The 144,179-nt window shown below is 38.8% G+C and overlaps 10 protein-coding genes across 10 annotated transcripts in view; all 10 read right to left on the reverse strand.

The window, feature by feature from the left end:
• Positions 1 to 450: 450 nt before the first annotated feature.
• LOC106087290 (uncharacterized) lies at positions 451 to 20,413 on the reverse strand. Its single transcript, XM_013252281.2, has 4 exons — positions 20,041 to 20,413; positions 15,465 to 16,334; positions 2,226 to 3,098; positions 451 to 760 (listed from the first exon to the last, which is right to left on the reverse strand). Exons 1-4 carry the CDS (start codon positions 20,243 to 20,245, stop codon positions 567 to 569), a joined length of 2,142 nt encoding a protein of 713 aa, XP_013107735.2. The 5' UTR covers positions 20,246 to 20,413; the 3' UTR covers positions 451 to 566.
• Positions 20,414 to 26,156: 5,743 nt separating this feature from the next.
• Positions 26,157 to 30,067, reverse strand: LOC106087273 (uncharacterized). Its single transcript, XM_013252263.2, has 3 exons — positions 29,869 to 30,067; positions 26,419 to 27,291; positions 26,157 to 26,350 (listed from the first exon to the last, which is right to left on the reverse strand). The coding sequence occupies exons 1-3, from the start codon at positions 30,065 to 30,067 to the stop codon at positions 26,157 to 26,159; spliced, it is 1,266 nt and encodes a 421-aa protein (XP_013107717.2).
• A 5,322-nt stretch (positions 30,068 to 35,389) lies between these two features.
• On the reverse strand, positions 35,390 to 41,854 carry LOC106087272 (uncharacterized). Its single transcript, XM_059361700.1, has 3 exons — positions 41,650 to 41,854; positions 35,651 to 36,517; positions 35,390 to 35,583 (listed from the first exon to the last, which is right to left on the reverse strand). The coding sequence occupies exons 1-3, from the start codon at positions 41,852 to 41,854 to the stop codon at positions 35,390 to 35,392; spliced, it is 1,266 nt and encodes a 421-aa protein (XP_059217683.1).
• Positions 41,855 to 48,080: 6,226 nt separating this feature from the next.
• Positions 48,081 to 74,021, reverse strand: LOC106087289 (uncharacterized). Its single transcript, XM_013252280.2, has 9 exons — positions 72,874 to 74,021; positions 58,708 to 59,270; positions 58,392 to 58,636; positions 54,883 to 55,382; positions 54,461 to 54,827; positions 54,204 to 54,396; positions 48,872 to 49,577; positions 48,439 to 48,805; positions 48,081 to 48,367 (listed from the first exon to the last, which is right to left on the reverse strand). Exons 1-9 carry the CDS (start codon positions 73,864 to 73,866, stop codon positions 48,177 to 48,179), a joined length of 4,125 nt encoding a protein of 1,374 aa, XP_013107734.2. The 5' UTR covers positions 73,867 to 74,021; the 3' UTR covers positions 48,081 to 48,176.
• Positions 74,022 to 89,757: 15,736 nt separating this feature from the next.
• Positions 89,758 to 95,323, reverse strand: LOC106087271 (uncharacterized). Its single transcript, XM_013252260.2, has 3 exons — positions 94,769 to 95,323; positions 89,856 to 90,412; positions 89,758 to 89,785 (listed from the first exon to the last, which is right to left on the reverse strand). Exons 1-3 carry the CDS (start codon positions 95,321 to 95,323, stop codon positions 89,758 to 89,760), a joined length of 1,140 nt encoding a protein of 379 aa, XP_013107714.2.
• Positions 95,324 to 95,550: 227 nt separating this feature from the next.
• LOC131995056 (uncharacterized) lies at positions 95,551 to 95,960 on the reverse strand. Its single transcript, XM_059362757.1, has 2 exons — positions 95,784 to 95,960; positions 95,551 to 95,727 (listed from the first exon to the last, which is right to left on the reverse strand). The coding sequence occupies exons 1-2, from the start codon at positions 95,923 to 95,925 to the stop codon at positions 95,561 to 95,563; spliced, it is 309 nt and encodes a 102-aa protein (XP_059218740.1). The 5' UTR covers positions 95,926 to 95,960; the 3' UTR covers positions 95,551 to 95,560.
• Positions 95,961 to 103,022: 7,062 nt separating this feature from the next.
• On the reverse strand, positions 103,023 to 110,442 carry LOC106087291 (uncharacterized). Its single transcript, XM_013252282.2, has 3 exons — positions 108,590 to 110,442; positions 103,252 to 103,814; positions 103,023 to 103,184 (listed from the first exon to the last, which is right to left on the reverse strand). Exons 1-3 carry the CDS (start codon positions 110,321 to 110,323, stop codon positions 103,106 to 103,108), a joined length of 2,376 nt encoding a protein of 791 aa, XP_013107736.2. The 5' UTR covers positions 110,324 to 110,442; the 3' UTR covers positions 103,023 to 103,105.
• Positions 110,443 to 120,205: 9,763 nt separating this feature from the next.
• LOC106087282 (uncharacterized) lies at positions 120,206 to 128,852 on the reverse strand. Its single transcript, XM_013252272.2, has 3 exons — positions 128,135 to 128,852; positions 120,826 to 121,192; positions 120,206 to 120,739 (listed from the first exon to the last, which is right to left on the reverse strand). Exons 1-3 carry the CDS (start codon positions 128,834 to 128,836, stop codon positions 120,570 to 120,572), a joined length of 1,239 nt encoding a protein of 412 aa, XP_013107726.2. The 5' UTR covers positions 128,837 to 128,852; the 3' UTR covers positions 120,206 to 120,569.
• Positions 128,853 to 134,906: 6,054 nt separating this feature from the next.
• On the reverse strand, positions 134,907 to 138,403 carry LOC106087270 (uncharacterized). Its single transcript, XM_013252259.2, has 3 exons — positions 137,678 to 138,403; positions 135,160 to 135,526; positions 134,907 to 135,098 (listed from the first exon to the last, which is right to left on the reverse strand). The coding sequence occupies exons 1-3, from the start codon at positions 138,401 to 138,403 to the stop codon at positions 134,908 to 134,910; spliced, it is 1,284 nt and encodes a 427-aa protein (XP_013107713.2). The 3' UTR covers position 134,907.
• Positions 138,404 to 142,966: 4,563 nt separating this feature from the next.
• LOC106087281 (uncharacterized) overlaps positions 142,967 to 144,179 on the reverse strand; it is a 6,012-nt gene continuing 4,799 nt past the window's right edge. The window contains exons 2-3 of the mRNA XM_013252271.2: positions 143,303 to 143,669; positions 142,967 to 143,236 (exon numbers count right to left, since the gene is read on the reverse strand). Of these exons, the coding sequence (XP_013107725.2) occupies positions 143,049 to 143,236; positions 143,303 to 143,669 (555 nt within the window). The 3' untranslated portion in view covers positions 142,967 to 143,048. The remainder of the gene's footprint in view (positions 143,237 to 143,302; positions 143,670 to 144,179) is intronic.

Genomic DNA, 144,179 nt, shown 5'->3' on the forward strand with positions numbered 1-144,179 from the left:
TATGCCTCTGTCTGAAAATTTATAAAAACTTTATTTTCAACAGGAAATCACGCCCTCAAAAGTCAATGTAATGATCTAAATTTTTGGCTACCTTACTTTTAATGTGGATCAGGTACGATCAAGGGTCAGTTTTTTTCTGTGTTCTTTGGGACATCATCCTTACGAAATCAATTTAGTTTTAATTCTTTTAGTCATCCAGAAAACTTTTTCTCAGGTCGTCGGACACTTTACCCTACTTGGATGCACCTCTTCAGTTTCAGTTCTTCAGTTCAGTTCAGACAAGTCTATAGCAACAATTGCTAAGGTGCCTCCTGAATTCACAACTCACCGCTTCTTCTTTTTACGTCCGAATAAATCTTGATGAATCTATATAATAGGAGAGGATGAAATATATTCCGGTTTTTATTTTAATAGTTGATTTTTAGTTTAGCTTATCAAAACAAAAAATAATTCTCATCTTTCCACATCTTTGAAAACTCTCTTTGCTTCGAAAATTTATTAAGTAATTGGTTACATATGCTTTTATTTTCTGAATACATCTTCTAATACTTTTACAAATTCTATTGTTAACATTCCAAAAGACCTCGATTTAATAGCCAAGGTAATAGTGCCTCCATGTGCTTTCGATAACGAGGATTGGAATACATCTGCCTCTTGAAAGCCAAACCAGCATCCGTCTCGGAAATGAAGTTATCCAGATTGGCCTTGTCGGTGGGATCGCATAACACTGCAGCCATGACATTAGTTGCTGTAGCATAAGCTGTAATAATACGTAAAGTTACGTTGAGAATTAGAATTTATCTTTCTTCTTATAAAGGGTGATTTTTTTGAGGTTAGGATTTTCATGCATTAGTATTTGACAGATCACGTGGGATTTCAGACATGGTGTCAAAGAGAAAGATGCTCAGTATGCTTTGACATTTCATCATGAATAGACTTACTAACGAGCAACGCTTGCAAATCATTTTCAGTGAATGGGCCCTAGAAAAGTTGGCAGAAAATCCGCTTTTTTATCGACAAATTTTGTACAGCGATGAGGCTCATTTCTGGTTGAATGGCTACGTAAATAAGCAAAATTGCCGCATTTGGAGTGAAGAGCAACCAGAAGCCGTTCAAGAACTGCCCATGCATCCCGAAAAATGCACTGTTTGGTGTGGTTTGTACGCTGGTGGAATCATTGGACCGTATTTTTTCAAAGATGCTGTTGGACGCAACGTTACGGTGAATGAACACATTTCGAACCGAACACTGATTTTGGTAATAAAATTCAATGATTTGCAAGCGTTGCTCGTTAGTAAGTCTATTCATGATGAAATGTCAAAGCATACTGAGCATCTTTCTCTTTGACACCATGTCTGAAATCCCACGTGATCTGTCAAATACTAATGCATGAAAATCCTAACCTCAAAAAAATCACCCTTTACTTTTCCAGGACTGTTTTAAGTCGAGGATTAGGCCTAGGTATCTCGCCTGCCTTGACAATTGCAGAGTGGTTCCTTTCAAAGATCTCTCGATTTAAAGTTTTGGGCCCATAAAAGGCTCACTTATTGTGCCATGTCGCCGAAATTTGTAACAGTGAAATTTGTTAGGCTCTTCGACATTCGTCGTCAATTTGGCCTAGAACGGTTCACATTTAAAGATAGCTGCCATAAAGACCGATCTTTCGATTTAAAGTTTCGGGCCCATAAAAGGCGCATTTATTGTCCGGTTTCACCGAAATTTGGGAAAGTGAGTTGTGTTAGGCTCTTTGACATTTTTCTACAACTTGGCTCAAATCGGTCCAGATTTGGATATAGCTGCCATATAGACCGATATCTCGATTTTAAGTCTGGGCTCCATAAAAGGCGCATTTATAATCCGATTTCACTGAAATTTGACACAGTGACTCATGTTAGGCTTATACGAAACATCTGTGTCGTATATGGTACAGGCCGGTTTATTTTTAGATATATCTACTAAAAATACCAAAATTTTGTTATACACAATTGATCAATGACTTGTACTTATTAGTAGTGGGTCCAAAGCGGTACATATTTCGATATAGCTGCTATGGACTATAAGGTGTGCATTTTTCTCCGGATTTTGACGAAAGGTGGTTTACATATATACCCGAGGTGGTGGTAACCCAAGTTCGGCGCGGCGGAATTTAACACCTTTTTACTTGTTTATCAACAACACTACGTTTTTTCAACAACACTAATTTATGAATATTCCCTTTTACTTACCCCAGACTCCATGGGTATACATCATACAATGAATATCCTTCAGCATCGGCATTTTCTTGGGATACTTTAATAAACGCAAACATTCATCCAATTGTTGATGATAGTAAGCCAGCACATAATCAAAATTGGCCAATTTAATCTCATATTTGCAGGATGAGATAATGAAGTACCATAGATCTTGAGCGGGTGATGTGTAACTTGGTATCTGATAATCAACAAAATACGTCTCCTTGAGATCCCCATTGTCTTCGTTGTACTGAAACATAATGTTATTCGACCATGCGTCTCCATGATTAAGCACTTTGAATTCGTCTTCGTTTTCCCCAATACCTATACCCATTTCTTTGAATAATTCATCAGTTATTTGATTTTGTAATTTAACCACTTTCTCGTAATATATATTGGAATCCGTAAATTCGCGAACACTTTCCAATAACACAGCTGTGGCGTTATCAAACATGCCCTTAATCATATCATATGCATCAGGTTTTAAATAACCAGTGGCATATTTGTCCTCAAATTTTCCTTTAGTTGCCACTCTTACCGCTGTGGCAGCATGCCATTGGGCCAACTTTTTAAGAACACTTTTAATGTGCACCATATCAAGTCCCTCTTGGCGTTTGGTGTTGCGAAAACCATGTACTTTTAGATTTTCCAAAAGTATATACGGCTCTTCTGTGGGCAGTGTGTATGTCTTTGCGCCAAATCTAACATTCATGCCGGCATCGCTTAGAATCTTCTCAATTTCAGGTATGACATGGCGATACATGCCGGCCTCCACATCAAACACATTGTGTCCCTCCAACATTTGACGAAAGAGTTCAGAGTCATGGCAGATTTTCAACATAAAACTGATGGGTTTAAGCGATTCGTCTGAAAGTGAAAACAAAAATTATATAAAAATTATGTAATTGCTGTATATTGGGTTCCACAGTGCAATTCATGTGCACTGTGAAACACAAAAAAAAATCGATTTCATATGGGCAAATCATCGTATTAGCTTAATTATTAAAACAAGTTATGGCCAGATACACCTCTAATTTAGATATGTATTATAGAGAATGTTAATTGAATATTTCGACGGAAGAGCAAATAGAGAATATCTTCATTCCCATGATGCTCTTTTCATGTCATAACAAATTTGTTGTTGTTGTAAGAAGGCATTAAGAACGGCCAGGCCGAAGTTTGGATACCTACCACCTCGGGTAAATATGTAAACCATCTTTCGTCATAATCCGATGAAAAATGCATAAATTATGCTCCCATAGCAGCTGTATCGAAATATGGTCCGATTTGGACCAAATTCGGCACGGAATTTAAGAAGTACAAGTCATTGTTCAATTTTCTAATACAAAATATTGGCCTTTTTAGTAGCCATATCCAAATATAGACCGATCTGAATCATATACGACGGATGTCGAAAAGCCTAACATAAGTCACCGTGTCAAATTTCAGCAAAATCGGATTATAAATGTGCCTTTTATGGGGCCAAGATTTTAAATCGAGGGATCGGTCTATATGGCACCTATATTCTAGTTTAAACTCTTCTGGGCCTAATTAGGGAGAGATGTCGAAGGGCCTAACACAACTCTCTGCCCCAAATTTCGCCGAAATCGGATTATAAATGTGCCTTCTATGGGCCTAAGACCTTAAGTCGAGAGATCGGTCTATATGGCAGCTATATTCAAATATGAACCAATCTAGGCCAAATTGAAGAAGGATGTCGAAGAGCCTAACATAACTCACTGTCCCAAATTTGGACGACATCCTTACCCGATAGATCGGTCTATTGCGGCAGCTATATTCAAATCTAGAACGATCTGAACCAATTTATAGAAGAATGTCGATGGGCCTAACGCAACTCACTGTCCCAAATTTCAGCGACATCGGACATAAAATGCGCCTTTCATGGGGCCAAGATTTTAAATCGAGGGATCGGTCTATATGGCAGTTATATTCTAGTTTAAACCGATCTGGGTCAAATTAAAGAGAGTTGTCAAAGGGCCTAACACAACTCTCTGTCCCAAATTTCGCCGAGATCGGATTATAAATGTGCCTTTTATGAGCCCAAGACCTTAAGTCGTGAGATCGGTCTATTTGGCAGCTATATTAAAATATGAACCAATCTAGGCCAAATTGAAGAAGGATGTCGAAGGGCCTACCACAACTCACTGTCCCAAATTTCAGCAAAATCAGAAAATAAATGCTCCTTTTATGGGCCTAAGACCCTTACTCGGCAGATCGGTCTAAATAGCAACTATATCCAAATCTGGACCGATTTGGGCCAAATTGAAAAAGGATGACGAAGAGCCTAACACAACTAACTGTCCAAAATTTCCGAAAAATCGGTTATTAAATGTGGCTTTTTTGGGCCTAAGACCCTGAATCGGCGGATCTGTCTATATGGGGGCTATATCAAGATATAGTCCGATATAACCCATCTTCGAACTTAACCTGCTTATGGACAAAAAAAAAAAAAAAGAATCTGTGCAAAGTTTCAGCTCAATATCTCTATTTTTATACCCTCCACCGTAGGATAGAGGGTATATTGATCTAGTCATTCCGTTTGCAACAAATGGAATTTCAATTTCAGACCCTACAAAGTATATATATTTCGGATCGTCGTAAAATTCTAAGAGGATTTAACGATGTCCGTGTAATTGTCAGTCTGTCCGTCTGTTGCAATCACATTAGAGCCTTCAAACATGCAGATATTGAGCTGAAATTTTGCACAGATACGTCTTTTCGATGCACGCTGGTTAAGCTCATGAATGGGCTAAATCGGACCGATTTTCCGATAAAGGGTCTAATACCCATAAAACTTTTTTTCAGCCGATTTTGTTGAAATTTGAAACAGTGAGTAGTTTAAGGCTTCCGACCACTGACCCAAATGTGTTTCAGATCGGACTGCTACCATATAGACCGATCTACCGATAAAGGGCCCGAAACCCATAAATGCTTTATTTATTAACTGATTTCGCTGAAATTTGTAACAGTGGGTTATTTTAAGCCTCTTGACATCTGACCTAAATATGGATTAGATAGGTCCATATTTAGGTATAGCTGCCATATAGACCGATCTGCTGATAATGGGTCTGAAGGTCATAAAAGCTTTATTAATACCCGATATCGCTGAAATTTGCAGAAGTGGGTTATTTTAAGCCTCCCGGCATCCGACCCAAATACGGTTCAGATTGGACTATATTTAGATATAGTTGCCATATAGACCGATCTCCCGATAAAGGGTCTGAAGGCCATAAAAGCTGTATTTCCAACCCGATTTCGCTGAAATTAAAAACAGTGGAATATTTTAAGCCTCCCGCCATCCGACGTAAATATGGTTCAGATCGGACTACAATATATTTGGATATAGCTGCCATATAGACCGATCTCCCGTTAAAGGGTCTGAAGGCCATAAAAGCTTTATTTATTACCCGATTTCGCTGAAATTTAAAACAGTGGGTTATTTCATGCCTCCTGACATCTGATCTAAATATGGTTCAGATCGCACTTTATTTGGATATAGCTGTCATATAGACCAAAATGCAGATAAAGGGTCTGAGGCCCATAAAAGCTTTATTTTTTAACCGATTTCCCTGAAATTTGACACAGTAAATAGGGTAAGATCTCATAATATCCGACCTAAATATGGTTCAGATCGGACTATATTTAGATATAGCTGCCACATAGACCGATCTCTCGATTTAAGGTTTTGCGCCCATAAAAAGCGCATTTTTTCCGATTTTGCCGACATTTGGGACAGTGAGTTGTGTAAGGCCCCTCGACACCTTTCTGCAATTTGGCTCAGATCGGTCCAGATTTGAATATAGCTGCCATATAGTCCGATCTCTTGTTTTAAAGTCTTTGCCCTCTAAAAGGCGCATTTAAAATTCGATTTCGCTGAAATTTGAGCCAGTGACTTATGTTAGGGTTGTATATGGTTCAGATCGGTCTTTATTTGGTACTTTTTAGACCACTCAATGTCCGTGCCGAATTTGGTCCAAAACGGACCATATTTCGATATAGCTGATGTGGAGCATAAAATATGCATTTTTCAGCGGACTATGACGAAAGGTGACTTGCATATACACTCGAGGTGGTGGGTATCCAAAATTCGGCCCCGCCGAACTTAACGCCTTTTAACTTATTAAAGACTGTAGCGTGTCTTCAACAGAGAGACGAACGGACATGTCTAGATTGGCTTAGATTTTTACGCTGATCAAGAATATATATACTTAATAAGGTCGGAAATGGATATTTCTATATGTTGCAAATGGAATGACAAAATAAATATACCCCTATCCTTCGGTGGTGGATATAAAAATTATATGTTTCGTTCAAGCAAAATATTCTTCATTTTTATTATTAATTAACCAACTGTACCATTACTATGAAACACTTTGTCTTGTCAATGTCTCGTACATCTCGTGAAGTAGCGTACTCATTGCTATTCTTTATGTTAATTACCCCAAACGTTAAAACAAAAATAAAAATACACGTATTAGAGTTATAACTATTCTTCCCTTGAGTGCCACACACATTTTTAATTGACCAGAAAGCAAAAATGTTTCGTATTTAAATACGCTTGGTCATGCTTATTGGCGAAATATTTTCACAAATCATTATAGCTTACCATTCAATTGGATCGTAAAATCCACCTTGAGCATTAAGCTGACATAATTTTCGCCCGGTGCCAAAGCAGGTTCAATCTTATAGTCCTTAATCTCCTTGAATTCGGGTTCGGCCTCTTTCAGGGCTCCTTCAAATATTTTAGCCTCAATCCAGTTAGGCACAACTGATGATGCCTTTTGATTAACGTTGTCATTGTTATCGCCCATTGTTTAATAAACAATTGTTGGGATAAATTAAACTGAATTGAATTGTTATCAACTGATAATACCGCGTACTCCAACAATTCCGAATGACTGGACGCTAGACCAAACAATGATCGACTGAAAACACTACTTGTTATACACGTATGATGTCTATGGCAATTTAAAATTCATTTATTTTGTTGTAGAACGACAAAAATCTTTTTTAGAAAAAATTATATGTTAAACAACTACAGATGAACAATTTTCAAATATCAAAAGCTACAATAACATCTACATGAAAGCTCCACCTAACAGGGAAATGTTAGATGGGGCTCAATTAGATTCAACGGGTGTAGTTAGTAATTTATGCCCACGATGTAGACTTCTTCATTATAAATGAATGATATTCATATTGTTATTATAACATTAGGTTGGGGTACTATGTACGTACTTTGCCGCTTAATTGAGCAGAACATCCTCAATTAATACACAAATCTTAATTATTTTCTGAAGGAAAGTCTATTGTTATCTTTTAAAACTTGTCTCATTGCAAAAATTAAATGTTAACAAGTAAAAGTGTGATAAGTTCGGCCGCGCCGAATCTTTTATACCCTCCACCATAGATCGCATTTTTCAAGTTCTTTGCTCAGTATCTCTATTTAGGCAAACAAAGAATAATGAATAAGGACTGTTATGCTATTGGAGCTATATCAAGTTATAGTCCGAATCGGACCATAAATGAATTGAATGCAGAACATTGTGTAATACTTCTGTCCATTCGGATAAGAATTGCGCCTTGTAGGGGCTCAAGAAGCAAAATCGAGAGATCGGTTTATATGGGAGCTGTATCAAGCTATATATCGATTCAGATCAAATTGCACACGTATATTGAAGGTCACGGGAGAAGCCGTTGTACAAAATTTAAACCAAATTGGATAATAATGCGCCCTCTAGAGGCTCAAGAAGTCAAGATGCCACATCGGTTTATATGGCAGCTATATCAGGTTATGTACCGATTTGCGCCAAACTCATCACAGTTGTTGGAAGTCATATCAAAACACCTCACCCAAAATTGTAGCCAAATCGGATGATAATTGCGCCCTCTAGCGGCTCAAGAACGCAAGACCCAAGATCGGTTTTTATGGCAGCTATATCAGGTTATGAACCGATTTGGACTACACTTCGCACAAATGTTGGAAGTAATACCAAAACACCACGTGCAAAATTACAGCCAAATCTGATAAAAATTGCGCCTTCTAAAAGCTCAAGAAGTCAAGACCCAAGATCGGTTTATATGGCAGTTATATCAGGTTATGCACCGATTTTGACCAAACCAGTCCAGTTGTTGGAAGTCCTTATAAAACACCTCACACAAAATTGCAGCCAAGTCAGCTAAGAATTGCGCTCTCTAGAAGCTCAAGAAATTAAGACCCAAAACCGGTTTATATGGCAGCTATATCAGGCTATGAACTGATTTTGACCATACTTGGCACAGTCGTTGGAAGTGATATGAAAACTCTACCTGCAAAATTTCAGTCAAATTGGAAGAGAATTGCGCCCTCTAAAGGTTCAAGAAGTCAAGACCCAAAATCGTTTTATATGGCAGCTACATATATACATGGACCGATTTGGCCCATTTACAATCCTAATCGACCTACATCTATAAGAAGTATATCGAATGAAAGTTATATATGAGAGCTATATCTAAACTTGGACCGATTTTGCCGAAATTTTAAACACCCTAATGAGGACGTTGAATAAAACATTCCATGCCAAATTTTTTAAAGATCGAACCAACATTTTGGATTCTACAGCCTTAAAAGGCCATATCGGATGAAAGATATATATGGGAGCTATATCTAAATCTGAACCGATTTCTATCAAAATCAATAGCGTTCGTCTGTGGGCCAAAAAGAGACTTGTGCAAAATTACATGACAATCGGACGATACATGCGACCTGTAACTTGATCACAAGAATACATGGGCAGACAGACGGACATAGCTAAATTAAATCTGGAAGTGATTTTTAGCCGATCGGTATACTTATAAATGGGTTCTAGCTCTTCTCCTTCTTAGCGTTGCAAACAAATGCACAAACTTACAATACCCTGTACCACAGTGATGGTGTTGGGTGTAAATAGACCGATTTTAACCGTACTACATGAAAACATGCCAAATCGGTTAAAAATTGCGCCTTGTAAGGGCTCAAGAAGTTAAATCGGTTTATATGGGAGCTCAGGTTATAGACCGATGCTAGGACCGTACTAAGCATAGTTGTAGTAAGTCTTAAAAGAACACTACATGGCAAATTTAAGCCAAATCGGACAAAAATTGAGGCTTGTAAGGACTAATGAAGTCAAATCTGGAGATCGGTTGATGTGGGAGCTATATCTAAATCTGTTCCGATATGGCCCATTTGCAATCTCCAATGACCTACATCAACGATAAGTATCACGACCGCTGTCGTGATTTCGACAGACGGACGGACATGGTTAGATCGACTCAGAACATCGAGACGATCCTGTGGTGGTGGGTAAAAAAACCATAACGGAATTGTGCAAAACTGGAAGGACTTTAATATAATTGTGTCCCATGACATCGAAATAAATCAAAATAAACTCTGAAAGAGAACTGAAATCTGCTAATAATTGGTAATAATTTGGGTTTAAATTAAGTAAAAAATGTGGTGTGCCCACCTCCCCACCCTAAAATAAAATCCCGACTACGTCCCTGATTGTAGCTATTTTCCAATATGATCCGATCTGTACCATATTCGGGGAGTAAGTGAAATGGCTCTCGGTACTTTCGATTCCTATTTGAACAAAATCATGAAATGCGCTATTTATGGGCGAAAGACTTTCACCTGACCATCGATTATATGAGGGCCATACACAAAAATTTTCGGATCTAAACTATACTCAACACGGACATCGAAGGGTTGAACACATCTCCATTCGTTATATTTCTGCGAAATGGGGAAATAAATGCCCGTTTTATTGGCCTGAGATCTTAATAAGATTTATTTTACTTTACTTTAATTGGCTATGAAAGAACTTAAAATTTCAGATTTACTTTATTTTAATTTAATTGGCTTACACAGACCATTTGTTCCATTAGTCGAACTTTGAAGAGCGTTCCAAGCGCCTCGGTCTTCTGCGCTCCTTCTAAAATCTCTGAGACCAAGTTTGGAGATGTCTTCCACCACTTTATCTTAATATCGCGCTTTTCGTAGTACCGATTTGCGTATACCACCGTAATCGCCTTCAAAGAACTTCTTGACGGGACTCCTTCATTCATTCTAACAGCATTACATAGCCAACACAGACGTTGTATTTTAATTCATTTTACTATAGTAATGTCGAAATATAGCTCATACAGTCCGTAGTTCATATGACGCCAATACTCTCCAACAATCCGAACTAGTCCATAAATTTTACGAAGAATCTTTCTATCAAACACTCCAAGCACTGCCATGTCTGCTTTCACATAGTACATTCGAAAGTATATAGAATACAATGAAAAGGAGACTTATTCCTTTGTAGTTGGCAAATTCCTTCTTAAATCCTTTCTACTGTAAGGGACATAGTATGCTGAAGTTCCAATCATCGGGTATGCGTTCTTCTAGCCAGATCGAGCAGACAATCTGATACACGCACCTTATCAGCGTGTCGCCTCCGATCCTAAATAGTTCAGGGGGCAACCCATCGGCTCCTGCTGCATTGTTGTTCTTCAGTGGGGTCACTACTACGTGGACCTCTTTCAGACTAGGAGGTAAACATTCTCTAATATCATTTGGGATTGGTTCTGTGGTAACCACTTCGCCGCCATCGTCGAACACTAGCAGCTGCGCAAAATATTCTTTCCATGTCCTCAGCACACTATGTGTATCAGTTACCAGATTTCTTCCTTTGTCTCTGCAGGAGGATTTGCCTGCACCAAAGCCATCGGTCTGAAGCCTAGATGTAGGCCAATCTTCTGATTATATATCTTGAAGGGCAAATACTCATCCGATATTGATAGAGTTGAAGATATAGTAGACACTTTAACATACATCTGTTCCAAGTATTATTCACATTGATCCACTTTTTGATATAAAGCCCATATTGTAAGAGCTGAATTTGGAAAGGATATTGTGGGGGCTGAATAAACTCTCCTCAAGGCATTTAATTTTAATGTGATGAACAATTAGCCTCTTTGATCTGAAACTCGTTTTAATGGCAACACCGATTTGATCCAATATCAATACCAATAGAATAACCTCAATAATGACCTTCCAAAACATTTACCCTTTTAACCCATAATAGATATTGAAATTTGTGGTTTAATAAATGAACGATAAAATATTGAGTAGACTTTATTATTGAACATGAACTATGTTAGTCTTCTATCAGTAACATAAAACTCATATGATAAGAATTTACAATCTTCAATATGAAAAAAGCAATTCGAACCATTATCACTTTGCAATTCATTATGCAATGGCATATTTTTTCTGTTCAGTCATCAAGAAGACCACGATGTAGTAGCCAAGGTAGTACTGCTTCCATATGCTTTCGATAACGATCATTAGAAAACATTTGTCTTTTAAATGCCAAACCATCATCGGACTTGGAAATGAAATTATCCAAACTGGCGTTGTTAGAGGGATCACACAGGACACAGCACATAACATTGGTGACTGTTGTAAAGGCTAAAAATGAAATGATTCAAATATTATCGAGTTAAGTAAAATTTTTAGAACTAACTGTAAATATCAATCCATACATAAAAGAAGTAAAAAGGCAATAAGTTCGGCCGGGCCGAACTTTGGATACCCAACACCTCAGTTATATATGTAAACTACCTTTCATCAAAATCCAGTGAAAATGGCATACCTTATGTCCCATAGCAGTTATATCGAAATATGTTCCGATTTGAACCAAATACTAATAAGTAAAAGTCATTGTTCAATTGTGTATAACAAAATATTGGTTTTAATTAGTAGCTATGTCTAAAAATAAACCGATCTGAACCATATACGACACGGATGTCAAAAAGCCTAATATCAGTCATTGCGTCAAGTTTCAGTGAAATCGGAAAATAAATGCGCCTTTTATGGGGCCAAGACTTTAAATCGAGAGATCGGTCTATATGACAGCTATATTCAAATCTGGACCGATCTGGGCAATATTGAAGAAGGATGACGAAGGGCCTAACACAACTCACTTTCCCAAATTTCTGCAACATCGGAAAATAAATGCGACTCTAATGGGCCTAAAATCTTAAATCGAGATATTGGTCTATATGGCAGCTATATTCAAATCTGGACCGATCTGAGCTAATTTGACGAAGAATGTCGAAGGACGTAACACAACTCACTGTACAAATTTCAGCAAAATCGGACAATAAATGTGGCTTTTATGGGCCTAAGACCCTTAATCGGAGAATTGGTCTATATGGCTGCTATATCCAAATCTGGACCGATCTGAGCCAAATTGACGAAGGATGTCGAAGGGATAAAGGGAAGGGAAATAGGATAATAAACGTGGCTTCTATGGGCGATTTAAGCGAAATTTTTTTTGCTCTCATATAGTACCCTAAAAATAAAAATTTGGTATCCAAATTTCGGATGGGGTACCTAGGGGGGCCGCCCCATCCTAAAACCTACCAAACATAATTTTAGACCAATCACGACAATATGGGACTCAAATGAAAGGTATTTAGGATAAGAAACCGTATCTGATATCCAATTGTTGGACCAAGTGTTAGGGGGACCACCCCAAGACCCAAAACACCCCTAAATCGGACATATTTACCGATCATGGCAATATGGGACTCAAATGAAAGGTATTGGGTTGCCCAAAAAGTAATTGTCGGTAATATAGTCGGCGTTGACAAATTTTTTCAACGGCTTGTGACTCTGTAATTGCATTCTTTCTTCTGTCAGTTATCAGCTGTTACTTTAAGCTTGCTTTAGAAAAAAGTGCCCGAAATTTTGTTTACATTTGTTTGTTTGGCGTCAATTTTAATATGGGTACCACATGTATTGAAAGAAATTCATTTAACAAACCGAATCAACGCTTGTGATATGCACCTTAAACGCAATGAATTCGATCCGTTTTTAAAACGAATCATAACTGGAGATGAAAAATGGATTGTTTACAACAACGGTAGTCGAAAACGATCATGGTCCAAGCATGGCGAACCAGCTCAAACCACTTCAAAGGCTGATATCCACCAAAAGAAGGTTATGCTGTCTGTTTGGTGGGATTGGAAGGGTGTGGTATATTTGGAGCTGCTTCCAAGGCACCAAACGATTAATTCGGATGTTTACTGTCAACAATTGGACAGATTGAATACAGCCATCAAGGAGAAGCGACCAGAATTGGTCAATCGTAAAGGTGTCATATTCCACCAGGACAACGCTAGACCGCACACATCTTTGGTCACTCGCCAAAAACTGAGTAAGCTTGGCTGGGAACTTTTGATGCATCCACCATATAGCCCTGACCTTGCACCATCAGACTACCATTTATTTCGATCTTTGCAGAACTCCTTAAATGGTAAAACTTTCGGCAATGATGAGGCTATAAAATCGCACTTGGTTCAGTTTTTTGCAGATAAAGGCCAGAAGTTCTATGAGCGTGGAATACTAAATTTGCCAGGAAGATGGCAAAAGGTTATCGAACAAAATGCAATTATATATTTGATTAAAGTTCATTCTAAGCTTTATTAAAAATGCATTTACTTTCTTTTAAAAAATTTTTGGACAACCCAATATTTGCGAGTAGAATACGAATCTGATATCCAAATGTGGGACCACGTTTCTGGGGGACCACCCCTTCCCTAAAACACCCCCCAAATAGGACTTATTTACTGACTGGGGCTTAAATAAATGGTATTTGAGTGTAGATTTAGAATCTTATATCCAAATATGAGACCAAGTGTTTGGGGGGCCGCCTCTCCCCAAAAACCTACCCCCAAAGGGCACACGTTTACGACCATAGCCACATGGGGCTCAAATGAAAGGTCTTTGGGAGTAAAGCACAAATATGATATCAATATTCGGGAAATGAGTCTATGGGGCCAAACCCCAACCCCACCCCACCCCCAAATAGGACGTATTTGCTCAATAAGACATTTTGGATCTTAAAAAGAGTGTAACTAAATATTCATAGTTTTTAGGGCCAATACTCCAAACCGGACATATTTGCTGACTTTTGCAATAAGGAGTTTAAATGAGATTAGAAAACGAATTTGATATCCAATTTCGGGGCCAATGGCAATATGGGGTTCAAATAAAAAATATGTAGTTATATGAAAATAGAGCACGTTGCTGATATATTTTCCGGGCTTTGTGTTTTGGGGACCACCCCAATCCCCAAAACACCCCTAAATCGGGCATATTTACTGGCCATGTCAATGTGGAGCTTAAATGAAAGGTATAGGGGGTTAGAGCAAGAACCCATTTTCGGAACCAATTTTCTGGGGGTCTACCCCTTTTCCAAAATACCCCACAAATAGCAATTTTTTAGTGAACATCGCAATATGGGGCTCAAATAAAGGTATTTGGGAGTAGAATTCGAATTTGATCTCCAAATGTGGGACAATGTATTTAGGGCATCGTCCCTCTCCAAAACACCCCCAAAGGGAAAAAAGTTTTCGACCATCGCAATATGTGGCTCAAATGAAAGGTATTTGAGATTAAAAAACGAATTTGATAACCAATTTTGGGGCCATGTATTTGGGGGACGCCTCATCCTGTAAACTTCTCTTAAGCCAATGGGAATATGGGGTTTAAATAAAAGTATTTGAGAGAAGAGCACGACGCTGATATTTTTCAGGGCCAAGTATATGGGGGACCACCTCTCCCCCGAAAACACCTCTAAATCAGACATCATGCGAATATCGGGCTGAAATTAAGTATTTTAAGGATGGAGTACACTTTACATCCAAACTTAAATTCGTAGACCAATAAAGATCATATGGGATTTAGATAAAGGCACTTATATTGTTAAACTGTTAGTCAAGTTAGCATGGTATTTCACTAAAAGATCTTTAATTGTCGAAAATAAATATTCCAAGGAAACTTTTGTTCCAAATAAAGTACAATAAAATGATCTCGCGATTATATTTCTCAAGGGCGCAATTCTTATCCGATTTGGCATAAAATTTAGTGCAAGGACTTCTCCTATGACCTTGCGCACCAAAGTCTGAGTCGGTCTAAAATCTGTTATAGCTTTCATATAAACCGATCTTCTTGAGTTCCTGTAAGCCGCAATACTTATCCCCAGATGTTGTCAAGATCGTCTTTCCGTCCGTCCGCCCATTCTAATGAATAAAGCAATCCATAATTAAACTTAGACTCTTTATAAACGGATAGCATGATTTGACTCCCTGAGTGTCTGTAAGTTCTACAAATAGACAAAATAATTAAGTACATACCCCATATTCCATTTTTGTACATCGTACATTGAACATCCCTTAGCGTTGGTATCCTTTTAGGATATTTTAATAAAGTTAACACTTCTCTAAGTTGCTTATAGTAGAATGCAATCATGTAGTCGAATCTCTCCAATTTAATTTCGTATTTGCTAGAGGACATTATAAAATATAGCACATCCAATGCAGGTGATGTGTACAGTGGCATTTGGTAGTCAACAAAATAAGTCTCAATTAAGTTACCGCTATGTTTGTCATATTGGAACATGATATTATTCGACCATATATCGCCATGATTAAGGACCTTAAATTCTTCATCGTTATCTGCAGCTTCAGCTACGGTCTTGTATAGATTTTCAGTCAATTTGTATTGCATTTTTTCAACTTTATCATAATACAGATGGGCGTTGGAATATTGTCTAACACATTCCAGTAGAACATTCGTAGTACTGCCATACATCTCCGTAATAAGTTTATGTGATTCTGGTTTCAGATAGCCCTTGGCATATTTCTCCAAATATGTGCCTTTGCGGGCTACCCTTACTGCAGAAGCTGCATGCCACTGGGCCATTTTCTTAAGAACACTTTCCATGTGTTCCACATCCAAGCCATCCAGACGATTCGCATTACGAAATCCTTGTGTTTTTAAATTTTCCATTAGAATGTGTGGCTCTGTTGTGGGCAGTGTATATGTCTTGGCACCAAAACGAACTTTGATATCGACTTTCATTAGCATTTCTTCGATTTCTGGTATTATATCCTGATACATGCCCTTCTCAATGTCAAAAACGTCATATGCCTGTACCATTTCACGATAGAGCTCTGAGTCCTGGCCAACTTTTAACATAAAATCGACGTGTTTTAATGTATCATCTGAAATAAAATTATGCAGAGAACAGAAATAAATACACAAAACAAAGCAAGTAAAACGGCAAGTAAAGTTCGGCCGGGCCGAATATTGGGATCCCACCACATTGGATTCTATTAAAAATGTATACAAAATAAATTTAGTTGAAGGGCATATTTTTATTCTACATACCAACCTTCTGCCAAAAAAGCAAAAATAATAAAGCTTCTAGGAACCGAACAAGTATAATCGAGAGACCGGTTTACATGGGAGCTTTATCAGGTTATAGACTCATTATGACCGTATTTGGCACAGTTATTGGAAGACGTAACAAAACACAGCATGCAAAATTTCCGCCAAAACGAACACCAATTGCAGCTTGTAAGGGCTCAAGAAGTCAAATTGGAAGATTCGTTTATATGGCAGCAATATCAGGTTATAGACCAATTTTGACCACACTTAGCATAGTTGTTGAGAGTCATAACAGAACACTACCTGCAAAATTTCAGCCAAATCGGACAAAAATTAAGGCTTCTAAGGGCTCAAAATTCAAATCTGGAGATCGGTTTATCTCCTGCTAAGTGTGGTCAAAATTCAGATTTAGATATAGCTCCCATATAAACCGATGTGGAAGCTATATCTAAATCTGAACCGATATGGCCCATTTGCAATCCCCAACGCTTTACGCGTTCAACCGCTATCATGATTTCGACAGACGGACGGGCATGTCATTACAGAGGTAGCTCTACAATTCCCTGAGAATTGTAGAGCAGACGAGCTTACGAGATTAGGGACTACCTTGCTTATTCTAGGGGAACTCAAATCTGTCGGTATGCCTTTAGCGACATTTAAGCTAAGTCTTCAATGTCAGACCCAAAGGGCAAAGAATGACTTATGGTCATAAAGTTTGGGTTGTGAACACTCCGAAATTATGTAGCCCAATCTACACTTGAAGAGGTCAATCGCTTTGCTGTTGCCGCCTAGATCAGACGTCCCAGTAGAGCTGGTAAACTACCGATAATAGCAACATTCGATATTTTCGAGATATCTAATAATAAATATCGATAGTATCGATGCTATCGTTAATTTCCCATTATCCATAGTTCAAACGAAAATGAGAAGGACATAATGCAACTTTCTGTGTCAATTTCAAGCCTTAAGTGTTCGACCGCTATCGTGATTTCGAGAGACGAAGGACGGACGGACCTACATAGCTAGATCGATTCAGAAAAGACGACTAAGAATACATAAGTCCCAGGCCAATATTTCAAGGTGTTACAAACGGAATGACCAGATAGTATGCTCTCCATTCTATGCTATTGAGTATAAAAACGTGCTATGTTCGGCCGGGTCGAATCTTGGGTTCCCACAACTAGGGATTCCGCTGAAGATTTACCCTCATTAACTCAGTTTGTATTTGAATTATTTTGCAATAATCAAATAGGGAATTGATTGCGGCTTCTACGACCGCAAAAATACATATCGGAGTATAGGTATTCAAGGGGGCTTATATCGTTATGTAGGCCGGATCGGATCATACTCGACATGGATGCGGGAAGGCATAACAGAATCAAGTGCGGGAGATATACACAGAAGGGCTTCTAGGAGCTGAAGCAGTCAAATCCGTTGATCGGTTTATTTGGAGGCTACAGCAGTTTGTCGACCGAATCAGGTAATAATCGGCATGGATGTTGGAAGCCAGAACAGAAGTGGAGAAATGTTTCTGCCAAATCGGATTAAAATTTAGGCCCTGCGGGCTCAAGAATTCCGAACTGGGGATAGGTTCATGTGGGTTCTATATCCAAATCTGATCCCATGTTGCCTATTCTCAATACCACATGCAAAAAAATAATTCGTTTGATATAAAGGAAATTTTCACCAAGTAAACTTCATTTCTGAAAAACGATGGATTTAGTTGTCGATAAAAGAACATGTTTTTATACCCACCACCGAAGGATGGGGGTATATTCATTTTGTCATTCCGTTTGCAATACATCGAAATATCTATTTCCGACCCTATCAAGTATATATATACTTGATCAGCATAAAAATCTAAGACGATCTAGACCTGTCCGTCCGTCTGTCTGTTGAAATCAAGTTACAGTCTTTAAAAATATAGATATACAGCGGAAATATTGCACAGTTTGGATAACCACCACCTCGGGTATATGCGTAAATACCTTTCGCCATAACCCGGTCAAAAATGCATAATTTATGCCCCCATATCAGCTTTATCGAAATATGTTCCGGTTCGGACCAAATACCAATAAACACAAGTCATTGTACAATTGTGTGAAACGAAATATTGGTTTTTTAATAGATATATCTAAAAATAAACCGATCTTTATATATAGGACACGGAGGTCGAGAAGCCAATCATCAGTCCCTCTGTCAAATTTCGGCGAAATCGGACAATAAATGTGCCTTTTATGGGCCTAAAACCTTAAATCGAGAGATCGGTCTATATGGCAGCTATATTCAAATCTGGAATGATCTGGGCCAAATTTACGAAGGATGTCGAAGAGCCTAACACAACTCACTATCTCAAATGTCAGCGACATCGGACAATAAATGCGCCTTTTATGGCCCCAAAACCTAAAACCATGAGATCGGTCTAAATGGCAGCTATATCCAAATCTGGATCGATCTGTGCCATATTGCTGAAGTATGTCAAGGGGCTGAACCTAACTCACCGTCCCAAATTTCGGCGACATCGGACAATAAATGCGTATTTTATGGGCCTAAGGCCCTAAATCGGAGGATAGGTCTATATGGCAGCTATATCCAAGTCTGGACCGATCTAGACCAAATTGAAGAAGGATGTCGAAGGGACTGACACATGTCACTGTCTCACATTTCATCAAAATCGGAAAATAAATGTGATTTTTATGGGCCTTAGACTCTAAATCGGGCGATCGGTCTATATGGGGGATATATCAAGATATAGTCCGATATAGCTCATCTTCGAACTCAATATCTCTATTTGTAAAGACTGTAGCGTGATTTAAACAGACAGACGGACGTACATGTCTGGATTGTCTTAGATTTTTACGCTGATCAAGAATTTATATACTTTATAGGGTCTGAAATGGATATTTCGATGTGTTGCAAATGGAATAACAAAATGAATGTACCCCATCCTTCGATGGTTGGTATAAAAAGCAGAATAAAATATTCAAAAGAAAATTCGTCCTTATATTCTAGAAGAGGTCACAACTCAATCCTACATTGATGCAACTGATGAAAATTAAACTATTCTATATATATTCTATATAAGCCTGGGTTCGAATCCTGGCAAGAACATCGGAAAAAGTTTCTGCTGTGGTTAGCCCCTCCTAATGCCGGCGATTTTAAACCATTCTCTTGTAATTTCCAGCTCTATTTCATCACCCACACCCATTCTGTTGCTTAATAAATAAATAATGTAACCTTAATAATGTATTTGTATAATTCTTTAAATTCTAACAGAATTTTTTGTACAACTGTCAATAAATTCGAAAAAAAGCCACTTGACATACATATTTCGCTACATTAGTTACAATTGAATGATGGGACCCAACTGTTGATACAAAAGTGTTCTAATGGGCCAGCGCATAATTGAAAGGTCAACATTGAAGGGGACTGTTAAAGTAAATCTACGCTTCATACAAGCTAGTCAATACTAAAATACAATGCCACTCTTGCAACGTCGCCCTTTTCACAAATTAATTAATCTCAATTTGTATAGCTTACCATTCAGTTTTATAACAAATTCTATTTTTAGCATATAACTTGCATAGTTTTCTCCCGGCCCCAACGCAGGTTCAATTTTGAAACTTTTAATTTCTTTGAACTCTATTTCCACTTCTTTAAGTACTTTCTCAAAGAGTTTTGCTTCGATCCATTTGGGAATTGTGGGAGATGTGCTCAACGCATTATTGTCGTTGTTGCCACTCATTATTTCACAAATAAAAATATTTATGAACTTTTCTTGATTGCAATTATTTATCAATTAAGTTTGACGGCAGTAATTAAATTACTGAGCAGGTGGAATTCTGTAATCCAGCAATTCATCCACTAACAGCCAAACATGTCCGTTGACAGGTTTACAATGTGCACAAGTTCACTGCTAGAGATCAACTAATGTCTAGAAGTGAGTAAAGCTTACACTAAATTTTAGCATAACAGTCAAAAAGTTCTACTAAACCATAGTGTTCCTTTAATCTGAAAGCTTTTACGAATAAAGGTCTTTGAACATGGATGGGTTGCTGGAGACCACAACAAAACATTAAGAGCTTCTAAATAGTGATTAAATGGAAAGAGCAAAAGCGGTACAAATTAGGCCAGGCCGAACCGCATGCACCCTACAAAATGGATCGCAAGTTTCAAGTACTTTGTATAAATACTCTTTATATTCAGAACTTTAGCCATACAATTATATATAAAGATTTTTATACCCACCACCGGAGGACGGAAGTACATTCATTTTGTCATTCCGTTTGCAACACATCGAAATATTCAATTCTGACTTTATATGACTGTCCAATTATTATTTTTTGAAAACTTGTTTTTTATATCCACCACCGTAGCGCAGAGGTTAGCATGCCCGCCTGTGACGTTGAACGCCTGGGTTCGAATCCTGGCGAGACCATCAGAAAAAATTTTCAGCGGTGGTTTTCCTCTCCTAATGCTGCCATCATTTGTGAGGTACTATGCCATGTAAAACTTCTCTCCAAATAAGTGTCGCACTGCGGCACGCCGTTCGGACTCGGCTATAAAAAGGAGGCCCCTTATCATTGAGCTTAATTTTGTATCGGACTGCACTCATTAATATGTGAGAAGTTTGCCTCAGTTCCTTAGTGGAATGTTCATGGGCAAAATTTGCATACCCACCACCATAAGATGGGGGTATACTAATCTAGTCATTCCGTTTGCAACACCTCGAAATATTCGTCAAAGGTCCCATAAAGTATATACATTCTTGATCGTCATGAGTCGACCTAGACATGTCCGTCCGTCCGTTTGTCGAAATCACGATAAAGGTCGAACGCGTAAAGTTAGCCCATAGTGGTGGGTATAAAAACTGTTATGACTTCTAAGAAATGTGCCAAGTACGATTCAAATGGGTCTATGACTTGATATAGCTCCCATATAAACCGATCTTCCGATGTGACTTCTTGAGCTCCTGGAAGCCGCAATTTTTGTCCGACTTGACTAAAATTTTGCATATAGTGCTCTGTTGTGACTGCCATTCACGATAGAGGTCGAATGCGTAAAGCTAGCCTATAGTGGTGTGTTTAAAAATTGTTATGACTTCTAAGAGATGTGCCAAGTACGGTCCAAATCGGTCTATAAACTGGTATAGCTCCCTTGTAAACCGATATCCTGCTATGACTTCTTGAGCGCTACAAGACGCAATTTTTGTCCGATTTGGCTGAAATTGAGCATGTAGTGCTTTGTTATGACTTTCAGGAACTGTGCCAAGTACTGCCAAAATCAGTCTATAATCTGATATAGCTCCCATGTAAACCGGTCTCTCGATCATTCTTGTTCGGTTCCAAGAAGCTTTAATCTTGCTGGTTTGACAGAAGTTTGGTATGCAGAATAAAATTATGCAATTCAACTAAAATTTATTTTGTATAAATTTTTAGCTCAATCCATGGTGGTGGTTTCCGATGATTCGGCCCGGCCGAACTTATCACGCTTTTACTTGCTAAATTTAGCATCTTAACCTTAAACAAGTAAAAAGGCATAATTTATGCCTCCATAGAAGCTTTATCGAAATATGGTCCGATTCGGACCAAATTCGACACGGATATTAAGTTTTGTTATAAGTACAAGTCATTGTTCAATTTTGCAGAACAAAATATTGGTTTTTTTGGTAGCCATATCCAAACATGGACAGATCTGAACCATATATGACACAGATGTCGAAAAGCCTAACATAAGTTACTGTGTCAAATTTTAGCGAAATCGGATTATAAATGTGCCTTTTAAGGGGCCAAGACTTTAAATCGAGATGTCGGTATATATGGCAGCTATATCCAAATCTGGACCGATCTGGACCAAATTGAAGAAGGATGTCGAAGCCCTAACACAACTTACTGACCCAAATTTCGGCGAAAGCGGACATTAAATGCGCCTTTCATTGGCCCAAAACCTTATATCGAGAGATTGGCCTATAAGGCAGCCATATCCAAATCTGGTCCGATCTGAGCCAAATTAAAGAAAAAAGTCGAGGAGCCAAACACAACTCACTGTCCCAAATTTCGGCAATATCGGACAATAAATGCGCCTTTTATGGGCCCAGAACCTTAAATCGAGGGATCCGTTTATATGACAGCTATATTCAAATCTAATCCGATCAGGGCCAAATTGAAGATAGATGTCGAAGAGCCAAAGAAAACTCACTGTCCCAAACATTGGATAATAAATGCGCGTTTTATGGGCCCTGAACCTTAAATCGAGGGATCTGTCTATATGGCAGCTATATCCAAAACTGAACCGATTAAGGCCAAATTGACGAAGGATGTCGAAGGGCTAAACACAACTCACAGTCCCAAATTTCAGCAAAATCGGATAATAAATGTGGCTTTTATGGGTCTAAGACTCTAAATCGGAGGATCGGTCTATATGGCAGCTATAACCAAATCTGAACCGATCCGAACCAAATTAACGAAATATGTCGAGGGACCTAACGCAACTCACTGTCCCAAATTTCAGCAAAATCGGATGATAAATTTGGCCTCTAAGAGTCTAAGACCCTAAATCGGAGGATCGGCCTATATGGCAGCTATATCCAAATCTGGACCAAATTAACAAAGGATGTCAAATGGCCTAACACAACTCACTGTCCCAAATTTCAGCAAAATCGGATGATAAAAGTGGCTTTTAAGGGCCCAAAAACCTTAAATCGAGAGATCGGTCTATATGGCAGCTATATCCAAAACTGAACCGATTAAGGCTAAATTGAAAAAAAGATGTCGAAGGGCTTAACACAACTCACTTTCCCAATTTTCAGTAAAATCGGATGATAAATATGGCCTCTAAGGGCCTAAGACCCTAAATCGGAGGATCGGCCTATATCGGAGGATCGGCAGCTTTATCAAATCTGAACCGATCTGGGCCAAATCAACGAAGGATGTCGAATGGCCTAACACGACTCACAGACCCAAATTTCAGCAGAATCGGATAATAAATGTGGCTTTTATGGGCCTAAGACCCTAAATCGGTGGATCGGTCTATATGGGGTCCACATCAATGTATAGTCCGATATAGCCCATCTTCGAACTTAACCTGCTTATAGACAAAAAAAAGAATCTGTGCATAGTTTCAGCTCAATATCTCTGTAGCATGATTTCAACAGACAGACGGACGGACTTGACTCGATCGTCTTAGATTTTTACGCTGATCAAGAATATAAATACTTTATAGGGTCCGAAATGGATATTTCGATGTGTTGTAAACGGAATGACAAAATAAGTACACCCCCATCCTTCGGTGGTGGGAATAAAAATTAAAAGTCAAATATTTCCAAAACCAGTAAAGATATTGCATACCTCTAAAAGTGATTTTCGATCATTATGTAGCAAAAAAATTTTGGAAAACGGACCACAAATGAAGAATTGCCAACCCGAACAATTTTTCGAATTGGCGTGTTGATCAATTTTAGGGCCCTGTCATGAGTCATCCAGATCACCTAGGATCTTTAAATTTTGCAAATGATCCCAATAACGCCTCGGCTCCATATATTTAAAATTTCAAAGCGTTATCTGTGTCCGTTCTCAAATGGCATATATTTTACTAGTGTTTTTCGATTCCAACGCACAGTGGGATAGTGCATCGGAGCATTTCCTATATCATTGCTAGACTTTCGCGGCTAACAGACACCGGCATGAGATCACAACAGCAGGCTTGAAACAACTTGGGGCTTCGAATGGAGAACAATTAGGGATTTTGCGAGTAGCACGGAATTCCTGACTTCGATTTTCTTTTTAGATGTTATTTTTTATACCCTCCACCATAGGATGGGAGTATACTAATTTCGTCATTCTGTTTCTAACACCTCGAATTATGCGTCTGAGACCCCATAGAGTATATATATATTCTTGATCGTCATGTCATTTTAAGTCGATCTAGCCATTTGCGTCCGTCTGTCCATCTGTCCGTCCGTCTGTCCGTCCGTCCATCCGTCTTTCGAAATCACGCTAAATTTCGAAGGAGTAAAGCTAAGCGTTTTAAATTTTGCACAAACACTTCTTATTAGTGTATGTCGGTTGGGATTGTAAATGGGCAAAATCGGTCCATGGTTTGATATAGCTGCCATATAAACCGATCTTGGGTCTTGACTTCTAGAGATTCTAGAGGGCGCAATTTTTATCTGATTTAGTTGAAATTTTGCATTAAGTGTTCTAGTATGACTTCCAACCACCGTTTAAAGTATGGTCTATATAAGTCCATAACCTGATATAGCTCCCATATGAACCGATCACCCGAATAGATTTCTTGAGCCTCTAGAGGGCGCAATTCCTTTCCGATTTGGCTGAAATTTTCCATGACGCGTTTCTTTATGACTTACATTAACTGTGCTAAGTATGGTCCAAATCGGTTCATAACCTGATATAACTGCTATATAAACCGATCTTGAGTCTTGACTTCGTGAGCCACTATAAGTTGTAATTCTTATCCGATTTGTTTGAAATTTTGCACGAGGTGTTTTATTATGACTGCCAACAACCGTGTTATGTATGGTTCAAATCGGTCAATAACCTCATATAACTGCTATAAAAACGGATCTTGGATCTTGACTTCTTGAGCTTCTAGAGGGCACAATTCTTATCCGATTTGGACGAAATTTTGCATGAAGTGCTTAATTTTTTTTTCACGTAACCAACACGCAGGGAATTCTCCTATGTATGCAGCGCATTGCGTTGGCAATTAGAAGAGTTAAGAGTTAGTGGAGGGAAAGAGGGACTAGTATTTATTGATATTCGTCTTAAATTTCTGAACGTGAATGTCGGTGGGAAAGACATTAGCCGGAAGTCGATTCCACATACGAATGGTTCTATGGTCGAATAAATATGAATAACACAGACTACTGTTATCGGTAAATGAGTAGACTGGATTCGAAGTCTGGCCCAATAGATCGTCAATGAAAATAAGAAAAAGGGAAGGGGAAAGGACAGAGCCTTGAGGCACACCTGCGGTCAATGTATACTCATCGGATGAGAACCCATCTACAACAACTCGTATAGTGTGATCTCTGAGAATGCTCGATATAAATCGAACGAAGTTATTACCGACTCCAAAAGCTACATGGCTTGATAAGAGATTTATCCAATATGGTTGTTTTGGTATGACTTCCAACAACTGTTCTAAGTATGATCTAGATCGATATATTATCTTATATAGCTGCCATATAAACCGATCTCCCAGTTTGACATTTAGAGCCTTTGGAGGGCGTAATTATTACTCGATTTGCCTGAAATTTTGTAGGCGGTGTTTTTCTATGACTGGTGTTTTTCTATTCGAAAAAGTCATTTAAAGAACTTGACAAATGCGATCCCATGGTGGAGGATATATAAGATTCGACCCGGCCGAACTTAACACGCTTTTACATGTTAGTACTTAGAGCGCGCAACAAGCCGATCACTGACTTATGCGTATAACTATACTGGCATGGGGTGGATTAATATTCCCACCCACTTTTAAACCTAAACTTACATAATGCGACTTGGCAGTTTTCCATTCCGCAATTTTTCAGATTATCATTTTTGTTTTATGATTTTACTACATTGATATTGTTTTTGTTTTTTGAACAGTCTTAGTTAATAGTTCCAATTACAATTATATTATTCATCATACTACTATTAAACCTCGAGTAGTCCTTTATTTAAAAGCCAGGGTAGTATTGATTCCATTTGTTGGCGATAGCGGGTATTGGAATACAGTTGACGCTTAAATGCTGCACCATCGTCTGAAGCACCCATCAAGTTCTCAAGATTGGCAGTATCCGTGGGATCGATAAGAACGCCACACAAGACATTGGTTAAGGTGACATATGCTGCAAATGAGTAGTCACAACCATTAAAGTAACATCCGTAAAAAACTGAAACTATACACCTTACTTACCCCACATTCCATTTTCATACAACTGGCAATGTATGTCCCTTATTGATGGTATGGCTTTGGGATATTTCAACAGCTTCAGATGATACTGCAAATGTTTGTGATAGTAGGATATCATATAGTCAAACTTGGACAACTTAATATCAATTTTGCAAGATGACATGATGAAGTACCACAAATCCTGTGCTGGCGAATTGTAGCTAGGTACCTGATAATCCACAAAATATGTGTCGAGAAGCTCATTACTATCGTTGTCATACCGGAACATTATGTTATTGGACCAAGTATCACCATGATTAAGTACCCTAAAAGCATTATCATCCTTATCGTCGGTTTTCGCCATTAGCTTGAATATTTCATCAAATATTTGTGGTTGAATTTTCTCAACCTTATCATAGTACAGGTCTGAGTTGGAAAATTGCCCAACACATTCCAATAGCATCGATGTTATATTACTGTACATGCCTTTAACCATGTCATAGCATTCTGGTCTGTACTGGCTTTTGCTATACTTATCGGGGTAATTGCCATTCCTTACCACTCTTACCGCCGAGGCAGCATGCCATTGAGCTAATTTCTTAAGGACGCTCTCAGCATGTCTCATATCTAAGCCTTCTAAACGATTGGCATTACGAAAGCCTTTATACTTCAGATTTTCCATGAGAATATATGGTTCAGTTGTTGGAAGTGTATAGGACTTGGCTCCAAATCTTACATGTACTCCAGCCTCCATTAAGATTTGTTCTAATTCCGGAACTAAATCACGATACATGCCAGTTTCAATATCAAATGCATTGTAACTTTTGATCATTTCGCGATAACTATCAGTGTCATGTCCCACTTTGAACATAAAACTGAGAGGTTTCAAGGAGCCATCTTTAACAAAGATAAACAAATAATTAAAAAGGTGTATTCTATATCAAAGCTAGTATTGATCTTAATGAAATCAAATTTATTGCAAATAAATTTAAATACATGTTTCCTCTCTATATTCGTACACATAGACTCAGCACTAGTACAATCGGGTAGATAACCTTTCGGTACATCTTCAGAACAAATCATCCACCCAGTAGGAATATATGGTATATATATAGTGTTAGCATCCAAGCTACTGCAAGAAGAGCACAGTAATATAAAGGGTTTTCCAACAAGAGATGTAATGTAAATCACCCGGTATTTGGGTAGTTTTCATTTTTGAAGACATTATTCTTCGACATTCAACAATGCTTTGAAATGAATAACCATTCACTACTACAAATAAAAGTGTGCCAAGATTCGGTCCACCACCACCAAATATCTCCAAATATCTGTAAGGGTTCAAGAAGTCAAATCCAGAGATCGGTTTACATGGAAGTAATATCAGGTTACAGGCAAAAATCTCACATTTTGTGAAAAAAATGTTTGCCTGAAGCACTTTTTGCTTTATTAACAAATATTTTTAATTTTTAGCAAAATATCTCGCGACTTCTGCTTATTTAAAATATTTTTAAAAAAATCGCGCGATTTTTAAAAACATTTTTCTCCTGGTGGACTCTTTACTTTTTTAACCATAGTAAAAATATCTTAAAAAGTTGCGTTGATTTTTGAAAATCGCGGGATCTGTGAAAATATTTTTTGCCTGCGCCGCTTTATTCTTATAAAACAATCGTTTGCATGATATACGTCAAGCAAAGTTGCCTTTTTCTACTACTTCTCTTTTTCGCAAACACTTCTTCCAATTTTGGTTAAAATCATATATGAAGATTAGATTAGGTTTAAGTGGCAGTCTGCCATCCGACTCACTTAGACGTTTTTGTCCATTGTGATACCACAGCAACAGAAGAAGGAAGATGCCTTCTAGTTTCTACCTTTGAACCATCCAGATCGCCTTAAAAAAGCCCAATAACTTGCCAATATTCACATTCGCTAAATCAGACAGGTTCTCAAAGAAATGAGAACCTAAAGTGAAACTCCTTCTGACTGCTAGTGCGGGAGACACACACAGAAGGTGTTCAATAGTCTCTTCTTCTTCGATGGCCTCACAGCTTCTGCAAAAGCCGTTGCTGTTAACCTTCAGTCTGTCAGCATGTTTTTCAATAAGACAATGTCAAGACGAACACAATGACTGAGACTTCTGTTCTAGCCAATAGCAGCTGTAGACCTCTTCAAGCCTAAATTAGTCCACATAGTTTTGGAATGCTCACAGCCCCTTATAGTGACCATATACGAAATTACATCACCAATTGTAATTACACTGTAAACAACACATTGCATGTGAGTGTTTGGGAGGTAAATGCATTATAAAAATACACACCAAATTCTAAATCGGAGTTTGACCCCAATTTAATAATAGGGCGCAAATTGCATATTTTGGGGTCATTCTTCATAAGAAAAATCACTCCAACTTTGGGGTCTTTTTTCACTTCCAATTTAGGCCGCAATTGTTATTGCGCCAGAACACCCTATACACATCCAACATTTATTATCCAAAAGTCTGCACTATCGGTTCACTTACATTTTTTATACCCATCACCATAGGATGGGGGTATACTTATCTAGTCATTCCGTTTGTAACACCTCAAAATATTCGTTTAAGACCCCATAAAGTATATATATTCTTGATCGTCTATATGTTCTGAGTCGATCTAGCAATGTCCGTCCGTCTGTCAATAGAAATCACGATTGCGGCCGAACGAGTAAAGCCAGCCGCTTGCACAGATAATTAATATTGATGTAGATCGTTGGGGATTGCAAATGGGCCATATCGGTTAAAATTTGGATATAGCTCCCATATAAACCGATCTCCCGATTAGACCTCTTGAGTTCTTACAAGCCCCAATTTTTGTCCGATTTGACTGTAATTGAGCATGTAGTGTTTTGTTATGACTTCCAACAACAGTGGCAAGTACGGTCCGAATCGGTCAATAACCTGATATCGCTCGCATATAAACCGATCTCCCGATTTGACTTCTTGAGCCCCTGAAAGCCTCAATTTTCATCGGATTTGGCTGAAGGTGTTCTGTTATAACTTCCAACAACTCTGCCTTGTATGGTCAAAATGGGTCTATAACCTGATATATTTAGTTCCCATCTCCCGATTTGACTTCTTGAGCCCCTGGAAGCTGCAATTTTCATCTGATGTAGCTGAAATTTTGCATTTTGTGTTCCGTAAAGACTTTTAACAACTGTTTTAAGTACGTTTCAAACCAGTCTATAACCTGATATAGTTCCCATATAAACCGATCTACCAATTTGACTTCTTGAGTCATTACAAGCCGCAATTTTTATCCGATTCGGCTCGGCCGAACTTAACTCGCTTTAGACTTTGAATCAACAATTTGAAATGTTGCAAACAGAATTACGAAAGTAGCGTAGTCCCCATCCTGTGACTCTATTAATTTAGTCATAACTCCTAAATTGTTCCTAATATTGAGAGAATTTTTGGTTTACGAATTGAAGTACTACATATCTTACCATTTAATGAAATCACAAATTCAACCTTTAGCATAAGGCTGGCATAATTCTCCCCTGGTGCTAGAGCCGGTTCAATTTTAAACTCCTTAATCTCTTTAAATTCTGGTTCAACTTCTTTTAGAGTTCCCTCGAAAAGTTTAGCCTCAACCCATTTGGGGACAATAGATAATTGTGTCTGATTATCATCGTTGGTGCTCATAGTTAAAATAGTGAAGTGGCGTAAATATGTTGACAAAATCCCCTAAAATTTGTAATCTTTTTTGACCGAACATACACCTGTATAAATTCACCGGTTAAATTCAAATCACGGCACAGCGGATACTGAGAGCCAAACATGTTTTGAAGAACTCTTAAGTAACTGTAGTATGGTGTTGTATAGTAGTCAATAGTAGTCACTACCTCAATATGCTGTGAATGAGACTACGCGCGGTAGTTTAACTGATATTGAACAGCGTATGTTAGATTAGACGAAGGGTCTCTCTCATTGAGCATTCGAGGGCTGTATATATGCTTGCATTCGTGAGGTTCAAGTTCTGACAAACATGACAAACAAGTAATTTAGAAAGCTTAATATGCAACGACATATGTACAATATATAAGAAAGAGAGAACATCTGTTCTCGTTTTCTTTCTCCATGGTTTGTTTTGTCCGAAAAAGAGATTTTATACAAACAAATTATTCTTGTTTGTTATGTATACAAAAAATGATTTAAAGCTTTCTTTTGGTCAAGTTTATGGGTGAATTTCATAACACAGACATAGTTGCCAGATTATTTTTTTTTTTAAATCGCTGCATATAATAATTTCTCACCGTAATAAGCAAAAAGCACATGAAGTAGATTTTTACAAAGAATTTTTGACAAAATGGAAAAAATTTTACATTTATAGAATTTTTTTTAGTAAAACCCTAAAAATATTTTGAATAACAAAAGAAAATCTGCTGAAACGAGAACAAATTTCTGCTGTTTTCAAAAATAGCTCACGGACACATCCCTACACTCAAGGAAATAGAAAAAATAACAACAAGAACGGGGAGACAAACTTCTGACATTGATATGTCAGTGCTGTATGATTCAAGTTTTAGGCTCAATGATAGAGGACCTCCGTTTTTCGTCCCTGTTCCTTCATGGTAAAATTTGCAATAATAACAAACTTGCATCCTCTTACATGCTCATCATAAATTGATCAGCAGACGTTTTCACCCAACATTTCAAACAGTCTCCTTGCTTTTTTTAAAGTACTTTTTTAATATCAGCAAAATCAATTTCGAACAGTCAGCAGTCAAAAAATCACTCTAAGGAGATAGTGGTAAATACATAATGAAGTTTCATGTAATATACAATATTCATAACAAATTAAAGTTAAAGTTACCAGATTGAGTGTCAATACGAGTATTGCAGCCAATAAACCGTACTACCTAATCGCTCTTCTCGCGAGAATTATCAATATACAACGCCCGGTTGTATATAATATCCCCATCCTATGGTGGAGGGTATAAAAACCTTTACCATAGGATGGGCGTATACAAATTTCGTCATTCCGTTTGTAACACCCCGAAATTTGCGTCTTAGACCCCATCAAGAATATATATTCTTGATAGTCATGACATTTTAAGTCGATCTAGCCATGTCCGCCCGTCTGTCCTTCCGTCCGTCTGTTTGTCGAAAGCACGCTAACTTTTGAAGGAATAAAGCTAATCGCTTGAAATTTTACACAAATACTTTTGGTTGGGATTGTAAATGGTCCAAATCGGTCCATGTTTTGATATAGCTGCCATATAAACCGATCTCGGGTCTTGACTTATTGAGCCTCTAGAGGGCGAGATTCTCGACCGATTTGACTGAAATTTTCCACGTGGTGTTTTGGTATCACTTCCAACAACTGTGGTAAGTATGGTTCAAATAGGTTCATAACCTTGAAAAGCTGTCATATAAACCGACCTCAAATCTTGACTTCCAATCCGATTTGGCTTAAATTTTGCACGAGGTGTTTTGTTATGGCTTCTAACAACTGTGCTTAGTATAGCGCAAATCGTAAGAGTAAGAGAGGGAATTACAGAGCACGACACAGGGGAAATTTATCGCCACTCCTATGGTGACCACCATAAATAACCTATTACAGATCCTGACGGAGGAAGAATTTTAAGCCTGCTAGGCAGACGGTGTTATAATACTTCTAAGGGATTATAAATGCGCCTTTTATGTGGCCAAGACTTTAAATCGAGATATCGGTCTATATGGCAGCTATATCCAACTCTGGACCGTTTTGGACCAAGTTGCAGAAAAATGTCTAATGTCGAATACAACTCACTGTCCCAAATTTCCGCGAAATCAGACAACAAATGCGCCTTTTATGGCCCCAAAACCTTAAGAGATCGGTCTATATGGCAGCTTTATCTAAATCTGGACCGATCTAAGCCATATTAAAGAAGTATGTCGAAGGGCCTAACACAACTCATTGTCCTAAATTTCGGCGAAATCGGACAATAATGCTATATGGCAGCTATATCCAAATCTAGACCGATCCATTTTGCAAAAGTATGTCGTTGGGGCTTAACTTAACTCACTGTCCCAAATTTCGGCGACATCGGACAATAAATGCGCCTTTTATGGGCCCTAAACCTTAAATCGAGAGATCGGTCTATATGGCAGCTTTATCCAAATCTGGACCGATCTGAACCAAATTAACCCTAAATCGGCGGATCGGTCTATATGGCATATATATCCAAATCTGGACCGATATAGCCCATCTTCGACTTTAACCTAACAGCTTATGAACAAAAAAGACTCTGTGCAAAATTTCAGCTCAATATCTCTATTTTTATACCCTCCACCATAGTATGGGGGGTATACTAATTTCGTCATTCTGTTTGTAACTACTCGAAATATTCGTCTGAGACCCCATAAAGTATATATATTCTTGATCGTCGCGACATTTTATGTCGATCTAGCCATGTCCGTCCGTCTGTCTGTCGAAAGCATGCTAACTTCCGAAGGAGTAAAGCTAGCCGCTTGAAATTTTGCACAAATATTTCTTATTAGTGTAGGTCGGTTGGTAATGTAAATAAGCCATATCGGTTCATGTTTTGATATAGCTGCCATATAAACCGATCTTGGGTCTTCACTTCTTGAGCCTCTAGAAGGCGCAATTCTTATCCGATTGGGATGAAAGTTTGCACGACATGTTTTGTTATGATATCCAACAGCTTTGCCAAGTATGATTCAAATCGGTTCATAACATGATATAGCTACCATATAAAGAGATCTGGGCACTTGACTTCTTGAGCTTCTAGAGGTCGCAGTTCCTATCCGATTTGGCTGAAATTTAGCATGACGTATTTTATTATGACTTTCAACAACTGTGTCAAATAAGGTTACAATCGGTTCATAACCTGATATAGCTGCCATATAAACCGATCTGGGATCTTGACTTCTTGAGCCTCTAGAGGTCGCATTTATTACCCGATTTGCCTGAAATTTTGTACGACGGATTCTCTCATGACCATCAACATACGTGTTTATTATGGTATGAATCGGTCTATAGCCCGATACAGCTCCCATATAAATCGATCTCTCTATTTTACTTCTTGAGCCCCCAAAGGGCGCAATTCTTATTCGAATTGGCGGACATTTTACACAGGTCTCCAACATATAATTCAATTGTGGTCCAAACCGGACCATATCTTGATATCGCTCTAGTAGCAGAGCAAATCTTTTCATATATCCTTTTTTTTTGCCTAAGAAGAGATGCCGGGAAAAGAACTTGACAAATGCGATCCATGGTGGAGGATATATAAGATTCGGTCCGGCCGAACTTAGCACGCTTTTACTTGTTAAAGACTGTAGCGTGATTTCAACAGACAGACGGACGGACATGGCTAAATCGCCTTAGATTTTTACGCTGATCAAGAATATATATACTTTATAGGGTCGGAAATGGATATTTCGATGTGTTTCAAATGGAATGACAAAATGAATACACCCCCATCCTTGGGTGGTGGGTATACAAATCGGTTCAGATTTGAATATAGCTCCCATATATATGTTCGTCCGATTTCGAGAAATATTCCAATAAAGTGCTCATTTGTTTACCGATTATCTCGAAATTTTGCAGGAAGAATTTTTCTTATGACTCTCGAACTTCCAGCTGAAATTCATAGACATCGGTCTTTATTTATGTCGCCCGATTGTATTTAAAGAGCCACTGCAATCGCATTTATTGCCAAATTGCCAAAATTTTACACAACGCTTTCTACCTCAATATCTGAGAAGTTTGCTCGAAATCGGTTCAGATTTAGATATAGCCCCAATATATATGTTCGTCAGATTTTACGTAATTTGCAATTGTCATTTGTCAACCATAGTTATTATAGTTTGAACATATTTTCTCGAAAATTGATACGGATTGTTTAATTACTCATCTGAAAACATCCGCCGAGGTCCATCAGAATTGGTTCAGAATTGGATATAGCTCCCCCATTGTTCTTGTACTATGTAGTTGGCACCATTATAAGACCAGAAATTTGTCTAGCAGCATTCGTATTAAACACATTTGGTCAAAATCCGGTGAATAACACCATCTATGAACCTATAGCAGCTATATCGAAATATAGTGCAATCTAGACCAAACTCGTTAGGACCTCGAGGGGTACAACACAACTCACGGTTCCAAATTTCAACAAAACCAGGCAGTAAATGGGCCATATATGGGTTCAAGACTGCAAGTCGGGTGATCGGTCTATATAGCAGCTGTATCGAAATATGGTCTGATCTGCCCCTTAATTCAAAAGTATGTCGATGGGTCAAAAGCAACTGGCTGTTCAAAATTTGATATAGCTCCCATATATATCTTTCATACACCACTACTGTGGTACAGGGTATAATAGATTTGTGCATTTTTGCACGAAGTGCTTTTTGTGATGTCCCAATATGTGTACAAAATTTCATCTAAATCGGTTCAGATTTAGATATAGCTCCCATATATAACTTTCGATTTGACCTATTAAGGTTGTAGAAAGCACAATTTTGAGCCGATCTCTACAAAATTTGGCACGAAGTGCTTTTTGTGACATCCCAATATGTGTGAAAAATTTCATAAAAATCGGTCCAGATTTAAATATAGCTCCCATAGATATATTTCATCCGATATTACCTTTTAAGGCTTTAGAAGCCACAATTTTGGTCCGATCTCTACAAAATTTTTCATGAGATGGTTTAATTGACATCCCAATACGTGTGCAAAATTTTATCAAAATCGATTTAGATAAAACTACCCTATATATCTCTTATGCGTTTCGACTTTTAAGGCTGTAGAAGCCACAATTTTCTTTACATTGTAAGAAAATCATATAAGGTTCTATTCGATATTTCAATAGGTAAGCGAAATTAAAGTCTGACTAAATTTGGATATAAGTGTTATCTATTAAAAGTATTACGTATACTCGGTGGTGTAGGGTATTATATAATCGGCGCGGCCCGACTTTTGCCTTTCCTTACTGTTTTTTTTATTATAAAATAAACAATTTAACAATCCAAAAGTCCGCGATTTAAAAGCCATGGCAGTATGGCTTCCATATGCTTGCGATAACGAGGATTGGAGTACATCTGTCTCCTGAATATAGTTGCATTCTCCGATTCACTCAGGATGTTGCTCAAATCGGCGTTTTTGCAGGGATCGCATAGAGCCGCAGCCATAACAATTGTAACAGTGGCATAACCTGCAAATATTTTTAGATTGGTTATAGAAATGCATTCTTCACTTTTGTATGTTTCATTGCAACTTACCCCATACTCCATGCCTATACACCATATAATGAATGTCCTTAAGCGTAGGTACATATTTGGCATATTTAAGCAATCTCAAATTTTCTATCAAATGTTTGTGATAGAATGCCACCAAGTAATCGAATTTTTCCAATTTGATTTCATATTTACACGATGACAAGATGAAGTACAATAAGTCTGGTGCTGGGGAAGTATAACGGGGAGTTTGAAAGTCAACAAAATAAGTCTCAAGTACTTCGCCTTTATCTTCATCATATTTGAACATTATGTTATTGGACCAAATATCACCATGAGTTAGAACTTTAAAGACATCCCCATCTTCCTCGCGTTCAATGGTCTTGTAGAGTTCGTCTACTATATTATTTTGCAATTGAACTACCTTATCATAATACCTATCGGAGTTGGAATATTCCTTTATACATTGCAGCAACACCTGCTTGGAATTTTCATACAAGCCTTTGACTATCTCATAACATTGGGGTTTTATATAGCCCTTGGCGATGTAATCCGGATATCTGCCTTTCGTGGCGACTCTTACCGCTGAGGCAGCATGCCACTGGGCCAATTTTTGTAGTACACATTTGGTGTGCTTCATGTCTAAACCCTCCAAGCGATTAGAGTTGCGAAAACCTTTAGTTTTAAGATTTTCCAGAAGCATGTGCATCTCATCAGTGGGTAACTTGTAGGCTTTGGGGGAAAATCTCACATTCAATCCAGCATCAAGAAACATTTCCTGCAGTTCAGGTATAACATCGGTATAAATGCCCATTTCCACATCGAAGACATTATGTGGCTTAAGCATTTCCCTATAGAGTTCTGTATCCTGGCCGACTTTCATCATGAAGCTAACCGTTTTAGTAGAATCATCTGAAAAAAATTTGACAATTATACATCCAGTATTATAATTAACTAGCAAATATATCTGTAAGGAAAATTATATTACAAATTTCTTGTAGCATAAGGTTAGGTAAGAGTGTTAGTCCTTTACAGACTCACTTAGACAATTTTAAGTCTACTGTGATACCACAAATGCGAAATACAAACGCCTATGGGGAGAATCTAATCTACTACTAAGGCTGGCAAAATATCGATGGGACCTTTAATTGTTGTTAGAATATCGATTTAAATTTTTGCAAAATTGAACAGAAATGGGTGACCTGACATTGAATGTCTCCTAAAAGATAAATGGCGCCTATAGAGGGCGCAATTTTCATCCGATTGGGATACAATTTTGTTCAATGACTTCCAACTGGTTTGGTTTTTTGCGGTCTGTGCATTGATATTCCAAATGCAAATTTGCCCATGAATATTCCACTAAGGAACAGGGACAAACTTCTCACATATCAATGAGTGCTGTCCGATTCAAGTTAAAGCTCAATGATAAAGAGCCGGCGTGATGCAGTTCGACACCTCTTTAGGGAGAAGTTTTTACAAGGCTAGTACCTCACAAATGTCCCCGGCATTAGGAGGGGACAAACACTGCTGAATAATTTTTTTCTGATGGTCTCGCCAGGATTTGAATCCAGGCGTTCAGCGTCAGGGCGGACATGCTAACCCACGGGCTACGGTGGCCACCAATAGTTTGATATTACTTCGATATAAATGGATCTCCTGATTTTTACTTCTAATTTTCATTTGAACTATAGGTGATGGAAAATTACCAATAGTATCGATATTTACTATTAGAAATATCGAATGTTGCTATTATTCTAGTTTACCAGCTCTACCCACGACCCTTTTACTGGCAGTTCGTGTACGCTACCAACTCGGCTGCCGGGGTGCCTTAATCTTATATTTAACAAATAAAGCTTGCTTAGCTCGGACGGGCCGAATCTTATACACCCTCCACAATGGATCGCATTTGTCAAGTTCTTTGCCCGGCATCTCTATATAGGCAAACAAAAGATAACGGATAAAGTTTGACATGCTTTTAAAGCTATATCAGGTTATGGACCGATTCAGACCATACTTGATATGGATGTTGGAGACCAAAGTGGAAGTCATTGAACAAAATTTCAGCCAAATCGGAAAAGAATCGGTAGATCGGTTTATATGGAAAAAAACACTTCATGCTAAATTTCAGACAAATCCGATAAGAAATACGCCCTCTAGAGGCTCAAGAAGTCAAGATCAGAGATCGGTTTATATGGCAGCTATACCAAAACATGGACCGACATCGCCGACATTTAATTTGCACTCTCATAGTAACCTAAAAACAAAAATTTCGTATCCAAATTTGTAGTAGAAAGACTAAGGGGACCGCCCCACCCCAAAGCCCACCAGGATATATAAAACAATCATGACAATGTGGGACACAGGTGAAAGATATTGGAGAGTACATAACGAATCTGATATCCAAATGTGGGGCCAGCTGATTAGGGGCCGCTCCATCCTCAAAACATCCGGTAAAACGGACATATTTACCAATCATGGCAATATGGAGCACAAATGAAAGCACTTTCGGAGTAAAGCATGAGTCTGATATCAACTTTTGGCACCAAATGTCTAGGGGGCCATCCCACTTCCATATTGCCCGCTAATATGACATATTTGCTAACCTTGGCATAATGGGGCTCAAAACAAGGTAATTAAGGGTAGAGCATGAATCGGATTTTTATATCCTCCACCATAGGATTTGGGTATACTAAATTCGTCATCCTGTTTGTAACTCCTCGAAATATTCGTCTAAGACCCCATAAAGTATATATATTCTTGATCGTCATGACATTTTATGTCTGTCTGTCTGTCGAAAGCACGCTAACTTTCGAAGCAGTTAAGCTAGCCGCTTGAAATTTTGCACAAGTACTTGGTATTAGTGTAGGTCGGTTGGGATTGTAAATGAACCATATCGGTGAATGTTTTGATATAGCTGCCATATAAACCGACCTTGGGTCTTGACTTCTTGAGCCACTAGAGGGCAAAATTTTTATCCGATTTGGCTGAAATTTTTCATAGGGTGTTTTATTACGAATTTCAACAACTGTGCTGAGTATGGTTGAAATCGATCCATAACCTGATATAGCTGTCATATAAACCGATCTCGGGTCTTGTCTTCTTGAGCTACTAGAGGACGCAATTATTATCCGATTTGGCTGAAATTTTTCATGAGGTGTTTTATTGTGATTTTCAAAAACTGTGCTAAGAATATTTCATATCGGTCGATAACCTGATATAGCCGCTATATAAACGGATCTGGGGTCTTGACTTCTTAAGCCTTTACAGGGAGCAATTCATATCCGATTTGGCTGAAATATTGCACGACGTGTTTTGTTATGACTTCCAACAACTGTATTAAGAATGGTTTTAATCGGTCCATGTTTTGATATAGCTGCCATATAAACCGATCTGGGGTCTTGACTTCTTGAGTCACTAGAGGGCGCAATTATTATCCGATTAAGCTGAAATTTTGTACAACGGCTTCTCACATGACCTTTAACATACGTGTTGAAAATGGTATGAATCTGCTTATTGCCTAATGTAGCTCTCCTTTAAACCGGTCTACCTTTTTTACTTCTTCAGCTCATAAAGGGCGCAATTCTTACTAGATTTGGTTGAAATTTTACACAATGACTTCTACTATGGTCTCCAATATTCAGTTCAATTATGGTCTGAAATGAACCATAACTTGATATTGTTCCAATAACATAGCAATTCTTTTCTTTTATCCTTTGTTTGCCTAAAAAGAGATATCGTGGCAAGAGCTCGACAAATGCGATCCATGGTGGAGGGTATATAAGATTCGGCCCGGCCGAACTTAGCACGCTTTTACTTGTTATACCCCCCACCATAAGATGGGGGGTATACTAATTTCGTCATTCTGTTTGTAACTACTCGAAATATTCGTCTGAGACCCCATAAAGTATATATATTCTTGATCGTCGCGACATTTTATGTCGATCTAACCAGGTTCGTCCGTCTGTCCGTCCGTCCGTCTGTCTGTCTGTCGAAAGCACGCTAACTTCCGAAGGAGTAAAGCTAGCCGCTTGAAATTTTGCACAAATACTTCTTATTAGTGTAGGTCGGTTGGTATTGTAAATGGGTCATATCGGTCCATGTTTTGATATAGCTGCCATATAAACCGATCTTGGGTCTTGACTTCTTGAGCCTCCAGAGTGCGCAATTCTTATCCGATTGGAATAAAATTTTGCACTACGTGTTTTGTTATAACAGATAACAACTGTGTAAAGTATGGTTGAAATCGGTTCTTAACCTGATATAGCTGCAACAAAACCCATCTTGGTCTTGATTTCTTGAGCCTCTAGAGGGCGCAATTCTTATCCGATTTGAATGAAATTTTGCATGAAGTATATTGTTATGATATCCAACAACTATACGTGGTATGGTTTAAATCGGTTCATAACCTGATATGGCTGCCATATAAACCGAACTGGGATCTTGACTTCTTGAGCCTCTAGAGGTCGCAATTATTATCCGATTTGGCTGAAATTTTGCATGAGTTGTTTTGTTATGACTTTCAACATTTGTGCTAAGAATATGTCACATCGGCCGATAACCTGATATAGCTGCCATATAAACCGATCTGGGGTCTTGACTTCTTAAGCCTCTACAGGGAGCAATTTTTATCCGATTTGGCTGAAATATTGCACGACGTGTTTATAGCCTAATATAGCTCTCCTATAAACCGATCTACCTATTTTACTTCTTCAGCCCATAAAGGGCGCAATTCTTACTAGATTTGGTTGAAATTTTACACAATGACTTCTACTATGGTCTCCGATTTTCAGTTCAATTATGGTCCGAAATGAACCATAACTTGATATTGTTCCAAATAACATAGCAATTTTTTTCTTTTATCCTTTGTTTGCCTAAAAAGAGATACCGTGGCAAGAGCTCGACAAATGCGATCCATGGTGGAGGGTATATAAGATTCGGCCCGGCCGAACTTAGCACGCTTTTACTTGTTTTTATAATAGCATCTCTTTTTTAAAGTTCTGCTTCTTTGGCTCGTAATTAATGCTAAAATCCTTCGAGCAAACAAAAATCTCAAATAATCAGACAACTTTTTTCTCTGTGTACCATGTTTATAACATCTCTGTGTGGTGATGAGGTAGAGTGCAAACAGCAATGCATCTGATTTAACAAGACGAAATGCTCAAACACTTAAAAAAAGGCATATGAATAAGGTCAATGATTCCTTGTCTCATATGTATGTTAAGCTTGATGTGCGCTCGCAGTTGTATTATCTTAATTTTTTGTGAACAATCATAGCCAAGTTTGTTTGCTCGACATTAATCTTGTTCGTCGGACGCCGCTTGCAATCACAACACCGTGGTGATAAGTTTGTTCAGTAAAGGTCAATAAATTTTTATTTAAGGATGTCATAAATTTCACAAGCCCGGAAGAAAATTTAAACAAAAAAATTCGTAATCTTAAATGGTCATTATTGGGTTGCCCAAAAAGTAATTGCGTATTTTTCATATAGTCGGCGTTGACAAATTTTTTCACAGCTTGTGACTCTGTAATTGCATTCTTTCTTCTGTCAGTTATCAGCTGTTACTTTTAGCTTGCTTTAGAAAAAAAGTGTAAAAAATATATTTGATTAAAGTTCATTCTAAGTTTTATTAAAAATGCATTTACTTTCTTTTAAAAAATCCGCAATTACTTTTTGGGCAACCCAATAGTAACAAAACTAATAAGCGTCCCTTTTACAATCTACTTTATGCAATTAATGAAAATTCAGTTCGGATAGAAGATCTAAAGAAGTCAACTTGAGAGAACGGCTTATATTGAAATCTATAAAACTTGAGATGGATGCTTTGGCTATGTTGGATGGTGTACTTCTGTTATAAATATGTAGCAATTGTTCTATCAAATTTCAGGGGTTTTTGAGCATTTGCCAAGTTAAATTTCTCATGTTTGATTTTTATTTATTAAAATATTGAGGTCTTGAATGGTTTTAGATGCACCATTTTAATAAACTTTGTAAACTACAAATGAATGCAGAGATGTATGCCATATGAGCCAACAAATTATCTTACCATTCAGCTTAATCTCAAATTGAGGTTTAAGCATGATTGTGTTGTAATTTTCGCCAGGAGCCAAGGCATAATCAATTGTAAACAGCAAAACTTGTTTAAATTCTGGTTCAACTTCTTTGAGCACATCTTCAAATAGTTCTGCCTTTATCCATTTCGGATAAATGCATTCCTTTTTCGAGGTAGTGTTGTTTTCACTGTCACCCATGCTTACAAAATTATTACGGAACAAAAAAGTTTTGTGCGAATTGTTTCGCAGAAAGGTTCTAACTGAAAATAAAAATCGCATGATGCCGATATTGCCAGCCGAAAATGTTCTCTGATGCAATTTATTACCAGCGAAAATTGAAATCTTAATTTGTGCAAATAAAGCACGTATTTGCTTATTGGGAGAAAATGAAAATGTTGATAAAGCTTTAATCAAGTTTCAAGAGTTTCACTCATTTTGAGACAAGTTGATAAGGGATATAAATAACAAGACAAGTGAAATGTGGATCAAAATCGATCGGACCGAATGTAATAAACTCTTAACGATGCATAGCATTTTCGGCTTGAACAAGTAAAAAGGCATTTAGTTCGGCCGGGCCGAACTTTGGATACCCACCACCTTGGGTATATATGTTAACCACATTTCGCCATAATCCAGTGAAGAATGCAGAATTTTTGCCCCATAGCAGCTTTATCGAAATATGGTCCGAACTGGAGCACATTCGACACGAATATTGAGTGGTCTATTAAGTACAAGTCATTGTTCAATTTTGCAGAACAAAATATTGGTCTTTTTGGTAGCCATACCCAAATATAGACCGATCTGAACCATATACGACACAGATGTCAAAAAGGCTAACATAAGTCACTGTGTCAAATTTGAGCGAAATCGGATTATAAATGTGCCTTTTATGGGTCCAAGACTTTAAATCAAGAGATCGGTCTATATGACAGCTATATCCAAATATGAACCGATCTGGGCCAACTTGAAGAAGGATGTCGAAGGCCCTAACACAACTCACTGTCCCAAATTTCGGAGAAATCGGACAATAAATGTGCTTTTTATGGCCCCAAAACCTGAAATCAAGAGATCGCTTTATATGGCAGCTATATCGAAATCTGGACCGTCCTGAGCCAAATTGAAGAAGAATGTCGAAGGGCTTAACACAGCTCACTGTCTCAAATTTCGGCGACATCGGACAATAAATTCGGCTTTTATGGGTCCAAAACCTTAAATTGAGAGGTCGAACTATATGGCAGCTATAACCAAATCTAGACCGATCTGTACCGTATTGCAGAAGTATGTCGAAGGGCTCAACTTAACTAACTGTCCCAAATTTCGGCGACATCGAACAATAAATGCGCCTTTTATGGGCCCTAAACCTTTAATCGAGAGATCGGTCTATATGGCAGCTACATCCAAATCTGAACCGGTCTGGGCCAAATTGAAGGAGGATATCGAAGGGCCCAACACAACCCACTGTCCCAAATTTCAGCAAAATCGGATGTTAAATGTGGCTCTAATGGGCCTAAGACCCTAAATTGGCAGATCGGTCTATATAGCAGCTATATCCAAATCTGTACCGATCTAGGCCAAATTGAAGAAAGAAGTCAAGAGGCTTAACACAACTCACTGCCCCGAATTTAGGCGAAATCGGACAATAAATGCTCATTTTATGGGCCAAAGACCCTAAATCGGTGGATCGGTCTATTGGCAGCTACAACCAAATCTGGACCGATCCGGGCCAAATTAACAAAGGATGTCGAAGGGCCTAACACAACTCACTGTCCCAAATTTTGTAGAAATCGGAAAATAAATGTGTCTTTTATGGGCCTAAGACCCTAAATCGGCGGATCGGTCTATATGGGGGCAATATCTACATATAGTCCGATATAGCCCATCTGCGAACTTGCTTTTGGACAAAAAAAAATAAAGTTTCAACTCAATATCTCAATTTTTAAAGACTGTAGCGTGATTTCAACAGACGGACGGACGGACATGACTAGATGGTCTTCGATCAAGAATATATACATTCTTTATAGGGTCGGAAATGGATATTTCGATGTGTTGCAAACGGAATGACAAAATGAATATACCCCATCCTTCGGTAGTGGGTATAAAAATGCACTATAACAGCAGAAAGTCTGCTGAAAATGAAATAGCATCATTTTTATACCCACCACCATAGAATGGGGGTAAACTAATCTAGTCATTCCGTTTGTAACACCTCGAAATATTGATCTAGCACCCCGTATATTCTTAATCGTCCCACCATTCTGAGTCGAACTAGCCATATCCGTTCATCCGTCGATTCGTCTGTTGAAATCACGATAGCGGTCGATCGCGTAAAGGTAGCCGCTTGAAATTTTGCACAGATGCCTAATATTGATGTAGGTCGATGGGGATTGCAAATGGGCCATATTGGCTCAGATTTGGATATAGCTCCCATATAAACCGATCTCCTGATTTGACTTCTTGAGCCTCTGGGAGCCGCAATTTTTGTCTGATTTGGCATATAGTGTTCTGTTATGACACTCAACTGCTGTGCCAAGTACGGTCTAAATCGGTCAAGAACATGATATAGCTCCCATATAAACCGATCCCTCGATTTAACTTATTGAGCCCTTAAAAACCGCGATATTTAACTGATATGGCTGCAATTTTGAATATAGTGTTCTGTTATGACTCTCAACAACTGCGCCAAGTACGGTTCAATTCGATCTACAACAAGATATAGCTGCCATATTTTAGTTGAATCCATGGTGGTGGGTTCCCAAGATTCGGCCCAGCCGTACTTAGCCCGCTTTTACTTGTTTATGGTGAGTCCGAACGGCATGACGCTTAGCGACACCACCTGTAAGTAAAATTTTAAACAGGGGGTGACCACTTCTAAAATCTGTGCTAGACAGAAGTAGCTCTTTTCAGCAGTAGATACAAGTTACCAACAGCGGCACCTGTCTCCTTGGGAGGGGAGAATGTTCCACTTACTGAAGGCGCAAAATACCTGGGTGTTTTGCTGAATAGGAAATTTAACTTTCCAACATTTTGGAAAGGGCAAGAAAAGCAAGTCTTGACCTATACACATGCAAAAGAGCCATTGGCAAAAGTTGGGGGTTCAGACCGCGTTTCATGCATTAGGTATATACTGCTGTTGTCAGACCTATTATGCTATATAGTGTTGTGGTCTGGTGGACGATGCTTCATAAACCCACTTACTATTCAATACCGTATCCAAAGAACGGCATGTTTGTACACCACTGCCGCACTGAGGACGACACTATCTGATGTACTGAATTAAATGCTACATCTAATGCCTCTGGAGAGGTCTCAATGTTAACCCACAGAAGATTAAAATATGCCTGTTCACGAGGAAAACGAAGGTGGGCCAATTTAACGCACCACGTTTCCTCAATAAGACGATTTCGATGCCTGGCAAGGTCAAATACTTAGGTGTGCTCTTGGACAGGGAACTGAATTGGAAGTGTCACATTCGAGAGCGAAATGAGAAGACTTACAGATGTTAGGCACTATGCTCGTATGTTCGAAATGGGGCCAAAATCCGAGGATAGTCTACTGGTTCTACAGGAGCGTGGTTACACCAATACTTATTATGCCTCAGTAGTTTGGTGGACTGCTATGGAGAAAAAGTGCAACATAAGGACCATACAACAGGTTCATAGAATATGTTGTCTTGCCATAGGCGAAGCGATGAGAACCACGCCCACTAGGGCCCTGGAGACTATTCTAGGTATCGGACACATTGACATACAGATTAAATGTGAGGCAGCCACTGTGGCTATGAAACTTAAGGCAATGGGAAAATGGATTGAGGATGGGAGCAGCTCATACCATCGCTGTATAATCGAGGCGACGATAGAAAACCTGGAAGGAAGGTAAGAGGTTTCCGATCGGATACCTAAGATGAACCTTGAAGTCAAGTGCGACGCACTGCTGCCATCGGCATAGTCTTGGATTAACGGAACCCTAGTATTTCCATCTGGAAGATCATGTTACAGGAATGGATCAAAGCTAGAGGACAGAGTGGGCCTGGCGGTCTACATTGAGAACCCAGGGACTGAGACCTGTTTAGACTGCCTGACAATATTACGGTCCTGCAGGTGAAGATCCGGGCGATGACGAAATGCGTGAAGTGGTGTGGTGCTAACGCGAGGACGTCGAAACATCGAGTGTGAACATCTTTACGGACAGTAAAATTACCATGAGGGCAATAACAACCAGGATACTAAGGTCACGAACAGTCTTGCAGTGTAAGAAGGAGATTAACGCCTTCTCTATGGATGACAAAATCCGCATCGTTTGGGTGCCGGGCCATAACGTAGTAAGCGTTCACTCCCGCAGACGATTTGGCGGTGAAGGCCAGGCGACAGTGGTCAATAAACTTGGTTATCCCGAAGCCTTTCGGGTCGACGCAGTCCGAGTTAACAGAGTGGGTTACGAATACGCATGCAACCCTATGGAACAGCGAAACGGTCTGTAGGACTGCGAAAATTCTAAGGTGCGATCCAGATCATGAGAATACGAGGCTTTTACTGAAAGGATGCAAGAAGGAGGTCAGTATAGCTATTGGTATCATGACGGGACACATAGGACTACAAGCTCACTTATATTAAATCGGTGCGGCAAGCGATAGCATGTGTTGGGCATGAGGGGAAGATGATGAGACCTTGGTGCATTTCCTTTGTCATTACACGGCTTTCGCGTCGAACAGACACTTATGTGGGTACACTGTACCAGACATTAACCAACTTGGGGAGTGCCATGGAAACAATTAAAGATTTTGTAAGTAGCACGGAATTCCTAACTTAGATTTTCTTTTTCGAGGTAACTTTTTTGTATTTAGAGCGCACAACAAGCCAATTACCGGCTTTGGTGTATGTCCATAGTGGCATGGGCGGATTAATATCTGCTCACTTTTTTCAACCTAACCTAAAGTCTCCGGAAATTGTGGCTAGACAAATTGCTGCTACCACAGGCGTGAGACTAAGGGAGCTTTCTCTTGGGTCATGTGGCGGCTATGGTGTTAACATTTGATACAATGTTCAATATTCCAACCAGTGGGGATTATACCCTGCCTGAGCCACTTTTTGATAAAAAGCACTGTACCACTATTCTTGATAGAACAGATTGGAACTACGATATTCCTGGTAGTAGAAGGTTGATAGACTTTTATACGGATGGTCCCAAATTAAACGACCAGGTGGACTTTGGGGTGTTCTCTAAAGATCTGGTCATATCGAATAGATTCTCCGACCACTGCAGTGTGTATTAAAAAAACTTGTTCTTGTCACTTGTTCTTCCGGACCACAGAGATAACCCAGGGAATTGTTAAGCGGATGAACTTGCGAGACTAGGGACTACCTTACACATGCTAGGGGACAAGTAGCGACAAGTAAGCTATGTCTTTAGGATCAGTCCCGAAGGGCTACGAATGTTAGATGGTCACAAAGGGGGGATCTGTGAGCATTGCTAAGTTATGTGGCCTTATTTAGACTTGAAGAGGTCTACCATTTTGCTGTCAGACGTCTCAGTCATTGCGACCGTCTTGACAGGTCACTGTGTGATAGGAAAATATGCTGACAGACTAAAAGTTGCCAGCAACGACTTTTGACTTCTGTGAGGACATCGAAGAGGAAAAGACTTTAGAACATCTGCTATGTATATGTCACGAACTGGCACTCAAAACTGGCACTGTTTTCATTTCATTGAGAACTTGTCTGATTTAACGGATGAAAACATTCGCAAGTTGTTGGGCTTTTGAAGCGATTTGGATGGTTCATCGGTACGAACTTGAAGGAATTTTCATTCTCCTGTTCCTGTGGTATCACAAACGACGAAACCATCTTAGTGAGTCTGATGGCGGACTGCCACTTTAACCAAACCTATTCTTTTGTTAAGATGAGAAATTAACAAGTAAAAACGCATTAAGTTCGGCCGGGCCGGACTTTGGATACCCACCACTTCGGGTATATATGTAAAACACCTTTCGCCAAATTCCGGTGAAAAATGCATTCCTTATGCCCCATAGCAGCTATATCGAAATATGTTCCGATCTGGACCAAATACTTGTAAGTACAAGTCATTGTTCAATTGTATATAACAAAATATTGGTCTTTTTAGTATCTATATCTAAAATATCGTAAAGATGTTGAAAAGCCTAACGTAAGTCATTGTGTCAACTTTCAGTGCAATCGGAAAATAAATGCGCCTTTGAACCATATTGAAGAAGGATGTTAAAGGCCTTAACACAACTTACTGTCCCAAATTTCAGCAAAATCGGATAATAAATGTGGCTTTTATGGGCCTAAGACCCTAAATCGGAGGATCGGTCTATATGGGGGCTATATCAAGATATAGTCCGATATAGCCCAACTTCGAACCACCCATCCTTCGGTGGTGGGTATAAAAACAAATTTAAAACCGCACCTTTAAAAAAACACCATTTATTATTAACCTGTACTTAAATCAAATAATAAATAATAAGTGAAGAGGTCACAAGGTAACAATTACGAGCACTTTTATCTTAGCCTAAACAACCACGTCGGGCCAGCCATGGATAGACAATCGCTGCATTTGCCTTATACTTGTCATTCAAAAACAAAGCATCACGGAACTTTCGGCCCTCAGGCGTGGCGGCCATGAAATTTGCCAAATTAACGTTTTCAGTTGACTCCAACAGACATATGGCGGTAGTGCCCATGGTTGTGTTGTAACCTGGAAATATTTTCAAAAGTTTAATTGACTTTCAAATCGATGAGATGTGTGGTGCTCTGCTTCTTACTAACCCATGAAACCATATTTCAACATGGTCTGATGCAGTTCATTTAGGTTTGGCACATTTCCGCTGAATTCCAATAATTTTAGATTTTCCACCAAGTTCTCATGATAATACCGTATGAAATAGTCAAAGCTATCGACTTTAATATCCAACTTGGTGGAAGTCATAAGGAAGTACCAAAGATCCTGAGCCGGAGTGCCATATTTGCAAACTTGGTAATCGATGTAGTAGGTTTGCTCGACATTGCCATCTTTGTCGTGCTTAAACATTATGTTATTGATCCAACTGTCGCCATGATTCAGGACATTAAATTCACTGCGATCAATAATACTCATGCGAATATTGGAGTCCACACTATTGGCCTGTAAGGCGGGCTATAATAGGAACAGATTTTGTTGGTACATATCAACTGTATAAGAAAACACCATTTGGAAGCTCACCACTTTGTCAATGTACTCCTCATTGTTGTCGAACTGTTTGAAATATTCAAAGAAAATGCTGGAGTCCATACTTTCAAATAGGGCCCGGGTTTCTTCCGTATATATGCCCTTCTGAAACATTGCCGGATAAGGGCCGTGCAGTTCAACATATTTAGCGGATGCTGCATGAAATTGAGCCAATTTTTCTAGCACACACTTAGTGTGTGACATATCCAAGCCTTCACGACGATCAATGCATTTAAATCCACTTTGGCTTAGATCCTCTAGTATAATAATATCTTCTTCCGTGTCTTGGGTACTGAAGTTGTAATATTTAGGGCCAAATGCAATATTTTTTCCACGTTCAGCATACAATTTCTCAAATTCAGGTAAGTATTTGGAGTACATAATACCTTCTTTCTCATATAAATTCATCATAGCCAACATGCTCTTGCTTTCCTCCGAATCAACTGGCATTTTATGAATGTAGGATTTGGTGACAATGCTACCATCTAAAAGTGAGGCCTCAACTTTTACTCTCAGTAGATCAGAAGCATAATTGTCACCCGCTTTTGTAGCCGATGCAGCATTTACGCTAATTATTCGTTCAATATGTTCAACATCAGTTTTCAGTATATTATGGAAGTGGTTAGCATCAATCCAGGATGGTATTGTAGCGATTTTCATTTCACCTGCAGCTGGTGAAGATGTTTCAGGTAATTTGACACTAAAAGTAATAAGAAAAGTTTAATATTGAAAGAGGTTACATTAGTTCTCAAAGAAATGAGAAGCTAAGGCTGAACTCTTTGTGGTTGCCAGTGCGCGACATACACACAAAGGAGATGTTCTATAGTCCTCTTTTCTTGACAGCATCTGCATAAGTCGTTACTTGCAGCCTTCAAACAGTCTTCAAAATTGTTCCTGGTCTCGCCTTCACATCAGCTAAACAAACCTGCGATATCACTGTGTCCCGTCACCCAGAGCAGGTGAATTTTGAATTGTTCAGCCATAGGCGGTTTTTGAACTCAGATGTATGTTTCCCAAAGATTTTATGGCTGCCTGACAGTGTAAAAAGTATTTATGAAAACCGTCGTTATGACATTATATCTAAGCCATTCCGCAACTTATTATATTGCAAAGATCTCCGTTTAAATCCCGGAATTCTTCGTCCAAGAACCATTCCTCCACACACCAATGGTTCCTGGATAAGAACCACGTCAAATCCCCCTGCCATCAGTAGGACCTTTAGTGCCGCCGAAGCGGCCTTACAGTGGTGGAGATTTATCTGTAGAACTAGACCATAGTCAGGTTTCAGAACTTCCACCACTGTTGTGTTAGTCTCGTCTCCTGATTCCACCAGGAGTTCATCCTCACAAGATTCGCTATGGTGAGAAAGCTATGGAACCACTCTTCCTCAGGACACTGGATACTTGCGGTGTAGACGGTTTATCCTTAGATGCTTCACTAACTGCTACTGTCGAAGTACTTTCTGAGTTCCGTGCTTTCCCGCTGGCGCACACTTTGAACCCAGTCCAACTTTGTGGCCCTCCCACACATGGATTGTCGGGTCCCGTTTCGATGCCATCCCCTCATTTCTGGATTGTGGCAAGGGGATTTTCCGTCTCCTGCAATCCGCCAGACTTTAACGATGTGGTCGATAGTTCCTCAGGCAAGTGTTCAACAACAACTGTTAAGTCATCTCCTGATTCCCCAACCCCACCGCTTCTACAGACCTTCAGTTTCAACTTGTTGAATCCGTAGGATACAACCCCTTTAGACTTGTTGAGGTCTATGAGGCAACCGGAGTTTAGTACGAATACTGGACCCCATAAAGTATATTTTTGTTCTTGATCGTCTCGACACTCTGAGTCGATCTAGCCATTTCCATCCGTCCGTCTGTCTGTCGAAATCACGATAGCGGTCGAAAGCGTTGTGCTAGCCGCTTGAACACTTTTGCACAGATACTTTATATTTATGTAGGTCTTTGGGGATATCAAATTGGCCAAATCGGTTCAGATTTGGATATAGCGCCCATATAAACCGATCTCCCTATTTGAAAATTAGTGTTAATTTTGCAATTAGTGTTATGTTATGTCTTCCAATAACTGTGCTAAGTACGGTCCAAATCGGTCAAGAACCTGATATAGATCCCATAAAAATCGATCTTCCTAATTGACTTCTTTAGCCTCAATTTTCATCCGATTTGGTTGAAATTTTGCACATAATATTCTGTTATGACTCCCAACAACAGTATGGTCCAAATCAATCTATAACCTGATATAGCTCCCATATAAACCGATCTCCCGATGTGACATCCTGAGCCCCTCGAAGCCGCAATTTTTGTCCGATTTGGCTGAAATTTTTCAGAAACTTGGTACGTAAAATTCACATATGTATGTCTCCAACTTAGCTCGTTAAGGAGAATTACAGCATTTGAGCGAATGATAGTCCAAGGCTAATTGCCGGAAAACCAATGCAGCCACAAAGAGTGACTGTTTGGTTTATAGGTTAGCAGCATAATCGGCCATGGAGGCTACAGTACCGGCCGCTTATGATGCTGGACGCCTGGGTGATTAGAATCCTAGCGAGAGCATCAAAAAATTTGCAGCGACATTTGTTAGGTACTATGCCATGTAAAAACTTTTCCCCAACGAGAAAGGTTCTTTTGCGCGACAAATTCATAACCCGTGTTATCTTATTTGGTGGTAATATCCATTGGGCATATACAAAAAATTCTGACAACAATGAATGGTAGAGCTGGTAAAATATCGATGGCACTTTGGATAATATCGATATTTTATTTTCTGTCTGAATATCGATTGTTATTTTTCCTATCGACGCTTTTGTAAAGTTAAATTTTTTGCAAAATTTAACAAAAATAAACAATGCGACACTTTAAGATACATCGCGCCTATAGAGGGCACAATTTTCATCCGATTAGACTAAAATTTTGTACATTGATTCTCTCATGACTTCCAACTGACTTTATTATACCCACCACCGAAGTATGGGGGTACTTTAATTTTGTCATTTTGTTTGCAACACATCGAAATATCCATTTCCGACCCTATAAAGTATATATATTCTTGATCAGCATAAAAATCTAAGATCTAGCCATGTGCGTCCGTCTATCCTTCTGTCTGTTGAAATCACGCTACAGTCTTTAATAATAGAGATATTGAGCTGAAACTTTGCACAAGTTATCTTTTATTTCATAAGCAAGTCAAGTTTGAAGATGGGCTACATCGAACTATATCTTGATATAGCCCCCATATAGACCGATCGATCGATTTAAGGTCTTAGACTCATAAAAGCGACATTTATTATCCGATTTTACTGAAATTTGGGACAGCTTGCCAAATTTGCCCCAGATCGGTCCAGATTTGGATATAGCTGCCATATCGACCGATCTCTCGATTTAAAGTCTTGGGCCCATAAAAGACGCATTTATTGTCCGATTTTGCCGAAATTTGGGACAGTGAGTTGTGTTAGGCCCTTCAACAGTTTTCTTCAATTTTTCTCAAATCGGTACAGATTTAAATATAGCTGTCATATAGACCAAACTCTCGATTTAGGGGTTTGGGCCCATAAAAGGCGCATTTCGCCGAAATTTAGGACAGTGAGTTGTGTTAGGCCCCTCGACATCTTCCTGGAATATGGCATATATAGGTCTAGATTTGGATATAGCTGCTATATAGACCGATTTCTCGATTTAAGGTTTTGGGCCCGTAAAAGCACCATTTATTATCCGATTTCGCTGAAATTTGGGGTAGTGCATTGTGTTAGAGCCTTTGACATTCTTCTTCAATATGGCTTAGATCGGTTTAGATTTGGATATAGCTGAAATATGAACCGATCTTGACTTCTCGAGCCACTAGAGGGCGCAATTCTTATTCGATTTGGCTGAAATTTCGCTGGAGGTGTTTTGTTATGACTTTTAACAACTATGCCAAATATGGTTCAAATCGATCCATAACTTAATATAGCTGCCATATAAACCTATCTGGGATCTTGACTTCTTGAGCCTCCAGAGGGCGTAATTATTATCCTATTTGGCTGAAAATTTGTACAACGGTTTCTCCCACGATCTTCAACATACGTGTCAAATATATTCCGAATCGGTCTATAGCTTGATACAGCTCCCATATAAACCGATCTCTCTATTTTATTTCTTGAGGCCCTGAAGGACGCAATTCTTACTCGCATGGTGTCCAACATTCAATTCAATTATGGTCCGAATCGGACCATAATTCCAATTTTATGGCAATTATTTTCTTTTATCCTCTGTTTGCCTAAAAAGAGATGTCGGGAAAAGAACTAGACAAGTGCTATCTATGGTGGAGGGTATATTGGATTCGGACCGGCCGAATTTGTTTTTATTCGGTCTGTGTACTGATATTTCTTCCATATAAATCGATTTCCAGATTTTACTTCTCATTTTCGTTTGAAATATAGGGGATTGGGAAATTAACGATAGTACCGATATTTATTGCTAGAAATACAATATAGAAAATATGGAATGTTGTGACATTCGATGGTTTGCCAGCTCTAATGAACGGTTGCCTCTGTCTTAGCGTTCGAAGCTATCAGCACAATTTCCAAACGATCCACAAAAATCATGTGTATAGCCTGCAAACAATTGTAGGTATGGGGAAAAAAATTCCACGCTACAATTAAACATACATGAATTGGAAAAATGACACAGCCAGTAGGACAAAGTATCGAGCTTAGTTAGTGTTATATGATGTAATTCAGCAATTTCTTCGAGATAAATACAACCTACCAATGTATGACCTTAGAAACCATAACACCTAAAGACTCCCCTCTTTCCAAGGGGTCGTAACGCGTCAAATCATTGTTAGTGAGTTGAATCTCCGGTGGCTTTCGTTTTTCCGTCAAATCATGGTTGCTGAGGTGTATCTCCTGTGGTTTTGAATTTTTCCGCTGCATACAATTTTCGATCACTAAGCTCATCTCGAAATAGAAATTAACACAATTCAAGGGATAATTCGGCACATTAAGGACATAGAATTTCAATGATGCCTCAGCGTCATGCCAAATTTGGATTATGGGAAGGTGGTGTGGCGACGAGCTCGCGGCGTCAATTTGGCCGATATTTTGTCCTATACACAATTAAACCATAACAAAGTTGTCATGGTTAAAAAAAAAGTAAGTACAATAATTTCCTAAATAATTTGCGTTTTATTCAAAATCTAATTTATAAACGGGAGCTTAGCCAAATAACAACCCATTTCGATCAAATTCTGTGATTGTAGTGCTTATAGAAGAGAACTTATAACAAAGTTAAATCAATATTATTTCGGACAACTGTAAACGTTAAGACAATACTTACTTCAAGTCGAATAAACCTCTTCTATACATCCATGGCAGAATCGCTTCGGCATTTGTACGATAACGTTGACTTGAGTACATATTTTTCTTGAAAGCATTTCCATCTTCGCCTTCTTTTAGCATATTATCTAAATTGGCATTATCGCTGGGTTCCAAAAGTATGGCGCCCAAAGCTCCAGTAACAGCATACACAGCTGAAAGAAAATTCCAAACATTTTTACCTAGGTAGGCAGGCATGTATTGTAGTAAACAACTTACCAAAGCCTCCCTTTTGTAGTAGCTCCATATGAAGCTCCTTCAATGTTGGTATAGCTTTTGGATAATTCAACAACTTTAGATTGGCCTCCAGATGTTCATGATAAAAACGTATGAAATAATCAAAATGATCCAATTTCAATTCCAATTTGGCTGAAGTTAACAAAAAGTAGTAGAGATCCTGGGCAGGAGAGCCATATTGACCCATTTGATAGTCCACGAAATATGTATTGGTAATGTCGCCCTTCTCATTGTATTGGAACATGATATTGTTCACCCAGCAATCGCCATGGTTTAGAACATTAAATTTGTTAAAATCGACAGCAAATGTATCGACCATACTATCATAGCCATTGTCTAGGAAAAGTTTCTGAAGTTAGAAGAATTATTAGAACAAATAAGAAGCATTGGGAAGGGTTACTTACCACACTGTCTTTATATTCCTCACATCCATTATAGCCGCTGAGGCAGTTGAGATATATGTCATAGAATTTCTTAAACATAGGCTCCCTTTCAGCCTTGATCTCTCTTTGGTATGTTGATTTTTCAAAAACAATGTCGTAACGACCTTCTTTCTCGAACAAATAAGCAGACGCTGCATGATACTGGGCCAGCTTTTTGAGTACCTCCAAAATGTGATCCTTGTTTAAACCCTGTAGGCGATCACCAGTTTTAAACCCCTTGACACTTAAGTTCTCCAATATTAGGGTATCGCAGCCATTATCTTTAGTTGGTTTATGGCTCTTCGGAGCAAATATCACTTTCATGTCGGTCTGTTTCTGGAATACCTCTTCAAACTTAGGTATAATTTCATTGTAGGCCTTAATTTCCTTTGTAAATGAATTAAAGAAAGCAACAGTTTTTTTAGCCTGTTCTCCACTAGGAGGAATTTTCACCATATATGAGAGATCGCGATGTGATTCATCTAAAATATGTCAATGAAGAGAAATGTATTACATAACGCCAATCTTGGAATGGAATTAAAAGTAATAAATAGGGATAAGATATTCGTGTAGGCTTTTGCCGCCCAGTGTATATTCAAGTTCGGAATATTCAAAAAGAAAACAAGGATCCGTGATCCCATTAAGTATAAATATTATTAATTGTCTTGACATTACAACTCCAATCTGTCGAGATCACTATATTGTGCGAAGCAATACTGCCATCCCGTTAAGATTTTCCATACACTTCAAAATATAAAACGTTTGGCAGATTTTCAGACAAACGAAATACTTTTATTGTGAAGTTTTTCTTTTATCGTAACTTTGTAACGTTATGCTTCAACATATCAAACGTAGTGTTTTTGAATTTATAGAACATTGTTTGATGTTACCCCTTTAGCAGCTTTGCATACGGTAAAAAGACCTCTCTTCTTTGTAAAACCAAAAACTTTTAATAGCAAAAGTGATTCGATAGCCGCAAACGATTATTCTAGTTCCGGAACTGTAATTATTCACTTGTTTCTATCCTACTACAGGCAAAGGGAGCGTATTTAAGCATATAGACCCGTATTGGGCAAAAATAATCACACTGTTGCATGTGTGTGTACGTACAAGAAAATAATCCCAAGCAAGTCCGGAAAATTACGAATACAGCAGATCATAATACTAAACCATAATGATGTTGTGCGAAAATGGAACGCATTTTATATAATCGTGTATCATAACATCGAAATAAATCATAATAAACTTTGAGAGGGTCTGAATTACCAACTGAGATCTGCTTATAATTGGTTAAATAATGAGTTTGAATTCTATTACAACAATAAATTGAACTTGACATCCTTTTTAGTATGCACAACCTATTTTAAAACAAGTAAAAGCGTGCTAAGTTCGGCCGGGCCGAATCTTATATACCCTCCACCATGGATCGCATTTGTCGAGTTCTTTTCCCGGCATCTCTTCTTAGGCAAAAAAGGATATAAGATAAGAGTTGCTCTGCTATTAAAACGATATCAAGTAAAGTCCGGTTCGGACCACAGTTAAATTATATGTTGGAGATCTATGTAAAATTTCAGCCAATTCGTATAAGAATTGCGCCCATTGGGGCTCACGAAGTAAAATAGAGAGAACGATTTATATGGGATCTGCATCGGGCTATAGACCGATTCAGACCATAATAAACACGTTTGTTGATGGTCACGAGAGGATCCATCGTACAAAATTTCAGGCATATCGGATAATAATTGCGACCTCTAGGGGTCAAGAAGTCAAGATCCCAGATCGGTTTATATGGCAGCTATATCAGGTTATGAACCGATTTGAACCTTATTTGACACAGTTATTGAAAGTAAAAATAAAATAAGTCAGGCAAAATTTCAGCCAAATCGGATAGGAATTGCGCCCTCTAGAAGCTCAAGAAGTCAAATCCCCAGATCTGTTTATATGACAGCTATATCAGGTTATGGACCGATTTCAACCATACTTGGCACAGTTGTTGGGTATAATAACAAAACACGTCGTGCAAAATTTCATTTCAATCGGATAAGAATTGCGCACTCTAGAGGCTCAAGAAGTCAAGACCCAAGATCGGTTTATATGGCAGCTATATCAGGTTATGGACCGATTTAAACCATACTTGGCACAGTTGTTGGGTATCATAACAAAACACGTCGTGCGAAATTCCATTCCAATCGGATAAGAATTGCGCCCTCTAGAGGCTCAAGAAGTCAAGACCCAAGATCGGTTTATATGGCAGCTATATAAAAACATGGACTGATATGGCCCATTTACAATACCAACCGACCTACACTAATAAAAGTATTTGTGCAAAATTTCAAGCGGCTAGCTTTACTCCTTCGGAAGTTAGCGTGCTTTCGACAGACGGACGGACGGACGGACTGGCGGACAGACGGACGGACATGGCTAGATCGACATAAAATGTCACGACGATCAAGAATATATATACTTTATGGGGTCTCAGACGAATATTTCGAGTAGTTACAATCAGAATGACGAAATTAGTATACCCCCCATCTTATGGTGGAGGGTATAACAAGTAAGATCGGCCGGGTCGAATCTTATATACCCTTCATCATGGATAGCATTTGTCGAGTTTTTTGCGCGGTATCTATTTTTAGGCAAACATAGAATAATGAATAAGAACTGTAATGCTATTGGAGCTATATCAAGTTATAGTCCGATTCGGACCACAAGTGAATTTGAAGTCATTGTGTATATTTCAGTTCATTCGGATAAGAATTGCGCCTTGTAGGACCTCAAGAAACTAAATCGGGAGATCGGTTTATATGGAAGCTGTATCAAGCAATAGATCGATTCGGACCATATTTAACACGTATGTTGAAGGTCATGGGAGAAGCCGTTGTACAAAATTTCTGCCCAATCGGATGAGAATTGCGCCCTTAAGAAGTCAAGATCCCAGATCAGTTTGTATGGCAGTTATATCTGCTTATAGTCCGATTTGAACCATACTTAGCAAAGTTGTTCAATGTTACAATAAAACATTTCGTGCAAAATTTCAGCCAAATCGGATAAGAATTGCACCCTGTGTCTCAAGAAGTCAAGATCCAGGATCGGTTTATATGGCAACTATATGAGGTTATAGACCGATTAGGACCACACTTAAGACAAATGTTGGAAGTTATATAGGAATACGTCGTCCGAAATTTCAGCTAAAAGGGATAAGAATTGCGTCCTCCAGAAGCTGAAGAAGTCAAGACCCAAGATCGATGCATATGGCAGCTATACCAGGTTATGAACCGATTTGAACCATACTTAGCACATCAGCAAAATGCTTGGTTGTTGATAACAGTTACCTATACCAATATATGAACCTCCAAAGCTTTGAGATAATAGCTCTATCAAAAATTCGCAAATCATCGTGACTCAACTTCAAATGTCCATTTCTGATAAGGCAGTAAATTTGCCATAAAAGCATAGAAATAATTTAACACTTCTCCAAATTTCCTAAATACCTGTTAGTTCGACATCAATATCAATCTTCAACATTATCGATGCATAGTTATCTCCAGCACTTGTTGCGGGACCGACGATGAATTTTGAAATTCTCTGGTAGTTTCCAAACTCTTCACGTATAATGTCTTCGAAATACGATTCATTCACCCAATTGGGATAGTTGAATTTGTCGGTCACTGTTTCTTGTGTTGGAATAGGCACGCTTAACTTATCAGTTGAAGCGGTTGTATTGTCACTAGGAATGCTGAAAATGAAGAGTTAAAGTTAAAAAAATACATATATAGAAAATTATTTGCTTTGTCATTTTCGTAGTACCTTGATTCCATAAAACCGTGATTGTACAACCATGGCAGCACCTCATTGATGTGTTTGATATAACGAGGATTTGAGAAAAGTAAATTCTTAAAGTCCAAGCCCTCCTTGTTATCACTGAAGAAGTTGTCAAATTTGGCATCATCATGGGGGTCCAAGAGAACTACTCCCATTGTCATGAATGCGGTTATGGTAGCCCATGATCCATAAGTGATCAGTTGTTGGTGTAGATCCCTCAAGCTGGGTATTTTATCCTCAGGATATTTCAGCAAACGCAAGCTCTTCTCCAAGTGTTTGTGATAAAAGTGTATGAAGTATTCATATTTTGCTACCTTTATATCGACTTGGGTAGATGATATTAGAAAATAGTGAAGATCCTGAGCCGGCGAAGAATAATTAGTATTTTGGAAATCAACAAAAAGTAAGTCTTCCACTTTGCCATTGGCATCATATTTGAAGAGTATGTTATTGGACCAAGAATCACCATGATTAAGGGCATTGAAAAACTCTGGGTTTGCCTTGCGACCATACACAAATTCATCGACAAGATTAACGAAAAATTTGTCCTGAAATGTTAAAGAAAGAAAATTAAATCAATAAGACGCTATTGTTATTTCCACCGACGGACGAACGAACAAATCTAGATCAACTCAGATCATCAAACGGATCAAGAATGTATGTTATCGTTGACGTCTAAGATTATTGGTTCAAGAAATTGCTAAAGGAATGACTAGTTAAGAATAACCCCTACACTTATCTAGTTATGGTGGAGGTTAAAAGTGGACAAACTTCTCACATATCAATGGGTGCTTTCCGATACTAGGTTAAGGTCAATGACAAGGGTTCTCCTATTCCCAACCGAGTCCGAACGGTGTGCCGCAAGGCGACACCTCTTTCGCGCGAAGTTTTTACATACGTGCTCTGTCATTAGAAGATGATAACCAACACTAAAAATTTGTCTGATATTCAAAACGAAGTGCTTAGCGTCATACGCTGGCATGCTAACGTCTGCGCCACATTGGTCCCCCATGGTGGAGGTAAGAGATCATAAAAGGAAAATGAAGAATACAGTTAGAGGTCCACTATAGTACGGTACAACAAAGTACACAGAAAAAAATAGCCATACAATTTTCAATTAAAATTTTAATTGAAAATAAAATTGTTGTCAATTAAAAAAATTATTGATTCCATAATTTTTTTTACCAATCACCGAAGGATGGGGGCATATTCATTTTGTCATTCCCTTTGAAACACATCGAAATATCCATTTACGACCCTATAAAGTATATATATTCTTGATCTGCGTAAAACTCTAAGACGATCTAGCCATGTCCGTCCGTCTGCCTGTTAAAATCACGCTACAGTCTTCAAAAAAAGAGATATTGAGCTGAAACTTTGCACAGATTCTTTCTTTGTCCATAAGCAGATTAAGTTCGAAGATGGGCTGTATCAGACTATATCTTGATATAACCCCCATATTGACCGATCCGCCGATTTAGCAATATTTAATATCCGATTTTGCTGAAATTTGGGACAATGAGTTGCGTTAAACCCTTTGATATCCTTCGTCAGTTTGGCCCAGATCGGTCCAGATTTCGATATAGTTGCCGTAAAGACCGATCCCCCGATTTTAGGTCTTAGGCCCATAAAAGGCGCATTTATAATCCAATTTCGCTGAAATTTGACACAGTGAATTATTTTCGGCTTTTCTACATCCGTATCCTATATGTGGATATAGCTGCCAAAAAGACCAATTACATTTATTAGACCACTCAATATCCGTGCAGAATTTGGTACAAATCGGACCATATTTGCATAGTTGCTAAGGGTGCATTTTTACCGGATTGTGATAAAAGGTGGTTTACATATATACCCGAGGTGGTGGGTATCCAAAGTTCGGCTCGGCCGATTTTAATGCCTTTTTACTTGTTACTTGTTTTATTAGTCAGTATAGCTTTCGATGTTATAAAGCATATCTAAAGCTAACGAGGAAGATGATGAGACGTTGGAACGTATCATTGTCGGCTTTCGCGACTAATAGACATCGGCATATAGGTGAGGACACATTACCAGAAAAGAACCATCTTAGGGACTTGACATGGAAAAACAAGTAAAAAGGCGTTAACTTCGGCCGGGCCGAACTTTGGATACCCACCACCTCGGATATATATGTAAACCACCTTTCTTCAAAATCCGGTTCAAAACTCATACCTTATGCCCCATAGCAGCTATAACATTATATGTTCCGATTTGGACCAAATACTAATAAGTAAACGTCATTGTTCAATTGTATATAACAAAATATTGGTCTTTTTAGTAGTTATATCTAAAAAGAAACCGATCTGAACTAAATACGACACGGATATCGAAAAGCATAACGTAAGTCAGTGTGTCAAATTTCAGTGCAATCGGATTAAAAATGCGCCTTTTATGGGGCCAAGACTTTAAATCGAGAGATCGGTCTATATGACAGCTATATGCAAATCTTGATCGATCTAGACCAAATTGCAGAAATATGTGGAGGGGCTTAACTTAACTCTTTGTCCCAAATTTTCGGCAACATCGGACAATAAATGCGCTTTTTATGGCCCCAAAACTTAAAACCTAGAGATCGGTCTATATGTCAGCTATTTCCAAATCTGGACCGATCTGAGCCAAATTGACGGAGGATGTTGAAGGGCCTAACACAACTCACTGCCCCACATTTCCGCAAAATCGGATAATAAGTGTGGCTTTTATGGGCCTAATATCCTAAATTGCAGGATAGGTCTATATGGCAGCTATATCCAAATCTGAACCGATCTGAATCATATTCACGGAGGATGTCGAAGGGCCTAGACAACTCACTTTTCCAAATTTCAGCAAAATCGGATACTAAATGTAGCTTTTATGGGCCAATGACCCTAAATCGGCGGATCGGTCTATATGGCAGCTATATCCAAATCTGGACCGATCTGAGCCAAATTGACGAAGGACGTTGAAGGGCCTAACACAACTCACTGTCCCAAATTTCAGCAAAATCGGATGATAAAAGTGGCTTTTATGGGCCTAAGACCCTAAATTGGAGGATCGGTCTATATGGCAGCTATATTCAAATCTGGACCGATCTGAGCTATATTGACGGAGGATGTCGAAAGGCCGAAGACAACTCACTGTCCCCAATTTTAGCAAAATCGGATAATAAATGTGGCTTTTATAGGCCTAAGACCTTAAATCGGAGGATCGGTCTATATGGCTGCTATATCCAAATCTGGACCGATCTGAGCCAAATTGACGGGGAATGTCGATGGCCCTAACACAACTCACTGTCCCAAATTTCAGCAAAATCGGGTAATAAATGTGGCTTTTATTGGCCAAAGACCCTAAATCGGCGGATCGGTCTATATGGGGGCTATATCAAGATATAGTCCGATATAGCCCATCTTCGAACTTAACCTGCTTATGGACAAAAAAAGACTCTGTGCAGAGTTTCAGCTCAATATCTCTATTTTTGAAGACTGTAGCGTGATTTCAACAGACAGACGGACGGACATGTCTAGATCGTCTTAGATTTTTACGCTGATCAAGAATATATATACTTTATAGGGTCGCAAAGTGATATTTCGATGTGTTGCAAACAGAATGACAAAATGAATATACCCCCATCCGTCGGTGGTGGGTATAAAAATAGGGCTTTTGTATGTAGCACAGAATTTCTGACTTGGATTTTCTTTTTCGGGGTTATTTTTTTTTGCGTTTAGAGCACACAAAAAGTCGATTACTGGCTTAGGTGTGGTATGGGGCTCATTTTCTTCCAACCTAACCTAACCTACTTTTTATGTGCTAGGGTGAGTGAGTAAATCGTTTACGAGTTTGTCCAAGGTTTCCCCAGAGTTTATCTTCAGAAACGACCTAGCCAAATCCAGGGACAAAACAGAATTATACGTTAACTTTGCAAATGAAAATTTGTAAAAGGCGTGTCCCCGTTCGACACATTTTCGGGGAGCAGTTTTTATATGGCGTCTATGCAGAGTATAGTACTTCACAAACTTCGCCACCGTTGGAAATTTTTTTCCGATGTTCTCGCCAGGATTCGACGTAGGCGGACACGCCTACTTCTGCTCTACTCTACGTTGACTTTGGAGGAACAAAAATTTAATTATCTCATTTCACGATTAAGTTTATTCCTACACATTCTAATCCGTGATTTTCTAACACATTAGCAGCTTACACGATATTTTCTCCCTCTCTATTTGTATACCCTCCACCAAAGAATGCTGGTATACTAATTTCGTCATTCTGTTTGTAAAACTTCGAGATATGCGTCTGAGACCCCACAAAGTACATATATTCTTGAACGTCATGTAATTTTATGTCGAACTAGCCATGTCCGTCCGTCCGTCTGTCTGTCGAAAGGGCGCTAACTTTTGAAGGAGTGAAGCTAGCCGCTTGAAATTTTTCAAAAATACTTCTTATTAGCGTAGGTCGGTTGGAATTGTAAATGGTCCAAATCTGTCAAATTTTTTGATATAACTGTCATATAAACCGATCTTGGGTTTTGACTTCTTGAGCTTCTAGAGGGCGCAGTTCTCATCTGATTTGCTGAAATTTTGCACGTGGTGTTTCGGTATTACTTCCAACAACTGCGCTAAGTATGGTTCAAATCGGTCCATGTTTTGATATAGCTGCCATATAAACATATCTTGGATCTTGACTTCGCCCCTAAGGGGCGCAATTCTCGTCCGATTTGACTGAAATTTTCCACGCGGTGTTTTGGTATTACTTCCAACAACTGCGCTAAGTACGGTTTAAATCTGTCCATATTTTGATATAGCTGCCATATAAACCGATCTTGGGTCTTGACTTCTTGAGCCTCTAGGGGGCGCTATTCTCGTCCGATTTGGAAGACATTTTGTACAACGGCTTCTCTCATGACCTTCAACATACGCGTCTATTATGGTCTGAATCGATCAATAGCTTGATACAGCTCCCATATAAACCAATCTCTCGATTTTGCTTCTTCTTCCGAATTCCGAATGAACTGAAATATTACGCAATAACTTCTACAATGTTCAGCATCCGAATCGGACTATAACTTGATATAAAGAGATACCGCGCATAGAACTCAACAAATGCGATCCGTGGTGGAGGGTATATTAGATACGGCCCGGCCGAACTTAGCATGCTCTTACTTGTTCTCTCTGCGTTTCTATTGTAACAATACATGCACCAAACTTACCATGGAGTCCCTATATTTTTCACCATTCTCAAAACGATGAATATTATCCATAAATGATTTATTGAATGAACCAAACATTTGCTGCATCATGGCACGAGCAAAAGGATCATCCATGTCTGAAGAAAAAGTTGCTGGGTATGCACCTTTAGTTTGCGCTCTGCAAGCAGAAGCAGCATGAAATTTAGCCATTTTGCGTAAAACAGCCTCAGTGTGTTCCTGGTCCAAGCATTCTAAACGATTGGCATTTTTGTAGCCAAGCAAGCCTAAATCATCCAAAAGAACATAATAGGAAGCGGCGACCTCGGGACCCAATCGATGTGCTTTGGCACCAAATTGTACCTCTACATCAGCTTGACGATACATGTCCTCCAATTCGGGTATCACATCATTGTAGACAGCATTTTCAACATCAAAGAAATTCATGCGCTTTAGCATTTCCATCATTTCCGGATTGTCATGGGCCACCTTAAGCATAAAGGAGAGATCAAGGGTGCTTGCATCCTTTTGTTTAATGGTAATTTTAACTCTTAACATAAGAGTGGCATAGTTTTCACCAGGGGCTAAAGCTGGTTTGGCTTCCAGGCTTATAATTTCCGAAAATTGAGGATATAATTGGGCAAGAAGAGATTTGAAATTATCCTTATTTACCCAGGAGGGAATACGAGGATCTTGGGGCCGATTATCCGCAGGTTTTTCTTGTGTTTCTATAACAAGGGAAGTGGCAATGGGTGCTGCAGTTTCAACAGTGGAGGATGTTACAGCTTCAACGGTTGCAGGTATTACATTGTCAACTGTTCCATTTGTCTCGGTTTGTGTGAGCATTGCCAATTTACTATTGCCATTTTCAATTGGTGTATTCTCCACTGGTGTTTCTGGTGTTATAATAACTTCAGGTAATGGCGTTTTCTTATGGATCAAACCTTTATCTGAAACCACAGGGGCTATGTCATAGCTTTTGGGTGAATGTTTGGAACTACGCAAACCCATGTTTAAGGCGCTGACGCAATTATATGTTCACGAAAAATTAAGCTAATCAATTGATGTATCTTCTTCTATTCATGCAGTAGACCGATAACAAAACCAACGACCAGCGATTCGGAAATAGACACGGAGTGAACCAACCTTCACGGTTCACTGTAAGATCTCAACTGGAACTAAACTATTATTGGCTAATTTTCGATCGCATGCAATTCTTAGATCGTGTTTTTCGTGGCTAGCCAATAGATGATCGGGCGGTTAGTTGTAAGTTTTTGTTGTTGTTTGTGTTGTAGTGTTACTATCGTTCTCAGGGAGCCCTCACATTATAAGATGAGAGGTAAATTTATCACCACAAAATATCAATATAACCATGCACTCTCGTCAAAATTTCCTCCTTGATATTGCTCCCGCTCAAAACTTTATCAGTAACTAAATCTAATCTTCGTGATACTTATAATGACTGCGATTGTAATGTTTTGATTTAGAAAAATGAAATTTCGAGCAAATGTGCGTTGGGATATGCTTCAATAATAAAATTTCCAAGTCATTTCCAACATCCATACAGATACCAAATTGAATCTTCTGTAAGGGACTATATTGTTAAAATACTAGAACAGAAGCTCAATAATATGTTCGTATTGGAATATGTTTTTATGCTCACTACCATGGATATAATCATTTTGTCCTTTTTATGTAAATAATCCAAACATTGATCTGGGACTCTCTAAAATTTATTCTCTAAAAATTATTTTCTAAAAATCTAAGATTATTTAGTAATCTTCGTGGGTATAACTGTTGCGATTACGCTACAGTATAGATTAAAAAAGGGGCTGAACCAATTACTTTGAAATGTTCACAGATTGTGTAGGTTGGTCTGGAAGGAAGCATAGGCTATATAATTTTTTGATATCAGAAGAAGGGCGGACCCTTCCCCTTACCCCAAAAGTACTACCCAAAATAAAAGTGTACCGATCGGGACAATATGCAATTCAAATGATAGATATTCTGGAGTAGATTGCGAATTTCCGAATTGGGTCCAAGTAACTGGGGGCCGCCCCAACCCCAAAAACCCCCTAAAATAGGTTCATGGGACGATCATGACAAAATGGGACTCAAATGAAAGTTATTCGGGAGTAGATTGCTGATATGCGCAGGAAGGAGGATCAGACTTTATAATTTGTTGATGTCGGAAGGGGGCGGACCCTCCCCCGTTACCCCAAAAACCCAACCCAAAATTAAAAATTGGCCGATGTGACAATATGGGTATCAAATGAAAGGTATTGAAGAAAAGAATGCGAATGTTGTATTAACAATTGGGTCCAAGTACCCAGGATATCGCCCTAACCCCAAAACACCTCCAAGCAGACAAATTGAATGTTCATATCAATATGGGGCTCAAATGAAAGGTATTCGGGAGTAGATTACGAATCTGGCATACAAAATCAGATTGAAGTATAGGAGGACACACTAACCCTTGGAGAACGCCCCAAATTTTTTGATATCGGATGGGGTCGGACCCTCCCCCATACACCAAAACACCACCAAAAATCACCGACCGATAGGCACAATATGGGCATGAAATGAAAGGTATTAGAGATTAGAAAACGAAAATTGTACCCAGCGGGCCGCCCCATCCCCAAAATTCATCTAAACTGATATATACGACGTTCATGTCAATATGGGACTCAAATTAAAAGTATTTGGCAGTAGATAAAAACAAGTAAAAAGGCTTTAAGTTCGGCGGGGCCGAACTTGGAATACCCAACACCTCGGGTATATATGTAAATCACCTTTCATCAAAATCCGGTGAAAATTGCATACCTTATGTCCCATGGCAGTTATATCGAAATGTGTTCCAATTTGGACCAAATACTAATAAGTACAGTAGCTATATCTAAAAATAAACCGATCTAAATCATATACGACACGGATGTCGAAAAGACTAATATAAGTCACTGTGTCAAATTTCAAATTTCACACCCTCCCCCATTACCCCAAAAACAACACCCAATATTAAAAAACTGCCGATATGACAATATGGGTATCAAATGAAAGGTATTGAAGAAAAGAATGCGAATATTTTATTAACAATTGGGTCCAAGTACCCAGGATGTCGCCCTAACCCCAAAACACCTCCAAGCAGACAAATTGAACGTTCATATCAATATGGGGCTCAAATGAAAGGTATTCGGGAGTTGATTACGAGTCTGGCATAAAAAATCAGATTGAAGTATAGGGGGACACACTAACCCTTGGAGAACGCCCCAAATTTTTTGATAGCGGATGGGGTCGGACCCTCCCCCATACACCAAAACACCACCCAAAATCAAAAGTTGACCGATAGGCACAATATGAGTATGAAATGAAAGGTATTAGAGACTAGAAAACGAAAATCGTGCCCATCGGGTACGAAAATTGTACCCAGCCCCAAAACTCATCTAAACTGATATTTACAACGTTCATGTCCATATGGGATTCAAATAAAAAGTATTTGGCAGTAGATTAAAAAAATGGTATATAAAATTAGGTCCAAGTAATGGGAGGTCGCCCCACAGACATGGGCTACAGTGGCACGAATTCGATATCCGCATTCAGGGTGAAGTTTCCCCTCCCTAAAAAGACATTAGAGACATAAAGAAGGCGCAGCGGAGCGGTCATGATCTTAGACACGAAAAAACAAATGAGCTGCTGTGCCTGCACGAATATGGTGATTTCCGTGTTTACCTAACAGAGCGCACATATCGGAATTTGAGCTTACGAATCGAAATGCAAAATTGGCCATAAACATTCCATTAAGGAGCAGGGGCAAATTTCGGACATATCAATGAGTTCTGTCCAATTCAAGTTTAAGCTCAATGATAATAGACCTCCTTTTCATAGTCGAGTCCAAACGGCGTGCCGCAGTCTTGCGACACCTTTTGGTAAGAAGCTTTTGAATGGCATAGTTATCCCCTCCTAATGCTGATGAAATTATGAGGGGATAACTATGCCATTTAAAAGCTTCTTACCAAAAGGTGTCGCAAGACTGCGGCACGCCGTTGGGACTCGACTATGAAAAGGAGGTCTATAATCACCGCTATCATTTTTTTTATACCCTCCACCATAAGATGGGGGGTATACTAATTTCGTCATTCTGATTGTAACTACTCGAAATATTCGTCGTGAAATTTCATGTCGATCTAGCCATGTCCGTCCGTCTGTCTGTCGAAAGCACGCTAACTTCCGAAGGAGTAAAGCTAGCCGCTTGAAATTTTGCACAAATACTTCTTATTAGTGTAGGTCGGTTGGTATTGTAAATGGGCCATATCGGTCCATCTTTTGATATAGCTGCCATATAAACCGATCTGGGGTCTTGACTTCTTGAGCCTCTGGAATGCGCAATTCTTATCCGATTGGAATGAAATTTTGCACTACGTGTTTTGTTACGATATCCAACAACTGTGCCAAGTATGGTTCAAATCGGTCCATAACCTTATATAGCTGTCATATAAACCGATCTTGGGTCTTGACTTCTTGAGCCTCTAAAGGCGGAATTCTTATCCAATTTGAATGAATTTTGGCACATAGTATTTTGTTATGATATCCAACAACTGTGCCAAATATGGTTCAAATCGGTTCATAACCTGATATAGCTGTCATATAAACAGATCTGGGGACTTGACTTCTAGAGCTTCTAGAGGGCGCAATTTCTCTCCGATTTGGCTGAAATTTCGCAAGACGTTTTTTATTGTTACTTTCAACAACTATGTCAAATAAAGTACAAGTCGGTTCATAACCTGATATAGCTGCCATATAAACCAATCTGGGATCTTGACTTCTTGAGCCTCTAGAGGTCGCAACTATTATCCGATTTGCCTGAAATTTTGTACGACGGATTCTCTCATGACCATTAACATACCTGTTTATTACGGTCTGAATCGGTCTATAGCCCAATACAGCTCCCATATAAATCGATCTCTCTATTTTACTTCTTGAGCCCACAAAGGGCGCAATTCTTATTCGAATTGGCTGACATTTTACACAGGTCTCGAACATATGATTTAATTGTGGTCCAAACTGGACCATATCTTGATATCGCTCTAATAGCAGAGCAAGTCTTTTCTTTTCCTTATCCTTTTTTTTGCCTAAGAAGAGATGCCGGGAAAAGAACTCGACTAATGCGATCCATGGTGGAGGGTATATAAGATTCGGCCCGGCCGAACTTAGCACGCTTTTACTTGTTTCTGATGTTTTCGCCAGCATTCAATCCCAGGCGTTCAGCGACATAAGCGGATATGCTAACCTCTGAACTACGGCGGTCTACGAGCCTACGAATGACCATCCGTAATTTTCCATCTCAAGTGATGGTAGTTTTCCATCACAAGTATGGTATGTGCACCGATGGTTATCATCGAGCGTGAAGTCGTAAATACAACTTATTGTCGGGAAAATGTTTTGGAAGCTATTTTGGAGCCTTTTCGGTCGAAGACCATGGACGTAACAACAAGACTCGGAACTGTCACATCAAGCTCATGTAATGCAAGAATGGCTAAAAAAATCATCCATGCAAAATAAATTGGAAGTTATTCTAAAATAAATTGGAAATTATTCAAAAAGAAGAAGGTAAGGATCCGAACCAGCTATGCAGAAGGGCTGAAAGGGTTTTGCATATGGCATCTGACTGGGATAAGCACAGGGGTCTCAATGTTAATACACAGAAGACTGACATATGCGTCTACACGAGGAAGACGAAGTTGGGCTAATTTAACGCACCACGTTTCCTCAATAAGACGATTTCGATATCTGACAAGGTCAAATACCTAGAAGTAATCTTTGACAGGAAACTAAATTGCAAATGTCACATTCTGGAGCGTACTAAGAAGGCTCACAGATGTTGGGCACTATGTAGACGGGCCGTAGTTTTCACTGGCTCTACAGGAGCGCGATTCGACCAATACTTACATACGCCTCAGTAGTTTGGTGGAAATAGTGCAACATAAGGACCATACAACAGGTTCAGAGAACATGTTGTCTTGGCATTGGCGAAGCGAATAGACATCTTGAATTGTCTCTGGGCATCTAGAATAGTCTCTAGGGCACTGCAGACTATTCTAGATATCCGACCCATTGACATACAGATTAAGTGTGAGGCAGCCACTGCGGCTATGAGACTTACGGCGATGGGAGAATGGATTGAGGATGGGAGCAGCTCATATCATCGCTGTATAATCGCGGCGACGATAGGAAACCTGGAAGGAAGGGAAGAGGTTTCCGATCGGATATCTGAGATGAACCTTGATGTCGAGTGCGAGGTACTGCTGCCAGCGGCACAATATTTGATTGACGGAACACTAGCATTGCCGTCTGGAAGATCATCTTACACGGATGGATCAAAGCTAGAGGACAGAGTGGGCCTGGGGGTTTACATTGAGAACCCAGGGACTGACATCTTTTTTAGACTGCCTGACCATAATACGGTCCTACAGACGGAGATCCGGTGTGGTGTGGTGCTAACCTGAGGACGTCGAATGTGAACATCTTTACGGACAATAAAATTTCCATAAGGGCAATAACAACCAGGACGGTAAGGTCACGAACTGTCTTGCAGTGTAAGAAGGAGAGAATGGCAAAATCCGCATCGTTTGGGTGCTAGCCCATAACGGAGTAAGGGGGAATGAAAGGCAGACGAGTTGGAGGTGAGTGCCAGAGGACTGTCGGCAATAAACTTGGTTAATCCGAAGCCTTTAGGGTCGACGCCGTCCGAGTTAAGGGCGTGGGCGATGAATGCACAAACAACCCTGTGGAACAGCGAAACGGTCGGTAGGACGGCGAAAATTCCATGGGGGGATCCAGATCGTGAGAAGACGAGGTTATTACTGAGAGGAAGTTAGAAGGAGCTCACTTATGTAAAATCGATGTGGCTAGTGATAGCATGTGTCGGGCATGCGGAGAAGATGATGAGACGTTGGAGCATTTTCTTTCTCATTGCTCGGCTTTCGTGTTTAACAGATACCGGCACCTAAGTGACGAACATAATAAAATTCAATAAAAATATTATAGAATTTCCAATACAAGCAGAATATAAATAGTCACAACCAAAATCACAAGAAACGCCTTACAAAATGCGAAGAACAGAAAATTTAACAAATCACAAAAATACCCAAACATCAAAAATAACAATTACAAGTAAGAGCGCGCTAAGTTCGGCCGGGCCGAATCTTATATACCCTCCACCATTGATCGCATTTGTCATGTTCTATGCGCGGTATCTCTTTTAAGACAAACATAGAATATTGAATAAGAACTGTTATGCTATTGGACCTATATCAAGTTATAGTCCGATTCGGACCATAAATGAATGCTGAACATTGCAGATGTCATTGCGTAATATTTCAGTTCATTCGGATAAGAATTCGCCCTGTAGGGGCTCAAGAAGCAAAATCGGGAGATTAGTTTATATGGGAGCTGTATCAAGCTATTGATCGACCATATTAGTCACGTATGTTGAAGGTAATGAGAGAAGCCGTTGTACAAAATTTCGGCCAAATCGGATGAGAATTGCGCCCTCTAGAGGTTGAAGAAGTCAAGATCCCAGATCGGTTTATATGGCAGCTATATCAGGTTCTATATCGATTTACGCCATACTTATCACAGTTATTGGAACATAACAAAACACCTCATGCAAAATTTCAGCCAAATCGGATGAGAATTGCGCGTTTTATTGGCTCAAGACGAGAATTGCGCTCTCTAGAGGCTCAAGAAGTCATGACCCAAGATCGGTTTATATGGCAGCTATATCATAAACCATACTTAACGCAGTTGTAAACCATACTTAGCGTAGTTGTTGGAAGTGATACCAAAACACTATGTGCAAAATTTCAATTAAATCGGATAAGAAATGCGTCCTCTAGAGGCTCAAGAAGTCTAGACCCAAGATCGGTTTATATGGCAGCTATATCAAAACATGGACCGATTTGGCCCATTTACTATACCACTAATAAAAAGTACCTACACTAATAAAAAGTATTTGTGCAAAATTTCAAGCGGCTAACTTTACTCCTTCGAAAGTTAGCGTGCTTTCGACATACAGACGGACGGACGGACGGACATGGCTAGATCGACTTAAAATGACATGACGTTCAAGAATATATATACTTTTTGGGGTCTTAGACGCATATTTCGAGGTGTTACAAACAGAATGACGAAATTAGTGGAGGGTATAAAAATATTTGCTGAGTTTTATATTCGCCCCATACAGTGCAAGTCAGATGTCCTGGATAAAATAGTAGTGAAAAGTTGTACTGATATGTTATCGATGACATATAATAACAGATAATGAGAAACGAATAATCCGGATTTGCTCTATAAAGCACTAAAATAAAACATATAACTCCTATATAAAATGATCTCCCGATTTTAGTTCTTGATCCTTAAGAGGGCGTTATTCTTATCCGATTTGGTTGAAATTTTATACAATGGCGTCTACTATGGTCTTTAACATCCAAGCCAAGTATGGCCCGAATCGGTCCATTACCTGATATAGCTCCCATAGCGATTTTTATCCATTATCGTTTGTTTGACTTTAAAGAGACACCAGGTAAAGAACATGACTAATGTCATCTATGGTAGAGGGTATATAAGATTCGGCCCGGCCGAACCAATCACGCTTTTACTTGTTCTAATTCCATTCACCAACGCATTGCACTGCGTTTATAGGGGATATCCCCTGCGCGTTGGTTGAAAAAAAAGGGAAAGGATTCCGAAATATAGATTACTTAGTACTCTAACACGTCTCACAAATTAGCATTGATATATGGGGCTTATATATGCTTCATCCTAATGTCTTGATTACGATAGAGCAATCGAGCATTTCCTGTGTTGTGTTCCATTACCTTTATAGAATAAATTATTCTCTTACGTCTTAGCAGCTAAAACGCGATTGACTGTATCCTTCTCTCTCCCTCTCTTTTTGGAAATTCATGCATCTAACTTACCATAGATTCGGCGTATTTTTCACCATTCTCAAAACGATGAATATTATCCAGAAAAGGTTTTTTGAATGAACCAAACATTTGTTGAATCATGGCACGGGCAAAAGGATCTTCCCTATCCGGCGAGAAAGTAGTTGGATATTTGCCTTTAGTTTCTGCCCTAAATGCCGACGCGGCATGGAACATAGCCATTTTGCGTAAAACAGCCTCGGTGTGTTCCTGGTTCAAGCATTCTAAACGATTGGTATTTTTATAGCCAAGCAAGCCTAAATCATCCAATAGAACATAATAGGCACCGGGGGCCTCGGGACCCAAACGATATGCTTTGGCTCCAAAGTGCACTTCCACACCAGCTTGACGATACATGTCCTCCATCTCAGGTATCACATCATTGTAGACAGCATTTTCAGTATCAAAGAAGTTTATGCGCTTAAGCATTTCCATCATTTGCGGATTGTCATGGGCCACCTTTAGCATAAAGGAGAGATCAAGCGTGCTGGCATTCATCAGTTTAATAGTAATTTTAACTCTTAACATAAGAGTGGCATAGTTTTCACCAGGGGCTAAAGCTGGTTTGGCTTCTAAGCTTATAATTTCCGAAAATTGAGGATATAATTGGGCAAGCAAGGGTTTGAAATTATCCTCATTTACCCAGGAAGGAATACCAGAAACTTCAGGCTGATTATCCGTAGATTTTTCTTGTGTTTCTTCAACAAGGGAAGTGGCAATGGGTGCTACAGTTTCAACAGTGGAGGAAGTTACAGTTTCAACGGTTGCAGGTATTACATTGTCAACTGTTCCATTCGTTTCGGTTGGTGTGAGCGTTGCCAATTCGCTATTCCCATTTTCAATTGGTGTATTCCCCACTGGTGTTTCTGGTGTTATAATCACTTCAGGCAATGGCCTTGGAGTTTTCTTGTAACTAAAATCTTTATCTGAAACCACAGGGGCTATGTCATAGCTTTTGGGTGAATGTTTGGAACTACGCAAACCCATGTTTAAGGCGCTGACGCAATTATATGTTCACGAAAAATTAAGCTAATCAATTGATGTATCTTCTTCTATTTATGCAGTAGACCGATAACAAAACCAACGAGCAGCGATTCGAAAATAGACACGGTGTGGGCCAACAACCTTCACGATTCACTTAAAGTTTTCGACTGGAACTAAACTATTATTGACTAATATTCGACCGCATGCAATTCTCAGATCGTGTTTTTCGTGGCTAGCCGATAGATGGTCGGCCGGCCGGCTGGTTGTATGTTTTTGTTGTTGTTTGCCTTTTAGTCTTACTATCGTTCTCAGCTAGCCCCCACATTATAAGGTGGGAGTTAAATTTATCACCACAAAATATTAGAATAACGCACACTCTCGCCTAAACTCTTCTCCATAATATTGCTCTCTTTTCGAAAGCATTCTATACAAACAAATCTAATCTTCGTGTCATTCATAATGACTGAGATTATAATGTTTTGATTTAGAAAACTGGAATTTCAAGCAAATGTGCGTTGGGATATGCTCAATAAAATAAAAATTGCAAGTCATTTCACACAACAATGCAGATACCAAATCGAAGCTGCTGCAAGGAGTAGCATTTCTCAAACACTAAAACCGAAGCTCAATAATTAATGAATAATGGATTATATTCTTATACCAACCGCCATGGGTATAATAATTGTGTCATTTTATCAAAAATTCACCGGCGCATACGTTTGTACATCATTCCTCATCGTTGTAAAAGTCTAACCTGTTTAAGCGATGTTATATATGTGGTCACACCACAATCGTTAACATGTTAAAAGGCGTTAAGTTCGGCCGGGCCGAACTTTGGATATCCACCACCTCGGGTATATATGTAAACCACCTTTCATCATAACCAGGCGAAAAATGCATAATTTATGCCCTCACAGCAGTTTATCGGAATATGGTCCGATTTGGACCAAGTTCGACACGGATATTGAGTGGTCTAATAAAGTCATTGTTCAATTTTGTGGAACAATATATTGGTCTTTTTGGTACCCATATCCAAATATAGACCGATGTGAAACATATACGACACGGATGTCGAAAAGCCTAACATAAGTCACTGTGTCAAATTTCGGCGAAATCGGATTATAAATATGCCTTTTATGGGGCTAAGACTTTAAATCGGGAGAACAGTCAATATGGCAGCTATATGCAAATCTGCACCGACCTGTGCCATATTGCAGAAAGATGTTGAGGGCCCTTACACAAAACACTGTCCCAAATTTCGGCGACATAGGAAAAAACATGGATCGATTTGGCCCATTTCCAATCCCAACCGACCTGCACTAATAAAAAGTAAAACAGCTGTGACAAACAGAATGACGAAATTGGTATATCCCCATCCTATGATGCAGGGTATAAAAATACTATGCTATTAAAACCATATCACGTTTTGGTTCGATTCGTACCATAAATGAATTGAATATTGGAGACCATAGTTAAAGTCATTGTGTAAAATGTCAACCAAATCAAATTAGAATTGCCCCCTTCAGGAGCTCAGGAAGTAAAATAGTGGGATCGGTTTATATGGGAGCTATATCAGGCTATAGACCGATTCAGACCATATTTAACACGTGTATAAAAGTTAATGAGAAAGGCCGTTGTTCCAAATTTCAGCCTAATCGGATAATAATTGGGCCCTCTAGAGCCTGAAGAAGTCAAGATCCCAGATCGGTTTATATGGCAGCTATATCATATTATGGACCGATTTAAACCATCTTTGGTACATTTGTTGAAAGTCATAGCACAACACGTCGTGCAAAATTTCAGCTAAATTGGATAAGAATTGCGCCCTCTAAAGGCTCAAGAAGTAAAGATTCAAGATCAGTTTATATGGCAGCTATATCAGGTTATAGACCGATTTGAACCATACTCGGCACTATTGTTGAAAGTCGTATCGAAACAGGGCTTTCAAAATTTCAGCCAAATTGAATAGGAATTACGCCATCCACCGGGTCAAGAAGTCTCGGCCCCAGATCGGTTTATATGACAGCTATATCAGGTTTTGGGACGATTTCAACCATACTTAGCACAGTTGTTGTAAATAATAACAAAACACCTCAAAATTCAGCAAAATGTTAAAAGAATTGTCCCAAGAATTTCAGCCAAATCGCATAATAATTGGGCCCTCTAGAGGCTCAAGAAGTTAAGATCTCAGATCGGTTTATATGGCAGCTATATCAGTTATAGACCGATTTAAACCATATTTGGCACGTCAGAGCAAGTCAGAGCAAAAAATATAATTTGGAAAAGAATTTCGCCCTCTAGAGGCTCAAGAAGTCAAAATTCAAGATATGGCATTTACATCATGTTATGGACCGATTTGAACCATATTTGGCACCGCTGTTGGAAGTGATAACGAAACATCGCGTACAAAATATCAGCCATATTGGATAGGAATTGCGCCCTCCAGAGGCTCAAGAAGTCTAGACCCCAGCTCGGTTTATATAACAGCTATATCAGGTTATGAACCGATTTCAACCATACTTATCACAGTCATTGTAATAATAACAAAACACCTCAGGCAAAAATTCAGCCAAATCGGATAAGAATTGCGTGCTCTAGTGGCTCAAGAAGTCAAGATCCAAGATCGGTTTATATGGCAGTTATATAAAAACATGGACCGATATGGCCATTTACAATCCCAACCGACCTACACTAATAAGAAGTATTTGTGCAAAATTTCATGCGGCTAGCTTTACTCCTCCGAAAGTTAGCGTTCTTTCGACAGACAGACGGACCGTCATGATTAGATCGACTTAAAATGTCATGATGATCAAGAGTATATATACTTAATGGGTCTTAGACGAATATTTCAAGGATTTACAATCAAAATAACGAAATTAGTATACCCCCATCCTAGATTTACACAATGACTGACAGAAAAGAAGATAGAGTTTCAAGCTATTTTTCTAAAAAAAAAAAAAAAACAAATATACATAAAAAAGTATTTTCATATGTGGCCAGCTATATACAAAAACTTCAGCTAATATAGGCATCGAACAAGTTCGAAGACCAAAGTCATTGACTACATACAGAAATTTTGGGTCTAGCAATCAATATGAAAGTATGTACTAATAATGCTAGTCTGTGTAGTTTTTTATCTGCATGTTCATCCATCCGAGTGCTAGCTATCCTGGAATCTCCGACATGTTATTTAAACTACACTTAATGTGTACGCAGGTAGCGAAATACGCCTGTTCTGAGAAAAGGGTAGCGACGCACAAGCTGCTGGGCCAACCGATTGATAATATGAAGCAAGAGGGGAAGTAGGCTCGCCCACACATATCAACATGCATGCGTAGGTGATAAACTAACTAGAACAATAGAAAGTGTTTGCTAATTAACTTTTTGATATTAAAGATAATAATGATCTTAATGGGGATAATGATGTTTAACGCATTTGAGCAGCTGATAGTAAAATGACTAGGAAGTGAATTAGTAGTAGAAAAATATGATTAAATCATTAAAGTTCTTCGGTATAATGAAGTATAATGGAGAAAGCGATGGTGTTATTGTATATGAGACTAGCTGAACCGGGCCTGCTCAGCTGCGCCTTCTTTTACTTTATATGGAATAAAATTATCCTATAAATATTTATTTTCGATAATTAAGGAGCTTTTAGTATAATACCATGCTACGAAAATAGTATTTGGATGTATATCGCTTGGCTGACAGTTAAACAATTTAAATGCCTTTATCTGAATCCCTTTACTGATTTATGAATACACTCAACGGGCTTAGGGTCATTAAGGATTATGGGAGTAAGAAGGCTCCCAGGGTGGCGTTTGGTGGGTTTAGGGGTTGGTTTGGACCCCCAGAAATATGGTCCCGGAAGTGGGTACGATACCTTCCAAATACCTTTCATTTGAGTCCCCTATGGCCTTGACCCGTAAATATGTATGTCCGATTTATGGGTGAGTTGGTCCCCAGACACTTGGCCCTGAAAAATATCCGCATGGTGTTATTCTCTCAAATTTCATTTATTTTAACCCCATATTGCCGTTAGTTAGAGGGAGTTTGTGGGATGAGGCGTATCCCAATCACCCCAAGCCTCAAAATTGGTTATCATATTCGTTTTCTAATCACAAAAATATTTCATTTGGTCGGTACTCTTGGGGAAGGGGCGATGCCCCAAATACATGGTCCCACATTAGATATCCGATTCGTATTCTACTTTACTTGAGCCCCATATTACTATGGTAAATAAATAATTGCTGTTTGTGGGGTGTTTTTGGTAAGGGTAGACCCCCAAAAAATTTGTCCCGAAAATGGGTACCAATTTAGTGCTCCACTCCCCAATACTTTTCATTTGAGTTCCACATTGATCTGCTCCTGTAAATATGTCCGATTTAGGTGTGTTTTCGGAAGTGGAGTGATACCTCAAACACTTAGCCCTGAAAATAAATCAGCATCGTGCTCTACACTCAGTATCATTTATTTGATCCCCATATTGCCTTTTGACTCAAAGTTGGAAATCAAATTTGTTTTCTAATCTCAAATACCTTTCATTTAAACCATTTATTGCAAAAGTCAGCAAATATGTCTGCTTTTTTTAAGACCCAAATTGCCATGGTGGGGGTTGTTATGGTGTTGGGACGTCCCCTAGGCAGTTGGTCACGAATTTTGATGTCCGATTCGTGATCTACTACAAAATACTTTTGATTTGCACCCCATAATTGTATAGTCGGCAAACATGTGCGGTTTGGGGGGGTGTTCTGGGGGATGGGGCGGCCATTCAATGACTTTCTCTGAAAATATATATGAGCTTCGTATTCCACTCTAAAGTACCTCTTATTGGAGCCCCATATTGCAATGGTCAGCAAATACTTTCTATTTGGGTGGTGTTGTGGGGGGTTGGGCCCATAGAAACTTTTACCGCGAATATTGATATCAGATTCGTGGGGTACCCGTATGTCTATTGAAATCACGCTTCAGTCTTTGAAAATTGAGATAGTGAGCTAAAACTTTGCACAGATTCTTTTTTGTCCATATGCAGGTAAAGTTCGAAGATGGACTATATCGGAATATATCTTGATATAGCCCCCATATAGACCAATGAGCGCGATTTAAAGTCTTAGGCCAATAAATGCCACATTTATTGACCGATTTTGCTGAAATTTGGAACAGTGAGTTATGTTAGGCCACTCGACATTCTTCTTTAATTTGGCTCAGATCGGTCTAGATTTGGATATAACTGTCATATAGACCGATCTCAAGATTTAAGGTTTTGAGCCCATAAAAGGCGCATTTATTGTCCGATTTCGCCAAAATTTGGGACTGTGTGCTTTGTTCCACCTTTCGACGTTTTTCTTCAATTTGGCTCAAATCGATTCAGATTTGAATATAGCTGTCATTTAGACCGATCTCTTGATTTAAGGTCTAAGGCCCATAAAAGGCGCATTTATTGCATAATTTCGCCGAAATTTGGGACAGTGAGTTGTGTTAGGCTTTTCAACATCTTTCTGCAATTTGGCCAAGATCGGTCCACATTTGAATATAGCTCTCATATAGACCGATCTCTCGATTTAAGATTTTGGGGCCATTGAAGGTGCATTTATTGTCCGATGTCGTCGAAATTCGGGACATTGAGTTGTGTTATGCTCTTCGAAAACTTTCTGCGATTTGGCCCAGGTTGGTCAAGATTTGGATATAGCTGCCATATAGACCGATCTCTCGATTTAAGGTCTTGGGCCCATATAAGCCACATTTATTGTATGTCGTATATGGTTCAGATCAGATGGTTCAGATTTTTTCTACAAAATTGAACAATGACTTGTACTTGTTACACCACTCAATATCCGTGTCGAATTTGGTCCGAATCGGATTATATTTCGATATAGCTGCTATGTGGGCATAAATTATGCATTTTTCAACGGATTATGACGAAAGGTGGTTTACATTTATACCCGAGGTGGTGGGTATCAACAGTTCGACCGGGCCGAACTTAACGCCTTCTTACTTGCTCTACTAATGTGTACATGACTGACATGGCCTTATGTTTCTACAATAAATCGAAATAAAAAAGATTATGGGAAGTATAAACATCCACTGAGACACACATATACATTTGTATTTTATCTTTTCTTCTAGCATCCCCTTCATAATTAGCAGCAGTTGTTTTCAGCAAACTACTGGCTTTTCAGCAGTCAGCCTGCTGCTCTGAAATTGCAGAACTACTGCTATAATAGCAGTAAAATTAACTACTAATATTCAGAGGACAGTGTTTGTTATTTTCAGCAAACTTTTTTCTATGAGTGTACATTACTATAGATATATTAGGTTTTTAATAAAATAGGATAATAAATATATCTATGTTGATGTTGATTCATAGTTGGACACGGCTAAACTTAATGCATTTTTTAAATTTGGTTAGGAATTTCATCCGGTATATGCTTAAGAGGTAAAGTCAGATGATCTGTTTAAATATGAGCAATAGACACGGACTTGACCATACTTGGCATGGATGTTAAAGATGATAGGAGTAATCATTGTGCAAAATTTCTCCCTCTAGACGCTACCTCAATCAGCGCAACATCCTCATTTTCAAAGAAGGACATGGCATAATCGTCCTTGAACCATAAGTCCATCAATAACGTATATTCAATACTTTGAAGTGTCAGATAGGGAAATTCCCATGTGCTGCCAGATTTCCCATTCTTTGCTAACTTTTATAAAAAAAATTGGTGAATGTGATAACAACAAAATTCTTTAACATCATCAAGGACGAACATGTAAAATATAATGAATACAATAAGTTATATGTAGTTGACAGAAAAACAGTTTTTAATGTCAATGCCAGCGTAAAGGAAAGTAAAAATGTACAAATAGCATTTATTATCGCTTTTCCATTGTTAAGTATGAATTATTAATTAATAATGTGATAAAAATTTCTTCAGTACAAACAGCAAGCTATACCAAAGGCTTATCAAAATTATGAAATTTAGATAAAGAAAATCAATAACAGTAATAATAGATAAAATTATATTGCGTATATACATAATTATGAATTTTACTGTGTGAGTTTGGCAAAATTTCTTTTTGGTTCTCAAGAACTGTTCTTTTAAGTCAAATTTCCTAAATTATTTGTTATTAAACACCATTATTGTGGTACAGTATTTGTAAAAACTAAAAATAAAGAGAAATAGCCACCTCGAAAAGTATACGGATCGATTCAGAATCACTTTATGTAGCCATATCCGTCTCTCTGACTGTGTGTCCTTGATAGTTTGTACACTCATAGAAAAAAGACTGATGATAGCAGCAAACTCTGTCTGCTGGCAATTAGTAGTACATTTTACTACTAGTACAGCAGTAGTTCTGCTGTTATATCTAAGTACAACTGCTGAAAAAAACTGTTGTAAATGAAGAACAAATTAACAAGTAAGAGCGTGCTAAGATTCGACCGGGCTGAATCTTATATACCCTCCACCATGGATCGCATCTGTCGCAGTATCTCTTTTTAGGCAAGCAAAGAATAATTAATATGGTCGGAGGAGGAGCTATATCAAGTTATAGTCCGATTCGGGGCTCAAGAAGCAAAATCGGGAGATCGGTTTATATGGGAGCTGTGTCAAGCTATAGATGCTATTATAGTTGGAAGTGATAGCAAAACACTACGTGCAAAAATTCAGCAAAATTGGATGAGGATCGCGCCCACTAGAGGCTTTAGAAGTCAAGACCCAAGATCGGTTTATATGGCAGCTATATCAGGTTATGGAACGATTTGGAACATACTTCGCATAAATGTTGGAAGTGATACCAAAACACCACGTGCAAAATTACAGCCAAATCGGATAGGAATTGCGCCGTGCTAAGTATGGTTTAAATCGGTCCATAACCAGATATAGCTGCCATATAAACCGATCTGGAATCTTGACATTTTGAACCTCTAGAGGGCGCAAATATTATCCAATTTGGCTGAAATTGTCCATAAGGTGTTTTGTTATGACTTTTAACAACTGCGCCAAATATGGTTGAAATCGGTCCATATCCTGGTATAGCTGCCATATAAACCTATCCTGGGTCTTGACTTCTCTACAAGGAGCAATTCATATCCGATTTGGCTGAAATTTAGCTTGAGGTGTTTTGTTACGACTTCCAACAACTATGCTAAGTATGGTTTAAATTGGTCTATAACCTGATAAAACTGCCATATAAACCGATCTTGAATCTTGATGTCTTGAGCCACTAGAGGACGCATTTCTTATCCGATTTGGCTGAAATTTGGCATAACATGTTTTGTTGTTACTTCTAACAACTGTGCCAAATATGGTTCCAATCGATTCATAATCTGATATAGCTGCTATTTAAACCGATCTGGGATCTTGACTTCTTGAGCCTCTAGAGGGCGTAATTATTATCCAATTTGGCTAAAATTTTGTGCAACATGACGTTATGTCAAATATGGTCCGAATCAATCTATAGCCTGATACAGCTCCCATTTAAGCGGCAATTCTTACTCGAATTGGCTGAAATTTTACGCAATGGCTTCTACTATGGTCTCCAACATTTAAATCTATTATGGTCCGAATTGGACCATAACTTGATATAGCTCCAATATTATAGCAATTTTTTCTTTTATCGTTTGTTTACATAAAAAGAGCTATCGGGAAAAGAACTCGACATATGCTATCTATGGTGGAGGGTATATAAGATCCGGCCGGCAGAACTTAGCACGCCTTTACTTGTTATACCCTTCTGCTGTGGTACAGGGTATTATAACTTAGTGAATTAGTTTGTAACACCGAAAAGGAAGAGAGATACACCCATTGATAAGTATACCGATTGACTTAGAATCACCTTCTAATTCGATTTAGCTATCAGACAGACGGACGGACTATGTCTGTCCGTCAGTCCATGTTAATTTGTATACAAACTACAGGTCGCAAGTTTCTTTCGATTGGCTTAAAATTTGGTATGGGTATGTTTTTCGGCCTAAAGATGAAGAAAGTTGAAATTGGAAGAAATCGGTTCAGATTTGGATATAGCTCCCATATATATGTTCGTCCGATTTGCAGTAATACTGCAATAAAATGGTCTTTTTTTAAACCGATTCTCTCGAACTTTGGCAGGAAGGATTTTCTTATGACTTCCGACATTACAGGTGAATTCCATAGAAATCTGTTCAGATTTGGATAAAGCACCCATATATATGATCGTCCAATTTGCAGTAATAATTCAATAAAATAGTCATTTATTTATAGATTCTCTCGAAATTTGGCACGAAGGATTTTCTAATGGCATTACTGGTGAATTTCATAGAAATCGGTTCAGATTTAGATATAGCTTTCATATATATATATATCGCCCGAATTTCACTCCTATAGCCACTGCGAGCGCAATTTATTGTCCAATCTTTCGAAAAATTTGTTCAACGCTATCCTCGACGACTTCCACAATGTCTATAAGGTTTGCTCGAAATCGGTTCAGATTTATACATAGTTCTCATATATATATTCTTGTCCAATTTGCAATAATATTTCAATCGAATGTTCATTTGTAAATCGATTCTATCGAAATATAGCAGGGAGGATTTTCTCTTGCTTCTCGACATTATAGATGAATTTCATAGAAATCGGTTCAGATTTAGATATAGCTGTCATATACGTATATCGTCCGATTTTCACTTCCAGAGCCACTGCAAGAGCATTTTTTGACCAATTTGCCAAAATTTTGCACAACGCTTTTCTCGACGAGTACCACATGATCAAATTTTGGGTAATTTGCAATAATGTTGTCATTTGTGAACCGTAGTTATAACAGTTGAACATATTTGCTCGAAATGTGATACGGATTGTTTAAAACCCCATCTGAAAACATACGGCGAGGTCCAACAAAATTGGTTCCGAATTAGACATAGCTCCCACTTTGTACCTATGGGGTAGGTGTAGGGTATTATAAAGTCGGCGCCGCCCGACTTTTGGCCTTGCTTACTTTTTCTTCCCCTGCTCCTGGACTAAACTTAACCCAAACCAATGTCATGGCTTCGAAAATACAATGCTACGCAAAAGTTTAATCAAACTTGGTAACAATCGATAAAAATCGAGGAATAATTGTCATGATTGTGCCTTTTAGAAAGATAAGAAATATTTCGCAGTAGATAATTAAATTTCACAAGCTTTGTACTCACTCTTAAAAGTAATAGAATATTATATTGTTATCGAAAGCTTATTAGAAGCTTCCAATTTAATTTTATGAAATGTTATTTTAAATTTATGCAATATCATTTCAAGTTCAACATATGGAACTACTATAACATTAAAGACTCATGTCAAATAATTTGCCGGTTATAACAAGATAAGCAAAAATATAGGGTATATAGTTTTTTGATAACTGATATGGAATATTTCATCATCTATCGAAATCAATAAAACTTTATTATTTTTATACCCTCCACCATAGGATGGGGGTATACTAATTTCGTCAATTTGTTTGTAACTCCTCGAAATATTCGTCTAAGACCCCATAAAGTATATATATTCTTGATCGTCATGACATTTTAAGTCGAACTAGCCAGGTCCGTCCGTCTGTCGGTCCATCCGTCTGTCTGTCGAAAGCCAGCTAACTTTCGAAAGAGTAAAGCTAGCCGCTTGAAATTTTGCACAAATACTTCTTATTACTTCAGGTCGGTTGGAATTGCAAATGGGCCATATCGGTCCATATTTTGATATAGCTGCCATATAAACCGATCTTGTGTCTTGACTTCTTGAGTCTCTAGAGAGCGCAATTCTGGTCCAATTTGACTCAAATTTTGCACGTTGTGTTTCGGTATCTCTTCCAACAACTGCTCTAAGTATGGTTTAAATCGGTCCATAACCTGTTATAGCTGTCATATAAACCAATCTTGGGTCTTGACTTCTTGAGCCTCTAGAGTGCGCAATTTTTATCCGATTGAAATAAATTTTTGCACGAAGTATTTTGCTATGATATCCAACAACTGTGCCAAGTATGGTTCAAATCGGTCCATAACCCGATATAGCTGTCATATAAACAGATCTGGGGACTTGACTTATTGAGCTTCTAGAGGGCGCAATTCCTATCCGATTTGGCTGAAATTTTTCGTGACGTATTTTATTCTTACTTTCATCAACTGTGTCAGATAAGGTTCAAATCGGTTCATAACTTGATATAGCTGCCATATAAACCGATCTGGGATCTTGACTTCTTGAGCCTCTAGAGGATCCTCTCATGACCATCAACATACGTCTTTATTATGGTCTGAATCGGTCAATAGCCTGATACAGCTCCCATATAAATCGGTCTCTCTATTTTACTTCTTGAGCCTCCAAAAGGCCAAATTCTTATTCGAATTGGCTGATATTTTACAAAGGTTTCCAACATATAATTTAATTGTGGTCCAAACCGGATCATATCTTGATACCGCTCTAATAGCAGAGAAAATCTTTTCTTATATCCTTTTTGCCTAAGAATAGATGCCGGGAAAAGAACTCGACAAATGCGATCCATGATGGAGGGTATATAAGATTCGGCCCGGCCGAACTTAGCACGCTTTTATTTGTTTTATATCCACAATCATAGGATGAGGGCATAATAATCTAGTCATTCCATTTGTTATACCTCGAAATATTGATCTGAGACCCTATTAGATACATATATTCTTAATCGTCTTGACATTCTCAGTCGATCTAGCCATGTCCGTCCGTTCGTCTGTCTGGCCGTCTGTAGAAATCACGATAGCTGGCGAATAAATAAAGATATCCGTTTCAATCTTTCTACACAAACTTCTTATTGACTTATGGCATTGGTTGTTGGGCCATATCGGTTCAGATTTGGATATACCTCCCACGTAAACCGATCTTCTGATTTGACTTTATAAGCCCCCGGAAGCAGCAATTTCTAACCGATTGGGCTGAAATTTTGCACGTAGTTTGCTGTTAGGACTTCCAACTTGTGCAAAGTATTGTTCAACTCGGTCTATAAGCTGATATAGCTGCAGTATGAAACGATCTCCCGATTTGCTATCTTGAGCCACTGGAAGCCATAATTATACCCACCACCGTAGGATTCCGTTTGCAACACATCGAAATATCAAATTCTGACCCTACAAAGTATATATATTTTGGATCGTCGAAAAATTCTTAAACGATTTAACGATGTACGTGTGTATGTCCGTCTGTCCGTCCGTCTGAGATGAAATTGAGACATTGAGATGAAATTTGTCACAGATATGTCTTTTTGATGCACGCTAGTTAAGTTTTTGAACGGGCCAAATAGGACTTTATTTGGATATAACTGCTATATAGCCCGATCTGCCGATTTCGCTGAAATTTGATACAGTGAGTAATTTTAGGCCTCCCGACATCTGACCCAAATATGCTTCAGATCGGACTATATTAACATATAGCTGTCGTATAGACCGATCTGTCGATAAAGGGTCTGAAGCCCATGTAATCTTTATTTTCTATCCGATTTCGCTGAAATTTTAAATAGTGAGTTGTTTTTAGCCTCCCGGCATCCGCCCCAAATATGGGTCAGATTAAGGGGCCGAATCTAGATATGAAAGGATCTACTAATTTGCTGTCGTTGGCTAGAACGGAAGTTGCAGTCATTGTGTCCGTCATGACAGGTGACTGGCTGATCGAAGAACATTCTGACTGATCGAAGAACATTCTGATTGTTGCATGTAAAGATTTCGCAGGATACACGAGTATGAGGACCATATAACATCTGCTGTTTGTGCTCCGCACTGGCCAGCAGAAAGACTTCCACTTAAGGTTCTCATTTCTTTGAGGACTTACCTGAATTGGCGGATATGAATATTCGCAAATTATTGGGCTTTTGAAAGTGTACTGGATGCTTCAACAGTAAGAACTCACAATGGCTGTAAATGTTTTAATGAGTCTCGTGAAAACTGCCATTAAAATCTAACCAACAAACTTGGCTGAAGTTTTCTCTATATGGTTCTACTATGACTTCGAACTTTCACAAGAAAGTATGGTTGAAATAGGTCCAAATTCTATTTGGCCACCTGGAAGACTCTTATTTTATCCGATTGTTATGAAATGCAATAACAGATCATAACTGGTTTCGAACATATGCTGTTATACTTATTTATTTCTTCTAGTGAATATTTGAAAAAACTAACTAATTTATGTATTTTTATATCCACCATCGAAAGATGGGGGTATTTCGCTGAAATTTGAAACAGTGAGTAGTTTAAGGCTTTCCGACAACTAAGCCAAATATGGTTCAGATCGGACTATATTTAGATATAGCTACCATATAGACCGATCTCCCGATAAAGGGTCTAAAGGTCATAAAAACTTTATTTATTTCCCGATTTCACTGTAATTTAAAACAGTTGGCTATCTTGAGCTTCCCGACATCTGACGGGAATATGGTTCAGATCGGACTATATTTAGATATAGCTGTCATATAGACCGATCTCCCGGTAAAGGGTCTGAAGGCCATAAAAGCTTTAAAACAGTGGGTTATTTTAAGCCTCCCGACATCTGACCTAAATATGGTTCAGATCGGACTATATATAGATATAGCTGCCATATACACCAATCTGCCGATTAAGGGCCAAAAGCCCATAAAATCTTTATTTATTATCCGATTTCGCTGAAATTTGAAACAGTGGGTTAGTTTAAGCCTACCGACATCTGATTCCGTGCCGATTTATTGTCCGATTTTGCCAAAATTTGGGTCTTGCGAGTTATGTTAGGCCCGTCGACATTCTTCTTTAATTTTGTCCTGATCTGTCCAGTTTTGGTTATAGCTGCCATATAGACCGATCTCTCCATTTAAGATCTTGGGCCCATAAAAGGTGCATTTATTGTCCGATGTCGCCTAAATTTGGGACAGTGAGTTTAGTTAAGCCTCTTGCATACTTCTGCAATATGGCATAGATCGGTCCAGATTAGGATATAGCTGTCATATAGACCGTTCTCTCGATTTAAAGTTTTGGGCCCATAAAAGGTGCATTTATTATCCGATTTTGCCAAAGTTTGTGACAGTGAGTTGTGTCAGGCCCTTCGAAATCTTTCTTCAATTTGGGCCAGATCGGTCCAGATTTGAATATAGCTGCCATAAAGACCGATTATTCGATTTAAGGCTTTGGGCCCATAAAAGGCGCATTTATTGTCCGATGTCGCCTAAATTTGGGACAGTGAGTTAAGTTAAGCCTCTCGCCATACTTCTGCAATATGGCATAGATCGGTTCAGAGTAGGATATAGCTGCCATATAGACCGACCTCTCGATTTAAGGTCTTGAGCCCATAAAAGACGCATTCATTGTCCGATGTCGCCGAAATTTGGGGCAGTAAATTGTGTCACGCCCCTTGACATCTTTCTGCAATTAGGCTTAGATCGGTCCAGATTTGGATGTATCTGCCATATAGTTGTAAGTTGTGTTGAGTCCTTCGACATTCTTCTTTAATTTGGCTCAGATCGGTTCAGAATTGGATATAGCTGCCATAAAGACAGATCTCTCGATTTAAGGTTTTGGGCCGATAAAAAGCGTATATATTGTCCGATGTCGCCGAAATTTGAGGCAGTACACTGTGTCAAGCCTCTCGACATCTTTCTGCAATTAGGCTTAGATCGGTCCAGATTTGGATATATCTGCCATATAGACCGTTCTCCGGATTTAAAGTCTTGGCACTAGAAAAAGCTCATTTATAATCAGATTTCGAAGAAATTTGACACAGTGACTTATGGTCTGGATCGGTCTTTATTTGGACATAGCTACCAAAAAGATTAATATTTTGTTCCACAAAATTAAACAATGCATACATTATTTATTTTTCACCGAACTATGACGAAAGGTGATTTATATATATACTCGAGTTCGGCCCGGCCGAACATAACGCTTTTTAAATTGTTTGAATTTAATGTGTTCTTTTTTTACTTTCCTATAGCTCTTAAAAAATAACCATTTATATAGTGTTCTTATCATAGAACCCTTGGATTTTCCGCCATTCTCGTATAAGTTAAGATTGCTCTACAAGCAGATGCCGTATTGTGCCAATTTGCGTAGTACAGCTTTTGTGTGGTTCATATCCAAGCCATCTAAACAACAAACGTTTTTGTAATTTCGTTCCTTTAAATTTTCCAAAAGTTTGTGGTGAAACGAAGAAATTTGGTGGTTGAAGTTTATATACTTTTGGAGCAAACCGTACCAGCTTTGGGAAACATTTCTTCTATTTCCGTTATCACGTTATAATAGGCAGAGTTTTCTCAACATTAAAGCAGTTCTTGTGTTTAATCACATTTTATATATAACATTTTTTAACATTCAATTAGAAATATGATTGAATCAACAAATCTTTTAATTGAAATTTTCAGAAAATTCAATCAAGATCGTTTAAAAAAAAAATCTGATTTAATCAGATTAAAACTATAGTTAGATAAATTAATTTTTTAGTTGTAAAATTACATAAATATTAGCCTTCAATTAATTGAAAATTAATTGAAAACATATTTATTTTCAATTAAATTTATAATTAAAAATTTTTCGTAATATTTTTTTTTATATAGTCAACAGATCCTTACAGAAGAGAATATAGACAACATATACTACTACGTTTAGTAACTACGAATTCAATAGGAGTATTATTTTTTGTTCCATGCATATTTGTTTTCGCATATTTTGTTCAATACATATTTGATTATAATATTTATTAAATTCCACGCATGCTCGTCTTCATTATTTGTTGCTAACAAATCTGTTAGACAGTATTCAATATGAAGAAATTCTTAATTCCACGTTGGTCTCAATAGTACATTAAAGTATATGTTCTCCAATAGAACATTGATCATCAGTTTTCCATTTACTATATTGAATGTGAAATTGAGGTTCAGCACCATACGACAGCAAAGCCCTTGATTGCCAAACTACGAGGTAGAAGTGTAAACAAATTCACTATTGGAAAATAGTTAATAAATAAAATGTTTTTTATTAAAAGACAAAACAATTTCTCAACAATTCTTACTCTGTCTCCATGTAACCTCGACTAGCCAACCATGGCAGCAACGTATTCATATGCTGTATGTAAAGTGGATTCGAATACATGGCGTTCTTGTGATCACTCGATAATTTTTGGTTATCAGCATAAAATATGGCATTTTGGAGAGGATCCATTAGAGCAACTCCCATAGTGATTGATGACGTTATGGTGGCCCAGAAGCCATATACAATAAGCTGTTGGTGTAGTTCCCTCAAACTCGGGATCTGCTCCAAAGGATGTTTGAGAATCCACAAATGCTCTTCTAGCTGCTGATGATAATAGTAAATAAGGTATTCAAATTTTGATATCTTAATGTTTATATTAGTTGATGTAATAATAAAATAGAAGATATCTTGGGCCGGCGAACCATAATTGGTGTTTTGGAAATCGATGAAGAGAAGATCTTCCACTTTGCCATCATCAGAGTACTTGAATAGGATATTGTTGGACCAACAGTCACCATGATTAAGTGCATTGAAATAATACGGATGTGGTTTGCGTGCCCTAATTATCTTTTCAACCGCATGAAACATAAAATTTTTCTGAAAGAAAGTGAAAAAAAAAAACATTAAGAACGATAACAAATTTATGAAAGTTTTTACAAATATGACGATAACGAAAAATTCAATATTGCTAAGGAAAAACATATGATTGCCAAGGAAATACACTTCAACCAACAGTGATGTTTTTATTGCAAAAAAAATAAAAAATGAAAAACCTTATATATGCCAGTAAAATTGCAATGTCAAAATATTTGAGACACCTCTTAGTTAAAGTTAAAAACATTATGACTAGATGTAGGTCGTTGAGTATTGGCATAGGCCATATCGGTTCGGATATGGTTATACATTTTCCATATAAAATGGTTCTTCGACTTTACTTTGTGTGCCCCAAGAAACCGCAATTGGTTTATAACCTTATATTGCTCCATATTAACCGATCTCTAGATTTGACAGCTTAAAGTTGCGTTCTGACTTCCAACATCCATAGTAAGTACGGTCCAAATGAGTCTATAACCTGACATAGGTCCCATATAAACTCGGCACGACCCTACTTTCTACGTTTTACTTGTTTTTTCATAGGCAAATTAAATTTTATTGTAACCTTATTCTGATACAGATCTCTATACAGATCAATCGCCAGATTGAGGAGTTGAACATACAAAAGAAGTGCTGCTGTATTATCACTAGGCATCAATGATTATGTTCCAAACCATATCATATTTTAATATTCTAGATATTATAGTGGGATAGAATAGAAAAAAAAGTAAAAAGGCATTAAGTTCAGCCGGGCCGAACTTTGGATAACCACCTCCTTGGGTATATAAGTAAACCACCTTTCATCAAAATCCGGTGAAAATTGCATACCTTATGCCCCATAGCAGCTATATCGAAATTTGTTCCGATTTGGACCAAATACTAATAAGTACAAGTTATTGTTCAATTGTGTATAACAAAATATTGGTCATTTTAGTAGCTATATCTAAAAATAAACCGATCTGAACCATATACGACACGGATGTCGAAAAGCCAATCATAAGTCACTGTGACACATTTCAGTGAAATCGGATTATAAATGCGCCTATTATGGGGCCAAGACTTTAAATCGAGATATCGGTCGACATGGCAGCTGTATCCAAATCTGGACTGATTTGGGCCAAGTTTCAAAAAAATGTCGAAGAGCCTAACACAACGCACTGTCCCAAATTTCGGCGAAATCTGACAGTAAATGCGCCTTTTACGGGCCCAAAACCTTAAATCGAGAGATCGGTCTATATGGCAGCTATATTCAAATCTGGACCGATCTAGGCGAAATTAAAGAAAGACGTCGAAGAGCCTAACAAAACTCACTGTCTCAAATTTCAGCGATATCGGACAATAAATGCGCTTTTTATGGTCCCTAAACTTAAAACCGAGAGATCGGTCTATATGGCAGCTGTATCCAAATCTGAACCGATCAGGGCCAAATTGACGAAGGATGTCGAAAGGCCTAATACAACTCACAGTCCTAAATTTCAGTAAAATCTGGTAATAAATGTTGCTTTTATGGGCCTAAAACCCTAAATCGTAGGATTGGTCTATATGGTAGCTATACCCAAATCTAGACCGATCTGAGCCAAATTAAAGAAGGATGTCAAAGGGTCTAACACAACTCACCGTCCCAAATTTCAGTAAAATCGGGTAATAAATGCTGCTTTTATGGGCCTAAGACCCTAAATCGGAGGATCGATCTATATGGGAGCTATATCCAAATTTAGACCGATCTGGGCCAAATTAAAGAAGGATATCAAAGGGCCTAACACAACTCACTGTCCCAAATTTCAGCAAAATCGGATAATAAATGTGGCTTTTATGGGCCTAAGACCCTAAATCGGCGAACCGGTCTATATGGGAGCTATATCCAAATTTAGACCGATCTGGGCCAAATTAAAGAAGGATGTCAAAGGGCCTAACACAACTCACTGTCCCAAATTTCAGCAAAATCGGATAATAAATGTGGCTTTTATGGGCCTAAGACCAAATCTGGACCAAATCTGGACCGATCTGGGCCAAATTGAAGCAGGATGTCGAAGGGCCTAACACAACTCACGGTCCCAAATTTCAGCAAAATCGGATAATAAATGTGGCTTTTATGGGCCTAAGACCAAATCTGGACCAAATCTGGACCGATCTGGGCCAAATTGAAGCAGGATGTCGAAGGGCCTAACACAACTCACGGTCCCAAATTTCAGCAAAATCGGATAATAAATGTGGCTTTTATGGGCCTAAGACCCTAAATCGGCGAACCGGTCTATATGGGGGCTATATCCAAATCTGAACCGATCTGGGCCAAATTGAAGAACCGTTTCGAGTGGCTTAGCACAATTCACTGTGCCAAATTTCAATAAACTCGGGTAATAAATGCTGCTTTTATGGGCCTAAGACCCTAAATCGGAGGATCGATCTATATGGGAGCTATATCCAAATTTAGACCGATCTGGGCCAAATTAAAGAAGGATGTCAAAGGGCCTAACACAACTCACTGTCCCAAATTTCAGCAAAATCGGATAATAAATGTGGCTTTTATGGGCCTAAGACCCTAAATCGGCGAACCGGTCTATATGGGGGCTATATCCAAATCTGAACCGATCTGGGCAAAACTGAAGAACCGTTTCGAGTGGCTTAACACAATTCATTGTCCCAAATTTCAGCAAAATCAGATAATAAATGTGGCTTTTATGTGCCTAAGACCCTAAATCGGCGAATCGGTCTATATGGGGGCTATATCAAGATATAGTCCGACATAGCCTATCTTCGAACTTAATCTGCTTATGCACCAAAAAAGAATCTGTGCAAAGTATCCGCTTAATATCTTTATTTTTAAAGACTGTAGCGTGATTTCAATAAACAGACGCACAGATGGACGGACATGGCTAGATCGTCTTAGATTTTTACGCTGATCAAGAATATATATACTTTATAGCATCGGAAATGTATATTTCGATGTGTTGCAAACGGAATTGCAAAATGAATATACCCCCAGCCTTTAGTATTGGATATAAAAAACACTTCCTGCAAAATTTCAAATCGTATAAGAACTCAGATAGGTTTATATGGATGCTATATCAGGTCATAGACCGAATCAAACCGTACTTGGCACGGTTGTGGTAAGTTATAAAAAAACACTTTATGCAAAATTTCAGCCAAAACGGATAACAATTGCGCCCTCTAGCGGCTAAAGAAGTAAAGATCCGATATCGGTTTATGTGGGAGCTATATCAAGCTATGAACCGATTAAACCATACCTTGCACAATTGTCGGAAGTTAGAACACTTGATGCAAAATTTCAGCTAAATGGGATAAGAATTACGCGCTCTAGAACTCAAGAAATCAAAATCCAGGATCTGTTTTCTGGCAGCTATAACAAAACATGGACCGATATAGCCCATTTACCGACCTACCTACAAATTTCAGGCGTTTATGTTTATTTCTTCGAATGCTACCGACCTTTCGACAGACGGATGGACAGCGCATATTCGGCTTAGAATGTCCAGACGGTCAAGAATGTATATATACTTTGTGGGGTCTCCGATCAATATTTCGATGTGTTACAAACGGAATGAGGAAATTAGTATACCCCTATCCTATGGTAAAGGGTATAATTTCATAATAATCTTCTCAAACAACTAGGTAATTTAATCAAGGGAGAACGTTTTTCTGAATTCAAGAACCTCCCGTGACTGTGGCAGGTCTTTCATCGGGTTGGGTCTACAGATGAAACTTCACCTAGGTTAGGTTTAAGTGGCAGTCTGCCATCAGACTCACTTAGACGTTTTCGTCCATTGTGATACCACAGGGACAAAAGAAGGAAGATGCCTTCTAATTCCTACCTTTGAACCATCCAAATCGCTTTAAAAACCCAACTGCCAGTGCGGGACACACACACAGATGGTGTTCTATAGTCTATTCTTTCACGATGTCCTCACAGCTTCTGCAAAAGTAGTTGCTGGCAACCTTCAGTCAATCTGTCATGACGGACACAATGACTGAGACGTCTGTTCTAGCCAATGACAGCAAAGCAGCAGACCTTTTCAAGTCTAGATTAGGCCACATAGTTTAGGAATGCTTACAGTCCTCTCTTTGTGACCACCTATCATTCGTTGCCCTTCGGGCCTGGTCCTGATAACTTAGCTTACATGTCGCTAGAGGCATACCCACAAATTCCAGTGCCCCTGGAATATGTAAGGTAGTTCCTAGTCTCGGAAGCTCTACCCTCATCTAATCTGGGTAGAGGGCCACTGAGTTATCCCAGGCGAGCGTGCACTACTTAGAAATACCCTACACATTCCGGGGATTTTCCTGTCATTGGCTGAAATTACGTCTGGGTTTTCTTTAAAGCAAAGAAGTTCTAATACTTACCATAACATCTTTATATTTACCACCATTCTTGCAGTATGTCAAATTCTTCAAAAACGGCTGTGTAAACGAATCCACCATTTGATTCAGTATGTAACGTGGATAGTGATTATCCATATCAGGAGTTACTTTCTTATCATAGGATCCCTTTTTGATAACTCTAAAAGCTGATGCTGCATGAAATTGTGCCAGTTTTCGGAGTACAGCTTGTATATGCTCCAAGTCCAACCCCTCCAAACGATTAACATGTTTGAAATTTCGTATATTTAAATCCTCCAAAAGAATATTAAGAGAAGGAACTTCTGGACCAAGTTGAAAGGTTTTTGGAGCAAATTGAATATTTAAACCAACTTGACGGTACATTTCTTCTAATTCCGGTATCACTTGATTGTAGACAGCAGTTTCCGTGTTAAAGAAGTTCTGGTAAATTTCAGCTAGTTCCTCTTTATCAGGGGCCACTTTTAAAATATATGATAGGTCTAGTCTATTGAAATCCTGAAGTTCTATAGTTATCCTCACTTTCAATACTAGTGTTGCATAAACTTCTCCAGCTGCCATAGCGGGATTTACTTTAAATGCAACAATTTCTTTAAAGTTCGGAAACAAACCATTTAGGACTTTAAAGTTGTCTTCGTTTACCCAATTGGGATATAGGCCATTGAGCAGTGTTTTAAAGTTATTTTGGTTTACCCATTTGGGAACTGGATCACAAAAGGTTAAATCTTTTGATGTGTCTTTTTTCTCTAATGTTGTTGTTAAGTTGACTCCAGAATGAGTTGAGTTTTTAATAAGTTCCTATGTTGTAACTGGCTCTGCATTGGAGGCACTAACATCTGTAAGTAACTCATCACTAATTATTGTAATATTAGCCTTGTTGAATGTTTTAGACACTACTGTTGAAGCTGCTATTGTATGTTTAGACTCTGTTCCTATAATTCGTTCTGATCCGCTTACTTCTTCCTCTGAAAAGGTTAAACAGAATTAACTTGCGTTGGAAACTCAGTGCTGATATCCTTACCAACTTCTTTGCTCCCTGTTGTACAATTTTCTATTGACTTCTTAATTGAAATATTACAATCTGTATTCGGTGCAGCAATAGAGTTTTCTATGTTTGAATCCCCAACCTTATCGCTGGTAACACAACTCCTTGAAGATTTCATTGTTTCAAATTTCTTATCAATAGTTCTCTGGACATCATTAAATTTTTAACTATTTTTGGAACAACTCAAACATATATCTAATCAACATTAATTAATCCGTATACGTAGTCGTAAACGTCTAAACACACTTTGTTGAATGAAAAAGGAATCATCAAATGTTTTAATATCATATCAACCATTTTGTGATAAGAAACCACAAAAAACATATGAGCCAAACAAACAAATGAATAATTTCTATAAAGTTTGAGATAAAATGCGCACAGTGCTTCCAGTTCGCAATATATCGGCCAAAGGTACAAGGAGGAATTTGTATACCGTACACCACTACTGCTGCTAAAGTTATCACTATAAGTCTTCCTTAGAATGACTTTCAGTTTCGCTTAACCATGTACATAAATACTTTTGTGTACAGAGTCCATATATTGCCCGCATTAGGAATAGACTCCGGCTCTTAAGTCGGGACTCTATACCAGACTTCGATCATCTTAGGGGTATGGAATGGCGAATACTTAGCAATAATGTAGCACGGAGTTCCTGACTTAGATTTATTCGAAATTTCTTTTTATACCCTCCACCATAGGATGGGTGTATACTAATTTCGTCATTCTGTTTGTAACATCTCGAAATATGCGTCTGAGAACCTATAAAGTATATGTATTCTTGATCGTCATGTCATTTTAAGTCGATCCATCCATGTCCGTCCGTCCGTCTGTCTGTCGAAAGCACGCTAACTTCCGAAGGAGTAAAGCTAGCCACTGGAAATTTTGCAACAATACTTTTTTTTAGTGTAGGTCGGTTGGGATTGTGAATGGGCCAAATCGGTCCATGTTTTGATATAGCTGCCATATAAACCGATCTTGGGTCTTGAATTCTTGGTCCTCTAGAGCGCGCAATTCTCTTACGATTTGACTGAAACTTTGCACGTGGTGTTCCCTTATGACTACCAACAACTGCGCGAAGTATGGTTTAAATCGGTTCATAATCTGGTATAGCTGTCATATAAACCGATCTTGGGTCTTGATTTCTTGAGCCAATAGAGTGCGCAATTCTCATCCGATTTGGCTGAAATTTTGCGTGAGGTGTTTTGTTACGACTTCCAATAACTGTGCTAAGTATGGCGCAAATCGATGCATAACCTGATATGGCTGCCATATAAACCAATCTAAGATCTTGACTTCTTGAGCCTCTACAGGGCGCATTTCTCAATATTTGGCAGGAATTTTGTACAACGTCTCCTCCCATGACCTTCAACATACGTGTCTAATATGGTCTGAATCGATCAATAGCTTGATACAGCTCCCATATAAACCTATCTCCCGGTTTTGCTTCTTGAGCCCCTACAAGGCGCAATTCGTTTCCGTATGACTTCTACAATGTTCAGCCTTCATTTATGGTCCGAATCGGACTATAACTTGATATAGCTCCAATAGAATAACAGTTCTTATTCAATATTCTTTGTTTGCCTTAAAAGATATACCGCGCAAATAACTCGACAAATTAGACCCGACCGAACTTACGCTCTTACTTGTAAGTATATAGAGAGTACAACAAGCTATCCCTTTATAGCCTTACTTAAGTTTTCTAACACTAAACGCATAAATATAGCCCGAAGTCCGGCGGTGCCGATTTTATAGTACCCTACACCTACACTGTAAGTAGAAGTATGGCAATACCTCTAAATGGATGCTTTATCTAATTCTGAACCAGTTTTGATGGACTGTGGCATAGACTTTCAGATGGGAAATAAAACAATTCGTACCGAATTTCGAACAAATTAGCGTCTGCCATTATTTTTTGCAGAAACTTTAAGCCACTCAGGGACAACTACAATAGTGTTTTCCATTAGACGGCTGATGATCAGCGTCTGTTTCCAGTGGAGTGGCTGATTTAGGGCCCGGAACTCCAGGACTCCAAAGACCGAACAGCTGCGGTATTGGTTGTCTGCTACTGAAACCTCGACTGGAAGAGCGGCTGATGCAGGCTCCACTAGCTGACAGACGACTGGACAGCAGGGGCTTTTGACGAAGACAACTGGTTCGAGTCTTAAGGACTAGACCGAACCTATAATTTGCTTAAGCCTATAATTTGACTAGTCTCTTTAAGAGGGTGAAATATTAAAAGGAGCATCACTCTCAGATTACTTGAGAGGTTTGGTGCGAATGATCCAAAGAATCTCTCTAATAGAGAAGAATCTCTCTCCACAAATCGGGCTCGGGGATGAAGATTTGTTCCACTAGTCGAACGTAGAATAGCTTTCCAAGCGCCTCGATCTTCTGCGCTCATTCTAAAATCTCGGGCTCGGGAATTCGCTGTGCAGACTACCCCAAAGGCTCTTCTTTCTTTAATTGGCTATGACAGAATATTTGTTCCACTAGTCGCTCATTCTAAAATCTCTGACACCAAGTTTCTAGGTGTCTCCCACCACTTGATCTTGCCTCCGGGCTTTTGGTCTTTCCGGTTTGCGAGTACCACCGTGTTTGCCATCAAAAGACTTCTTTGCTGGAGCCTCTTCATCCATTCTGACAACATGACCTAGCCAACGCAGCCGTTGTATTTTGATGCGTGTAACTATGCTATCGTCGTCGTACAGCTCGTGGTTCATACGTTGCCTATATTCTCCAGTAACGCGTTCCAAGCGAGTCGATCTTCTACGCTCATTCTAAAATCTCTGACACCAAGTTTCGAGTTTTCTCCCACCACTTGCTCTTTTCAACGGGCTTTGGTCTTCGCGTTTTGCTTGTACTAACTACGCTATCGTCGTCGTACAGCCCATACAGGTAGTGGTTCATACGCCTCCTATATTCTCCATTAACGCAAACTGGTCCATATATTTTACGAAGAATTTTTCTCTCAAATACTCCAAGCACTTCCTCATCTGCTTTCACAAGTATCCATGCCTCAGAACCCAATAACAACACGGGTAGTATCAGTGTCTTGTATAGTGTAATCTACGTCTGTCGAGAGGTGGCCTTCTTTCTAAACTGCTTACTTGGTCCACAGTAGCATCTGTTTGTCAGTATTATTTTTCGCTTTAAGTCAAAACTGGTGTCATTCGTTTCGGTTACAGCGGTGGCGAGGTAGATTAAGTTTGACTACCTCAAAGTTGTGGTTCCCAACTTTCTCCATTTTATCTGCTCGGTTGTACAAGGCGTTTTGGGATTTGAAACCATCCATTTCGTCTTATCTCCATTTACTGCCAGACCCATTTTCACGATTCTTTCAATGGCTGCAGTTACTAGTTCCGGTGACCGACCTATGATGTCGATGTCGTCGGCATAGGCGAGTAGCATGTGTTTTCTTGTCACTAGTGTTCCATATCTATTCAGATCTGCATCTCGTATAATCTTCTCCACCAGGATATTAAAGATATCACACGATAGGCTGTCTCCTTGTCTGGAACCTCGTTTGGTTCGGAGAGACTCTTTCCTAATCTTACTGAGGAACGCGTATCAGCAAGTGTCATCATGCAGAGTCTTATTAATTTTGCAGGCATACCAAGCTCAGACATGGCTTGAAATACCTTTGAACGTAAAGGAGTATCGAATGCGGCTTTGTAGTCAACAAAGAGATGGCAGGTGTTGATTTGTCCTTCTCGGGTTTTCCAGGATTTGGCGCAGTGTGAATATCTGGTCTAGTATGGATTTACCAGGTCTGAAGCCGCATTGATAGGGCCCAATTATCTCATTGACTTTAGTTTTTAATCTTTCACGCAGTACGCTCCAGAGTATATAGTTTGCGATGGGGAGGAGTCTTATTCCTCCGTAGTTGGCACATTCCGTCTTGTCTCCTATCTTCCAGCCAGGTATGCGTTCTTCCAGCCAGATTGCGCAGATAAGCTGATGCATACGCCTTATCAGCGTGTCGCCTTCGGTCTTAAATAGTTCAGCGGGTAACCCGTTGGCTCCTGCTGCCTTGTTGTTCTTTAGTCGGGTCACTGCTACTTAGACCACATTCTGACTAGGAGGTAAACATTCTACACCATCATAATTGATTGGATCTGCGGTATCTTCTTCGCCGCCAACGTCAGACACTAGCAGTTGGGTAAAATGTTATTTCCATATCCTTAGCATGTTATCTGTGTCCGTTACCAGATTTCCTTCTTTATCCCTGCAGGAGGATGTGCCTGCACCAAAGCCATCGGTTTGATGTTTAATTCTTGGGTAGAATTTCCAGACTTCATGCTGACACTCACGTCTTTCCTTTTTCTTTCTGCGGACGTTTCTTCTCTCTCCTTTTCTCCCGATACCTCTCCTTCATCTGGCGCGTTGCTACTGATTACAGGGTTGGTCTATATGCCGCATTCTTGGCTTCAGTAGCATCTCGACATTCTTGGTCGTATCATGGGTTTCTTGGAGGAGGCTTCCAGTACCCAAGTACGGATTTCGTGTCATTTTCCATAGAGTGGGCAATAGTTTGCCACTGCGCCATTATATCATCGGAACAAGGAGTGTTTTCATTAAGCAGTTGGGTCAGTCGAGTGGAGTATGCCGCTGCCATTTGTTGTGTTTGCAACTTTTCAATGTCCAGCTTCCGTGCAGTGTCAGATCGTACTTTTCTCGCCATGTTCAAACGAGTGCGAACCTTTGCTGCAATAAGGTAATGATCCACTGATCGATCATACATCTAACACGCTGGATGAATGCCTTCCATCTATCACAACGTGATCAATTTGGTTTCTCGTGTTTTGATCGGGTGACAGCCATGTGGCTTTGTGAATATTTTTATGTTGAAATCTGGTGCTACTAACTACCATGTTTATTGCCTCGGCGAAATCTATCAGTCTCAATCCATTACTGGACGTTATCTCGTGGAGGCTAAACTTTACGACTGTTGGACCAAAAATGTCTTCCTTCCTCATCTTCGCATTTAAATCTCCCAGTACGATTTTAATATAATGGGCGGGGCAGCGATCATATTCTCTCTCTTTGTCTTCCGACGGGGCATGGGCACAAATAAGACTAATGTTGAAAAATTTGGCTTTTATGCGGATTGTGGCTAGCCTCTCATCCACCGGAGTAAAGCTGGAGACAAGGTGTTTCAGTCTCCGACTAACCACAAATCCACAACCAAATTCATGCCTCGTGTTATGGCAGCTATAGTACAGTTCATCACCGTTTGGTGTTATAGTGATGGCATTCCCAGTCCATCGTACTTCGTGTAAGGCGGTAATATCAGCCATGTACTTCTGTAATACATCCGCCAGCGCGTATACTGCACCTTCTCTATAAAGAGTGCGGACATTCCAGGTACAGATCCGCAAATCATGGTCCTTTTTTCGTTTGCGTGGGTCATCAACCTTGAGGGGTCCAATTTTATACCCTCCACCACAGGATGGGGGTATACTAATTTCCTCATTCTGTTAGTTACTACTCGAAATATTCATCTGAGACCCCATAAAGTATATATATTCTTGATCGTCGCGACATTTTATGTTGATCTAGCCATGTCCGTCCGTCTGTGTGTCGAAAGCACGCTAACTTCCGAAGGAGTAAAGCTAGCCGCTTGAAATTTTGCACAAATTCGTTTTATTAGTGTAGGTCGGTTGGTATTGTAAATGGGACATATCGGTCCATGTTTTGATATAGCTGCCATATAAACCGATCTTGGGTCTTGACTTCTTGAGCCTCTAGAGTGCGCAATTCTTATCCGATTGGAATGAAATTTTGCACGACGTGTTTTGTTATAATATCCAACAACTGTGCCAAGTATTGGTCAAATCGGTCTATAACCTGATATAGCTGCCATATAAACCGATATTGGGTCTTGACTTCTTGAGCCTCTAGAGTGCGCAATTCTTATCCGATTGGAATGCGTTTTTGCACGAAGTGTTTTGTTATGATATCCAACAACTATGCCAAGTGTGGTTCAAATCGGTTCATAACCTGATATTGCTGTCATATAAACAGATCTGTGGACTTGACTTCTTGAGCTTCTAGAGGGCGCAATTCCTATCCGATTTGGTTGAAAATTTTCATGAAGTATTTTATTCTTACTTTCAACTACTGTGTCAAATAAGGTTCAAATCGGTTCATAGCCTAGCTGCCATATAAACCGATCTGGATTCTTGACTTCTTGAGCCTCCATAGGCCGCTATTATTATCCGATTTGCCTGAAATTTTGTACTATGGATTCTCTCATGACCATCAACATACTTGTTTATTATGATCTGAGTCGGTCTATAGCCCGATACAGCTCCCATATAAATCGATCTCTCTATTTTACTTCTTGAGCCCCCAAAGGACGCAATTCTTATTCGAATTGGCTGACATTTTACACAGGTCTCCAACATGTAATTTAATTGTGGTCCAAACCGGACCCTTTCTTGATATCGCTCTAATAGCAGAGCAAATCTTTTCTTATATCCTTTTTTGCCTAAGAAGAGATGGCGGGAGAAGAACTCGACAAATGCGATCTATGGTGGAGGGTATGTAAGATTCGACCCGGCCGAACTTAGCACGCTTTTACTTGTTACTATTCCTTTGTTTCTCATAGTAGTTCTCAGTTTTCCGGGGCGAGTTACTGGCCCAGCGCCCCAACGGCATGGGTGTTGTGGGATTGCACACGTATCCCTCCTTGTGGCGAGCCGCTTGCTCCAAGATCCAACGCTCGCCGCCATCCGCCCCTTGGTTATTTGAAGGCGCCAATAACTCGTCTTGTCATCTCGAGTATCATTGGCACTCAGTATTAAATTAAGAGCCAGTGCCACCTGACTCCTCACTGAGACTCTCCTCTCCTACAGCTACTCCGCTTAAAAACGGAGCTTTCCACCATCCGCAACCTGTGGACGCACCCGATAGCTTTCAGCTAAGCTTCCTGTGATAACGATGGACACCACACAAGTCGGAGCTCAAAGTTCCAGCTTGTGTGCTCATAGTTATCCCGTATCGGCCGGGATACAAATAAATCTCCTATGTTATAACCATAGACCTAAGAGTTCAATGATGAAGTTTTAGGCCCATAGTGAATTCTTAGAACTCCCATTGCTCGGGACTTTTTGGAACCAATTACGACGTAAATAAGGAACAGCGGGATAGTTTTCTCATGTCAATGAGGGCTGTCTGATTCAGGTATTAGCTCAATGGAAAAATTCATAACACTTTGCACACTAAAATGTTTTTAATAAAAAGTTTTACTTAAAACTAAGTTCCTTAATTATTATAGCAAATATTTTTAAAGAGTATTAATTACTGCAAGATGCTGCTGTCTCCTCGCCTCCCATGGTTGATATTTCTGGACATGCAGTGTTTTCCGAACACTCACTGTTAAAAAATAGTTAAAAATATTAAGAAAAAAATTTAAGAAATCTTTAATCCTAATCACACTTACTTTGTCTCCATGAAACCACGACTAGACAACCAGGGCAGCAATTCATTGATATGTTGAATGTAACGTGGATTCGAGAACATGGCATTTTTGAGATCATTACTTCCTTGTTGTTCACCAATGAATGTATCAAATGTTGCATTAGGAGTGGGATCTAGCAGAACAACTCCCATTGCCATGGCAGCAGTTGTGGTTGCCCAGAATCCATTCTCAATAAGCTGTTGGTGTAATTCCCGTAGACTTGGTATTTGCTCCAAAGGATATTTCAGCAGCTTCAAATGCTCCTCCAAATGTTGGTGATAATAATGGATGAGATGCTCAAATTGGGATACTTTGATATTGCATTGTGTTGATGAGATGATGAAAACATAGAGATCTTGAGCAGGGGAGCCATAGTTAGTGTTTTGAAAGTCCACGAAAAGCACATCATCCACTTCACCATCGTCAGTGTGTTTAAAAAGAATGTTATTGGACCAACAGTCACCATGGTTAAGTACATTGAAATGCTCGGGATTTGACTTGCGGCCATTGACAACCTTTTCCACAGCATGATCAAAGAATGCATTCTGAAAGAAAAAACAAATATTTGAAATTGACAAACACACATGTGTAAGAACATTCATTGTGAATTATTGTAATATAGAGATACGAAAAACTATCTAGTTCAATATAATGTAGCAAAACAATGGTCAACTACAACTCAAAAACTTAAAATTTTACAGTGAAAGTAGTTAACTTGTTGTTTTACTATCGCCATAGAATCCAATACGTGGTTATTCGACCTGCCCCAACTATGGATACCCATTTTTAAAGATATAATCAGGCCTCGATTATCCTGGAATCGATTTTTTGCAAATCTTTATTATCCAGGATAGAAAAAATATTATTGTCCTTTATCGATCAACTCAATTATCCGTGATAACGAGTTTGAACGGCATGAGGAAGTGAGACACCTCTTTGGACAGAAGCTTTCACATGGACGCTATCTCTCAAATGTCGCAAATACTAGGAGGGGATATATTACCCTCCACCATAGGGAGTATACTTATTTCGTCATTCTGTTTGTAAATGCAAATTTGCCCATGAACATTCCATTAAGAAACTGGGGCAAACTTCTCACAAATCAATTAGTGCTGTCCGATTCAATTTTAAGCGACCTCTTTTTTATAGCCGAGTCTGAATGACGTGCCGCAGAGTGACATTTCTTTGGGGAGAAGACTTTACACGGCAAAGTACCTCACAAATGTCGCCATCATTAGAAGGGGATAACCATCCCTGAACTATTTTCTGATGTACCTGCCAAGATTCGAACCCAGGCTTTCAGCGTCATAGACGGACATGCTAACCTCTGCGCTACGGTGGCATTCTGTTTGTAACTCCTCGAAATGTTCGTCTAAGACCCCATAAAGTATATATATTCTTGATCGTCATGACATTGTAAGTCGATCTAGCCATGTCCGTCCGTCTGTCTATCGAAAGCACGTTATTTTTCGAAGGAGTAAAGCTAGTCGCTTGAAATTTTGCACAAGTACTTTTTATTAGTGAAGGTCACTTGGTATAATAAACGAACTATATCGGTTCATGTTTTGATATAGCTGCCATATAAACAGATCTTACATCTTCACTTCTTGAGCCGCTGGAGAGCACAATTCTTATCCGTTTTGGCTGAATTTTGCATGAGGTGTTTTATTATGACTTCCAACAAATGTGCAAAATATGGTTTAAATCGGTTCATAACCTGACAAAGCTGTCACATAAACCGATCTGGAGTCTTGCCTTCTTGAACGTCTAGAAGGCGCAATTCCTATCCGATTTGGCTGAAATTTCGCATGACGCGTTTTGTAATGACTTCTAACAACTGTGCCAAAAATCGGTTCAAATCGATCCATAACCTGAGATAGCTGCCATTTAAACCGATCTGGGATTTTGACTTCTTGAGCCTCCAGAGGGCGTAATTATTATCCGATTTGGCTGACAACGACTTCACTCATGACCTTCAACATACCTAATGAACGATTTTAATGCTGAGGAAAATAAAAGATGGTTCAGGTGTGATAATAATGCATCTGAATTCGCTGTTTTGTCGCATGATGGAATTATAGATATAACAAATGCCACAGTTGAGATTCAGGAGAAAAATAATTCAGATGAATCGGTTGAAGATATAATTCGCCCAAAAATTTCTTTAAAGGAGGTTAGCTATACATGCTTTTTTATACCCTGCACCACCACTGTGTTACAGGGTATTATAAGTTTGTGCATTTGTTTGCAACGTTATAAATGAGAAAAGCTAGTCCCATTGATTAGTGTACCGATCGACTCAGAATCACTTTATGATTCGATTTAGCCATGTCCGTCTGTCCATGTATTTTTGTAATCAAGGTACAGGTCGCATTTGTTGTCCGATTGTCACATAATCTTGCACAAGTCATTTTTTTAGTCCAAAGACGAACGCTATTGAATCGGTCCTGATTTAGAAATAGCTCCCATATATAACTTTCAACCGATCTGGCCTATTAAGGCTGTGGAAGCCACAATTTTGGTCCGATCATTACAAAATTTTCCCTGATATGTTATCTTTGACGTCAGATTTAGATATACCACCCACATATATCTTCCATCCGATATGGCTTTTTAAGGCTGTAGAAGCAACAATTTTGACCCGATCAGTACAAAATTTCGTATGATATGTTTTATTTGACGTTCCAATATGAGAGCAAAATTTCATATAAATCGGTTTAGATTTAGATATAGCTCCCATATATATATCTTCCATCCGATATGACCTTTGAAGTCTATAGAAGTCACAATTTTCGTCCGATCTTTACAAAACTTTGTATGAGATGTTTTACATGACTTTCCAATATGTGTGCAAAATTTCATAAAAATCGGTTCAGATTTAGATATGGCGATTCTGAGTCGATCGGTATACTTATCAATGGGTCTATCTCTCTTCCTTTTGGGCGTTACAAACAGATTCACTAAGTTATAATACCCTGTACCACAGTAGTAGTGTAGGGTATACAAAATATATGTCAAAGTTTTAGCTGACTATCTTCCTTTTTTTAAAGAATGACGGACTAACTAAAATTTATGATGGTATAGGTTGTACACCACCTAGTCGAAATGAAGTCCACCTAGCAGTAACCCTGTTGAAAAACATTAAGGCAGCAGGAACCGATGGGTTGCCGGCTGAACAATTTAAGACTAGAGGCGACATGCTGATAAGGTGTATGCATCAGCTTGTCTGCTCAATTTGGCTAGAAGAACGCATACCCGATGATTGGAACCTCAGCATACTATGTCCCGTACACTAAAAAGAGGACAAGACGGTATGTGCCAACTACAGAGGAATAAGTCTACTCCCCATCGCATACAATATACTATCGAGCGCACTGTGTGAAAGGTTAAAGGCTACAGTCAACGACATAATTTATAACCTGGTATAATTTAGACCTGATAAATCCACCATAAACCAGAAATTCACAATGCATAAAATCCTGAAAAACACCAGAGAAGGACAGGTCAACTCTTTCCATTTCTTCGTTGACTACAAAGCCGCTTTCGATTGCCCTATACGTTTAAAGGTATTTCAAACCATGTCTGAGTTTGGTATCCCTGCAAAACTGATACGACTTTGCGGGATGATGCTTGCCCATGCAAGCTTCTCAGTTATAATAGGAAAGAACCTCTCCGAACAGTTCAATACCAAACGAGGTTTCAGACAGGGAGACATCCTATAGTGTAATCTCTTTAATATCCTGCTAGAGAAGATTATACAAGATGCAGGTGTGAATAGGCATGGTACACTACTCACAAGAGAACATATGCTACTCGATGATGCTGACGACATAGATATTATTGGTTGGTCAGGGGAAGAAGCAATTGCTGCCTTTGAAGGTATCGAAAGAGAATCAACGAAAGTGGGTTTGGCAGTAAATGGAGATAAGACAAAGTGGATGATATCAACTCCCACAAAGCCCGACCAGATAAAGAAAATGGAGAAAGTTAGGAACTACAACTTTGATGTACTCTGCACTTTAGCTACCTCGGCACTGCCATAACCGAAACAAATGATAACACTTTTGAAATAAATGAAAGGATAATATTGGCTAACAGATATTTTGAATTGATGATGCGATGAGAAGAAAAGCCACCTCTCGACAGACGAATATTACTCTATACAAGACACTGATACTACCCCTTCTGTTGTATGGGTACTTGCGAAAGCAGTTGAAACAGTACTTGTAGTGTTTGGGAGTTAGCAAAATGGCTCAACATACAACGGTTGCGTTGACTAGATCATGTTGTCAGAATGGATGAAGAAGCCCCAGCAAAGAAGTCTTTTGAATGCGATCACTGTGATAAAAGCAAGCCAGGATGGCCAAGAGCCCCATGGAAAGATCAAGCGGTGAAAGACACTTCGAAACATGGTGTCAGAGATTTTAGAAGGAGTGCAGAAGGTAGAGGCTCTATTCTACGATCGTCTAATGGGACAAAGTTCTGTCATAGCCAATTTAAGTAAGTAAGGTTAATCTGCAGGTAGCGTTTGATGATTGCAAATGCCTGTGTCAAAGTCACTAACGGTACACTTTTTGATAATTTCATATGTCATAGCCATCTTTATGGGTCAAATTGCCACTTGATACACGCACTTGTGAACTTCTTGGAGATATTTGTAAGATATATCAGACTTAACTTAAACGGAGATTTGACGAATGATACATAAAGTGAAAAACTCTAAAAATATTGAATCAATGCTAATTTGCTCATGAACATGAAATTAAAGAACAAGGTTCGAACCATGGTATTCAGGCTAACCTCTGCGCTGCGGTGGCCTCCATTGGAGTTTACTGATACCAGTACACGTCGCGGATCGAGATAGCTGTGAGCACAACACAGACTGAAACATTGAGGTGCGATCTGTGTGTGGTGTTCATTGCTGTCATGAGAAGTTAAGCTGCGAGCTAGCGGTTGCGTCCACAGATTGCGGATACTGTAATGTTCCATACGGAGTAGCTGGAACTTCAGTAGCGGACAATCAGAGGTATCGAGCGGAGAGTCTCATTGAGAGGGCGGGCGGCACCGGCTCTTGCATAAGTACTGAGTGCCTATGATGCTCAATATGACAAGGCGAGTTAATGGCGCCTTTAAATATCATGTTCCCGCGGCGATCTGTTCTCTGGACTCGAACGAACTTGCTTACCTACAAGTGCTAGACGGAGATCACCACATCTATTTATAGACATGTAGCTACAACAACAACCAATGCATATCAGGAAACTTATTTCTCTAGTAACATTTCTTGTTATTTAACCTTATTTATATAAAGTGTACTCACCATAGAACACTTGTATGCTCCACCATTCTCGTATAAGTTCAGATTGCTCAAAAAGGGGTGTTTAAAAGCTTTAACCATTTGGCACAATCCGCTTATAAATGGACTATCCATATTACCCGTTAATGTATCGCTATAAGCCCCTTTGGTTACGAATCTACAAGCAGATGCCGCATGAAATTGTGCCAATTTGCGTAGTACAGCTTTTGTGTGCTCCATATCCAAGCCATCTAAACGGCAGGCGTTTTTGTAATTTCGTTCATTTAAATCTTCCAATAATATGTGGTGAAACGAAGTAGCTCGGGGTCCAAGTTTATATACTTTTGGAGCAAAATGTATATTCAAACCAGCTTGGGAATACATTTCTTCCATTTCCGGTATCACTTGATCATAGACAGTATTCTCAACCTTAAAGAAGTTCTTGTGCATTTCAACATGTGCCTCATTGTCTGGGGCCACTTTTAAGATGTAGCAAAGTTCAACAATATTGGAATCCTGAAGCTGTATAGCGATTTTGATCCTTAAAGTTGTAGTTGCATAATTTTCTCCAGCTGCCAAAGCAGGTTTTGCACTAAAGGAAATGATTTTCTCCAAATTGGGATACAAGCTTAAGAGTAACGGTTTGAAATTATCTTCATTTACCCATTCGGGGATTTGATCGTGGGAAGCTAATTCGTTTGAAGCTTCAATGTTTTCTGATATAGTTGGTGGGGTGATGACTGAGGTTTTTGTTTCGGTAATGAGATCAAATTTTTCTTCCTCATCCTCAGGTTCAGGTTCCTTTTCCTCAGAAGAAGCATTTTCAACTGAATCAAATTGTAACTTCATAGCCATAGGTTCCACAATTTGCTCAGTAGTAGCGGCATTGGTATTTTCGATAAGTTCTGAAGATGAAGCAATAACATCTGACTTCATAGATTTAGTATCCACGATTGACTCAGCAGTAGCTACTTTGGTAACATCAATTTGTTCTGAAGCAATAACAACTGATTGAATAGCGGTTGATTCAGCAACCGATTCTGCGGTGTTAGCATTTACTTCGGTAATTGGCTCTACAATGGAAGCATTAACTTCTGTAACTATTTCAGTTACAGTATTTTTAGTTGAGTCTAAGTTATTGGCGTCTATAATAGGATCTTCATTTATTTCGATAGTTTTCTCCAAGGATACAGTTGCAACTTCATTAATTGGCTCTGCTGTAAGAGCATTACCCTTTTCCATAGGCTCTTCAGTCGGAGCACTAAGCGCTGCAATAGGCTCTGCACTGACAGCATTCACCTCCGTTGTAAGCTCTGTTTTAACTTCGGCAAGGTGTCCTTCCACAATTTGATTTGATTTTGAAGTCTCAGCTTCTGTAATTGGTTCATTGGTAGCTACTGTTATTTGTTCATTGTTAACTTCCGTGATTTGTTCTTTACAAACTTCTTCAGTTGGTTTATCAGTTGAAGTAGAAGGGCTGGACTCCGTTATTTGTTCTTTGTGAACTTTTGCAGTTGGTTCATCAGTTAAAGTGGAAGGGCTGGACTCCGTAGTTTGTTCTTTATTAACTTCTGCAGTTGCCTCATCAGTTGAAGTTGAAGAAGAAGGGCTGGACTCCACTTTCTCATTCACTGTTGCTTCCGCTGGTGGCAAAGTCACTACAGGTGCATTTTTTGATGATTTTTTTGATTCTTTTTTAGTGGCTATGGGAGCTATGTCATAGCTTTTGGGGCTATTTTTGGAATTACGTAAACCCATCTCTATAGGTCAAATTGCTTTTGGATGCACGCACTTTTGGAAATATTCTGGAAATATTCGTAAGAAGTATCAACCTTCACTCAACACGGAGATTTGACGAATGGTACAAAAGTTGAAAACTCTAAAAATATTGACTCAATGCACTTTCCTCAAGTGCATGAATAATGGAATTTTCTTGATAAGAATACAAGAAACTCATAACATTTTCATTGCTCATAATTTATTTTTCACTTTCGACAAAAAAAGAGTCTACGAGTATTATGATAACGATGGTGCATGTTGAAGTTGAATGTCATTTTCTTATCAAGTTGACAGTTTAAGCAGCCAAACAAATTAATTTTTTTTTTTCTCATCAAATATTACCAAAATATGAGTCAAATACCTGGGATTAAGTATGATATAATAAGCATAAAAAACTATATTAAATGAGCATGGCCGAATTTCATATACCTCTCACAAAAATTGGCATTGAATATATGTTCAACACTGGACATTGTGATAATTAAAATTCATATGCATACAAATGTTCGAAATGGGTCATTCTTGTTGAAAATGCATGCATGCATTCACAAGATGACTTCCTGCCTTATCAAAAGAGGATTGGCCGTCTTGGGCCTCTAAAAGTCTTATCAAAATATAGCACAATGGCATACAATTTAATCAAAAATTCATTGTAACACATTGACTAAAGATGAAAATAACAAAAAGTTTGACTGACACGAACTGGGAGACCACCATCATAAAATCTCTTAATATTTCTTGGAACCTAGCTCATGTTATAGTGCTTTAAAAATTTGGAATCATTATTATTTAAAAAATTAATAAGCGAATAAATAAATAGGAAGCGGAATATAATGATTCCCCTTTATTAAAATGTCTCAATCAAAACAAGACTTCAAAGAAAAGCAAGGAGATTTAAATAGGAATATACTTAAATTGACTATGACAGAACATTTGTAGAATAGCGTTCCAAGCGCCTCGATCTTCTGCGCCAAATTTCGAGGTGCCTTCCACCACTTGATCTTTCCATCGGACTTTTGGTCGTCTGTCTTCGCGTGTACCACCGTGTTTACCTTCAAAAGACTTCCTTGCTAGAGTTTCTTCATCCATTCTGACAACATGACCTAACCAAGGCAGCCGTAGTATTTTGATACGTGTAACAATGCCATCGTCGTCATACAGCTCTTACAGCTCGTGGTTCATACGACCCCTATATCCTGCATTAACGCAAACTGATCCATATATTTTAGGAATAATCTTTCTCTCAAACACTTCAAGCACTTCCTTCTCTACTTTCACAAGTACCCATTCCTCAGAATCATATAACAACACGGGTAGCATCAGTGTTTTGTATGGTGTAACCTTCGTCTGTCGAGAGGTGGCCTTGTTTCTAAACTGCTTACTTAGTCCAAAGTAGCATCTGTTTGCCAGTATTATTATTCGCTTTATGTCAAAACTGGTGTCATTCGTTTCGTTTACAACGGTGCCGACGTAGATAAAGTTACTGACTATCTTAAAGTTGTGGTTCCCAACTTTCTCCATTTTCTTTATCTGCTCGGTTGTACAAGGCGTTTTGGGATTTGAAACCATCTATTTCGTCTTATCTCCATTTACTACCAGACACATTTTCACTGACTCTCTTTCGATTCTTTTATTGGCTGCAGTTACTCCTTCCGGTGGCCGACCAATGATATGAATGTCGTCGGCATAGGCGAGTAGCATGTGCTCTCTTGTGATTAGTGTGCCATATCTATTCACATCTGCATCTCGTATTATCTTCTCCAGCAGGATATTAAACAGATCACACGATAGCCTGTCTCCTTGTCTGAAACCTCATTTGGTATTAAATGGTTCGGAGAGATTCTTTCCTATTCTTATTGAGGAACGCGTATCAGCAAGTGTCATCCTGCAGAGTCTTATTATTTTCGCTAAGATGCCAAACACAGACATGGCTTGAAATACCTTTGAACGTAAAGTAGTATCGAAGGCGGCTTTGTAGTCAACAAAGACATGGCAGGTGTTGATTTGTCCTTCTCGGGCCTTTTCCAGGATTTGGCGCAGTGTGAATATTTTATCTATGGTGAATTTACCAGGTCTAAAACAGCATTGATAGGGCCCTATTATCTCATTGACTTAAGGTTTTAATTTTCACATAGTACGCTCGAGGGTATCTTGTATGCGATGGGGAGGAGACTTATTCCTATGTAGTTGGCATATTCCGTCTTTCCTCCTTTCTTGTGTACGGGACATAGTATGCTTAGGTTCCAATCATCGGGTACGCGTTCTTCTAGCTAGATTAAGCAGATAAGCTGATGCATACGCCTTATCAGCGTGTCGCCTCCGGTCTTAAATAGTTAAGCGGGCAACCCATCGGCTCCTGCTGCCTTGTTGTTCATTAGTCGGGTTACTGCTACTTGGACCTCATTCTGACTAGTAGGTAAACATTCTATACCATCATCAGGGATTGGTTCTGCGGTATCCTCTTCGCCGCCAACGTCAGACACTAGCAGTTGGGTAAAATGTTATTTCCATATCCTCAGCAAGCTATCTGTGTCAGTTACCAGATTTCTTTCTTTGTCCCTGTAGGAGGAAGTGCCTGCACCAAAGCCATTGGTTTTATGTTTAATTCTTTGGTAGAATTTCCGGACTTCATTCTGATGCCTGTACATCTCAATTCGCTCAAACTCAAGTCTTTCCATTTCCTTTTTCTTTCTGCGGAATAGACGTTTTTCCTCTCCCCTTTTCTCCCGATACCACTCTATGATATGACACTTTGCTACTGCTTGCAGGGTTGCTCTATATGCCGCATTCTTGGCTTCAGTACCATAAAATGTCATGACGATCATGAATATATATACATTATGGGGTGTGAGACGAATATTTCGAGGAGTCACAAACCGAATGACGAAATAAGCATACCCCCATCCTAGGTGGAGGGTATAAAAAGTATATTACCAACACAAAATTTGTGCAAGATATAAAAATAAACAAAGAAGAAAACGTTTTATTTTAAGAAAAAAATATTACTCAAGCAAAACTCAATCCTTATCTATAGTAGCGCAAAAATTAAGATATATTTAACATTGACTACACTCCCAAATACAGCCACTTCAACATATGGAAGTTAAAATGATAAATCCTGTTGTGCTGCGAAATGTTATATAATACGGAAGCAATATTAAAAGGAAGGAAGGTATGATGTTGATGAAAAAAATCAACAAAAAACGTTTTTAGCTCCGCTGGACCGAATATACCCTAAACCATGTATCACATTTGTCGAGTTCTTTCCACGGTTTCTCTATATAAGCAGAAACTACATAAAATTGTGGAAGGTAATACTTGGAATATACAATATGTTGAATGCTACACCAGATAACATCGTGACAAAATTGAGCCAAATCGGATAAGAATTGTACCCTCTAAAGGATCAAACAATAAAATCGGAAGATAGCTTAAATTGGATTATTATCAGATTATAAACAGATTCTGCCTATATTTACGACCGTTAGGTTGGTGGTCATAGCAAAAATAATTGTGCAATATTTCAACCTAATCAGATAGGTCAGGCTAGGTTGAAAAGTGGGTGTGGCTATTAATCTTAATTAATCCCCATGCCACTATGGACATATACCAAAGTCAATATTCGGCTTGTTGTGATATCTTGATATTAAACAAGTAAAAGCGTGCTAAGTTCGGCCGAGCCGAATCTTATATACCCTCCACCATGGATCGCATTCGTCGAGTTCTTTTCCCGGTGTCTCTTTTTAGGCAAACAAAGGATAAAAGAAAAGAATTGCTATGATATTGAAGCTATAATATCAAGCTATCGTCCGATTCGGACCATAATTGAACTGAATGTTGGAGATAGTAGTAGATGTCGTTGTGTAAAATTTGAATATAAATTGCGCCCATTAGGGGCTCAAGAAGTCAAATAGGGAGATCGGTTTATATGGGAGCTATATCTGGCTATAGACGGATTCAGACCATAATTGACACGTATATTTAAGGTCATAAGAGAAGTCCTTGTACAAAATTTCAACCAAATCGGATAATAATTGCGACCTCTAGAGGCTCAAGAAGTCAAGATCCCAAATCGGTTTATATGGCAACTATATCAGGTTATGGACCAACTAATACCATATTTGACACAGTCGTTGGAAGTCATAACAAATCACTTCTTGCAAAATTTCACAGCCCTTCATGACTTTGACGGCTGTAAAGAAGGCTGTCTAAGAGTGCAGTGCAATTCACTCTCTAAGAGAGCAGTTTCACTAAATATCTTCTCAGACTGCCAGCCAGTCATTAAATCTCTGGGGAACATATTACTGAATTCAAAACCGCCCTCGACTAACGCAAATCTCTCAACGAGATGACTGAACAGTTAAAAATTCACCTGTTCTGGGTGCCGGGCCACAGAGATATTCCAGGTAATTGTAGAGCAAACGAGCTTGCGAGACTTGGAACCGCCTTATCTAACACATTCCAGGGGATGTGAAATCTGGCATGCCTCTAGCGACATGCAAGCTAAGTTTTAAGAAACAAAACAGGAAGCGTGCGTGAGCTGTTAAAACCAGTGATGCCAAAAAGATAATAGCAAAACAAGCAAAAAGGCGTTAAGTTCGGCCGGGCTGAACTTTGGATACCCACCACTCCGGGTATATATGTAAACCACCTTTCATACCATACCATATGTCCCATATCAGTTTCATCAAAATATGTTCCGATTTGGACCAAATACTAATAAGTACACTAGCTATATCTAAAAATAAACCGATCTGAACTTTATACGACACGGATGCCGAAAAGCCTAACATAAGTCACTGTGTCAAATTTCAGTGAAATCGGATTATAAATGCGCCTTTTATGGGGCAAAGACTTTAAATCGAGAGATCGGTCCATATGGCAGCTATATCCAAATCTGGACCGATGTGGACCAAGTTGCAGAAATATGTGCAGGGGTTTAACTTAACTCTCTGTCCGAAATTTCGGCAATATCGTACCATAAATGCGCTTTTTATGGGCCCAAAACAATAAATAGAGACATCGGTCTATATATATAGGTTGTCGAAGCGCTTAACACAACTCACTGTCCCAAATTTCAGCAAAATCGGATATTAAATGTGGCTTTTATGGGCCTAAGACCCTAAATCGGAGGATCGGTATATATGGCAGCTATGTCCAAATCTGGACCGATCTGAGCAAAAATGACGTAGGGTTATCTAAGGGCCTAGCACAACTCACTGTCCCAAATTTCAGCAAAATCGGATAATAAATGTGGCTTTTATGGGCCTAAGACTCTAATTCGGAGGATCGGTCTATATGGCAGCTATATCCAAATATGAACCGATCTGGGCCGAATTGAAGAAGGATTTTGAAGGGCCTAAGACAACTCATTGTCTCAAATTTCAGCAAAATCGGATAATAAATGTGTCTTTTATTGACCTAAGACGCTAAATTGGCGGATCGGTCTATAAGGGGGCTACATCAATATATAGTCCGATATAGCCCATCTTCGAACTTAACCTGCTTATGGACAAAAAAAGGACCTGTGCAAAGTTTCAACTCAGTATTTCTATTTTTGATGACTGTAGCGTGATTACAACAGACAGACGGACGGACATGTCTAGATCGTCTTAGATTTTTACGCTGATCAAGAATATATATACTTTATAGGGTCGGAAATGGATATTTCGATGTGTTGCAAACGGAATGACAAATGAATATAACCCCATCCTTCGGTGGTGGGTATAAAAATCACCCTTTAAAACCAATCGCGTAAAGTTAACTCAGGCGATTTATAAACAGCATTGTTCAATGCATTGTTCGGTCGAGACGAATCTTAGAAACCCACCACCACTGATTCTGCTAAAAATGTATACAAAATCAATTTAGTTGAAGGGCATTTTATTCTACATACCAATCTTCTGTCAAATCAGGAAAAACAAGTAAAAGCGCGCTAAGTTCGGCCGGGCCGAATCTTATATACCCTCCACCATGGAGCGCATTTGTCAGTTCTTTTCCCGGCATCTCTTCTTAGGCAAAAAATGATATAAGAAAAGATTTGCTCTACTATTAGAGCGATATCAAGATATGATCCGGTTTAGACCACAATTAAATTATATGTTGGAGACCTGTGTAAAATGTCAGTCAATTCGAATAAGAATTCCGCCCTTTGGGTGCTCAAAAAGTAAAATAGAAAGATCGATTTATATGGGAGCTGTATCGGGCTATAGACCGATTCAGACCATAATAAACACGTATGTTGATGGGAGAATGTTGATCATGAGAAGATCCGTCGTACAAAATTTCATCCCAATCGGATAAGAATTGCGCACTCTAGAGGCTCAAGAAGTCAAGACCCAAAATCGGTTTATATGACAGCTATACCAAAACATGGACCGATATGGCCCATTTACAATACCAACCGACCTACACTAATAAGAAGCATTTTTGCAAAATTTCAAGCGGCTAGCTTTACTCCTTCGGGAGTTAGCGTGCTCTCGACGGACTGACGGACGGACATGGCAAGATCGACATAAAATGTCGCGACGATCAAGAATATATATACTTTATGGGGTCGCAGACGACTATTTCGAGTAGTTACAAACAGATTGACGAAATTAGTATACCCCCCATCCTATGGTGGAGGGTATAATTAAAGCTTCTAGGAACCGGACAAGGATGATCGAGAGACCGGTTTACATGGGATCTATATTAGGTTATAGACTGATTGGGACCGTATTTGGAACAGGTGTTGAAAGTTATAACAGGGTATAATTAAAGCTTCTAGGAACCGGACAAGGATGATCGAGAGACCGGTTTACATGGGATCTATATTAGGTTATAGACTGATTGGGACCGTATTTGGAACAGGTGTTGGAAGTTATAACAGAACACCGCCTGCAAAATTTCAGCCAAATCGAACAACAATTGTGGCTTGTAAGGACTCGGGAAGTCAAATCGGGAGATCGGTTTATATGGGAACTATAAACGGTTATAGATCGATTCAGACAGTACTTGGCACAGTTGTTGAAATCCATAACAAAACACTACATGCATGCTTTTAGCCTGAACAGCAAAAATTGCGGCTTGTAAGGTCTCAAGAATTTAAATCGGGAGATCGGTTTATATGGGAGCTAAATCAGGTTATAGACCGATTTGAATCGTACTTGGCACAGTTCTTGGAAGTCTCAACAGAACACTACATACAAAATTTCGGCCAAATCGGACAAAATATTCGGCTTGTAAGGGCCCAAGAAGCCAAATCGGGTGATCGGTTTATATGGGAGCTATATTAGGTTATAGACCGATTCGAACCGCACTTGCAACAGTTGTTTGAAGTCTTAACGGAACACTACATTCCAAACTTCAGCCAAATCGGACAAAAATTGCGCCTTGTAAGGATTCAAGAAGTCAAATCGGAATATCGGTTTATATGGGAGCTATATATAAATATAAACCGATATCGCCCATTTGGAATCTCCAGATCGCGTTCGACCGCTATCGTTATTACGACAGACGGACGGACGGACATGGCTAGATCGACTCAGAACGTCGGGTCGATCAAGAATATACAAACTTTATGGGGTCTTAGACGAATATTTCGAGGTGTTACAAACAGAATGACTAGATTAGTATACCCCCATCCTATGGCGGTAGGTATAAAAGTGAGTTGTATACGAATAGTTGTGAAAAGTTGATAAAACTGCCGCACACGCAATGGATTCTGCAATGATATCCCAGAAGAGTATTTCGCAACTCATACGAACGATTAAAACGCACTGATTTGTAAGAGAATCGTCGCGAAGAGTTGCTTAAACTTCCGCACACGCAATGGGAGTGCCCAAAAATATCTCAGAAGAATGTTTCGCAATTTATACGGAAGAATAATAACTTAAAAATCTTACAGAAAATTGTTTTATTCATCGCTGGGCGAACGTTCCTGCAAAATTATGGCAAATGTTTGTAGGGTAGTACGTCATAAACAAAATGGAAAACACTATAATTAGGGGAATACACGCTATGCTATGTAGGTAGCCATATGACAAACACACTTCATAAGCAATTCTTATCCAAATATACAAAAATACATGGGTTTTTATAGCCACCTCCGTAGAATAGGAGGCATATTAATATAGTCATTTCATTTACAACGCATGGAAATATCCGACCCTATAAAGTATATATAGTCGTGATCAGCATAAAAATCTAAGACGATCTAGACATCTTCATATAGCCCCCATATAGACCGATCCGCCAATTTAGGGTCTTAGGCCCATAACAGCCACATTTATTATCCGATTTTGCTGAAATTTGGGACAGTGAGTTGAGATGGGCCACTGGACTTCTTTCTTCAATTTGGCTCAGATCGGTTCAGATTTGGATATAGCTGCCATATAGACCGATCTCTCGATTTAAGGCTTTGTGCCCATAAAAGGCGCATTTATTGTCCGATGTCACCGAAATTTGGGACAGTGAGTTATCCAGATTTGAATATAGCTGCCATAGAGACCGATCGCCCGATTTAAGGTTTTGAGCCCATTTATTGTCCGATGTCGCCGATATTTGGGAAAGCAAGTTGTGTTAGGACCTTCGCCATCCTTCTCCAATTTGCCTCGGTTCGGCCCAATTTTCAGTATAGCTGCCATATAGACCGAACTCTCGATTTAAGGTGTTGGGCCCATAAAAGGCGCATTTATTGTCCGATATGAGACAATGAGTTAAGTTAAGACATATTTCTACAATTTGGCCTAGATCAATCAAGATTTGCATATAGCTGCCATATAGATCGATCTCTCGATTGTGCCAAATTGCAGAAATATGTCGAGGTGCTTAACACAACTCACTGTCCCAAACTTCGGCGACATCGGACAATAAATGCGCCTTTTTATGGACTTAAGACCCTAAATCGGCGGATCAGTCTATATGGCAGCTATATCCAAATCTGGACCGATCTGGGCCAAATTGAAGAAGCATGTCGTAGGGCCTAACATACCTCACTGCCCCAAATTTTAGCCAAATCGGATAATAAATGCACCTTTTATGGGCGCAAGACCTTAAATCGAGGGTTCGGTCTATATGGGGCCTATATCCAGATATAGTCCGATATAGCCCATCTTCGAACTTAACCTGCTTATGGTAAAAAAAAGAATCTGTGCAAAGTTTCAGTTCAATATCTCTATTTTTAAAGACTGTAGCGTGACAGACAGACGGACGGACATGGCTAGATCGTCTTAGATTTTTACGCTGGTCAAGAATATATATTCTTTATAGGGTCGGAAATGGATATTTCGATGTGTTGCAAACGGAATGACAAAACGAATATACCCGAACGAATGTATATGGGAGCTGCATCAGGCAATAGACCAATTCAGACCATATTTGATAATAATTACGCCATCTAGAGGATCAAGAAGTCAACATCCCAGATCGGTTTATAAAGGGTGATTTTTTTGAGGTTAGGATTTTCATGCATTAGTATTTGACAGATCACGTGGGATTTCAGACATGGTGTCAAAGAGAAAGATGCTCAGTATGCTTTGACATTTCATCATGAATAGACTTACTAACGAGCAACGCTTGCAAATCATTGAATTTTATTACCAAAATCAGTGTTCGGTTCGAAATCAAGACCCCAGATCGGTTTATATGACGAATTTCAGCCAAATCGGATAAGATTTGCGCCCTCTAGATGCTAGGCTCAAGAAGTCAAGACCAAAAGTTTTATTTTGTTGCTTGTATCAAAAGCTCGAGACGGCCGATATTGACACGTTTTCTTGTGACCAGAAACTTTAGATTCCTCTATTAAAAAGAAATCGTGCAAAATTCTTTACCAACTTGGGGTTATATAAGATTTTTACATTACTTGCCACCTATATACACATCACTGACCAGTTCAATTTTAAGTATGATAGGTAGCATTGTTTTATAATGATACAATCAATAAACATAAAACAAGCCCTACGTAAGGTTAATAAATAATACACTTCAAAATCAACAAAATATATAAAATATTAAAGTAAGTAAATTTGATTAATTGTACTAAAACGTTCTATCTACATGATTTACATAAGGCAATAGTAAAATGGTTTCATTTTGGTGACATGGTTTGTGACGACTTGTTTTACACATGTCACATGACAGAAGAAACTCGATTATTTAGACAAAATAGGGATGACCCATCTAGCGGTTGCGCAATGTTTCCGTGGCCTTATTTACACATACAACTTAAACTTAATCAACTCTTCTAATCAAAGGCTCCACGATTCTCCAACCAAGGTAGCATTACTCGCATACACTCAACATATCGCTCATTGCCGTACATAGCATTACGAACTTCATCTTCTTTACTGGGATCGTTTTCTACATTGACATCACTGAGGAAAACCGGCAGAAGATTGGTGACTATGGTATATCCTATAAGACAAACAAACAAACAAAAAACATTAATGTATTACCACAATATTGGACTTACAATTACTTCCTCCATCTTTTAAACTTACCCCAATAATCATGTTTGAACAGTGATATATGTATATCTCTCAATGATGGCTTATTTCCATTATAACCAAGCAGTTCAAGATTTTCAATCAACTCTTGATGGTAGTATGCAACAAAAGAATCGAAATGCTTTATTTTGATATCCAGATTGGTCGATGTCAGTAGAAAATATAATAAATCTTGAGCAGGAGGGCCATAACGACTCATTTGGAAATCGATGAAATATGTCTCTTCTACTGAGCCATCCTCATTATGCTTGAACATTATATTATTTACCCACAGATCACCATGATTCAGGACATTAAACTCATTAGGATTTCTGCTGGATTTCAATTGATATGGATCCAATTGTTTCTGTACATATTTTTCCTGAAATTAGAAGCAATGAAACCGTGAGATAATTACCAAACCTTATGTTAATGCAAGGTCAAAGATTTGATTTATGTAAACCGTAGTGAAGCATTATTTGAAGAAAAATTTAATTTGAAAGAGTAAAGAACGAATAAGAGATCTATATTTGAACCATGTAGTACATAGAACCTATATTAACTTTATTGATAATAGATGAAGGAGGGACTACGATAATTACTAGCAAGTCTAAGCATTTGTAGTTCAAATGTACAGAATATTAAATACGCTCACAGAAAAAAGTTTGATGAAATAAGCAAACATTGTCTGCTGAATGTTAGTAGTAAATTTTGTTGCTATTATAGTAGTAGTTCTGCTATAATAGCAGTAATTCTGAAATTTCAGAGCAGCAGGTTGACTGCTGAAAAATCTATTGTTTGATAAAAATGATTGCTGCTTAATTATGAAGGGGATTTTAGAAGCAACAAGTAAAAGCGTGCTAAGTTCGGCCGGGCCGAATCTTATATACCCTCCACCATGGATCGCATTTGTCGAGTTCTTTTCCCGGCATCTCTTCTTAGGCAAAAAGATATAAGAAAAGAGTTGCTCTGCTATTAAAACGATATCAAGATATGGTCCTGTTCGGACCACAATTAAATTATATGTTGGAGACCTGTGTAAAATTTCAGCCAATTCGTATAAGGATTGCGCCCATTGGGGCTTACGAAGTAAAATAGAGAGAACGATTTATATGGGATCTGTATCGGGCTATAGACCATAATAAACACGTTTATTGATGGTCATGAGAGGATCCGTCGTACAAAATTTCAGGCATATCGGATAATAATTGCGACCTCTAGGGGTCAAGAAGTCAAGATCCCAGATCGGTTTATATGGCAGCTATATCAGGTTATGAACCGATTTGAACCTTATTTGACACAGTTGTTGAAAGTAAAAATAAAATACGTCATGCAAAATTTCAGCCAAATCGGATAGGAATTGCGCCCTCTAAAAGCTCAAGAAGTCAAATAACCAGATCTGTTTATATGACAGCTATATCAGGTTATGGACCGATTTCAACCATACTTGGCACAGTTGTTGGATATCATAACGAAATACTTCGTGCAAAAATTCATTCAAATCGGATAAGAATTGCGCACTATAGAGGCTCATGAAGTCAAGACCCCAGATCGGTTTATATGGCAGCTATATCAGGTTATGGGCCGATTTCAACCATACTTGGCACAGTTGTTGGATATAATAACAAAACACGTCGTGCAAAATTTCATTTCAATCGGATAAGAATTGCGCACTCAATAGACTCAAGAAATCAAGATCCAAGATCGGTTTATATGGCAGCTATATCAGGTTATGGACCGATTTGAACCATACTTAGCCCAGTTGTTGGATATCATAACAAAACACGTCATGCAAAATTTCATTCTGATCGGATAAGAATTGCTCAGGCTAGAGGCTCAAGAAGTCAAGACCCAAGATCGGTTTATATGGCAGCTATATCAGGTTATGTACCGATTTTAAACATACTTAGCACAGTTGTTGGATATCATAACAAAACACGTCGTGCAAAATTTCATCCCAATCGGATAAGAATTGCGCACTCTAGAGGCTCAAGAATTCAAGACCCAAGATCGGTTTATATGGCAGCCATATCAAAACATGGACCGATATGGCCCATTTACAATACCAACCGACCTACACTAATAAGAAGTATTTGTGCAAAATTTCAAGCGGCTAGCTTTACTCCTTCGGAAGTTAGCGTGCTTTCGACAGACAGACAGACGGACGGACGGACGGACATACGGACGGACATGGCTAGATCGACATAAAATGTCACGACGATCAAGGATATATATACTTTATGGGGTCTCAGACGAATATTTCGAGTAGTTACAAACAGAATGACGAAATTAGTATACCCCCCATCTTATGGTGGAGGGTATAAAAATAAAATACACATATAAATGTTCAAAAGCGTGCAAGTTCGGCCGGGCCGAAACTTGGGAAACCACCACCATGGATTCTGCTAAAAATTTATACAAAACAAATAAAAGCGTGCTAAGTTCGGCCGGGCTGAATCTTATATACCCTCCACCATGGATCGAATTTGTCGAGTTCTATGCGCGGTATCTCTTTTTAGGCAAACATAGAATATTGAATAAGAACTGTTATGCTATGGGAGCTATATCAAGTTATAGTCCGATTCGGACCATTAATGAATGCTGAACATTGCAGAAGTCATTGTGTAATATTTCAGTTCATTCGGATAAGAATTGCGCCTTGTAGGGGCTCAAGAAGCAAAATCGGGAGATCGGTTTGTATGGGAGCTGTATCAAGCTATTCATCGATTCAGACCATATTAGACACGTATGTTGAAGATCATGAGAGAAGTCGTTGTACAAAATTTCTGCCAAATCGGATAAGAATTGGGCCTTCTAGAAGCTCAAGAAGAAGATCCCAGATCGGTTTATATGGCAGCTATATAAGGTTCTATACCGATTTACGCCATACTTAACACAGTTATTGGAAAACATAACAAAACACCTCATGCAAAATTTCAACCGAATTGGATGAGAATTGCACGCTCTATTGGCTCAAGAAGTCAAGATCTCAAATCGGTTTATCTGACAGCTATACCAGATTATGAACCGATTTGTATTATTCTTTGCACAGTTATTAGAAGTGATACCAAAACACTTCGTGCAAAATTTCAGTCAAATCGCACGAGAATTGCGCCCTCTAGAAGTTCAAGAAGTCAAGACCCATCGGTATACGGCAGCTATATCAAAACATGGACCGATTTGGCCCATTTAAAATCCCAACCGACCTACACTAATAGAAAGTATTTGTGCAAAATTTCAAGCGGCTAGCTTTACTCCTTCGAAAGTTAGTATGCTTACGACAGACAGACGGACGGACTGACAGATGGACATGGCTAGATCGACTTAGAATGACATGACGATCAAGAATAGATATACTTTATGGGATCTTAGACGCATATCTCGAGGTGTTACAAACAGAATGACGAAATTAGTATACCCCCATCCTATGGTGGAGGGTATAATAAATTTAGTTGAAGGGCCTAATTTTATACTTCTGTCGAACCAGCAAAAATTTAAGTTTCTAGGAAGCGAATAAGAATTATCGAGATCGAGGTTTATGTGGGAGCTTTATCAGATTATAGACTGATTTGGACCGTATTTGGCACAGCTTTTGGGAGTTGTAACAGAACACCGCATGCAAAATTTCTGCCAAATCGTAACGATTCAAGAAGTCAAATCAGGGGAACGGTTTATATGGGTGATATATCAGGTTAAAGATCGATTTAAACCATACTTAACACAGTTGTTGGAAATCGTATCAGAACACTACATGCAATAGTTCAGCCAAATTGGACAAAATTGCGGCTTGTAAGAGCTCAAGAAGTCAAATCGGGGGGTCGGTTTATATGGGAGCTATATCAGGTTAAAGACCGACTTAGACAGTACTTGCCAGAGTTTTTGAAAGTCATAACAAAACACTACGTACAAAGTTTCAGCCAAATCGGATCAAAATTGCGACTTCCAGGGGCTCAAGAAGTCAAATCGGGAGATAGGTTTATATGGGAGCTATATCTAAATCTGATCCGATATAGCCCATTCGTAATCCCCAACGACCTACATCAATATTAAGTATATGTGCAAAATTTTTAAGAGGCTAGCTTTACGCGTTTATCCTCTATCGCGATTTCGACAGACGGACGGACATGGCTAGATCGACTCAGAACGTCCAAACGATCGAAAATATATATACTTTTTGGGGTCTTAGACGAATATTACGAAGTGCTAAAAACTGAATGACTAGATTAGTATACCCCCATCCTATAGTGGTGGGTATAAACAGAAGCTGAAGTGTTATCAAGATCATTTGCAAAATTTCTAGCCCATACGTGGTCCCAGCGAATCTTGGCAGGGCCGTAAAGTTGGTCACCTCTGCCTTTCGGCTAACTTCAAGGGCTTTATTTGTGGGCAGATTTTCTTCCTTGTTTGCTGGATAGTGCTCTGCTTGAGGCAGGAGACCAACGTAGCGCAGATGTTAGCATGTTCGCCTATGACGCTGAACGCCTGGATTCGAATCTTGGCGAAAACATCGGCTATAAAAAGGAGGCCCCTAAGCATTGAGCTTAAAGTTGAATCAAAATGCTTGAGGTATACAATATCTTCACTGATTTTCATTTTTATACTATCCACCATAGGATGGGGGGTATACTAATTTCGTCATTCTGATTGTAACTACTCGAAATATTCGTCTGAGACCCCATAAAGTATATATATTCTTGATCGTCGTGAAATTTTATGTCGATCTAGCCATGTCCGTCCGTCCGTCTGTCTGTCTGTCGAAAGCACGCTAACTTCCGAACGAGTAAAGCTAGACGCTTGCAATTTTGCACAAATACTTCTATTTAGTGTAGGTCGGTTGGTATTGTAAATGGACCATATCGGTCCATGTTTTGATATAGCTGCCATATAAACCGATCTGGGGTCTTGAATTCTTGAGCCTCTAGAGTGCGCAATTCTTATCCGATTTGAATGAAATTTTGTACTACGTGTTTTGTTATGATATCCAACAACTGTACCAAGTATGGTTCAAATCGGTACATAACCTGATATAGCGGTCATATAAACCGATCTTGGGTCTTGATTTCTTGAGCTTCTAGAGTGCGCAATTCTTATCCGATTAGAATGAAATTTTGCACGACATGTTTTGTTATGACGTCCAACAACTGTACCAAGTATGGTTGAAATCGGTTCATAACCTGATATAGCTGCCACATAAACCGATCTGGGGTCTTGACTTCTTGAGCCTCTAGAGTGCGCAATTCTTATCCGATTTGAATGAAATTTTGTACTACGTGTTTTGTTATGATATCCAACAACTGTGCCAAGTATGGTTCAAATCGGTTAATAACCTGATATAGCTGTCATATAAACAGATCTGGGGACTTGACTTCTTGTGCTTCTAGAGGGCGCAATTTCTATCCGATTTGGCAGAAATTTTGCAAGACGTTTTTTATTGTTACTTTCAACAACTATGTCAAATAAGGTACAAGTCGGTTCATAATCTGATATAGCTGCCATATAAACCGATCTGGGATCTTGACTTCTTGAGCCTCTAGAGGTCGCAATTATTATCCGATTTGCCTGAAATTTTGTACGACTGATTCTCTCGTGACCATCAACATACGCGTTTATTATGTCTGAATCGGTCTATAGCCCGATACAGCTCCCATATAAATCGATCTCTCTATTTTACTTCATGAGTCCACAAAGGGCGCAATTCTTATTACACAGGGCTCCAACATAATTTAATTGTGGTCCAAACCGGACCATATCTTGATATCGCTCTAACAGCAGAGCAAATCTTTTCTTATATAATTTTTTTGCCTAAAAAGAGATGCCGGGAAAAGAACTCGACAAATGCGATCCATGGTGGAGGGTATATAAGATTCGGTCCGGCCGAACTTAGCACGCTTTTACTTGTTATTTTTAAAAATTTTAGCCTTAATTGGCTTTGTGTTTTGCGATTTAAGAAGGCTTCCTTTTTTATACCCACCACCGAAGGATGGGGGTATATTCATTTTGTCATTCCGTTTACAACACATCGAAATAACCATTTTTGACCCTATAAAGTATATATATTCTCAATCAGCGTAAAAATCTAAGACGATCTAGGCATATCCGTCCGTCTGTCTGTTGAAATCACGCCACAGTCTTCAAAAATAGAGATATTGAGCTGAAACTTTGCACAGATTCTTTTTTTTGGCCATAAGCTGGTTAAGTTCGAAGATGGGCTATATCGGACTATATCTTGATATAGCCCTCATATAGACCGCTCCGCCACATTTATTATACGATTTTGTGAAAATTTGGGACAGTGAGTTGTGTTAAGCCACTCGGCATCCTTTTTCATCCTTGGCCCAGATCGGTCCAAATTTGGATATAGCTGCCATTAAGACCGATCTGTCGTTTTAAGCTTTTGGGCCCATAAAAGGCGCATTTATTGCCCGATGTTGCCGAAATTTGGGACAGTGAGTTGTGTTAGGCCCTTCAACATTGTTCCTAAATTTGGCCCAGATCGGTTCAGATTTAGATATGGCTGCCATATGGACCGATCTCTCGATTTAAATTCATGGCCCCCTAAAAAGCGCATTTATAATTCGATTTCGCTGAAATTTTATATAGTGATTTATATTATGCTTGTCGATATCCGTATCGTATATGGTCTATATTTGGATATTGCTACCAAAAATACCAATATTTTCTTCTACGAAATTGAACAATGACTTGTACATATTAGACTACTCCATGTCCGTTCCGAATTTGCTTGAAATCGGACGGGGAAAACCCATATCTCCCTTTTGGGCTAATATATATATAATTTTTTTTTTTAATTCATATGTCCCTTAACACGTGCAGAAATTGTTAGCACCAAACAATATTTACCAATTTACTAAAAAATGCCGAATTTGAAATCAACTTTGCCCGAAATGAATATTTTGGGGATTTTTGTAAAAATATTCGGCCAGAATTTATTGTTTGTTTCTTAAAGATACTTTTATCCGAAAAAATCAAAAAGAATTATTACGATATCTTTATTCGTTCTTTTTTATTGATTTTTTTCAATTTCCTAGGGCCTTAAATCTTACTTATGATGTCGAAAATATCTCAGATTTAACCATTTCAAATTTCAAAGAGTTATCTCTATTCACAAATAGATTTTTTCTAATTTTTTTCAATTCTATCCCATTGTGCAACATATTATCATCTTCCCCACAAATTATCACTTGTGAATCGGCTTCCATATTTTCGGATTTTGCGCAATTCTCATTAGAAAACTAAAAAATATTTTTTGTCTTTTCCTATCGAATGATAATGTCTTCTTCAGATTGTTTTCTCTTGTACTCACCAGTTTCTCTTTTAAATGCTCAACATCACCATACAGTGGAAGATGTTCGCGCAGCATTCGACCAATCTTTTGGCGATATTCTTCAAAAAGATCCTTGGTGCATACCAGATTTTGATCATATATTGATGGAAATTCTTCTAATTCCCTTACATAATGTGCCGAAGCAGCATGGAATTGGGCCAATTTTTTTAGCACTGCCTTTGCATGAAGCATGTCTAGGCCCAATTGTCTTTTGCCATTGCTAAAGCCTTTTAAACTCAAATCCTCCAACATGATATTGTCTTCACTGGCGTCTGCTTGAGTGAGCTCTAAAGGTTGCGGGCCAAATTTGACATTTTGCCCTGCCTTTTTGTAGAAGTCTTCAAATGTTGGTATGTACTTCAAGTAAACTGTTTTTTCCTTATCAAATACTTGCCAATCAGTGATTAAAGAACGCATTCCTTCAGCAATGGGTTTGAGTTTTAAGATATACGAAGTTGAGGTTGTTTTACCATTCACCATTTCCACCTCAATTGATATCCTTAACAGTAGAGTCATGAAGTTTTCGCCAGCTGGCACCGCCGATTTAACAACAAATTTGTTGACTTTTTCAAAGTCTGGAAAATCTTTTTTCAGAAGTTCATGAAAGAGTTCTGATGTAAGCCAGTCGGGCTTATCTGTAGATTCCTCAATTTTAGGAGTATCTTTGGCATATTCGCCCATATTGTGAAGCTATAACGCTTAGATTGTGTGTACAATAGTTTGTTTATCTTTAATTTCTGTTTCCTTCTGTTGCTGTATGTTTATCCGCAACACTTCTTTTATTATTAGAATTTCATGAGCAACTGAAATGTTTTGTGCTATTCACTTCCAAATTAAGAGCTTTAAAGCTTTTAATTTGGAAGTGTCTTTGCGAGGCATAAGCTTAATGCTTATGTTTTGGAGCACATGAGGTGCTGCTTAATTTATTGGGTAAGAACGACGATGCCGGATGTTTGTTTGAAAATGGGCATTTTTACAACAAACAAGTAAGAAAATACAAAAGTGGGTGGGTATCTACTTACTATACATCGTATAATAGCTTTCACCTGTCCAATATGTGTGAATTGGCTGATATCATAATATGGATTTTATCTTCATCTCAACCGATTTAGATGGACTTTGGTAAATATATATCTAAATCTGAACAAACTTCGCCCAAAATACGATCACCCAATAAATGTAAAGGAGCAAAATTTGCATCTTACCATCTTAAAACGAATCTTCTCTTATATATAAAATTCAATTTGTGTTTGTTAGTTTGTTCCGTATAGACTCAAAAACGGCTAAACCGATTACCTTGAAATTTTCACAGATTGCTTAGGTTGGTCTGATATTGGGATGGGGGCGGACCCTCCCCCTGACCACAAAAGAAATACCCAAAAATAAAAGTGAACCAATCGGGACAAAATGGGATTCAGAAGAAAGGTATTCAAGAGTATAGTACGAATTTCATAATAAAAGTTAGGTCCAAGTACCTGGGGGGCCGCCCCAGCCACAAAACCCCTTAAAATAGATTTATTTGACGATCACGACAATATGGGACTCAAATGAAAGGTATTCGGGAGTAAATTATGATTATGGTCAGGAAGTAGGAATAGGCTTTACAATTTATTGATAACGGAAGAGGGCGGACACTCCATCTTTATCCCAAAAACACCACCCAAAATCAAAAGTGGACCGATAAGGACAATATGGGTATCAAATGAAAACTATGCGGGAGTAGATAACGAATCTGGCATAAAAATTCATGCCGAAGTATATGGCATGCCCAAAATGGGCACATTAGACAATCACGTTAGCCAATCACGAATTCATGCCGAATATAGGGGTCACCCCACCACCACAAAAACGCCCAAAATGGGCACATTAGTCAATGACGGATATATGGGACTTGGTTTGTTTGTTCCGTTTAAACTGAAAAACGGCAGAACCGATTTTCTCGAAATTTTTGTATATTGTGTAGGTTGATCGGGAAGAAAACATAGGCTATATAATTTTTCGATATCGGAAGGGGGACGGACCCTCCCCCTTATGCCAAAAAAGCAACCCAAAACCAAAAGTGAACCGATCGGAACAGTATAGGTATCAAATGAAAGGTATTGAAGAGTAGAATACGTATATGGTGTTAAAATTTTGAGTCTAAGTACCCATTGGGCCGCCCCAACCCCAAAACTCCCCCAAACAGACATATTGGACGTTCATTTCAATATGGGGCTTAAATGAAAGGTATTCGGGAGTAGATTTGGAATATGACATAAAAAATCAGATCGAAATATAGGGGGTGACGCCACCTCTCAAAAACGCCATTAGACTCATTATGACTATATGATACTTGCCTGAACCGATTTTTTTGGAAGGAAACATTACCCCCAAAACACCACCCATATCCGAAAGTGGTCCGATGGGAACAATAAGGGTATCAAATGAAAGGTATTGGAGACCGGAGACCAGAAAACGAATATGATATTAAAATTTGGGTCCAAGTACCCAGGCCCCCCCCCCCACTCAACCCCAAAACTCCTCTAAACAGATATATTCGAAGTTGATGTCAATATGGGACTCAAATGAAAAGTGTTAGGCAGTAGATTACGAATATGGCTTAAAAAATTAGGTCCAAGTAATGGGAGGTCGCCCACCCCCAAATTGAAGGTATTTAAGAGTTGAGTAGAGACACGAAATTGATATCCAATTTCGGAGCCAAGTGTTTTGGGGTACACCCTAAAGAACCCCCTAACCTGAACTTCATTTCCGTTGCGAATTTGATATCCAATTTCGGAGCCAAGTGTTTTGGGGTACACCCTAAAGAACCCCCTAACCTGAACTTCATTTCCGTTGGGAATAAATAACGAATTTGATATCTATTTTCAGTGCAAAGTGCCGGTGGCCTCCCCAGCCCCAAAACACCCTCTGAACGGTTCATATTTACCGGCCATTGCAATATGGGGCTCAAATTAAAGGGATTGGGAATGCAGCACGAATTTGATATACATATTTGAGTCGAAATGTCTGAGGAGAACATTACCTAAGGAGAACATTACCCTTAGGAAGAACATTACCACCAGGAACCGAGAAGGGCAAATTCTCACACATCAATGAGTGCTATCCAATTCTAGTTTTAAACTCAATGATAAGGGACCTTTTTTTATAGCCGAGTCTGAACGGCGTCCCGCAGTGTACCTCTTTGGGGAAATGTTTTTAAATGACCATGCATGGCATTTTACCTCGCAAATATCGCCAACATTAAGAGGATGTAAACACCGGTTTGTCCGATGTTCTTGTCAGGATTCGAACGCGATCAACGTCACAGTCTACAATGGCACGAATTCGATATCCGCATTCAGGGCGAAGTGTTCCCACCCTAAAAATATATTAGAGAGTAAAAGAAGGCGCAGCGGAGCGGGCCCGGTTCGGCTAGTAAGAATATATAAATGCATAATGAGGTCGTAGATCAACATTTCGAGGTGTTACAAATAGAATGACTAGATTAGTATGTCCCTAATACTATGGTATATCTTCTTCTTATAAAGGGTGATTTTTTTGAGGTTAGGATTTTCATGCATTAGTATTTGACAGATCACGTGGGATTTCAGACATGGTGTCAAAGAGAAAGATGCTCAGTATGCTTTGACATTTCATCATGAATAGACTTACTAACGAGCAACGCTTGCAAATCATTGAATTTTATTACCAAAATCAGTGTTCGGTTCGAAATGTGTTCATTCACCGTTCAGCGATGAGGCTCATTTCTGGTTGAATGGCTACGTAAATAAGCAAAATTGCCGCATTTGGAGTGAAGAGCAACCAGAAGCCGTTCAAGAACTGCCCATGCATCCCGAAAAATGCACTGTTTGGTGTGGTTTGTACGCTGGTGGAATCATTGGACCGTATTTTTTCAAAGATGCTGTTGGACGCAACGTTACGGTGAATGAACACATTTCGAACCGAACACTGATTTTGGTAATAAAATTCAATGATTTGCAAGCGTTGCTCGCAAAGTTGATCTAGCAAAGTAAAGCTAGCCACTTGAAATTTTACACAAATACTTTTTGGTAGTGTAGGTCGGCTTAGATTGCAAATGGACCAAATCGGTCCATGTTTTGATATAGCTGCCATATAAACCGATCTTGTGTCTTGACTTCTTGATCCTCTAAAGAGCGCAATTCTCGTCCGATTTGACTGAAATTTTGCACGTGATGTTTTTGTATCATTTCCAAAAACTGTGTTAAGTATAATTCAAATCGATTCATAATCTGGTACAGCTGTCATATAAACCGATCTTGGATCTTGATTTTTTGAGCCATAGAGCGCGCAATTCTCATCCGATTTGGCTGAAATTTTGCATGAGGTAACAGAACACCTCATATAACTGTGCTAAGTATGGCGCAAATCGGTACATAACCTGATATAGCTGCCATATAAACCGATCTGGGATCTTGACTTCTTGAGCCTCTAGAGGGCGCAATTGTCATCCGATTTGACAGAAATTTTGTACAACGGCTTCTCCCATGACCTTCAATATACGTGTCTAATATGGTCTGAATCGATCAATACAGCTCCCATATAAACCGAACTCCCGATTTTGCTTCTTGAACCCTTACAAGGTGCAATTTTTATCCGAAATATTATACAATGACTTCTAAAATGTTCAGCATTCAATTCGTTTATGCCGAATCGAATATAGCTCCAATAGCATAACTGTTCTTTTTCATTATTCTTTTTTTGTCTAAAAGAGATACCGCACAAAGAACTCTACCAATGCTAACCATGGTGGAGGGTATATGAAATTCGGCCCAGCCGAATCTTAAGTGTGCACGCTCTTAAGTGTTTTAAGTTAGTTTTTCTTGCATCCTTGCTTTTTTAGACGTTTTTACATTTTTTATACCCACCACAAAAGGATAAATATCTATATCCGACCCTATAAAGTATATATATACTTGATCAGCGTAAAAATCTAAGACGATCTAGCCATGTCCGTCCGTCTTTCCGTTTGTCTATTGAAAGCACGCTACAGCCTTTAAAAATAGATATATTGAGCTGAAACTTTGCACAGATTCGTTTTTTGTTCATAAGCAGATTAAGTTCGTAGATGGGCTATATCGGACTCTATCTTCATATAGCCCCCATATAGACCGATCGGCCAATTTGGGATCTTAGGCCCATAAAAGTTACATATATTAACCGATTTTGCTGAAATTTGGGACAGTAAATTGCGATAGGGAGGCCACCATAGCGCAGAGGTTAGCATGTCCGCCTATGACGCTGAATGCCTGGGTTCGAATCCTGGCAAGACCATCCGAAAAATTTTCGGTGGTGGTTTTCCCCTTCTAATGCTGGCAACATTTGTGAGGTACTATGCCATGTAAAACATCTCTCCAAAGAGGTGTCGCGTGGGACGCCATTCAGACTCGGCTGTACAAAGGAGGGCCCTTATCAATGAGCTTAAACTTGAATCGGACTGCACTCATTGTTATGTGAGAAGTTTGCAATTGCAATTTGCAAAAAATTTGTATTTTTGAATTGCGTTAGGCCACTCTATATCCTCCTTCAACTTGGACCTGATCGGTTCAGATTTGGATATAGTTGCCATATAGACCGATCCGCCGATTTAGGGTCTTAGGCCCATAAAAGGCACATTTATTGTCCGATGTCGCCAAAATTTGAGACAGTGAGTTATGTAAGGCCCTTCGACATCCTTCTTTAATTTGGCCCAGATCGGTCCAGATTTGGATATAGCTGCCATATAGACCGATCTCTTGATTTGAGGTTTTGGGCCCATAAAAGGCACATTTATTGTCCGATGGCGCCGAAATTTGGGACAGTGAGTTAGGTTAAGCTCCTCGATATTTCTCTGCAATATGGCACAGATCGGTCCAGATTTGGATATAACTGCCACATTGACCGATCTCTCGATTTAAGGGTTTGGGCCCATAAAAGGCCCTCGATCAAGATTTGCATATAGCTGCCATATAGACCGATCTCTTGATTTGAGGGTTTTTGCCCATACAAAGCGCAATTATTGTCCGATATCGCCGAAATTTGAGACAGTTGGTTATGTTAGGCCCTTCGACATTCTGTTTTAATTTGGCTCAGATTGGTCTATATTTGGATATAGCTGCCATATAGACAAAACTCTCGATTTAAAGTCTCTCGCTTTTATAATCCGATTTCTCTGAAATTTGGCACAGTGCCTTACGTTGTATATGGTAATTTAATCTAAAGTGAGCCGATATTAGTTTTTTATTCAAAACCTAATATTTCGAGTTGTTACAAAAGGAATGGCGAAATTAGTATAAATCATCGTAATGTATACCGCTGTTCCACTTTCTGCTGTTACAGCAAACATTTTTACTGTTTTTATTAACAAATTTCTCTGAGTGTATAACGACTTTGGTAGCCCAGCAATAGACCCCGATCATCGCATTTTGTGGATAACTCATTTTTATTTCAAATTTTGCAAAGAAAATCTTTCTCGTTCACAAACTTATTTCCACTTTTTATGCATCCTTACCAATTGTGTGAAAGCTCTTTTTGGAACGAATGATTGAAATAAGTTTTTTGTGTGCTGTATCAGTACATATGACAAGATTTTACCAAATTTCCTTAGCAAAGAAATCAAATGATGGTGAGTCTCTACATACGTACACACCGGAGTATGGACGATTGATGCAATGTATTGAAAGTCTTCATTAAATATAAACAAATTACTAGATATAAAATCTTTTTAAACATAATATTTACTTTCCTTAAAAAATCTACAATTCAAAAGCACCACGATTATCCAACCAGGGTAACAGTTCCCGCATGCAATCAACATATCCTTGACTGCTGAACATAGCCATTCGAACATCATCCCCGTCGTTTGCACTTAAGACATGATCAATGTTGACATCCTCGCGAGGATCACAAAGCACTATGGTCAGCAGGTTTGTAATAATGGCATACGCTGGAAAATGTTTAGCATTACGATAACAACATTGGCGTGTAAATTTTAGTTTTAGACTTACCCCAATAGCCATGTTTGAATAGGGAAATGTGAATATCTCTCAGTTTGGGAATTTTTCCTTGGTAACCCAATAGTTTAAGATTTTCGGAGAGATGTTTGTGATAGAAAGCAATGAAGTAGTCAAATTCTTTCAATTTTATTTCCATATGTGTTGACGAAATTAGGAAATATAATAAATCATGAGCTGGTGGACCATATCGACTCATTTGATAATCAATGAAATATGTCTCATTTATTGAGCCGGCTTCATTGTGCTGAAACATAATGTTGTTCACCCAAAGATCACCATGATTCAAGACATGAAATTCTTCAGGATTTCGCTCTGTCTTCAACAGGTAGGCTTCAAATTGATTATCCACATATGTTTTCTAAAATAAAGCGTTAAAAAGGATAAGGAAAGGTCAGGTCATTAATAAGTAAGAGCGTGCTAAGTTCGGCCGGGCCGAATCTTATATACTTTCCACCATGGATCGTATTTAAGGAGTTCAATGCGCGGTATCTCTTTTTAGGCAAACAAAGAATATTGACTAAGAACTGTTATGCTATTGGAGCTATATCAAGTTCTAGTCCGATTCGGACCATAAATGAATGCTGAACATTGTAGAAGTCATTGTGTAATATTTCAGTTCATTCGGATAAGAATTGCGCCTTGTAGGGGCCCAAGAAGCAAAATCGGGAGATAAGTTTATATGGGAGCTGTATCAAGCTATTAATGGATTCAGACCACATTAGACACGTATGTTGAAGGTCATGAAAGCAGCCGTTGGACAAAATTTCAACCAAATCAGATGAGAAGTGCGCCCTCTAAACGCTCAAGAAGCCAAGATCCCAGATCGATTTATATGGCAGCTACATCAGGTTCTATACCCATCCTATGGTGGAGGGTATAATAAATAGTATGTATTATGTTATTAAATTAATTTCACAGTACAAACGCCATTCCGGAAACCTAGAAACTCCTTGTTCAAGTAATGGTATTAGATCAGTAGAAGAAACCTCTAAAATGGCTAAGAGTATTTTGACCAAACCATTTTAGGACTCTCTACATATAACCTTAACCGAGACGAAGATTTTATTGTTTGACATTTCCGATATATATCAAATATGGGTGGAACGAATCAACAAAATTTCTAATTGTACCTTAGTAGTTACAAATGATACACAAGTCATCACAATCATCGCGTTATTCTGTCTGAAAGACCTCAAAATATCGATAAGAGACACTATGAAAAATATGTATTTTTGTTGGACTGCGTCGACCCGAAAGGTTTCGCCTTCATGGCAGTTCTCTGGCCTTTACAGCCAAATCGTATGCCATTTCATTCCCCCTTACTCTATTATTGACCGGCTCCCAAGCGATGCGGATTGTGCCATCCTCAGAGAAGGTGTTAATCTCATTCTTAGACTGCAAGACTGTTCGCATTACCTCACACATCCCGTGATCGCCCTGATCTTCGCCTGCAGGACCGTATTACGGTAAGGCAGTCCAAAACCGAACTTAGTCCCTGAGTTCTCAATGTAGACCTCCAGGCCCACTCTATCCTCTAGCTTTGATCCATCCATGAAACATGATCTTCCAGATGGCAATACTAGGGTACCGTCAAGCAAAGACTGTGCCGCTGGCAGCATCTACAGCTATCATCTTTTGGCAGGCCCCTAAAGGTGGTCACCTCGTTATTTCGAAAATTTGTTGGAGCTGCCAAATCTTCTTTTGTAGCACGATTTCCACATTTCGGCTCTAACCATTCCAAATTTCAAAGAGATATCTCTACCTGTTCTCACACGGCATATTGGCCGATCGGATCTTGATAACTGACAAAAATAGTTCAGATCAGACCCTATTTGAATATAGGTGCTCTAATTTTAAAAAATGGGGTGTATTATTATCCGGGGATTCGTACTGAACATCATCCAGATCGGACGATATTTGTATAAAGCTTTAATATAGGCCGTTATCGCCATTTAGATTAAATTGGGTTTATGAAACCCCGACATCGGAACTAAATAGAGCGACTTCCGGATTGAAGGTCATGGACTCATAAATTTTCATTAATTACCCGATTACACCGAAATTTCTAAGAGTAAATTGTGATTGATCCCCTGAAGCCAATATTGGAATATACCTAACATATACCCTAATCTTCTTGTCCGATATGGTGTTGAAAGGATCATAATTTTATATAGCTATATAGAGACCGGTCTCAAAAATAAACATGTTTTGTTCACAAAGGCACATTTCTTGTTAGATGAAGAGACCAAAATTCGGTGGGTATCCGAATCTTTGGCTAGCCTTTTACTTTTTTTAAATTTCTGCATTGTCTATATGAAAACTCCAAAAGGAGCGATGTACATACTTTAAAAATGAAGCTTATTTAAGCCCCTAATGAATGAAGGTAATTATACGAGTAACATTTTTAGTTTTAAAGCATGAAAAATAGATTCATGGTGGAATGTATCCAAATTTCGTCCTTTCAAAATTCAAGGCGTTTTTACATGTCCATATACAAGTCTTAACTCACCAACTTTTCCTCCAAATACTGAGCATCTCCATACAATGCCAGGTTAGCTCTTAAAGCTCTGCCAATACTATGACGATAAGCCACAACATTGTCCTGCTCGGATGCCAAACAGCGATCAAAGAGATGTGAAAACTCTTCTTCCTCTTGTACATATTGTGCTGAAGCTGCATGAAACTGAGCCAATTTCCTAAGTACTGCCTCTGTATGTTGCATATCCAAGCCCAAACGCCTAGAAACATTGATGAAACCTTTCGGACGTAGATCCTCCAAGATAACTATAGCCTCTTTGATATCTTTACAACTAGGCATCAAAAGTTGAGGCCCAAATTTTACACTTGTTCCAGCGTTTTGCAACATTTCCTCAAATTTCGGTAGATATTTGGTGTAAACCATTTGCTCCTTTTCAAAAAGATGCCAATCTCCCACCAAATATTGCATTTCCTCTGTTCTAGGATTAACTTTCAACATGTAGGATATGGATTCAACATTGGAATCGGGCATTTCAACTTCCATTGTAATCCTCATCATTACAGTCAAAAAGTTCTCACCAGGTGCTACAGCAGAATTTACTTCGAATTTGTTGACTTTGACATAATTTGGTAAGTCCTTCTCCAGAAATTCATGAAAAAGTTCGGGGTTTAACCAGTCGGGCTTGTGTACGGACGCACCCTTAGAATGGTTCGCTTGATCTACTTCTGTGGAATCCTCAGAAGAATTGGGTGCCATTTTGAATATTTTAGGCTTTTTATTTAATTTTTTTTTTAATTTTTAAAAATATTTTTTTGATTTTATTTCCCGTTTTCGAACTCTTCCACTGAGCGTTTGATGATACACTGAAATGGTTTAACATTCTGTTGCTAAACAGCACGAATAATAGGCACCTCCAACAACTAAGAATTTTAAATAATTGCTATGCTTGAAGCAATTATTAATATTTGAGACACTTGCTTAAAAATTTTCAATCAGCCTCCCTATTCCGAACCCCTTTAGTCTGGCTTAAAAACTAAAAACCTTTGTTATTATTGCGTGAAAATATGTGCGTGTTTAAAATAAGTTTAAATAATTAAAATTCCGTCATATTTTGAGTACCTTAAATGTCTTTAGTAGAAGATAAAAGAAGAAAGGTAAACACCGGAACAGGACATTTGCATGCTCTGCACTAAATTATCAATAAATTAAATTAAACTCAACCAGATGCAATTTAACATGGCTTTGGCCATAGTTTTCACAGGTTTTTCGAAGATTTCTTTTTGTAGGAATAAACCAAAAAAACAGAAGCCATGTGCTCACCTGCCCAGCCAATACTACATGACTTACAACCAGATCATGCTGAGCATACAAGTTACATACTTCCTGCATATTTAAGAAAACAAAAAGTAACGTGCTAAGTTCAGCCGTGCTGAATCTTGGGAACCCACCACCATGGATTCTACTAAAATATTGGAGCTATATTTCGTTATAGACCGAATTAGACCGTACTTGGCGCAGTTGTTGAGAGTCATAACAGAACACTTATGCAAAGTATCAGCCATAGCGGAAAAAAATCGCGGCTTGTAATACTCAAGAAGTCAAATCGGGAGATCGGTTTATATGGGAGTTATATCATGTTCTTGACCGATTAGAACCGTACCTAGCACAGTTGTTGGGAGTCATAACAGAACACCATGTACAAAATTTCAGCCAAATCGGATAAAAATTGAGATCGGTTTATATGGGATCTATATTAGGTTAAACACAGATTTAAACCGTATTTCGCACAGTTGTTGGATTTCAGCCAAATCGGTCAAAAATTGCGGTTTCCAGGGTCTAAAGAAGTCATATCGGGAGATTAGTTAATATGGGAGCTATATCAAGATTATAGACCGATTTGGACCATACTTGGCTTTATCAGGTTATAGACCGATTTGAACCATACTTGGCACAGCTGTTGTAAGTCATAACAGAACACTATGTGCAAAATTTCAGCCAAATCGGACGAAAATTATGGCTTCCATGGGCTCAAGAAGTCAAATCGGGAGATCGGTTTATATGGGAGCTATATCCAAATCTGAATCAATTTGGATCATTTGCTATCCCCAATGACCTAAACCAATATAAAGTATCTGTGCAAAATTTTAAGCGGCTAGCTCTACGCGTTCGATCGCTATCGTGATTCGACAGACGGACGGACATGGCTAGATTGAATTAGAATTTCGAGACGATCAAGAATATATATATACTTCATGGGGTCCTAGATCAATATTTCGAAGTGTTACGAACAGAATGACTAGATAAGTATACGCCCATCCTATGGTGGTGGTTATAATAATTTGTTTTTCATGTTCTAATAATTTACTTAAAGTGGCTACGACAGAATATTTTTCCCATTAGCCGAACTTACGATAGCTTTCCATAGTTCTTATAATAAATATTAGTAGTATCGATACTATCGTTAATTTCCCATAACCTATATTTCAAATGAGCAATACCAAAAAGGCGCCAAGTTAGGCAGGGCGAACTTTGTATACCCACCCCCTCGAGTGTATATGTAAACCACCTTTGTCATAATCCGGTGAAAAATGAAATATGGTCCGATTTGGACTAAATTCGGCACGGGCATTGAGTGGTCTAAGTTAAGTAAGTAAGTCATTGCTTAATTTTGCAGAACAAAATATTGGTCCCTTTTGGTAGCTATATCCAAATATAGACCGATCTGAACCGTACACGACACGGATGTCGAAAAGCCTAACATAAATCACTGTGTAAAATTTCAGCGAAAGCGGATTATAAATGTGCCTTTTATGGAGCCAAGACTTAATATCGAGAGATCGGTCTATATGGCAGCTATATCCCAATCTAAACCGATCTGGACTTAATTGAAGAGGGATGTCGAAGGGCCTAACACAACTCACTGTCCCAAATTTCAGCGATATTGGATTATAAATGGGTCTTTTATAGGCCCAAGACCTTAAATCGGGAGATCGGTCTTTATGACAGCTATATCCAAATCTGAAGCGATCTGAGCCAAATTGCAGAAAGATGTCGAGTGGCATAACACAACTCTCTGTCCCGAATTTCGATGAAATCGTACAATAAATGCGCCTTTTATGGGCCCAAGACCTTAAATCGGGAGATCGGTCTATATGGTACCTATATCCAAATCTGAACCGATTTGGACCAAATTGAAGTAGGATATCGAGTGGCCTTACACAACTCACTGTCGAAAGTTTCAGCAAAATCAGATAATAAATGTGGCTTCTATGGTCATAAGACCCTAATTCGGTGGATCGGTCTATATGGGGGCTATAACAAGATATAGTCCGATATAGCCCATCTTCGAACTTAACCTGCCTATGGACAAAAAAAGAATCTGTGCAAAGTTTCTGCTCAATGTCTTCATTTTTAAATATTGTAGCTCGATTTCAACAGACAGAAGGACGGACATTGTTAAATCGTCTTGGATTTTTACGGTGATCAAGAGGCCACCGTACAAGGAGGCCATCGTAGAGGTTAGCATGTCCGCTATGACGCTTAACGCCGGGGTTCGAATCCTGGCGAGATCATCAGAAAAAAATCTCAGCGGCGGTTTTCCCCTCCTAATGCTAACAACATTTGTGAGGTGCTCTTTCCAAAGAGGTGTCGCACTGCAGCACGCCATTCGGACTCGGCTATAAAAAGGAGGCCGCTTATCATTGAGCTTAAACTTGAATCGGACTGCAGTCATTGATATGTGAGAAGTTTTCACCTGTTCCTTAGTGGAATGTTCATGAGCAAAATCTACAAAATTTGCAATTTGCAAGAAAATATATACTTTAATGGGTCGGAAATGGATATTTCGATGTGTTGCAAACGGAATGACAAACTCAATATACCCCCTTCCTTCGATGGTGGGTATAAAAATTGTTTATCCATTAAATATATTTGATAACTAATGTTATCTACTTTAACAAATAAAAGCGTGCTAAGTTCGGCCGGGTCGAATCTTATATACCCTCCACCATAGATTGCATTTGTCGTGTTCTTTTCCCGATATCTCTTTTTAGGCAAACAAAAGACAAAAGAAAATAATTGCTATAATATTGAAGCTATATCAGGTTATGGTCCGAATCGGACCATAATTGAATTGAATATTGAAGACCATAATAGGGGGCTCAAGAAGTAAAATAGAGAGATCGGTTTATATGGAATCGATTTGAACCACAATTATTATAAGTCATAAAAAACCACGCCGTACGAAATTTCAGCCAAATCGGATAAGAATTGCGCCCTCTAGTGACTCAAGAAGTCAAGATTCAAGATCGGTTTATATGGCAGCTATATCAGGTTATGGACCGATTTACACCATACTTAGCACAGCTGTTGGATGTCATAACGAAACACGTCGTGCTCGGATAGGACTTGAGCCCTCTAGACGCTCAAGAAGTCAAGACCCCAGATAGGTTTATATGACAGCTATATCAGGTTATAGACCGATTTAAACCATTTTACACAGGTCTCCAATATATAATTTAATTGTGGTCCGAACCGGATCATATCTTCATATTGCTCTAATAGCAGAGCAGATCCTTTCTTTTATCTTTTTTTTTACCTATGAAGGATGCAGGGAAAAGAATTCGACAAATGCGATCCATGGTGGAGTGTATATAAGATTCGGCCCGTCCGAACTTAGCAGGCTTTTACTTGTTTTAACTGACCTAACACATTCAAAGGTATGGATGTTTTCATCTGGTCATGCCAGCAGACGTTTTACATTTTATTTATTTACAAGTAATTATTCCCTACCTTTGACAAGTCATAAAGAAAATTATTTAAAATTCTAACAATTTTGGGTATTATTAAAAAAAACAGTACTGCGTAGATGTCACGTTTGACACGCAAGTCGCTAATGTATAACTTTTGTGTCAAAAACAATTATTTGGATGGGACAATGTATTGTATATTTGGAATGTTCTTCTATTACACAATACACACAAACGCAAATCTTATATAATACAAGCAATAGAATGAATTATATTATAAACATTTAGCAATAAAATGTAAGGGCAAAAATTCTAAAAAGTTTTTTGTTAAAAAAAAATTTGGTTGGAAATGCATTATTGGATCAAGCAAAACAAATGCATAATTTTTTACAAATTTAATTTTGTTCTTTTGAAACTTCAATTAATTATTCAAGTTGAACTGGGCCAAATCTTATAAACCCCACACCATAGACTCGTTTGTCAGCCTTTTAGGGCTTTTAGTTTATGGAAAATTAACGGCAGGGGAGGGTACTATCTACTACCGACACAAAGGAAAGGTTCGCACGGGACATAAAATCTGGCTGGAACGTCTCCAACTCCTCCAGTTTATTTTACAAATATTTCAACACATAAATAACACACGACATAAAAAATTATAAATCGAATGCCCCACGATTATTCAACCAAGGTATCACTGCGCTCATGTACTTTGCATACTCTGGATTACTGTACATTGCTTGACGAAACTCGTCTCCATTTTCATTTACCAATGAATCTACATTAGCATCGTCACGTGATTCACAGAGTACTATGGGGGACAACACGCTTATTGTGGTATAAGCTACAAAAGACAAAATTTACACAAATATTAAAAATTTCACAATACAAAACTACACCAAAAACTTACCCCAGTAGTCATATTTGAATAGGGCCCGGTGTATATCTCTCAATTTGGGTACCTTACCCTGATAGTTAAGAAGTTCCAGGTTTTCTACTAAATGCTGGTGGTAATATGAGATGAAGTTGTCAAACTGTCGAATTTTAATATCCAAACTAGTCGAAGAAAGAATGAAATACAATAAATCCTGTGCCGGTGATCCATATCGACCCATTTGATAGTCAATGAAATATGTCTCTTTCAGCGAGCCATCATCGTTGTATTGAAACATGATATTGTTTACCCACAAATCACCATGATTCAAGACATTGAACTCATAAGGATTCTTTTCGGATCTAAGCTGAAAAGGATCGAATTGATTTTCAGCATAATGTCTCTGAAAGATAATTGACACATAAAAAGAACTGTTAAAGAAATAAAATTCATTAAGTCAAACTCCACTAAACATACGTTTTATCTATCTTAAGTAGATATGAATATCCAAACATAAGCCGATTATTAAAACAAGTAAAAAGGCGTTAAGTTCGGCCGGGCCGAATTTTGGATACCCACCATCTTAGGTATATATGTGAACCACCTTTCGTCATAATCCGGTGAAAAATTCATAAATGTTGCCCCCATAGCAGCTTTATCGAAATATGATCCGATTTGGACCAAATTCGGTCCATTTGGTAGCCATATCCAAATATAGACCGATCTCAACCATATACGACACGGATGTCGAAAATCCTAACATAAGTCACTGTGTCAATTTCACCGAAATCGGATTATAAATGTGCATTTTATGGAGCCAAGTCCATAAAGCGAGGAATCAGTCTATATCGCAGCTATATCCAAATCTGATCCGATCTGGGCCAAACTGAAGAGGGCTATCGAAGGGCCTTAC

Source organism: Stomoxys calcitrans, chromosome 2, assembly GCF_963082655.1.
Source record: "Stomoxys calcitrans chromosome 2, idStoCalc2.1, whole genome shotgun sequence".
Classification (NCBI taxonomy): domain Eukaryota; kingdom Metazoa; phylum Arthropoda; class Insecta; order Diptera; family Muscidae; genus Stomoxys; species Stomoxys calcitrans.

Coding starts and splice junctions, on each gene's coding strand:
- LOC106087291 (XM_013252282.2), bottom strand. CDS start 110,323: ATGGGTTTACGTAATTCCAAAAATAGCCCCAAAAGCTATGACATAGCT. Junction 103,815..108,589: donor GAGCATACAAGTGTTCTATG/GTGAGTACACTT, acceptor TTTTTCTTTCAG/AATGCATTCTTTGATCATGC. Junction 103,185..103,251: donor CGTGGTTTCATGGAGACAAA/GTAAGTGTGATT, acceptor ATTTTTTAACAG/TGAGTGTTCGGAAAACACTG.
- LOC106087282 (XM_013252272.2), bottom strand. CDS start 128,836: ATGGGCGAATATGCCAAAGATACTCCTAAAATTGAGGAATCTACAGAT. Junction 121,193..128,134: donor AGCATTTAAAAGAGAAACTG/GTGAGTACAAGA, acceptor TTCTAATTTCAG/GAAAAATATGTACAGAAACA. Junction 120,740..120,825: donor GTTCAAACATGATTATTGGG/GTAAGTTTAAAA, acceptor TTTGTCTTATAG/GATATACCATAGTCACCAAT.
- LOC106087289 (XM_013252280.2), bottom strand. CDS start 73,866: ATGGGTTTGCGTAGTTCCAAACATTCACCCAAAAGCTATGACATAGCC. Junction 59,271..72,873: donor AAAAATACGCCGAATCTATG/GTAAGTTAGATG, acceptor TTAACATTTCAG/GACAAATTTTTCGTTAATCT. Junction 54,828..54,882: donor AGGAATATAAAGACAGTGTG/GTAAGTAACCCT, acceptor TTCTAACTTCAG/AAACTTTTCCTAGACAATGG.
- LOC106087270 (XM_013252259.2), bottom strand. CDS start 138,403: ATGGCACCCAATTCTTCTGAGGATTCCACAGAAGTAGATCAAGCGAAC. Junction 135,527..137,677: donor AGTATTTGGAGGAAAAGTTG/GTGAGTTAAGAC, acceptor GCTTTATTTTAG/AAAACATATGTGGATAATCA. Junction 135,099..135,159: donor ATTCAAACATGGCTATTGGG/GTAAGTCTAAAA, acceptor AACATTTTCCAG/CGTATGCCATTATTACAAAC.
- LOC131995056 (XM_059362757.1), bottom strand. CDS start 95,925: ATGAAATCTTCAAGGAGTTGTGTTACCAGCGATAAGGTTGGGGATTCA. Junction 95,728..95,783: donor AACAGGGAGCAAAGAAGTTG/GTAAGGATATCA, acceptor TAACCTTTTCAG/AGGAAGAAGTAAGCGGATCA.
- LOC106087272 (XM_059361700.1), bottom strand. CDS start 41,854: ATGGGTGACAGTGAAAACAACACTACCTCGAAAAAGGAATGCATTTAT. Junction 36,518..41,649: donor ATTTGAGATTAAGCTGAATG/GTAAGATAATTT, acceptor AATTTTTTTCAG/ATGATTCTACTAAAACGGTT. Junction 35,584..35,650: donor GTATAGGCATGGAGTATGGG/GTAAGTTGCAAT, acceptor AAATATTTGCAG/GTTATGCCACTGTTACAATT.
- LOC106087273 (XM_013252263.2), bottom strand. CDS start 30,067: ATGAGCACCAACGATGATAATCAGACACAATTATCTATTGTCCCCAAA. Junction 27,292..29,868: donor ATTTGTGATTTCATTAAATG/GTAAGATATGTA, acceptor TCTTTGTTAAAG/ATGGCTCCTTGAAACCTCTC. Junction 26,351..26,418: donor GTATGAAAATGGAATGTGGG/GTAAGTAAGGTG, acceptor ACTCATTTGCAG/CATATGTCACCTTAACCAAT.
- LOC106087271 (XM_013252260.2), bottom strand. CDS start 95,323: ATGGCAGCTGGAGAAGTTTATGCAACACTAGTATTGAAAGTGAGGATA. Junction 90,413..94,768: donor GTAAATATAAAGATGTTATG/GTAAGTATTAGA, acceptor ACTTTCTTTCAG/AAAAATTTTATGTTTCATGC. Junction 89,786..89,855: donor CGAGGTTACATGGAGACAGA/GTAAGAATTGTT, acceptor ATTTTCCAATAG/TGAATTTGTTTACACTTCTA.
- LOC106087290 (XM_013252281.2), bottom strand. CDS start 20,245: ATGAGTGGCAACAACGACAATAATGCGTTGAGCACATCTCCCACAATT. Junction 16,335..20,040: donor ATTTGTTATAAAACTGAATG/GTAAGCTATACA, acceptor ATTTTATTTCAG/ATGATACATTAAAACACGTC. Junction 761..2,225: donor GTATACCCATGGAGTCTGGG/GTAAGTAAAAGG, acceptor GTATTATTACAG/CTTATGCTACAGCAACTAAT.